Genomic DNA, 144179 nt, shown 5'->3' on the forward strand with positions numbered 1-144179 from the left:
ACTCACAGCTACTAAGAGTTGACCATGTGGAAGACAGACGGGAGGTGGTGGTGCCCAGGTAACTGGAAGTATTATCTGCTATCCAATTAATAACCTGTTCACACTGATTAGTTCTCAATACTGGTGTTTTTCTGTGCTTCCCTAGTAATTCGGTCAAGAAGTGGGAGCGAGAAGATGTGGCTGTTGGTTGTGGCACATTTTCACCTTGGCCACGGCCCCGTCCTCGGCACGAACCATCACCAGAACGTCCACTTCCACGTCCCTTGCCACGCGCCTTGCCCATTGTAAATGAAGTAAAATAGCTTACACTTGCACTATCAATGGAAAAAGGGTAATAAAGAGTAGATTAGAACCGTGGAAGAGGAAAACCACAGTTATTGCTTCCTGGGGTATACCACACTTTTTTAAATAGAGATATTTGCGGCTGAACAGTGAGCGACACACTCAAACTGCTTTTTTTTTTAGATACCAAAGGCCCAAAACTGGATAGTACAGCAATTTGACCCGTGGAATTGCGAAACCACACTGGGATGTCGGGCCTACACAAGACTATTTTCAACAGATATATTTTTATGTCACAACAGTCAGGAGACACTACTGTTTTTCTTTACGGAAAAAACTACCAAAAGCTGAATAATAGAGATTTTTTACCGTGGGATGGCAAAACCACAGTTATTGTTTACTGGGGTATACCAGACTTTTTTAAATATATAAATTTGCGGCTGAACAGTGAGCGACACACTCAAACTGTTTTTTTTTTTTTTTTAGATACAAATGGCCCAAAATGGATAATACAGAGGTTTGAACCGTGGAAGTGCAAAACAACACTTCTGTTTCTCTAGCCTACACCAGACTATTTTCAACAGTTATATTTGTGTCTGAAAAATCAGAGACACGCTTTTTTTGGGGAGGGGGACACACCAAAAGGTTAATAAGACGGGTATTTGTACAGTGTGAAGGAGGAAAAAAAAAGGAGGATTTAGATGAAAAAAAAAAAAGGATTTTTCCTGGCCCCCGAGACCTGGTGCTAAGTCCAGCAATTTCAGCAACAGGGGCACACAGGACTGTAATGCAGCGTTTGCTGGTATAACCACTGTGTCCTGCCTGGTATCTGGGATGGATATTAGTCCTGAAAAGGACTGTTTGTTTGTTCTGGCAGCCTTTTCAGACCCTACACTAACTATTTCGCAGTTTATATCTCTCCCTAAATCAGCAGCGCTGTCCCTACACTGTCTAATCCGGAGCGACTGTGTCCAAAATGGCGGCGCCCGGTTTTAAATACTCGAGGTGACGCTGTGCGGCCAGCCAATCACTGTAATGCCCACAACCAACATGGCTGCAGCATTACAGTGACTGGCTGGCAATCCCTGCATGTTCATTGGCTCTGTAAAGAGCGCCAAACATGCAGGGCGGAGACCCGAGCTCCCGCCCCGAGTAACCTGGAAATGCTCGGTGCTCGCCGAACATCCCGAGTAGCGTGATGCTCGGGCGAGTACCGAGCAGTGTCGAGCATGTTCGCTCAACACTAGTCTGGAGCGCAAGTGCTCACTACCTGAGTTTGCATCGTGTACTCAGGTATGCACCATGTATCGCGGGTGCTCGAGTGATATGCTCGAGTCCCCGACCCGCATGTTTCACAGTTGTTAGACACCGAAAAAAAAAACATGCGGGGATCGCTCGTGCATGGCAGGCAATACCCGTTAGGTTTTTTGGCCGCAAAGCATGGGGGCGGAGACTCGAGCATGTCCCTCGAGCACCCGTGATACTCGGTGCGTACCCGAGCACCCGATGCAAACTCAAGTAGCGAGGACTTGCGCTCAACACTAGTCGCCATATCGTCATCATTTTTTTCTTTACTTTTGAAAAAATCCCAACCCCAACACAACCCTAATGCTAGTGCAACCCTAACCCTAGCACAACCCTAACCCTAGCACAACCCTAACCCTAGCACAACCCTAACCCTAGCACAACCCTAACCCTAGCACAACCCTAACCCTAGCACAACCCTAACCCTAGCACAACCCTAACCCTAGCACATCCCTAACCGTAGCACATCCCTAACCGTAGCACATCCCTAACCGTAGCACATCCCTAACCGTAGCACATCCCTAACCGTAGCACATCCCTAACCGTAGCACATCCCTAACCGTAGCACATCCCTAACCGTAGCACATCCCTAACTCTAGAGTTTATTTTTTACACCTTTCCTCAAGGGATATAAGTGATTAGACAACTTTATTCTTCAGGTCAGTGCGATTACAGCGATACCAGATTTATAGCGGGTTTTCATGATTGACAGTTGTCACACACTAAAAGACGCTTTTCTTTGCAAAGACTAGTTTTTCCATCGCCATATTTTGAGAGCTATAATTTTTCCATATTTTTACCGAGAGTCATGTGACAGCTTGTTTTTTGTGGGACGAGTTGACGTTTTTATTGGTACCCATTTCAGGCACATGACATTTTTTGATCGCTTTCTATTCCGATTTTAGGGAGGCAGAATAAACAAAAAATAACAATTCAGGAATTGTTTTTTTGTTAGTTTTTTTTATTCTGTTCCGTGTGTGGTAAAATTGAAAAGACAGCTTTATTCTTTGGGTCAGTACGTTTACAGCGGTACCACGTTTATATTTTTTTTATATTTTGGCGCTTTTACACAATAAAGCTATTTTATAGAAAAAATATTTTTTTGCATCACTTTGTTCTGAGAGTTATAACTTTTTTTATTTTTCGGCTGATGGAGCTGTATGACGGCTTGTTTTTTGCGGAACAAGATGACGTTTTCAGCGGTACCATATTTATTTACATTCGTCTTTTTGATCGCGTTTTATTCCATTTTTTGTTTGGCGGTATGATGGTAAAGCATCGTTTTTTGCTTCATTTTTTATTTTTACCGTATTCACTAAAGGGGTTCACTAGTGGGATAGTTTTATAAGTCATGTCGTTCTGGACGCGGTGATACCAAATGTGTGTACTTTTATTGTTTTTTTCTTTCAGAATAATATTTATTCATGGGTACAATATATTTTTATTTTTTGGGGATTATTTTTTTCATTTTTTTTTTATATTTTTACAATTTTTTTATTTTTTTTTTCACTTTCTGATTCTTTTTTAACTTTTATACTTTGTCCCATTATGGGACTTTCCTTTTTTTCACCCAGATCGCCTGTATAGCATAGAAATGCCGCAGCAGCATTTGTATGCTATGCAGGCTGCAACCCTGTGCACACAGGTTAGGTAGACTGCGCAGTGAGCACGGTCTACCTAACTTGCTGCTGTCTGATGACCCAGATGTCATCATGACGACATCGGGTCACCATGACAAGCATCGGGAGCCAGCACAGACAGCGCGGGACGCCTGTGAGCATGACCACAATCCGGCCTGCCACCTTTAAGCCCCACCCCATGGACAAAATGGAGGAGCTGTTAAAGCAGTTGGTACTCACCCAGCAGCAGCAGCTGCAGTCTCAGTGGCAGCAGCAGGAGCAGCACCAGAATCTCCAATGGCAACAGCAGGAGCAGCACCAGAATCTCCAACGGCAACAGCAGGAGCGGGAACAGCAGCACCATCAGCAGCAGCTGCAATCTCAGCGGCAGCAGCAGGAGCGGGAACAGCAGCACAATCAGCAGCAGCTACTGTACCAGCAGCAGCAAAAAACAAATGAACTGATGTTACAACAGATTGCTGCCCTGCGGAAAACAACCACAATGCCGATCCCAGAACGTCGAGAGGCCCGGGACAAGGTTCGCTCAGCGTTGAGGAAGATGGGACCGGAGGACGACGTGGAAGCCTTCCTGACCATTGATGAATGCACGACAGAGAGGGAAAACCTACCAGCCAGCCAGTGGGCAGAAGTGGTGACTTCGTTTTTGGTTGGAGATGCTCAGATGGCCTACCTTGACCTCAGTCGGGAGGATGCCCAGGACTACCAGAGGCTCAAAGGTGAGATCCTTGCCCGGCTGGGGGTCAATACATATGTAAGAGCTCAGCGCGTATTTTCATGGGCCTTTGTGGAGACCCGACCCGCCTGGTCTCAGGCTTATGGCCTTTGCAGCTGGTAAAGAGGTGGCTCCAGCCTGAGTCTTTGACTCCAGCCCAGATGGTGGAGAGGGTGGTGGTCAACCAGCTGTTGAGGACTCTGCCAGCCGCTATCCAACATTGGGTGGGGCAAGGGGACCCCAGCACCCTCAACCAGGTGGTCAGCCTGATCGAGCGCTACTCGGCCACTCGGGACTTTATCCGGGACTCTGCCCCCTCGCGATCCCTGCCAACCCAGGAACCGGGAAAGGGATCACGTCCCTCTGCTGAGGACAGTCAGCACCGTACCCGTGCTGAAGGGGTACCCCGGAGTGAGAGTGGCAGGAGACCGGTTCCCTCCCAAACGGTCATAAGATCTAACAGTACCCCATCATTATGTGCTGGCGGTGTCAGGGGCCGGGACATGTGGTTGCTAACTGCCCCCTGACTACTGAGGGTATAACCGCCGGGTCTCCATGTACGCCCAGATCATCTGCACTGCAAGTGCCAACCCCCCGGACAGTGAACCCCAACTGTGCCAGGTACTGATTAATGGTTACCCCACAGAGGCCCTCCTAGACTCGGGGAGCCTAGTGACTTTGGTACATGGGTCGCTGGTGGCAGGAGACAACCCCAGTGGACGGACAGTCGGGGTTCTGTGCATCCATGGGGACCTCCGAGAGTACCCAACCGCATAGGTAGTTTTGTCCACGCCATGTGGTGACATAAAACATGTGGTAGGGGTGGAAAAAACTCTTCCCTATGGGACTGTGTTGAGAAGAGACTTGCCCCTGTTGTTATCATTCATAGTCTCTGAAACAAGGCCAAGAAAGGCAAAATTCTGGCAGGGTATATAAACTTTTGAGAACAACTGTACATATTTAAAAAATACATTTTAGGTGCCAGACCAACTCTTTAAACATATGACTAAAGTGTTCAAAATATGATTAGGTTAATGGAATGCTTTGGACACATTTTTCTTGTATGTCAGAATCTTTTCTTAGCATAGATGCTACCTGGAGTCCAAAACACTAATGTAAACCCTGCCCAATGCTGCTTCTTAGGAATGCTTATGCTCATTAACGATAATTTTTCAGTGCAAACAGGCTGATGATCACAGAATGACTGAGCAAAAGGTTTATTTATTGGATGAAATGATCTTTTGTGCAAAACAAAAGATCATCGCTCTTGGCGCTGCATCATCCTGTGTAAACAGGACTCGCACTACCGCGGACAATGGCAGCCTGTGCACTGAGTGCACATGTAGCGCGGTGTAGACAGGCTATTTAATGCCCTTGGAATAGGCGATAATTTGGTAATCAGTGGGTATCATATCAGACGGAGATAACATTGCACAGCAAGTCATTCGCCCGACTGAGGCTGCGTTCACTTTCTAGGAGTGTGCCGGAAAAAGCCGAGCGCAGCAGTGAGCAGCCCTAAAGGGAATGAACTGAGCAAAGGTTGGGCATGTGCATTGCCGATTTATTCTAACAGGGTTTTATAAAAGTTCCCTGTTCTGTCGATTGACATGGGCCTCAGCACTCGGACCCCCATGGACAGGGCCGGCTCCAGGTTTTTGTGGGCCCCGGGCGAAAGAGTCTCAGTGGGCCCCTTTAACACATACCACAATTCATGATGCAAAGATACAGCAGAGAAATATCTATATAGTACAATGCCAAAGATTTCACTTACTTGTTACATTACATGAGTGATATCTATTGTAAATTCTACAATAGCTCAGAAACTGGCAAATCCTCACAGCGAAAAGGGCAGACCGGACAATATAGTCCTCCATACAGTATTATGGGCCCCATATATTGCTCCATACAGAATAATGGACCCCATATATTGCGGCATACAGAATAATGGACCCCATATATTGCTCCATACAGAATAATGGACCCCATATAATGGTCCATACAGAATAATGAGCCCCATATAATGGTCCATACAGAATAATGGGCCCCATATAATGCTCCATACAGAGTAATTGGCCCCATATAATGCTCCATACAGAGTAATGGGCCCCATATAGTGCTTGATACAGAATAATGGGCCCCATATAGTGCTTCATACAGAATAATGGGCTCCATATATTGCTCCATACAGAATAATTGGCCCCACATAGTGCTCCATACAGAATACTGGCCCTCATATAATGCTCCATGCAGTATACTGGCCCCCATATAATGTTCCATGCTGTATAGGCCCCATATAAATGTTCCATGCAGGATGGGCCCCAAATAAATGTTCCATGCAGGATGGGCCCCAAATAAATGTTCCATGCAGAATGGGCCCCATATAGATGTTCCATGAAGGATGGGCCCCTTATAAATGTTCCATGCAGGATGGGCCCCATATAAATGTTCCATGCAGGATGGGCCCCATATAAATGTTCCATGCAGGATGGGCCCCATATAAATGTTCCATGCAGGATGGGCCCCATATAAATGTTCCATGCAGGATGGGCCCCATATAGATGTTCCATGCAGGATGGCCCCATATAGATGTTCCATGTAGGATGGGCCCCGTATAAATGTTCCATACAGGATGGGCCCCATATAAATGTTCCATGCAGGATGTGCCCCATATAGATGTTCCATGAAGGATGGCCCCATATGGATGTTCCATGCAGGATGGGCCCCGTATAAATGTTCCATGCAGGATGGGCCCCGTATAGATGTTCAATGAAGGATGGGCCCCATATAATTGCTCCCTACATAATGGGCCTATACAGTATAATGTCCCATGCCTCCATACATAAAAAAATAAAAAAAATCAAATACACATCTCTCCTGGCTGCTGCCGCTGCTCTGCTCCGCTCAGGACTCCTCAGCATCGCCGTATTCCCGCACTCTGCTACACTGTAACTGCTCAGCAGAGGGCACGGTGGAAAGACGTAATCGCTCCCTCTGACCTGAGACGTAACAGTCAGGAGACGCGGGAGACAAAGGAGCTGCGGAGGAACGGGAGAGGTAAGTATTGTGCCAGGACACTGCGCAAGAGGATCAACAGGCTATCACATATCCTGTGGAAGGATGATGACTTATTTTCACTAGACAACAACCCCTTTAAGACTAGTTAATATTCAGCAGGCATAATATCTTAAATATGCAGGAGACATAACATTTTTTTTTCTTTTAATACTCAGGGGTAGAATGCATATTTTTAACCACTTCATAAACAAGCGATATCCCCTTTTTGCAAGTTCGTTTTTTCCTCCCCTTCTTCCAAGGGTCATAACTCATTTTCTTTTCTGTCAACATATAGGGCTTGATTTTTTTGCAGGACGAGTTATATGGTTATAGATTTGAATGGCGCCATTAATTTTACCATATAATAGGAGAAGAAATTGTGAAAAAAAATTTACAATTCACCATTATTATTTGGATTTCATTTTTACGGTGCTCATCGTACTGTAAAAAATTATACTAAACTTACAAATATATATATATATATATATATATATATATATATATATATATATATATTTTTTTTTTTTTTTTTTTTTTTTTTTTTTTCTTTACAAAGATCTGATATTTTTTTAACCACAAAAAAATAAATAGAAATAATAATAAAAAATGTGTATATATATATATATAATTTTTTTATTTCTTTTATTAGTATTATTTATTTTTTTGTGGTTAAAAAAATCCGAGTTTTGTAAAAAAAAAAAAAAACAATAAAAAAAGACTTGTATCACTATTTTACAAGACCTGTAACTCTTTTTTTTATTCTTTTTCCATCAGTGCAGCTGTGTAAGGGCTTGTTTTTACCATTCTGAGCAGATGTTTTTATTGGTACTATTGGGGGGTACATATGACTTTTTGATTGCTTTTTATCACATTTTTGGAGGTATAACACAGCCATCGTACACCGGTATGCAATAGGCAGCAGTGTGTTGGTGGGATTATTTTTATTTCAGGGGGCACAGTATATTAATTGGGTTCACAGGGTATACATTTTCCATATTCAAGGGAGTTGGGGGATAAAACTACATTAATTTTCTATTCCGAGGGCTCAGTAGAGGCTGTGAACAGTGATTTATTGGTATAGTCCTTTTTTGGGGGGGCATGTGAAAAAAAAAAAAGGGGGTAGGCTTCCACAGGGTAACTTATTTTCTTTCCCCAGAGGTAAAAATGCTTCAATATAAATGACAAGTAGGTAATACATTTCAAATATATAGCAAAAAATGACAAACTGTATTTTATCCCACTAGTCACTTAATGTCTGTATTGGTGGTGTGTAACATTTTAGTGAATGGGAATCCTTAGAATGACTTCACTGAGAGACTCCTCAAAATGGCGGCTTGTGTGAGGTACCGCCTCATGTCTGAGGTAAATGTGCATGTAAGGGGCTCAGCTCTGCCTTTCCTCTCCTGCTGTGACTCTCTGTACTCCCCTCCTCCATGTTTCTCACACACTTACACACACATCGTCGCGTCCTCCCTCAGCTCGGGCTGCAACAGCCTGAGGACGCTACTTCTCTCACCATTGAAACCTTCGGGTCTCTTCCCAGCCCGCGCTTTCCAGCAGCAACGCTCTGATTGGCTGTAGCAGCTGTCAATCAGCGTGTGCTACTTTCTATTGGTCGGTTTGGGCGCGCAAATAACCTTAGTACAAACCTGCAAGGTAAGATGGCAGTCGTCGTGTACTGAGGTAAAAAAAGAGAGGAAATCAATTACTATCTCATGAAAAACGAAATATTCAGATTTTAATTCAGCTTCTGGCTATGTATTGTTACTGAACTTGTTTGTTTTACCATCAAAATTAATAAAAACGTCGTTATAATCATTCAGTAAGGAGGAAATGTCTAAAAATATGTATTTTTTTTTGTTACATTTTTGTCACAATTGGAGACTGAAATTGTGCTGTCAAGGGGGAAAAAAAGTCACCGAAAAAGGCAATTAGGGCTCATTAATCATATAAAATGCACAGGAAATATGAAAAATGGCGTCATAAAAATTATATCAAACTAGTGTTATCACTGTTCGTGGTAAAGCGGCTGAGGAAAATAATTCAATTTGCTTGCAAATGGCTAAAAGTTTGGTGCAGCGTCATGGCCGCTCATTCTCCTTGTTGAGGACAGTCCCCCACTTTTAATTCACAGTGTTCGCTTCCCAGAGCAAGCACTGTCTGAACTTAGTACAGATGTGTGCGCACTGACACTGCTGCGCACACTGTGTGCATCAACGTTCTCCTCCCCAGCTCCTTTTTGCGTACACTGCTCACTACAATAATGATACTTGAAAGTGTAGCAAATGGAGTCCACAAAGAGGAGCCATAGAGGAGAAAGCGTCCGTCCACACTGTGCACGTAGCCCGCCTCTGGCAATGTCGGTGCGCATACACATGGGGTGAGTTCAGACTGTGCTCACTCTGGGAAGTGAGCACTGTCAATCAGAAGTGGGGGAGTCCCTCAACATGCAAAATGAGGGGTGTCACGTTGAACCTAACTCTTAACCAAGCCAGGGTTGCACCGAAGCTCTCTCATACGCATAGATTTGCAAGGATTTTTCTCAAGGAACTATACAACAAACAGGTAAAGTGCTAGTATGATTCTTACAGGGGATAAGTCCCTTAAATTGACATATAGATTGTTTAATATTGATTTGGGTGGTGAAAGATTCAGTTCTAGGAAATGTTCCAAATGGTTTTCTTTGCAAATGCCTGTTTAAAGGGGTTGTCCACTACTTTTACATTGATGCCCTATCTATAGGATAGGGTATCAATGAATGATCGGCCGGGGTCCCGCCCGCGGCATCAGCTGTTATCTGTGCCGGCGGCTGTGGCCGCTGGCCGGAAGTGCTCACCTGCAGGGCTCCGCCGTCAAGTGGTAGCAGCCGCCGCGGTGTGCTGCAGATCCGCCTCCCATTCAGTTTAAAGTAAGAGTTCCAGGAAATGTTCCAAATGGTTTTCTTTGCAAATGCCTGTTTAACCCCTTCATGACCGGTGCAATTTCCGTTTTTGCATTTTCATTTTTTTGCTCCCCTTCTTCCCAGAGCCAGAACTTTTTTTATTTTTCATTCAATATGGCCATGTGAGTGCTTATTTTTTGCGGGACGAGTTGTACTTTTAAACGCCATCACTGGTTTTACCATATCATGTACTGGAAAATGGGAAAAAAATTGCAAGTGAGGTGAAATTACAAAAAAAAAATGCAATTCCACTGTTGTTTTTTGTTTTTTACCATGTTCACTGAATGCTAAAACTGACCTGCCATTATTATTCTCCAGGTCATTACGAGTTCGTAGACACCAAACATGTATAGGTCCTTTTTTTATTTAAGTGGTAAAAAAAATCCAAAGTTTGCTAAAAAAAAAAAAAAAAAAATGGCAGCATTTTCCAAGACCTGTAGCGTCTCCATTTTTCATGATCTGGGGCCGGATGGGGGCTTATTTTTTGCGCGTCGGGCTGATGTTTTTATTGATACCATTTTGGGATAAATCCAATGTTTTGATCACCCTTTATTGAATTTTACTGCAATTTTACGGCGACCAAAAAACGTAATTCTGGCGTTTGGAATTTTTTTCTCGCTATGCCGTTTACCCATCGGATTAATTCTTTTTTTATATTGATAGAGTGATTCTGAACGCGGCGATACCAAATATGGATATGTGGTTTTTTTTTAATTATTATTTTATTTTGAATGGGGCAAAAGGGGGGTGATTTAAACTTTTATATTTTTTTTTATATTTTTAAAAACATTTTTTTTTACACTTTCTACATGCTTCAATAGTCTCCATAGGAGACTAGAAACTGCAGTTTTCTGATTGCTTCTACTGCATACAGGCGACGAGCAGATCGCCTGTATGCAGGAGAAATGCTCCCGTACTATGAGTGCCGACCACTAGGTGGCGCTCATAGCAATCTTTTCATGACAACCACAGGGGTCTTCTGCAGACCCCGGGTTGCCATGCCCTCCCATCAGTGACCCGCGATCACGTGATGGGATCACTGATGGGCTTCCGCCGCGGCGCTGTTAAATGCCGCTGTCAGTGATTGACAGTGGCATTTAACTGGTTAACAGCCGCGGGTGGATCGCGATTCCAGCCGTGGCTGTTGCGGGCACATGTCAGCTGTAAGAATCAGCTGACATGTGCCCGGTTCAGTGCGGGCTCACCGCCGGAGTCCACGCTGAACCGGCCTTTCCGACGTGGTGCGTACTATTACTGACCACGTCGGAAAGGGGGTTGTCCACTACTTTTACAGGGCATCAATGTATGATCAGCCGGGGTCCCTCACGCAGCACCCCTGCCGATCAGCTGTTATCTGTGCCGGAGGTTGGGGCCGCCGGCCGGAAGTGCTCATCTGCAGGGCTCCGCCGGCAAGTGGTAGTGGCCGCCCTACGGATAGGGCATCAGTGTAAAAGTAGTGGACAACCTCTTTAACGCAGGGCTGTGGAGTTGGAGTCGGAGTCGTGGAGTCGTTATAAAATGGACCGACTCCAACTCCTAAAATATATAGGGAAGATATATATTTTTGTACCGTGTTAACCAGTAGATAGAAAAATATTTATATTTGAGAGTCCTCAGTCCTCGAAAGCTTGCAACTTGTTACCATCTTTTCAGTTAGCCATTAAAAGGTATCAACCACTTAGGACTCTCAAATCTAAATATTTTTCTAAAATATATAGTAAATTGGGTACAGTAGTTCAATGCAGTTTGTGGGGAATATTTTTTTCATAAGAATTTGGGAAAGTTATGAAATGTCCAATAAATGTCTTTCCTATTCCTGATCTAAGGGTCTAGACTTTTAGCTGAGATGAATCTGTGCTACAGTAAATTTATCACTTAAACATGAGCCATGTATGAGGGAGTCGGTGTCATGGAAATTGAGGAGTCGGAGTCGGAGGTTTGGCTTACCGACTCCACAGCCCTGGTTTAATTCCACATATAGGGCCCGATTCATCAAAGCCTTTACACCAGAAAGAGGCGTAAAAGCTTTGTTAATTCTCAGAATGTAAACAAAACTCAGAGTTGTGCCAAAATTTGCAACTTTTAGCATCTTCCCGCCAGTTTCTCCCAGCTCTGCTGAAGTGGTACCTGACTGGAATGAGATTTCTGACTTAGGGCATGGAGTCGCTTGCCACTCGTCAGACGCTCCAGATTCATGAAGTGGCATGCACCCTTTAGATAATTAGGAGCATATGACTCCAGTACGCACAAAAAAAAGAGTGAACTGACTCAGCACTATCATAACATTGGGGTGGTGAGCTGAACCCTAAGGTCCGACATGTATGAAAGCCAAAAGCTCGGTGATGCTCAGCTATAAGTCTCAAGCGGGAAAAGGCAAAACAATATGTCCAGAATATGGATGAGCGGACCTGTGAAAGTTTGTGTTCTGGTACCCGAACTTGAACCAGAACCCCATTAAAAACAATGGGGACTCAAACTTTAGGTCTGGGTAAGAAAAAAAATAACCTTTCTCTCTCCCTCTCTCTAGCGGATTTCCCCCAGAACTCCAGGGAAGTCTGTGCTCGGCATTTAGCACCAGACACTAAGGCTATGTTCACACGTTGCGTGTTTGATGCATTTTTTTCTGGCAGTGAAGAAGCTGCTTAAAAAAGCAGGTTTTCCTGAATTATTGCTGCATTTTTTGCTGTGGTTTTGGCGCGTTTTTTACAGCGGTTTTGTCGGTGTTCCTTTGTGTCTTGTGCATGCTGATAAAGTTTAGTGTAAAAAAAAAACATACTTCAAATTCTTCAGGTTTTGGCACCAAAAACACAGCAAAACCTGATACCTGCGGTTTTTTAGCGTTTTTTCCACTACCAAAAGCAATGGGTGAAAAACGCTGAAAGAAGTGACCTGCTGCATTTTACAAAAAGCAAGGTTTTGCACAAAATACTGAGGACAAAAAAACAAAACTGTGAGCAAGAGATTTATGAAATCTCATAGATTTAGCTGGTACTCTAAAATGCAGGTAAAAATTTTCACTAAAAAATGCACCAAAAATGCAACATATGAACATAGCCTGGCTGTACGAACGCTGAACTTTTAAAATCGGGTTCGCTCATCTCTAGTCGAGAATAAAGAGATTAGTGGCACTCATCAATGGAGGTAAAAAAGATACTCTTTATTCAAGTCCTTTAAAACATAGTAAAGATGAGAGGAACGAGTAGAGGAGCCGCACCCGCTAAGGTCTTGACTAAAGAATATATTTTTTATCTTCATTGGTGAGTACCACTAATCTCTGTATTCTGAGTTTCCTAAATCCTGATTCACCAGCATGACATAAAGGCAATTTTGGCTGTGGTAAAATCCTCCAATAGTCATTGAGTACATAAAACTGAAGGTGGCGCCACATGCACTATTAATACCTACTGTATAGTGCCTTACAGTAACATCACACCTAGCAGAGCTCCACAGCACACATACAAATGTGTAGTAAGACTCATGGCTAGGGCAGACACGTCTTTCTTTTGTTTTAATTATTTTAGATATATTTAATTAGGAATTGGTTCTTAAATTTCCCAGTCCCTTATGTCAAAATGTCAGCTGAAGAAAAGTACCAAATGATACTTGATTTTTATTGTGTGTGAAATCTGTACATTAACCCTTACAGCGCTTGGACGTACTGGTACGTCCAATGTTAGGTACCTGCGTATAGAGCCAAGCTCAGAAGCTGAGCCCGCGCCATACCTGGCAAATATTGGAATATGCCTGTAACATCAGCTATTGGAGTTATACGAAGCGATGGTCGCTATTATAAACTTCTTAAATGCCACTGTCAACATCTGTCGACAGCATTTAAAGCACAACACGGTCCAGGAAAAATAAAAATGTTTCTTGGAGAAGGAGAGATAACATGAATGTACAAAGATGGAAAATTGCCTAGTCAGGAAGGGAAGTAGACTGTGTCTGGGTGTCCGCCTCCCGTAGGCGTATAAACCCGAAAATGATGCACGTCAGAGCACACGTTGACTCTGTCGGCATCATTATAGTCTATGACTCCTTCAGCGCATATGTCCGAATCCCGGTTTGTGGGGAGGGGGGTTTGGACACAAGTCCCAAAGGGACCAATAAACGTGGACAAAAATGCTGTGGCCCTTACAGACCTTGAATAGAGCGGCTGCCCCCATGTTTGACCATTTCTCCATTCAATTGGGGGATTTCAGTGATTGGACCTCCAGTGATCAGAAACTAATGACCTATACTGTGGATGAGTGATACATTTTTAATAGGTGAATACTTTTTTGTTTACTTAGGACGTTTAATGATATACGTGTTATGGGGAGTTATACACAGATTAAAGTAAACTGCTGATTTTAATAACTATGTAATGTTTGTGGGGGCCTCCATCAAAGTCATATGTCAGGAGAAAGAGAATTTGGGCTTGCTTGATTGATTTTAACATCCTCTGTGCCTTGTTTTAAACTGCTCCTAAAGATGTCTGTCAGTAGTTTATTCTCCTCTCACCACATAAATAAACCATGATACTGTGGATTTGGGTGAAGTAGCAGAATGTTTGGCTGACAGGTTACATAGTTACTTAGGTTGAAGAAAGACCTCGGTCCATCAAGTTCAACCTTCCTCCACCAATTGTACATTTTGTCACTAATTTAACTATAACCCACAATGTTATGTGTATTGAGAAAATCATCCAGCCCTTGTATAAAGCTGTTATAGTGTCGGCCATCACTACCTCTTGTGGTCGGCATTCCACAGTCTGACTGCTCGGACTGTAAAGAACCCTTTCCTGTTTAGCTGCTGGAATCGCCTTTCTTCAACCCGTAATGAGTGCCCCGTGGTCCTTAGTATGGTCTTTACAAGGAATAAGTCACGTGCCCGTCCTTTGTACTAACCACACATATACAGGTGCATCTCACAAAGTTAGAATATCATCAAAAAAGTTAATTTATTTCAGTTCTTCAATACAAAAAGTGAAACTCATATATTATGTAGAGTCAATACAAACAGAGTGATCTATTTCAAGTGTTTATTTCTGTCAATGTTGATGATTATGGCTTACAGCCAATGAAAACACAAGTCATTATCTCAGTAAATTAGAATGCTTTATAACAACAGCTTGAAAAATGTTTTTAAAATCCGAAATGTCCTACTGAAATGTCTGTTCAGTAAATGCCTCAATACTTGGTCGGGGCTCATTTTGTATCAATTACTGCATCAATGTGGCGTGGCATGGAGGCGATCAGCCTGTAGCACTGCTGAGGTGTTATGGAAGCCCAGGTGGCTTTGATAGCAGCCTTCAGCTCGTCTGCATTGTTGGGTCTGGAGTCTCATCTTCCTCTTGACAAGACCCCATAGATTCTCTATAATAGATTCTCTATGGGGTTAAGGTCAGGCGAGTTTGCTGCCAATCAAGCACAGTGATACTGTTGTTTGTAAACCAGGTATTGATACTTTTGGCAGTGTGGACAGGGGCCAAGTCCTGCTGGAGAATGACATTTCCATCTCCAAAAAGCTTGTCGGCAGAGGGAAGCATGAAGTGCTCTAAAATTTCCTGGTAGATGGCTGCGCTGACTTTTGTCTTGATAAAACACAGTGGACCTACACCAGCAGATGACATGGCTCCCCAAACCATCATTGATTGTGGAAACTTCACACTAGACCTCAAGCAGCTTGGATTGTGGCCTCTCCACTCTTCCTCCAGACTCTGGGACCTTGTGGAGTGTGTCAATAACTGCCTTCTGGACATCTATCAAGTCAGCAGTCTTCCTCATGATTGTGGAGCCTACTGAAACAGACTATGGGACCTTTTTAAATGCTTAGAAAGCCTTTGCAGGTGTTTTTTGTTAATTATTTTAATTTACTGAGATAATGAGTTTTGTGTTTTCATTGGCTGTAATCCATAATCAATAATATTAACAGAAATAAACACTTGAAATAGATCACTCTGTTTGTAATTACTCTATATAATATGTGAGTTTCACTTTTTGTATTGAAAAACTGAAATAAATTAACTTTTTGGTGATATTCTAATTTAGTGAGATGCACCTGTATTTATGCATGTAAATGAGATCCCCTCTGCGGCGTCTTTTTTCTAAGCTAAACCAGCCCAACTTTTCCAACCTCTCATCAAATGAGAGGCCTCCATCCCTTGTAATAATCTAGTTGCCGCCTTTGAACTCACTCTAACTTCTGAATATCCGTTTTAAAATGTGGAGCCCAAAACTGGATCCCATATCCCAAATGTGATATTGTATTTGTTCGTCTTTGCAACAAATTATCCCAGTACATCTTAAACGAAAAATAGATGAACAATAGGTTTTGATTAAAGAAAACTTCCTAATATGTATTTGTTGTAAAAATCAAACTGCTTTACTTCCATTATTTGGGGTCGAGCTCAATGTCTCCGCTGCAGTCCCTAGTTACTTGGCTGCAGAGATGATGTCATGTAAACATCGCTGCAGGCAATCACTGAGCACAGTGGCTTTGCCTGTCACGAGACGTTGCAAGCCTCTCAAGAGCCGCTAAGCTCAATGATTGGCTACAGCGATTTCGACACAACGTCACCACAGTAGACAAGTAATGGAGACCGTGGCGTCGTCAGACACTCGGTACTGGACCCCGGTAGGATAAGTAAACGCAGTTTGTTTGTTTTGTACAACAAATTGTAAATATCAGGAAAAGTTTTCTGAAAACTACCACCCCTTTAAAACATCTACCATTTTGTGTAGATACTAATAACCTCTGTTTAAATAAATGATGCATGTTTTTATTCACCAATAACTGCTGTATATTCTTTTAGTCTGGGCTGCTGTGCTTGTGGGGTAGTGTTACCATGGAGGCTCTGCCTGGGTGCTATAGGGCACCAGGTTTCTGTCCCCACTTGTGAGCCACTTCTTCACTGGTGATAGGCGCATGGCTCTACACCTTTAAGGTCAGGGACCCACTAAAAGGTTTGCTGTGAAATGGTGGTGTGCTTCATACAGTCTGGTCAGATTGTTAAACCGAGGACATCATGTTCAGATTTGTAAATACAGTGCATTGTGTAAGTATTTGCCCCCCTTGAACTTTTCTACCTTTTGCCACATTTCTGGCTTCAAACATAAAGATATAAAATTCTAATTTTTGGGGGAAGAATCAACAACAAGTGGGACACAATCGTGAAGTGGAACGAAATTTATTGGATATTTTAAACTTTTTTAAAAAATGAAAAGTGGGGCATGCAATATTATTCGTCTCCTTTACTTTCAGTGCAGCAAACTCACTCCAGAAGTTCAGTGAGGATCTCTGAATGATCCAATGTTGTCCTAAATGACTGGTAATGATAAATAGAATCCACCTGTGTGTAATCAAGTCTCGTATAAATGCACCTGCTCTGAGATAGTCTCAGGGTTCTGTTTCAAGTGCAGAGAGCATCATTAAGACCAAGGAACACACCAGGCAGGTCCGAGATACTGTTGTGGCGAAGTTTAAAGCTGGATTTGGATACAAAAAGATTTCCCAAGTTTTAAAAATCTCAAGGAGCACTGTGCAAGCGATCATATTGAAATGGAAGGAGTATCAGACCACTACAAATCTACCAAGACCCGGCCGTCCCTCTAAACTTTCATCTCGAACAAGGAGAAGACTGATCAGAGATGCAGCCAAAAGGCCCATGATCAATCTGGATGAACTGCAGAGATCTACAGCTGAGGTGGGAGAGTCTGTCCATAGGACAACAATCAGTCGTACACTGCAAAATCTGGCCTTTATGGAAGAGTGGCAAGAAGAAAGCCATTTCTCAAAGATATCCATAAAATGTCTCGTTTGAAGTTTGCCACAAGCCACCTTGGATACACACCAAACATGTGGAATAAGGTGCTCTGGTCAGATGAAACCAAAATCGAACTTTTTGGCCACAATGCAAAACGATATGTTTGGCGTAAAAGCAAAACAGCTCATCTCCCTCAAAACACCATCCCCACTGTCAAATATGGTGGTGGCAGCATCATGGTTTGGGCCTGCTTTTTTTTTTTTTTCAGCAGGGACAGGGAAGATGGTTAAAATTGATGGGAAGATGGACGGAGCCAAATACAGGACCATTCTGGAAGAAAACCTGTTGGAGTCTGCAAAAGACCTGAGACTGGGACGGAGATTTATCTTCCAACAAGACAATGATCCCAAACATAAAGCAAAATCTACAATGGAATGGTTCAAAAATAAATGTATCCAGGTGTTAGAATGGCCAAGTCAAAGTCCAGACCTGAATCCAATCGAGAATCTGTGGAAAGAGCTGAAAACTACTGTTCACAAACGCCCTCCATCCAGCCTCAATGAGCTCGAGCTGTTTTGCAAGGAAGAATGGGCAAGAATTTCAGTCTCTCGATGTGCAAAACTATAGAGACATACCCCAAGCGACTTGCATCTGTAATTGCAGCAAAAGGTGGCGCTACAAAGTATTAACTCAAGAGGGCCGAATAATAGTGCACGCCCCACTTTTCAGTTTTTAATTTGTTAAAAAAAGTTTAAAATATCCAATAAATTTCGTTCCACTTCACGATTGTGTCCCACTTGTTGTTGTTGATTCTTCCCCCAAAAATTTGAATTTTATATCTTTATGTTTGAGGCCAGAAATGTGGCATAAGGTAGAAAAGTTCAAGGGGGCCAAATACTTTCACAATGCACTGTATGTGTTCAGTAGCTATAGATCAATAGATAAGTTTTGGATGTGAGGACCGTGTCTTTTTCTACAGCTATGGTGAAAGCACAATTCTTTTTGCTAACTGCACAAGTGCATCACAAAACTTTCCAATATGCAGGCGTATGTGTGTGTTTTATACACGTGCATGTGTTTACTACAATATATGCGTTCGTAAGGTGTAAATGCATGTGTAATGTATTAATCTGTGCATATTTTCTAGATGTGGGTGGGGCATGACGGTGTATGGGGTCCTGCACAGGGTCATGGTCTGTCCCTGGTGCTTTATAGTCATCAGTTCACCAAATAATTGTATAATAACATTCATCCGCCGTCAGTACTGTCGCTGTGATTCAAGAGTTCCTGTCCCCTGTGTTGTTCCAGTTACATCACTTTCTTCCTCTCTTGTGAAATGCAAACGTCTTAACCACAAACTTCTGCAATTTACTACAGAGAGAACATGCAAAGACTAACAACAGATGCACATTTTCTGTAATGACTCATTTTTCTGGACACTAAGTACAGTGTGTGTTATGTCTACTCTGAAGTTTTTTTTTTATAGCTATTGATGTAGACTATGAGCCCTCGCGGGCAGGGTCCTCTCTCCTCCTGTACCAGTCGCTGACTTGTATTGTTTAAGATTATTGTACTTGTTTTTTTATTATGTATACCCCTTTTCAAATGTAAAGCGCCATGGAATAAATGGCGCTACAATAATAAATAATAATAATATTATAGATATTAAACTTAGATGTTAGGTTAGTTATATTATCGAGGATTTTCATTATGGAAAATTCTCCAGTACCATTTTATTAATGTAATTGCTTATGATGCAAGTAGGATTGATCTGAACATTGAGTGAGCTTCTTGACAGGTCTTCAACAGGCTATAGAGCAAATAACCAGTCACCCTTCTACTCCTCTGACAGGAGCTGGACATGACCATGCTACAGATTTAAACATTTCTGCTTGCAAGATGGGTATTGGTACTTAGTTTCTTACTTGGATAAACTATGTATATTGTGTCATCTTACTAGATGTCAATATGAAGAAAATCGCTGCACTACTATGTACAGGTGCACAAGTAGGGGCCGAACCCACTGATAAATAGAAAAAGCTTTGGCACTCAAATATTCAAAGCGGTGAAATTTTTATTTGCAGTCCATAAGCATAAAAAACGTTAACGTTTCGGTCATAGTGACCTTCATCAGTTAACTGCAAAAATGTAGAACAATGTAAATACAATGGCATAACAGTGTTATAATTATACAATTGTCAATATCAGTGTTAAATAGAATCCCTGAACCGGGATAACAAAGTGGGAGGGAAGACAAAACAAGGATAAAACAAATGGAATAAATGAGTGGGGGAGGGGGAAGGGCCTGAGAGGAAGGGTGGATGGCTATCCATACGTAACTAGAAGTAAGGCATGGGGACCTACCTATTTCAGTGTATTGTAGGGTTTGGGAACAAATATGTTGAGGACCACCTGGGGATAAAAGAGTAGTGGAAGCTAAGGTGAGCATATTACCCCTTCCTGTGTGCTGAAACGCAGATACTACAGCCTTGGAACGCAAGCGTCACCGATGACCGTCACTTCCGGTGACGTCATCCAACTTCCGGTTCCTCGCTTCCTGTCTCCGCTTACAGCGGTCACATAGGTGATAGTTGCCCCCTATTTATAGGACCCCTCCTCACAACAGGCCACAACAACAAGCGGTGGATACCGCGTTGTGGAGCCTGCCAAGTCCCTCACTCTAAGGTAATTAGCGAGCATTTCTTCTTTTCCACACTAGAGGTACCACAATATATGCTCACCTTAGCTTCCACTACTCTTTTATCCCCAGGTGGTCCTCAACATATTTGTTCCCATAAGGAATAATTTTCCAAACCCTACAATACACTGAAATAGGTAGGTCCCCATGCCTTACTTCTAATTACGTATGGATAGCCATCCGCCCTTCCTCTCAGGCCCTTCCCCCTCCCCCACTCATTTATTCCATTTGTTTTATCCTTGTTTTGTCTTCCCTCCCACTTTGTTATCCCGGTTCAGGGATTCTATTTAACACTGATATTGACAATTGTATAATTATAACACTGTTATGCCATTGTATTTACATTGTTCTACATTTTTGCAGTTAACTGATGAAGGTCACTATGACCGAAACGTTAACGTTTTTTATGCTTATGGACTGCAAATAAAAATTTCACCGCTTTGAATATTTGAGTGCCAAGGCTTTTTCTATCTTACTAGATGTCAACACCATTCCATCCGCAGATTGGCACTATCGCCACATAATGGTCAGGACAAGCAGTCTTTGGATACATTCACAAATGGCAGATACGTTGTGATTCAAGAGTAGTTGCAGTCAACACAGAAATTTCTGCAATAAAATTCGTAGAGGTTTTCCACTATTTTGATACCATATCAGTGGGGGAGCTGATTGGAGCTGGACCGTTGTACCCCAGAACAGCTACGACACATAGTTCAGAGCTGTGGTTCCCGCTCTGTACATTGGAGGTGCCGGCTGCCAGACCCACACAATCTGATATTGATGACCTATCTGACAGTCATAAATATGATAGTAGTGGCAAACCTCTGTAAAAATTAATTCTACCCCCTTTTGAAGTTCAGCATGATAGCTGTCAGATGAACATTGCATCCTCTTCCTCTCTTTCCTACTATTTCATAGCCCCCATTTTTCGCCACTCCCACCCTTCTTACCACTTATCTTTAATAGTGATCACCTTATCTCCCTTAAGTGGTTGGCTGGGCAAAGTTAAAATTTTAATTTTGGCTGTTTATTAACTAAAAAAGCGATACTCACCTACTGGCACTTACCTGGATCCAGCGCAGGCTGGATGCCTTTGTTTACATCGGAAAGGAGATGTCACAATTTCAGCAGCAGGACCTCTAAGGCCTGTGATTGGCTGCCATGGTCAGGTGACTTCAGCAGTGTGACTAATGATGCACTGCTGAAGTCAGCTGACCACAGCAGCCAATCAAAGGCCTTAGTGCTCCTGATGGAATGGTGACATTTTTCTGGTGTAAACACATACGACCTGTACTGGATCCAGGTGAGTGTCACTTCATTTGTTATTAATTAATAAACCAAGTCATATTTTGCTCAATCAATCCCTTTAAATGTTATGGGAAGGGCTGACTGATTACCGTGGCAGTAATCCAATTGGTTGAACATGGAATTTTGATTACTCCTTTAATCCATATGTTGCCCTACCCCTCATTACTATATACTTCGCATGCGCTGGAACCAGATCTCTGTAGGCAGCAGAAGCAATAACTTTCGCGTCAAGTGTCAATTTCTTTCCAGCAAATATACTGAAGATTGGTCCCAAGTGCCTAGAAGGCCTAGAAGTGCAAGTCCTCTAGAATTAAGGTATCCATACTCTCCAAACTTCTTGTTACATGAGTGTCCATGCACTTCAACAGGGAGAAGCCAGAAAGACGTTGCAATATATCTGACAGTGCTTATTTGCACTGTAAACCATAGGAACGGGTAATTAAATCTGCTGAATCCAGTAAACGTCATCTATTAGGGGAGACTTGGGACAGCCTGGGCCATTCTTACCATGATGCGAGATAACCATCTAGCCTCACACAGTGGTCTTAGCTGTCTGTAAAGGGGGTGACAAAATGCTGGTGTCATACAGAGACACTGCTCACCAGCCAGCAAGCCTCAGCATCTCAGACAGGTGTGACAATCATGGGACTGAGGTGGAGGTGAGCCAACCAGTGCTAGCTATATTCTTAGCTAGAAGACTCACATCCAGTTGTAAACTATTTCGGAACAGACTGCCAGTGACACCCTTCCTTCTATGCCTGTACACACCACTGTCCTATCAAAGGCCGGCAGTGACAGTTTACATTGGTGTACCTTCGCTGGCAGCGCAATGATGTCACTGCATTGCACTGACTTCAATGGGCAATGGAGGAGGAAAAAGAAGCTGCCCTTCATGGGAGAGGTGAGTGAAATGTATGATAGGGACATTATACTGTATAGGTGTTACAGAGGGTGGAGTTATACTGTATGGGAGCCACCGAGGGGGACATTATACTGTATGGGGGACAATATGAATGACATTACACTGTATGGAAGTAATTGAGGAGCCCATTATACATTTTGGGGGCCACAGAAGTTAAAATTATACTGTATGGGGACCACAAAAAGGGGGACATTATACTGAATGGGGGACAAAATAAGGAACATTATACTGTATAGGGGCAACAATGGGGACATTACACTGTGTGGGGGCCACAATGGATGATGTTATACTATATGGGGGCCACAGGCAGGAAAAGTCCATGTTTGGTGGCCATGATGGGGGACATTATTACTATATTAGGCCCAGTTGGGGGATATTAATACTATATGGGGGTCAGGATGGGGGACATAATTACATAGGGCCAGAATGGGGCATGATTACTGTATTTGGGTCATAATAGGGGACATTATTACTATATTGGGGCCAGAATGGGAGACATTATAGTGTATGGGGGACATTATACCTGTATTGGAGCCATAATGGGGGACATTATTACTATATCGGGGATAATATTTTGTATGGGGGCCAGAATGGGGGATATTACTCTATGGAGGTAAGGATAGTACACTGTGTTACTATATTGGGGCCAGGTGTCATGTTGCTTGGGCTACCGTGAGCAGCCTGTGTGGTCTAAACATGTTACCATAGATTGTGACATCTCTGGACTTTCTCCTTTGAACACAACTTGGACGTCACGGGTCAGCAATTGCACAGGGAGCTGCCAGCAGCGGATCTTGATGATTTGCTCAAGTACATAACATTCCTCAGACAACTAATAATAACCTCATTGATAGCAGCTAAGTGTGTGTGTATTTCTGCATGTGGAGCTCATACTGGATACTGAATTAATAGAGATGCTTTGAAAATGCTGTTTCCATTTTTTCATTTGCATATCAGTAACACGTTTATCCACCCTGTGATTTCTATAATTCCACGACTTTTCCTCCTTGATGTTGCAGTTTCAATGTTGAGGACTACAGGTGCATCTCACAAAATTAGAATATCATCAAAAAGCTAATTTATTTCAATTCTTCAATACAAAAAGTGAAACTCATATATTATATAGAGTCATTACAAACAGAGTGAACTATTTCAAGTGTTACTTTCTGTTAACGTTGATGATTATGGCTTACAGCCAATGAAAACACAAAAGTCATTGTCTCAGTAAATTTAAACAATTAACAAAAAACACCTGCAAAGGCTTCAGATGCGTATTAAAAGGTCCCTTAGTCTGTTTCAGTAGGCTCCACAATCATGGGGAAGACTGCTGACTTGACAGATGTCCAGAAGGCAGTCATTGACACACTCCACAAGGTCCCAGAGTCTGGAGGAAGAGTGGAGAGGCCACAATCCAAGCTGCTTGAGGTCTGGTGTGAAGTCTTCACAATCAGTGATGGTTTGGGGGCCATGTCATCTGCTGGTGTAGATCCACTGTGTTTTATCAAGACCAAAGTCAGCGCAGTCGTCTACCAGGACATTTTAGAGCACTTCATGCTTCCCTCTGCCGACAAGCTTTTTGGAGATGGAAATGTCATTCTCCAGCAGGACTTGGCCCCTGTCCACACTGCCAAAAGCACCAATACCTGGTTTACACACAACAGTATCACTGTGCTTGATTGGCAGCAAACTCTCCTGACCTTAACCCCATAGAGAATCTATTATAGAGAATCTATGGGGTAATGTCAAGAGGAAGATGAGAGACCCCAGACCCAACAATGCAGACGAGCTGAAGGCTGCTATCAAAGCAACCTGGGCTTCCATAACACCTCAGCAGGGCCACAGGCTGATCGCCTCCATGCCACGCCGCATTGATGCAGTAATTGATGCAAAATGAGCCCCGACCAAGTATTGAGGGCATTTACTGAACATACATTTCAGTAGGCCAACATTTCGGATTTTAAAATCATTTTTCAAGCTGTTGTTATAAAGTATTCTAATTTACTGAGATAATGACTTTTGTGTTTTCATTGGCTTTAAGTCATAATCATCAACATTAAGGCTATGTGCCCACGATGCAGAAGTGCTCCTGATTTTTCCTGAGCGTTTCTGCATCTCCCTGGAAGAAAAAACGCATGTTGATTGTAGATGCGTTTTCCTGCCAGGGACAAGCGGAAGTGAAGCGTACTTCACTTGCATTTCCGCATGCGGGTTGACAAACGATTTTAGCATCACTTGGAAAGTGCTTGACAACTTGGTCACACTATATAAATCTATGCAAACGGCATGGATTTATATAGTGTGACCGAAAGAATGGTAAAAAATAAATCTATACTAACCTTCTGATGGCCCCCCGGTGTGCTTGTCTCTGCTTGCCGGCAGCTCGCGGTAGATTTAAGGACCTGCCGACGTCAGCGGTCACGTGACCCGTCACATGACTAAATGACGTCACCGAGGTCCCTTTAGTCTACCGCGAGCTGCCGGCAAGCAGAGACAAGGACTCTGGGGGCCATCAGAAGGTAAGTATAATGTATATTTTTTATTTTATTCTTTTTTCTACAGGTACGATGGTACCCGGGTCCGGAGGAGAGACTCCTCTTCTCCAAAGCCGGGTACCATCCGCACATTGAAACGCATGGAATCCGCATCTGCAGATGCAGTGATGTGGATGACATGCGTTCCAGTGCAAGTCAATGGCGGTGAAAACGCCGCGTTTACGCAAAATAATTGGTAGTGCTGCGGATTTTTCCGCAATGATAATCCGCAGCGGAAATTTCCGCAGCACATGCGGATTATCATTGGGGAACATGGCAGACCTTCTACCATGCGTTTTTTAAAAAACGCATAGTGGGCACACAGCCTAACAGAAATAAACACTTGGAATAGATCACTCTGTTTGTAATGACTCTATATAATATATTAGTTTCACTTTTTGTATTGTTGTATTGAAGAACTGGAATAAATTAACTTTTTGATGGCATTCTAATTCTGTGAGAAGCTCCTGTATTTGTGTGTAAGGTTTATTCATTGCTGGGTTCTTGTACATACTTATATAATTCTATTTCTTCATTACTGATATATATTTAAGTGTTCTGTTTATTCATTGCTGAACTCTTTTGGATGCTTGCGGCAGCAGAAAAGCTATAATGGACCCTTGACACCCCCTTACACATCAGATTGTGAGCCTCTGTAATCAGATTGTTCAGCTGACTTTAAGCTGAAGTGTGTAAGGGCACCGGGATTGTAAATTCGTTGAAGAATAAATACGTCATGGTTTGAACTTTCTATTTCTTTTTTGTCGCACTGCATCATGGGAAATAGTGATTGTTGGCTGCAATATATAACATCATTGCATGAAAACGTCCACATTGTTCTCTCTGGAGCGCTGCATTCCAGTCATTGTTTTCCACAAGGTCGCTGGGTGGAACATAGTCCATTCTTTTGTTCCGGCCATTAAATAGCTCAAGTCCCAGGTTGCTCTGTCAGCTGCTGAATTTGTGTTTCTAGAAAAACAAAACTGCACAACTACACAACTATTGACAGCACGGCAAGAGCTGTAATACTGTGATTTGTAGTGCAGCCTTGGCTCCATGAGTTTGTTTTACAGGGCAGTGTAAAATATTACTGTATGCGGTGGAATCAGATATTCAATCTATGAAGTAGAAGTAGTTCTATTGTACAGGGATCTCTAGCCTAACAAAACTGTAGTGATGCCAGTGGTGTATGTAAAGCAGAGACGGCCTGTATCACACAGTACAGGAACGTCTGGATCCTGCTAATTGTAGGCTAAGAAGGCAGTGCTACATGCAAGCTGCTTCCTTCTTAGGCTGCGTGCCCACGATCAGGGATATCAGCGTTTTGGATGTAGCTCACCTGCGCGCTGCCTTCTACATTAGAAGCACAGTGGATGGGATTTATAGTAATCCCATGCCCACTGTGCTTCTATTTGATGCTGCGTAAACTCACCCGCGGCACGGGTTTACGACCCACAGCATGTCAATTTCCACATCAGAAATGTTTCCGATAGAATGGATTGGATGCGGTAAATCCACATTGTTCAATGAACATATGCAGATTTACCTCCGTGATTAGAACAGAGTGTTTTGGTAGCAGCGAAAATACGCTACTTTATCCTGATCGTGGGACACATTGGCCTAAGTTGTCCCACTGTTTCTTATGGGCTGCTGCAATGATTTGCTTTGCCCCTAATGTTTTTTGTCTATTCTGTGCTGTTTTTGCATCAGTATTAGGCTGCGTGCCCACTATGCGTTTTTCAAGCGTTTTTGCCGCGGAATTTCCGCAGCGAAAACGCTTAAAAAACGCTTAGTAATACGTGCCCCATGGTCCCCAATGATAATCCCCATGTGCTGTGCACATGCTGCGGAAATTTCCGCTGCGGATTATCATTGCGTAAAAATACGCAGCATGTCCATTAATTTTGCGGACATGCAGCGTAATTGCCACCATTGACTTGCATTGAAACGCTTGATATCCGCATAACTACATGTGCACACGCGGATATGAAGCGATTCAATGTGCTTATGGTACCCAGGTTTGGAGAAGAGGTGACTCTCATCCAGACCTGGGTACTATGGTACCTGTAAAAAAAATAATTTAAAATAAAAAATAAAGATTATACTTACCTTCCGATGTCCCCCGGCCTCCTCAGCGATACGTCTGGTGTGTTGGTCGGCTCGCGGTGGTGTGAGGACCTGACATGACGTCATTTAGTCATGTGACAGGTCACGTGACCCCTGACATCGGCGGTTGCGTGACCTGTCACATGACTCAATGACGTCATGGCAGGTCCTTTTACACAACCCCGAGACACATCGGAGAAGGAGACCGCGGGCCATCGGAAGGTGAGTATAATCTTTATTTTTTATTTTTTACCATTCTTATTCTTTTTTTTTAACTATTACTTGGTCACTATATAAATCCATGCCGGTTGCATGGATTTATATAGTGTGACCAAGTTGTCAAGCACTTTCCAAGTGATGGTAAAATCGCTTGGAAAAGCGCTTGATAACCCACATGCAGAAATGCATGCAAAAACGCTTGACAAACGCTTCTACCAGGGAGAAGCGTAAAAAATATGCAGCATTTCTGCATCGTGGGCACATAGCCTTAGACTGCGTTCACACATAACGGTGATGTTGCTGCTCTTAACCGCAGCAGCCTGGTGCCGCAGCGCTCTTTTCACTGTTTCCCTGCACAATCACTTGGGTCACGTGAATCTTTTTGTTTAAAGAGAATCTATCACCACCTAATCTGAGAGTTAGCATGATGTAGAGACAGAGACCCTGATTCCAGAGATGTGTCATTTACTGAGCTTCTTGCGGTAATTTTTATAAAATCACAGTTTTATCAACAGGAGATTATCATTAGAGGACCAGTAAACCTGCTGCCCAGTAAAACTCCACATTCAAGAGCTCTGTAAAACCCCATCCCCCCCACTGATTGGCAGCTTTCTGCCTATGCACAGCGTACACAGAAAGCTGCCAATCAGTGGTGGGGGCGGGGTTATTCATTCAGAGAGAACTGCTAGACCTGCAGCAGAGAAAACTGTGATTTTATCAAAACTGCATGAAGCTGCTCAGGAAGTGACACATCGCTGGAATCAGGGTCACTACCCCTACATTATGCCGATCTCAAATGGGGATGGAAAAAAAAACATGGCACAGATTCCCTTTACTCTTGCAGGGAAACAGCTGTGTTGCATGAATAAACGGTTACGGATGGCCAATTACCATTGGTGGTCTTCCAAGTAAAACAGCTTTTTCCCTGCAAGATTAAGTCATTGTGCAGGGAGACACAGAGCTGCTACAGTTAAGAGCTGCAGTTTGATCACTGTGTGTGAATGTGGCCTTATAAACCAGAATAAAAAAAGTGTAGAACGAGAAGGGAGAAAAGTATAATGGAAAAATTTGCACCTCTTCAATGTAAACACCCACTGTTTGATATTTGATATTGAGGCTGCCGGAAAAAGCAGCTCCATAGGGAATGAATGGAGAAGTGGTCGAGCACGCACACTGTCACCACAATCTAATGGGGATAAAAGTGCCCTGTTCTGACCCTACAGATCAGCAACTTATCACCTAAATGACAAAGAAACATAGATATTTCTTCCTTTACTTTGGACAGTGAGTGAAATGCCCTTGTCAGTAATGCACAGTTATCACACAGTTTCTGGAGGTCATGTCATCTGGAGACATTGGACTAATTTTTGCTTAAATGAAAGTAAATCAACCTATGAACACTAAATAGAAAATGAATGACAGCTTTATAACGTGACGTCCAGTGTGTCCATTCAACAAAGTGAAGTTCTGAAGGAAGATCAGGCCTCCTACCTCCACGGTCCTCACCGAGTTTCCTTCACTTTTGATGTGATCACAGTCATTTTTGTGCTCGTTGAGGAGGAGACACTTTCTCTGTCGCCCTCCTCCTCCTCATCAGTCTCTATGCTATCCCCGCAGCTCCCACATATTGGAGATACTGATCCCTCAAATTGTCTGTTTTTCTCCCTGTCATCCAGAACGGGCAGGTTGGCAGTAGGGCTGTGACTCTCTTTGATCTTTGGGACCAAAGCATGGACAGTCTGTGTGTATCTTCTCTTTGAAGGAGCAGTTTTAGGAGTTGAGTTGTGTTGGTCACTCAGCAGGCCAACCAGAAAGGTAATATATCGCATAGCCAGGCGGAGAATTTCATTCTTGCTCAGCTTTTTGTCAGGTGGATGGGTGGGGATCAGTTTCCGTAGTTCAGCAAAGGCGCCATTTACGTTCTGCTGTCTCCAACGTTCTCGGCTGTTAGTGAATACCCGACGGGCGACTTTTTGTGGTTGTCGTACTATGGGATGGAAACATAGGATTAACAAATGGAAATCAAATTTTTAATTGTCTTCAGTGACTACAAATTTTCCCACTATTGAGGTGGGACATGACAGTTGGTGCTCATAAAGTTCTATGGAGAACTGTAACCGTGGCCTCAGGAGAACTTTCACCAGAATGTCCGTGTTTGCCTCTATCTCCTCCCCCTCTATAGAATTTTACAAGCACCAACTGTCATCTCCTATCTCAGTAGTGTGAACTTCTATCTTCACTCAATACAGATTTTTATCCCTGAATTGAAAGTGAAAAATCAATGCAGAAGGTGAAAGAAGGCTGATTTTTCTGATAAAATATATTACAAACGTGCTTATTATTATATGTACTATTAATTTATGAAGCAAACAGTTGCTATTCAACCTCCCTGTTTAGGGGCTTCTGCCTGAAAGCCCAAAGAACTGAATTCAGACCTTCACCTGACGGAGTTATTAAGATGATTGTGACAAACGTTATTGTGTCTGGTTGATATAGAAGACACTGCCGGAAAGGGGGTCAAATGAAGTCCAAATCTGTATATTTTAGACTCCATTTACCTCCATGAAAGAAAAGTCTTGATTCTGTCCTTCAGACATACAGATGGAGTCCTGAATGGGGAAGATAATGCAATAGGAGCACAGCCTTAGGGCGAATCCAGACGCCCGTCAAACACATACCATGTACAGACAGTGATGCACGGACTGACCGCAAGTCTCCTTTCTCAAGCTTTACGGCATCATAGGCATATGTGAGGATGTTGAGTTTAGTTCGGGAAACCCGCGGTCTGTATACGGACCATGTTTCACGGATGTCTTAATTTGACCTTAAGCAAAAAAACGCTAGGATCCATTTTCAGCTACTCACTTGGTTAATACCATTCACTGTAACTTATATAGCACCAACATGTTCTGCAGCACTGTACAGACATTGTCATCACTTAAATCAGTTCTAAGCGTGGCCTGGGTTGCAAAATGTTGGTGCATACTGAGCAGTCTAATAGTGTACTTAGACTAGACAAGTCTAAAGATGAGCCAAATTTAATAAACGGCATTAGCCACTTTGTACTAAACAGTTTGAAAATGTGCCAAATTTGGCAAGGGTGGTCACACCAAATATTGATTAACCATGAACACTTCTATTTTCTAAAAGCATAACTACTTAGCAGCATTTTTTCCACACCTGCCTAAAAGTCTTGCAAGTTTAGATAAGGTATTAGGACACACATGTTAACCATTGGATTTAGGCTTCCCATTCAGCCCCATTGCCCCCTGGTGTATAACATCCGGCCCCTTATGCCCCCTGCCTTTACTAACGTATGATGTGACAGAATGGCCGGTGGTCCAGAGCTCACAGATACCAGAGCGGTCCTGTAATAGGAGCCACCGGGGTAACAAGTCCGTTCAGGACATTTCTTTCTCCTACATCTTCCCCCATCTCCTGTGAGTGATATTACTGAGAAATGGAAGGAACTCAGCCATGAAGAGGAGACCCCGGTAACATTGCGGGGGTAAGGGGGTTTCGAGTGCTGAGGAGCAGAGGGCAGAAAAGTCACCAACGCTCTGCTGACTCCATAACTGCAGAGCTTGTTAGCTTCCAGCTTTGTAGGAACAGTTGGGGAAGGTCCATTTTTGTGCCCGGGGCACATAGACATGGTTGGGGGAGTTTGGTGGAAGAATATGACCAGCTTCACAGAGCCCGGATCTCAGCCCCATCCAGCACCAATAAAGGAGACTATGAGCCTTGCCTCCCCCCAACATCAGGATCTGTCCTCACAAGTGCTCTACTGGATGAATGGACAAAAATTACCATGGACACCACAAAATCTTGTAGAAATCATTCCCAGAAGAGTGGAAGCTGTTATAGCTGTATCTCCATATTAATGCCTATAGATGTAGAATGGGAGGTCTTGAAAGCTCACAATGGTGTGATGTGAAGGGGCCACATTTGATCTGTAGCGCCCCGAGGGTTTGGCCGCTACAGGGGTATTGCACCTCTGCCAGAGGTGTGGTATTCCACTCCCAGGTAAGGATGGAGTATGGACCAGGGCTCAGTTAGCTGCATACAGCACACACACCCCATTTCCGGGGGACAGCTCAACGGTGCTCCCACTAGACAGAAGTGCAGGCACGACCGACTATGTCCCTGTCTGGAGTGGGGAGGGGGGTGAAACACCCAGTGCTGTAGGGGCAGATAGGGGTTGGTTCCTGAGCGTAGGAAGGAGCCCATTGGTTGCTGGTCACCTGGGCTCATGGTCAGAGGGAGGTATAAAAGGTGGGCACCATCTTAGATCTGGGTTCTGTCCAGAGAGGAGAAGACAGGGAGTAGAAGCTCTGTAGGAGCTCTACTCCAGGAGGGCCTAGTGAGAGGCCGAGGAGGAGGTGAAGGGGAGCTGTGGTGTCACCTCAGACCAGCTCCACGAGAAGGGAGGAGAAGAAGGAACAGGAAAGAAGGAGGAGAGACAGAGAAACAGAAGGGCTCAGGAACAAGAAGGTAGAAGGGACCCTAAGAACCCTCGAGAATCCAGGGTGAAGGGTCAGGCAGATTAAGGGTGCCGGATCCCAAGTTGGTGGAGGAGAAACTACCCTCAGCCAAAGACCGGACGTCGTGATCATTCATTGGTGCGACACCTCATAAAACCTGCTAGGAAGGCACCATATAGGACAGCGGAGGACGGGGCCCACGTTTAACCGCACAATTGCCAGCTGAAGTGACTTGGATATTAACCGTGAGTAAAGACCCTGGACTGCAGTACGTTGTCTGTGTGCTTTTTCGCTCCTCCGGCACTACCGGTACTGGGACTCTCACCACCATCACTCCCACCATCCACTACACTGCCCTGGGCCGCACTCTTCCCGTGGGGAGTCACACCATCCCAGCTGCATACATCATCGGCCCCAGCGGTCTGCCCTGCAGCGGCGGTTCCTAATAACCGCAATCCACGGGTGGCGTAGTGGGACATTATCTAAAACATCTAAAAGACTGCCACTGGTCTGACCACCCTGAGCCACGGGACCGGGTCGCCACTACTACCCCCATCGTCTCCCTATTGCCTGGTTACGAGTGCCGCATGGCCCAGGGGGCGAGTCAGATCCATATAGTGTATACTAGATGGACATTTGTCCATCTAGTATAGATGTAGATGGAGTGAGTGGATTTTGGATACATATGTTCAAAATGCTAAAAATATACTGAAATCAAAAACTTTGTTATCAGTTAGGTCCTATTTACATATTATTACCTTTAAGAACAAAAACTGTGTGACAGATCCGCAGATTACGCTTTCTTCCCTGATCTTTCTAAGTACTTGTGTTTTAATACATAATCACCAGTGTCGTTCCCTATCATTCTTCTCTCATCAACCTCTTCTCTTTCATGTGTTTCACTTTAGAGAGTTTATAGCGGAAGACAAGATTGATAGATAACAGAATCTGCAAACCCACTAGACCACATCTTCCTCGAACCAACCGCCAGCGCACACATAGTTCTTATATGCTATGATTCTGACATCCGTGGCTTCGGAGGGAGTATGAGCAATATGTTATAAAATGTTGTGAAATCTTCTGTTGCATTCTAAGACATACATGACACTCCTGTAACATGTATTATCAGGCTACACAATAAAAATGTAAAAGTGGCGGTCAGTCCCTAAGACATTTCTGTGTTAGTAGATAGTGTACCCCCATAAAGTAACAATTCTGGAATGTTCATTTCTCTGTTAATCCGACAGATAATGAATAAATTAGCAGTTGGGGGCGTGTCTCTACAATGTCACTATCCCATCAGTGGTGGGCTTCTCAAGACATACCCCTTTAATAATGAGAATGGTAACACCAAGTTGTTAATTTTTTCACAAATTTCCAGGAATAATAACGGAGGACAATCGTAAGGTAGAAAAAAAATGTTTCAGAATTCTTATTTCAGATGGGTTTCAAACATTTAGGGTATCTGCACACGATCAGGAACTGCTGCGGGTTTGACGCTGCGTGTTTATGCAACGTCAAACCCGCAGCGTCCAGATGTTACAGCATAGTAGATGGGATTTTTAGAAATCCCTTGTCCACTATGCGTCTCTGTGCACCTGCAGATTACCCACGGAAACTGACATGGTCTTTCAGACCCGCAGCATGTCAATTTCTCTTGCGGGTTTGCATGTGGACTTTACCAATAGATTAATATCAATGAGGAAAGTCCGCATGTGGAAAAAAAAGAATTTTGATGCTCATTTGCATAATGAGGGCGGAAACAGCACGGCTATTCAGCAGCGATGGGGCCACAGGCGACTACGGATTGTGGGCACATACCCTTATGAAAACAGATAAGTCAGGACAGTTAACCGGTTTTCTTAATCAGATATTGATATCTCAGACATTTATGGCACATCCATTCATACATATTTGATATCCATACATCCGCTCCTAAGCCTGCTCCATACATCCGCTCCTGAGTCCGCTCCTGAGCCCGCTCCATACATCCGCTCCTAAGCCCGCTCCATACATCCGCTCCTAAGCCCGCTCCATACATCCGCTCCTGAGCCCGCTCCATACATCCGCTCCTGAGCCCGCTCCATACATCCGCTCCTGAGCCCGCTCCATACATCCGCTCCTGAGCCTGCTCCATACATCCGCTCCTGAGCCTGCTCCATACATCCGCTCCTAAGCCTGCTCCATACATCCTCTCCAGAGCCCGCTCCATACATCCGCTCCTAAGCCCGCTCCATACATCCGCTCCTGAGCCCGCTCCATACATCCGCTCCTAAGCCCGCTCCATACATCCGCTCCTGAGCCCGCTCCATACATCCGCTCCTAAGCCCGCTCCATACATCCGCTCCTGAGCCCGCTCCATACATCCGCTCCTGAGCCCGCTCCATACATCCGCTCCTGAGCCTGCTCCATACATCCGCTCCTGAGCCTGCTCCTTACATCCGCTCCTGAGCCTGCTCCATACATCCGCTCCTGAGCCTGCTCCATACATCCTCTCCTGAGCCTGCTCCATACATCCGCTCCTGAGCCCGCTCCATACATCCGCTCCTAAGCCTGCTCCATACATTCTCTCCTGAGCCTGCTCCATACATCCTCTCCTGAGCCTGCTCCATACATCCTCTCCTGAGCCTGCTCCATACATCCTCTCCTGAGCCTGCTCCATACATCCGCTCCTGAGCCCGCTCCTGAGCCCGCTCCATACATCCGCTCCTGAGCCCGCTCCATACATCCGCTCCTGAGCCTGCTCCATACATCCGCTCCTGAGCCTGCTCCATACATCCGCTCCTGAGCCTGCTCCATACATCCGCTCCTGAGCCTGCTCCATACATCCGCTCCTGAGCCCGCTCCATACATCCGCTCCTAAGCCTGCTCCATACATCCGCCCCTGAGCCCGCTCCTTACAGCTGCTCCTGAGCCCGCTCCATACATCCGCTCCTGAGCCCGCTCCATACATCCGCTCCTGAGCCCACTCCATACATCCGCTCCTGAGCCCGCTCCATACATCCGCTCCTAAGCCTGCTCCATACATCCGCCCCTGAGCCCGCTCCTTACAGCTGCTCCTGAGCCCGCTCCATACATCCGCTCCTGAGCCCGCTCCATACATCCGCTCCTGAGCCCGCTCCATACATCCGCTCCTGAGCCCGCTCCATACATCCGCTCCTGAGCCCGCTCCATACATCCGCTCCTGAGCCCGCTCCATACATCCGCTCCTAAGCCTGCTCCATACATCCTCCCCTGAGCCCGCTCCTCACAGCTGCTCCTCAGCCCGCTCCATACATCCCTGGGAATCCCACCATATATTAAGGGTGCAAGTTGGTTCAGTGGTTAGCATGCCACCTGATGGAGAATACCATAATACCCCTACATTGGAAGGAAATAAACCAATAGTCATTCTGTCAGTTAAGCAACAAGATAATACTGTAGTTGGGTTCCACTCTATAAAATAGTCTGTAAGGAGAACTTTGCTATATACATAGAAATTACTAGATATCATTCTGTACCTATGAAGGGGGCTTCCAAGATGTCAGAATGGCTTCTCCTCTTAAATCTCCCTGCAAAGATTGGGATCAGGTTAGAAGCACGAAGGTAGGGACTGGAAAAGAATCAAAGTAACAAAAATGAGTTTAACATTTAATAGAGTCTTTTATCAATCAAGAAACCTTCACACATCACAAAAATATTGGTTATGCTTTCAGGTAGCGTGAACACTGCGTGTTTTCTTCCACTGTTTTTTTTACATACAGAAAATCTGCTATGTTTACCAGTTCAAACAAAGTGGATATTATTTCATGAAACCTCACAATCATCAGCTACCTTTTTTTGCCGAGATTTTCTGAAGCGCGTTAAAATTATACAGATTTTACTGCATGTTTGTAAAATTGCGGTAAAAACAAACAAAAAAAACCCCACGCGCCCTAGTGCATTTTTACATACAGAACGTGCGCTGCAGATATTCTATCAGGACTTTCCAGACACAAAATCGACATCATTTTACAGTTTTAGGATTATATCAAATCTGTTCCTCGCAGTGTGCAAAAATCCATGCGTAGAAAATAACTCGTGGGGTGGGTTTTAAGTCTGCAGCATGTCACTTTAATTTCTGTGCACTTTGCTGACAGTTTTCACCCTTTGCAATGCATAGGAATAAAACAAAGGCAGATCAGCAGGAAGATCGCCTTGTAGCTCATGCTAACTTTGCCGCGATTCACTACGGATATTGCTACAGATTCATGACGAAATCTGCAAAGTTTTTTTGTATGCTCAGTTTACATCCTGTGTAGATTTACCCTCAATCCTAATCCAATTTATAACCTGTTCACCCAAAACAATTTAAAGTGTTATTCCCATCTTCATAGATGGATATTGTCAATTAGCGCTTGTGAAAACAAGCTTATTAAAATTTGCAGCTGTTATTGAGATATTAACAGTTTTCTTTTGTTTATAGCTCATTGCCTAGGAGACTGAACACCTCTGCTGTCTAGTTTATAAACACTACTATGTGGAAGCTGGCCGGAATTAGGAGATAACAGTGCGCTCCTGCGATCCTGGCCAGCTTCAGAGCACCACTTACAAGCTTAATAGAAAAGAGCTTGTAAGCACTGCACATGTTCTACTGGCTCACAGAGGTGGTCGGTCTCCAAGGCAACGAGCAGTAAAGAAAAGTAAAGTGTTAGTAACTCGAGAACAACTGAACATTTTAATAAACAATTGAAGGGAACCTGTCAGGTCAGATAACGCTATTTGCTACATACAAAATATTGTTATTTGTCAGCCATATAATAATATGTGCTGCCCGGTGTATTACGCAGTCCAGATTAAGTAGGAAGATGCAGCTGCTTCTAAAAGGTTAATCCAACAAATATGAACATGGTTGTTTCTATAGGACTAATTTACTAGAAATAGAAATAGCTGATTGTAAAGGATTTATCTACTATAAGTGGAGTCTGAGCAACCGCTAATGACGTTCTATGAACACTTTAGTCAATTTCATCCCACCATCAATCTAACACTCAACTACTCCTGTACTGAAATTAACTTTTTGGACACCATCATTAAGCTACAGAACAATGAAATAGAGTTATCCATGTACCAGAAGCCAATCGATCTTCCAAGATACGTTAAATGGGACAGTTTCCATACAACATATCAGATTCAATCGGATATGTTCCACCCCTATGGATAGAGACAAACACCTTAGTGGCCTCAGAAAGACCTTTTTGAATCAGGGCGAACATCCAAGAACAATTGAGAACGAGATTGCAAGAGCCACCAGAATATCAAGGAATCATCTCCTACATTACAAAACCAAACAAGAAAGCAACTGGGAGTCTCTAGTAGTCACCTACAATCGAAATCTGGAGGTGCTAAGGAGAGCTGCAACTACAAACTTAACTACAAAGAGATATCCGATTACAATCCATATTTCCAGACCCCCCCTCTTCTGTGTTTTAGGCAGCTGCCAAATCTAAGAGGCATCATTGTCAGAAGCTCCCTGTCCTCTCCACCAGCTACAGGAATCTTTCCCTGCACCCAGAAAAAAATGTAAAACCTGTCCATTTATAATGACCACAGACAAGATGAAAATACCTAACTCACATCAGGACCACAAGATCCCAGGTACTTTCAGCTGCATCACATCTAATGTAGTGTACTTAATTATTTGCACCAAATGTCCAGCTGAGGGTCTGTATGTTGGGAAGACAGGGCAAAAACTTAAAACAAGGATGAATTCTCCACACAATAAAAGAAAAAAGAATAGATCTACATGTGGTAAAACATTTTTGTATCCCTGATCACAGCATCATGGACATGAAATTACTGGTATTAAAAGGAAACTTCACATCTCAGCGAGACAGAAGAGTCAGGGAGCACAAGCGTATGATGACCTTTGATACACTCATTGCAGGAATGAATGTGTCGCATGGATTTATATCATTCTAAATCAACTAAGGAATGTGCTCCTCAGACCTGTGTGGGCATCACAGCCTTAGACCAGACTTCAATCACAGGACAATAGAACGTTCACACTCCTTATCTATGAACTATTCCAATATTTACGGCCACAACTGTTTATCCCTCTCCCATAAGGATAGTTCTGCTTCACGTCACTTGTCTCATCTATTGCTTTATGTCTGTGTCTTGTGTATATGTGGCACCCCAGGGGTCTGGTTGCCACAGTAATAGAAATATTACATCTGAGAGCAAGTGGGAGGTTTCTCTGGTCAGGAGCCCTTAAGCATGCAACACTCCCTGCCCAGACCTGGGAGGGGAGGAATCTGCCCTTATAAACTGGGTCTGGGGCGGGATTAGAGAGTCAGAGTCAGAGCCTGGAGAGGGAAAGTTACAGCAGGAGCTCATTTTACAGCAGGTTGCCAAGAACGCCAGTTCCAGCCAGCAGCATGTCCTCCAAAAAGAGATCCGGGCACTGATGAAACGGCAACAGGTGGAATTATCTGGTGGTGAGATTGGTAACGTGAGAATGTGTGACCCGTTCCCTATTGCCATGCCCCCGAAAAGTGAGATGATGATCTGGTGCCGGGCAGCTATTGGTCTAAGAGGTAGAGACTACCAAGCAATGGTAGAGCCCGTCTACTCAGACAGTAGGCCCACCATTTTGACAGCACGGGGAGTGGTCGATGTACGCCATGGGAGGGTACCTGTCCGCATCGTAAATATCGGGGAGAGAGAAGTACACCTGCCCCGGTATGCCACGCTAGCCAAATTGTTCACCATAAACCAAAATTCTGTAAAGGCCGTAGAACCCTTCCCTCCATCTCAACCAGAGGAAGGTAACGTCTCTAAGGAACAAATGGAGGACTGGTTTCAGCAACTGCATTTGGATACGGACTCCACTCCCTCACACCAAAAGCAGGGAGTCTACCGGGTGGTTCAGGAGTATGAAAGAGTCTTTAGTAAACACCTGCTAGACTTCGGGCGAGTAAAGGGGGTAGAACATCACATCCCCACAGGAGACCATCCGCCCATAAAGGAAAGATACCGACCTGTACCCCCTGCACACTATCAGCATGCAAAAGGGATGTTGCGGGACATGAAGGAGGCTGGGGTAATCAGGGACAGCTGTAGCCCCTGGGCAGCTCCACTAGTTCTAGTGAAAAAGAAGGACAACACAATGAGAATGTGTGTAAACTACAGAAAGGTCAACCGTATCACACACAAAGATGCGTACCCGTTACCTAGAATAGAAGAATCTTTAGCTGCATTAAAATCTGCTAACTTCTTCTCCACTTTGGATCTTACTAGCGGGTAGTGGCAGGTTCCTGTAGCAGAGGCGGACAAGGAGAAGACTGCGTTCACCACCCTGATGGGTCTCAGCGAATTCAATTGTATGCCGTTCGGGCTCTGCAATGCACCAGGAACCTTCCAGGGGTTGATGGAATGCTGTCTGGGACACCGGAACTTCGAGACGGTCCTGTTATACCTGGACGATGACATCGTTTATTCCAAAACCTACGAGGACCACCTGAAACACCTGGCAGAAGTGTTTGACGCCCTGGCAAGCTACGGCCTAAAGGTGAAACCCTCCAAGTGTCACCTCCTGAAACCAAAGGTGCAGTACCTGGGACACGTGGTGAGTGCTGACGGAGTGGCTCCCGACCCCGATAAGATCACCGTGATTAAGGACTGGTCAAGACCCTCCAGCATAAAGGAAGTGCGGCAGTTCCTCGGGTTGGTAGGCTACTACCGAAGATTCATTCCCGGTTTCACCAAAATGGCAGCCCCTATGCAGGACCTCCTGATAGGTCAATCCAGGAAGGCCAAAAACCAGAAGCCGCCCTTCAGGTGGGAAAAGCTGGAAGAGGAGTCCTTCTGCCAACTGAAGATGGCCCTCACGGGGGATGAAATCCTGGCGTACCCTGACTACAGCCAGCCCTTTATCCTCCACACGGACGCAAGCAACATCGGGCTAGGAGCCGTACAGTCCCAGATCCAGCAGGGGAAAGAACGGGTAATCGCTTACGCCAGCCGAAAACTACGGCCCACAGAGAGAAACCCTGAGAATTATAGGTCATTCAAGCTAGAGTTCCTGACTTCACCTTGTTGGGTGATATGGACACCCGGTTACGGACACGCCGTGACCTCTAAAGACTAAAGCTTCTTGTATATATGTTGTTGTATTATTGTTTATACCCTGTATTTGTGTTTTCTTAAAAATGTGTTTAGTCCCGGAGTACTAAAATTTACTAGGGGGGAATGTGGCACCCCAGGGGTCTGGTTGCCACAGTAATAGAAATATTACGTCTGAGAGCAAGTGGGAGGTTTCTCTGGTCAGGAGCCCTTAAGCATGCAACACTCCCTGCCCAGACCTGGGAGGGGAGGAATCTGCCCTTATAAACTGGGTCTGGGGCGGGATTAGAGAGTCAGAGTCAGAGCCTGGAGAGGGAAAGTTACAGCAGGAGCTCTGTAGGAGCTAGGAGCTGAAGACCAGGGGCTGGAAGCTAGGCAGAGATATAGCTCGCCCTGGCAGAAGAATCTGATAACCGGACATCGGAGTCCGAGGCTGTGGGGACTGATATCCACCCAGCAGCAGAAACCAGCCGGCAGGGGATTCCAGGTCCTCTGGCCATAGAAGCCCGGAGGCTCAGTCACAAGGAAGGGACCAGCACCGCCATCCAGGAGCGGAGGCTAACAGAAGGCCCCAAGTCACCAGCCATACGGGTGAGCACCACACGGTATACTCAGGGACGTGGGCTACTTCTACCCGCTTACAGCAAGGTAGCCAGAAAGAGTGCAGATAGATGGAGAGGCCTACAACTCCACCTGGCCAGGGGAACTCCTGTTTGCTCGCAGACCGACCAGGCCCCTTATGCTAGCCAGTACTCCTGGGAGGGTCTGCCTTAATATCACCAGTAAAGACCCTGAACTGCACTGCAAAGACTCTGAGTCGTTCCTGCTCATCGCCGCACCAGCACTACTAGTGCTGGGACGCCCGCGCACCATCACTCCCATCATCCACATTCCCTGCCCTGAGGCCATACTTCTCCCGTGGGGAGTTATCCCATCTTTTGCTGCGCACACCACACCAGCCTCAGCGGACTGCCTCGCAGCGGCGGTACACCCTGACCGCAATCCACGGGTGGCATAGTCGGACAATTAACCTAAAACCCACAAAATACCGCCATTGGCCTGACCACCCTGAGCCACGGGACCGGGTCACCGCCACGGATACTACAACCCCCAGAAGCCCGGTTCCGGGTGCCCCTCGGCCCAGGGGGCGAGTCAGCTTAATATGTGACTCTTCAGATTTTGTGTTATACTACGCCTGATGAAGAGACCTGAGTAGTCTCGAAAGCTTGCAATCTGTTACCATCTTTTCAGTTAGCCATGAAAAGGTATCAACCGCTGAGGACTCTCAAATCTAAATATTTTTCTACTATAGGTGGTATTGTTGCTTCTAAATTCACTCACTACATACATAGGAGAAACATTGAAGAGAAGCTCTGACAGGTATTGTTATGGAAATTTTTGTAATAAGTATATAATTTATTGTATATCATTTATCGCTTATCAATATATCCTTATGGAGATTAATACTGTATAACCTTAGACATCAGTATACAGTGGGGAAAATAAGTATTTGCACATTTTAGCACCTACAAAGAATGGAGAGGTCTGCAATTTTTATTGTAGGTACACTTCAACTGTGAGAGACAGAATCTTAAAAAAAATGCAAAAAATCACATTGTGTGATTTTTAAATAATTAAATTGCATTTTATTGCACAAAATAAGTATTTGATCACCTACCAACCAGCAAGAATTCTGGCTCTCATAGACCTGTTAATTTCTCTTTAAGAAGCCCTCCTACTCTGCACCTGTATTAATTTCACCTGTTTGAGCTCATTACCTGTATAAAAGACACCTGTCCACACAATCAATCACACTCCAACCTCTCCACCGTGGCCAAGACCAAAGAGCTGTCTAAGGACACAAGGGACAAAATTGTAGACCTGCCCAAGGCTGGGATGGGCTACAGGACAATAAGCAAGCAGCTTGGTGAAAAGGCAACAACTGCTTGTACAATTATTAGAAAATGAAAGAAACACAAGCTGACTGTCAATATTCCTCGGTCTGGGGCTCCATGCAAGATCGCGCCTCCTGAGGTATGGATGATTCTGAGAAAGGTCAGGAATCAGCCCAGGACTACACGGGAAGATCTGGTCCATGACCTGAAGAGAGGTGGGACCACAGACTCAAACATTAACATTAATAACACACTATGCCGACATGTATTAAAATCCTGCTGGGCAGTCAAAGTCCCCCTGCTCACGCCAGCACATGCTCAGGCCCATTTGAAGTTCGCCAGTGACCATATGGATGATCCAGAGGAGGCATGGGAGAAGGTCATGTGGTCAGATGAGGCCAAAATAGAACGTTTTGGTATAAACTCCACTGAACGTGTTTGGAGGAAGAAGAAGGGTGAGTACAACCCCAAGAATACCGTCCCAACCGTGAAGTATGGTGGGGGAAACATTATACTTTGGTGGTGCTTTTCTGCAAAGGGGGTAAGATAACCGCACTGTATTGAATGGAGGATGGATGGGGTCATGTATAGCAAAATTTTGGCTAACAATCTCCTTCCCTCAGTAAAAGCATTGAAGATGGGTCGTGGCTGGGTCTTCCAGCATGACAATGACCCAAAACACACAGCCAGGACAACTAAGGAGTGGCTCCGTAGGAAGAATTTCAAGGTCCTTGAGTGGTCTAGTATCCAGATGTGAACTGTATAGAAAATCTTTGGAGGGAGCTGAATCTCAATGTTTCCCAGCAACAGCCCCGAAACCTGAAAGATCTGGAGAAGATCTGTATGGAGGAGGGGGCCAAAATCCCTGCTGCAGTGTGTGCAAACCTGGTCAAGAACTACAGGAAACATCTGACCTCTGTAATTGCAAACAAAGGTTTCTGTACCAAATATTAAGTTCTGTTTTTATATTGTATCAAATACTTATTTCATGCAACAAAATGAAAATTAATTATGTAAAAATAATACAATGTGATTTTCTGGATTTTTATTTTTAGATTCTGCCTTTCCATTCTTTGTAGTGGGTAAACTTGCAAAATCGGCAGTGTATCAAATACTTATTTTCCCCACTGTATTCATACAGAGATTAATACTATATATTTAACCTTAGATATAGAAATATAGTTTTATCAGGAGAGCATATTATATGACTGGAAAACTGGCGTTATCTTTGTAGCCTATGGCTGAATTTCTTAGAAGTACTGTATGTCGAAACTGTAAAAAGCACCTATGAAACACAGTCAAACTACTGTTCGTATGTGAATATTAATTATGTTATCCACACCTTGTATTGCTTATATAAGCTTGATCAAAATGTATTAGCTTCAGACAACCTGCTGACTACACTTATCTCCTTGCTAGCAATCAACAAAAGAAACGTATTCATCGGATTGAGATGTACTCGTCTTTTCACTTGATAAAAGTTGAAATTCTCCTAACAGGTTTTACCCTGTTGCTGTTTCTTCTAACCTCCTCCCTACTACTACACAATACACATTAATCTTTTTTTTTTCATTACTTCAAACATTAAAGGGAATCTGTCACCCTCTGGGACTTTTTTACCTATTAACATGGGCATATAGGTAATAGAATGGTCACAAAATTCATACTTGTATGCCCATATCTGCAGTCTTGATGTGCAGAAATCGTCTGTTATTCGTGTATGCTAATGATTTCTTCCAGGCTCCGGGGCGTGCAGTGCCTGGAAGAAAATTTGGTCTCCGTTCCTCATTTGCATGCCACCCCGCTCCCATCAGCGTCACAGTGGCCTGTGACGTGTATTGCTGGCCCCGGAGTCCCGCACCTGCGCCCTGCAATTGTGCGATTATACTTACCTTTTGCGTCGCCCTGCTATGGGCATTGGCTTCATTGTTCTTCTGCGCAGGCACTGGTGAGTCACTGCTACTCAAGTGGCTCCAACGGTGAGCTGAACATGGAAAAATGGCAGCTCTAAATAGGACTTCCACAAATGGCCTTTGCACAATCCACCCAGTTTAGCAGATCTTCACCATTTGAACCCTATACAGGGATCTGCACTGACAACATGATTCCCTTGGAATAGCTGCTGGCAGGTGGAGCGAGTTGGCAGACAAAAGTCTTGATAAATCGGGGCTTATGTCTATGCTATTTTCACCACCTTTTTCTATAACACATAAAGTTAATAACAGAGAGATAAGTATTGTAGCATTAGGAAAAAAATGTGCCACCAAAGCCTACTTTCTTACCAGAGTCCCACTGAATTGTTAATTAGCCAAGAGGGCCATAGCATTTGCACAGTCTTCTCTACTGAATTGATTTAGATGACTTTTGAAGGTAGAACAAACACAAAATTCCCCAAAAGTATATAAAAAAGTGTACTCTATTTTTACTGTATTTTGTCTCATGCTCATGCCTTGTATTACAATTAAATCATGGAAATATATAATTAAATCTTTGTCTCAGAAGCTCATCCATATCCCCCCTCCTCCTCATTGTCCTGTGGGTGACTGTAAGAAAATTGTCTGCAGCAGGAGCCTCTCCCCTCTGCACTGCCTGCAGTAAAAGTCAAAACTAGGGATGAGAGGACCCGCAGTAGTTTGGGGTCGTTGGGTTCGATTGAGTCAAAGTTCGGTTTGGGTACCAGAACTGTACCTGAACTTAAACTTGAACCGAATCCCATAGAAATATGTGGGGTACCAAACTTTGGAGCTGGAATATCTCTCTCTCTCAAAGATCATTTGACTGACAGCCATTTCAGCTGATTCTTGCACACACAGGAGCTTGTTCGGCCGATCACACCTGTGTACTCTATGAGTTAATCGCCAACTGACACGTCGGCCAGCGGCTTATCTCAGGGAGAACAATGTGATCGGCAGTCAGAAATCGGACATGCCAGATCAACACCACTCCCAACTATCAGTCGTCCGGCGCCCCCATACACTTTAGGCTATGTGCCCATGTAGCCGATTTGATGCAGAGCGTTTTTGCCTCTCTCTGCCAGAAAAAAACGCATGCAGATTTACATGCATTTTTTCTGCCAGAGAGAAGCATTTTTTCAGTGTTTTTACATGTGTTTTCGCGTGCGTTTTTTCAAGCACTTTTCCAAGTGATTTTGAGCATCACTTTTAAAAGTGCTTGAAAAGTTGGTCACACAATATAAATCCATGCAACTGGCATGGATTTATATTGTGTGACCAACTTAGATGCTTTAAATGCTGCATCTATAGTAAAAAGAAAAAAGAATTAAAAAAGTTAAAAATAAAAAAAAAAACTGTATACTCACCTCTCCGGTCTTCTCCCGGCCGCATCCTCTCTCCTCGGCGTCCCGCGGTGTACTGGCAGGACCTGCGGTGATGTCATTTAGTCAGCTGATGGTCACGCGTGACCATCAGCTAACTAAATGACGTCACCGCAGGACGCCGAGGAGAGGACGCGGCCGGGAGACCGGAGAGGTGAGTATACAGGTTTTTTTTTATTTTTATCTTTGTTATTTATTTTTTTCACCGCATGGTAGCCGGGATGAAGAGGAGTTGTAGTCTCCTCTTCATCCCGGGTACCACACGCACCGTGATTACGCTGCAAATTCGCGGCCATTGAATTTAATTGAAACACAGCAAATCCACATATACCTGCGGGTTTGCTGCGTTTCAATGTTCCTCAATGGCCGCGAATTTGCAGCGTAATCGCGGTAGAAATGGTCATGCTGCATTTGGCAACGCAATGCGAATTCGGCGCACTAATTAGCGCATCATGTACACAGCACATCCAAATTCACATTGCTTTGCATGGCAAACGGTTTTGCAAGCGTTTTCGCGGCCGTAAAAACGCCGCAAAAACACTACAAAAACGCTACATGGGCACATAGCCTTAGTCCGTCGGCTATACCTGTCAATATCGTCGGTTTTGACCGACATAAGTCTTACGCATATGGTCAATTTAACAACTAGACCATCACACTTGAAGCATCTAGCAACAGAGAAGAGGCAAATATTACCCAAAATGGTGGTGACACACCTTAAGTGTTGATATAGAATCCTTTGGTTCTTACCTAGGAAGATAAGGGTGAGCATGGAACTGAGGCGGAAACAATGGTCCACGTATCCCTGGCAGTGCCAGCATCAAGGAGGGTACAGGGCGTAAAGCAGTGAGCTCTGGTCGTAGTGCCACTCTACTGTGTCCCAAGCTGATAACTGGTACATGAGCGGGCAGTTTTTCTGTCCCCACAGGTGGCCGCTTTTCATCTGTGAGGGGTCCAGAAGGTGAAGTTGGAGAGCTGGCTGGTAGAGCGTCATCTGTGTTTGGCCGTCTGTCCACCGAGTTTTTATCGTCCTCCATTGTTGCATATGTGCCGTCACTTGGTGTCCCTTTTTTGTCAGAAGGACACATGAGAACATAGAATACCTAAGGAAAAAAAAAATACAAGCATGTGAGAGAGTGGTTAGTCAAAGAGAATGGGGAGCTAGGAGGAATAAGGGGAATGGGAACAGGGGTGAGAGAGCAAACTGGACGCTCCTGAGAGAGGAAAAATGAAGAGTAAGATTTTTATATAAAACATGATCGGGAGAAGGAGAAGGGATTGAAGTCTGTGCTCTAGACGGATATTTGGCTGTTTCCTCACTGACTTCCCTTACGTAGACTCATCTTAGAGAATATATTTGTGGGCTATCATCTGGAGAGGTGATCATTGTTAGATTGGTGTTGGTTCCTCCACTAAAACTCTCACCACTCACCAGAACCGGTACTTGGATTTCTGCTGTGGGTGTGCAGCAGATCCACATATGGATTAACCCCAATCTGATGGGATTAATCGTAATTGAGGAATTTTGCGAGGAATCTTCAAAAATAAATATTATGCTATTCATTACATGGAATGAAATCCACTCAGAATTTTTTTTAAGTCAGTGAACTGGGTAAATCCTATTGATTTGCATTAGGGCAGGTGCAGATGAGCGTATTTTTGGTCAGAGCGCGATCTGACAAAACATCAGATTGCCCTCGAACTAATGTTAGTCTATGGAGCCATTCACATGTCTGATTCAGATTGCACTTGGCCATGCAAGATAATGAGTTTATGAAACCATTGGACTGCACTAGGATGACATCTCTGATTTCCGCAGAATGGCGAAGATGGAGAATTTTTTTTTCTCCATTAGCTCCTCCTCTGAGAGCATCGGATCACACTATGCTGAAATGATGATCAAACTTTGATCAGAGTTTGATCAAAGTTTACCTGTTTTTTTCTCGGATCAGAGCATCTACGGTCGCCTGCCCCTGCCCTTAAGAGGTAGATTTTAAGCTCATCAGATGCAGATTTTGGGGCGAAAACTGAACTTCTAAACTAAAATCCTTACAAAATCTGGAACTTGTGAAGACGGGGAGTATAATGACTTATGGAGAACATTGAGTGTAAGACAAACATACAGTACATGTGGTGTTGCACAATGGGCCCCGATGCAGGAACAAAATCTGCCTCTGGAAGCACAACAATAGAGATACATCAACCTACAAAACCCATCCGGTTACATTTTTTATTTTGAAGTGAATTATTGAAAAAATTAGAGCAGAAAACTGGATGGCTGCTAAAGGAAACTGCTGCACTTTTTATTTTTACCAATTTTGATAGTAAATCCCAGCCAATCTGCTGACCTGCCTCCCTTTCATTATAACATTGGGAGTCAGTGCGGAGTTTATTTATTTATTTTTAAAGTTTCAATGTTGATGGAGGCGAAATAGAGGAATGAACGGACGGCGGCATGTAGCGAACTTGGAAAGATCATCTAGTTTTGGCAGCCTACCAAATTCTGCTTAGACAAAGGAGGTGATGTGAGAACTCACGCACTCATTTTTCTCACTTTATTTAACGTGCATCAAGTGACATCTTCAGATACAAAGAAATACAGTATAAAATAGTTAACGAACAACAACTTTAAATGTGGTAGCAATTTTGATATAATAGTGGATGTTATGTGTAATTTCATTTTCATCCATATTTCACAATTCAATGAGCTTTGCTTGGTTTGAACAGTCATTGTGATCCTATAGACTACTTTTAATGTTCTTGCTCCTCCAATCAACCAGAAGAAGGTCAGGTCTCTGGCTGTTGGAAAGAGCCAAAGACCCTGGAGTGAAGACAGAAGCAGCTTATGGATATGTGCACATGACGCCTTTTTTAGGCAGATGCTGCCTGGAATCTGCCGGAAAAGAGCCAAAAAAAACATCAGAAAGATTGAACATATGCACAGCAATATCAAAACGACTTGCTGTGCACATGTTCCATCTTTTGCAAGTTCTGTAAAGCACTTCAGGCTTCAAAAGCTGTGAAGCGGCTAAAAGAAGTGACCCCTCCATTCTTCTTCTACTATGCTAAACAGTCATGGCCGAAAGTGTTGGCACACTTTTTATGTGTTGTTCCAATACACACAAAGGAAATAATCATGTGTATAACAAAACGTGTAATTGCAATAATTTTCTGGGAGAAATACTTCATTTGCTGGAACAATTTCAAGGGTGCCAACACTTTCGGCCATGACTGTATATGGAATTAAAAAAAAGACGTCAGAAAATACATTTTAGGGAAGAAACCCGTGACATTTTCCTGAAGCACCTTCTGCTGTAAAAACAATATGTGTTGTGGTAGATCGGCTCACTTGTTTGCACATAGAGGTAGACACAGGAACACTGTCTCTTTAAATCTTCTGTGGTTTATTAAGAGCACTGCATAAACCACGTCAATGCTACCAAAACAAACATGGCCTTCCTGGTTTAAAAGGAATAACAAAAACATAACATATGGCTTAGTCCTTATTGCTATTGTGGCGCCCCTGAGGGTTCAGTCGCCACAGAGGTACTGCACCTCACCCAGAGGTGTGGTGTCTCCTTCTCTCAGGTAAGGAGGGAGTGCTGCACGGAACCCCAACACCCACATTCAACACTACACTACTCCAGGCCGGCTGGAAGGGCAACATGCATGTGTGCAGCTGCTGAGCCCCTGTCCCTGGCTGGAGTGGGGGGGGGGGAGACCCAGAGGTAGGGGGAACCAGTAGTGGGTGTGGGTGGAGGAAGCAGTTTAGGGGAGCATTTTGACAGTAGGTATATAAAGGGAAGCCATCTTAGGGTGGCAGAGCAGTTCAGAAGAACAGTTCAGGAAGTCAGTCAGGGAGCAGAGTCTCTTTAGGAGCTCTGCTCCACAAGCAGGGCCCAGTCCTAGAGGCCCAGGTGGGGAGCAGAGGAGTAGGCTCCGATCTAAAGAAGGGATCCCAGGGGGTACGGCGAGTGCAACACAAAAAAGGGGGGTTCTGTCAGGTGCTCCTAATCTGCCTGAGGAAGTGCTGAACCCCTACCTGGTGAACGTAGTGCGACGTGGGAGGCTGGCACCGGTACAGTGCACCAGTGGAACTGTCATAAGAACTGTGAGTAAAAACTCGGATGACTGCACTGTACTGCCTCCGTCCATTCTTTCATCTGCGCCATCTTTCCCTCCCTGCACCACAACGCCCAGCGCAACTTACACATTCTACACTGCCCTGGAGCTAGCTCTACCTGTGGAGAGCCACACCATCCCTGCTGCCGTAACACCAGCTCCAGAGGACTGCTCCGCAGCGGCGGCTCCCTTTGGCCTCATTCCACAGGTGGCGTCACGAACACTTTACAAATCCCCTATAAATATTCCCCTTTTTGTTGACCGGCGTGGGCCACGGACCGGGCCAGCCACCGTGATATCCCCCACCGGCATCCGTAGGCCCGGCTGCCGAGTACCCCACGGCCCTGGGGGCACGTCACTATGAGTAGCCGCCTGCTTCAGGAACAAACAACCCAAGGTTTAGCTTTCCTTCACATGACAAAACAACTCCAGAGCTTTCACCTCCAGGCCCTCCCCACACCAAATGCTCTAAACGGCTGGAAATTTATCCTCTGACTTCCTCCCTCTCTACAGGTGTTTAATCACTCTAGCACTAAATATGACTGATTAACCCCTCATTCCTTCATGTGCTGGAAATTTTTTCCTATGTTTATATTACAAGGAGCTAACAATCTCAGTGCTCCATATCTCCTCTCCAGTACTTTACCAGTGACTTTGTCACTGTGTACACTGGTGTCAAGATGCACCATGTGAACATACCCTATCTCTGCTTTGTCTTCTCTTCTGGCTGAAGTACATAGCACTCAATGAACATCTTGTACTGAATAGAAACATCATCCATTCTGATACTTCCATTGGTCCCGGTGATCACATAATCATCCGCTGTCAGGCGTAGCAGACTCAGATCAGCAAGTTATGCCATGGCAGAAGTGGTTCACCTGTTTTTAGTAAGAACTACATGAAAAAACAAACATAACCAAAAAACTGGGCCAGGCATACCTGTTAGTATAAGTGTAATGTGTAGGTGCAAAAAATGCAAAATTAAAAAAAATTATCCCCCTAAAAACACAAAATAAAGGATTAGGTTGTGTGCCCACGATGCGTTTTTTAAGCGTTTCCGCAGCGGCAAAAACGCTGCAGAAACGCTTAAAAAACGCATGGTAGAAGCCCTGCCATGTTCCCCAATGATAATCTGCATGTGCTGTGCACATGCTGTGGAAATTTCCGCTGCGGAAAAAAACGCAGCACTACCAATTATTTTGCGGAAGTGCTGCGTTTTCGCTGCCATTGACTTGCATTAGATCGCATGGATTACGCATCACTGTATATGTAGATTCGCATTCCATGCGTTCTAATGTGCGTATGGTATCCAGGTCTAGAGGAGAGGAGACTCGCCTCCGGAAATGGGTACTATTGAAAACTGTAAAAAAAAAGAATAAAATAAAAAAAATATATATACAATTAGGTCCATATATATTTGGACAGAGACAACATTTTTCTCATTTTGGTTCTAGACATTACCACAATGAATTTTAAACAAAACAATTCAGATGCAGTTGAAGTTCAGACTTTCAGCTTTCATTTGAGGGTATCCACATTAAAATTGGATGAAGGGTTTAGGAGTTTCAGCTCCTTAACATGTGCCACCCTGTTTTTAAAGGGACCAAAAGTAATTGGACAAATTAAATAATTGTAAATAAAATGTTAATTTCTTCTACTTGGTTGAAAACCCTTTGTTGGCAATGACTGCCTGAAGTCTTGAACTCATGGACATCACCAGACGCTGTGTTTCCTCCTTTTTGATGCTCTGCCAGGCCTTCACTGCAGTGGTTTTCAGTTGCTGTTTGTTTGTGGGCCTTTCTGTCTGAAGTTTAGTCTTTAACAAGTGAAATGCATGCTCAATTGGGTTGAGATCAGGTGACTGACTTGGCCATTCAAGAATATTCCACTTCTTTGCTTTAATAAACTCCTGGGTTGCTTTGGTTTTATGTTTTGGGTCATTGTCCATCTATAGTATGAAACGACGACCAATCAGTTTGGCTGCATTTGGCTGGATCTGAGCACACAGTATGGCTCTGAATACATCAGAATTCATTTGGCTGCTTCTGTCCTGTGTCACATCATCAATAAACACTAGTGACCCAGTGCCACTGGCAGCCATGCATGCCCAAGCCATCACACTGCCTCCGCCGTGTTTTACAGATGATGTGGTATGCTTTGGATCATGAGCTGTACCATGCCTTCGCCATACTTTTCTCTTTCCATCATTCTGGTAGAGGTTGATCTTGGTTTCAGCTGTCCAAAGAATGTTCTTCCAGAACTGTGCTGGCTTTTTTAGATGTTTTTTAGCAAAGTCCAGTCTAGCCTTTTTATTCTTGGTGCTTATGAGTGGCTTGCACCATGCAGTGAACCCTCTGTATTTACTTTCATGCAGTCTTCTCTTTATGGTAGATTTGGATATTGATACGCCTACCTCCTGGAGCGTGTTGTTCACTTGGTTGGCTGTTGTGAAAGGATTTCTCTTCACCATGGAGATTATTCTGTGATCATCCACCACTGTTGTCTTCCGTGGGCGCCCATGTCTTTTTGCATTGATGAGTTCACCAGTGCTTTCTTTCTTTCTCAGGATGTACCAAACTGTAGATTTTGCCACTCCTAATATTGTAGTGTGGCACCCCAGGGGTCTGGTTACCACAGTAATAGAAATATTACGTCTGAGAGCAAGTGGGAGGTTTCTCTGGTCAGGAGCCCTAAGCATGCAACACCGCCCGCCCAGACCTGGGAGGGGAGGAATCTGCCCTTATAAACTGGGTCTGGGACGATTTGGTGAGTCAGAGCCTGGAGAGAGTTCCAGACACAGGGAAAGTGTCAGCAAGGAGCTCTGTAGGAGCAGGAGCGAGTGCCAGGGGCTGGAAGCTAGATAGCTCGCCCTGGCTGAAGACATTAAGACCGGACACGGAGTCCGAGGCTGTGGGGACATCCAGGTCCAGCAGCAGAATCCAAACGGCAGGGGATTCCATGTCCTCTGGCCAGAGAAGCCCAGTGGCACGGTCACAAGCAAAGGACCAGCACCGCCATCGTGAAGCGGAGGCTAACAGAAGGCCCCAAGTCGCCGGCCGTACGGGTGAGCACCACACGGTATACTCAGGAACGTGGGCTACTTCTACTCGCACACAGCAAGGTAGCCAGGAAAGAGTACAGATAGACAGGGAGGCCTATAACTCCACCTGGCCAGGGGAGATCCTGCTAGCTCTCAGACTGACCAGGCCTCTACTGCTAGCCAGTACTCCTGGGAGGGTCTGCTTTATAACATCAGTAAAGACCCTGAACTGCACTGCACGGACTCTGAGTTATTCCTGCTGCGCTCGTGCACCATCACTCCCATCATCCACACTAACTGCCCTGAGGCTATACTCCTCCCGTGGGGAGTCATCCCGTTCTTAGCTGCACACACAACACCGGCCTCAGCGGTTTGCATTGCAGCAGCGGTCCCCACTGACCGCAATCCATGGGTGGCGTAGTCGGACTATTATCTCACTAATAAGACTGCCACTGATTTGACCACCCTGGGCACGGACCGGGTCATCGCCACGGAGACTACAACCCCCAGCGATCCGGCTCCGGGTATTCCCCGCACACACGTGCACGCACAACACAGGCCCAGGGGGCGCGTCAACTTTGGCGTAGTCGGCAGGATTCAAACCAACCCGCCACCAACGGGTATTGCGTGCCTGAAAAAGACTTTTGCACTTACCTGAGAGAAGCTTCCCGCCATCCGCAGCTGTTTCCCGCCATCTGCAGCCGTCTTTTCGCCATCTGCAGCCGTCTTCCCGCCATCCAGAGCCGTTTCCCGCCATCTTCAGTTGGCTCCCGCCATCCGGAGTCGGTTCCCGCCATCGGACGCCATCTTCAGGACGCCGCCCGGGAAGAAGAGGGGCGTGGACGCCGAAAGCGCGCGAGATCCGAAGCTCCGCCCCACGCAATGACGCTGCGTAAGGTCCTGGAAGGGAGAGGGAGCGACGCTGACGTCACAGGAGCGCGACGCAAGGTCCTCAACCCCGACGATCGACTGCGGAGCCGCGGCCTACGGAAGAAGAGCATCGCAAGGTAGGCCACGGTCCACTAGGGGGGAAGGAGGATGTCGGATACCGAGGGGAGCTCCACCGCCACACCCCGTCTGCCAGCGCAATCGCTGCTGCGGTCATGCCATTCACCAAGCCCTATATCCCTGGGGCAACCTGGCTACCCCAGTACTCAGGGGAGTCACATACCCTAAGTGACTTTAGGGAAAGACTGGATAGCCTCTTCCAGGTATACCCCCTCACGGAAGAGCAAAAAGTGAGCATCCTTGTGGCCCAGTTAATCGGGGCAGCCCAAAGGGAGGTAAAGTCCTGGTCACCTAGGAAGAAGAGGACTGTCAGAGAAATACTAGCCCGGCTGAAAGACACATTTGATACCCGAACCTCAGCCGAAATAAAGCTCAGATTTTACGGGTGCAAACAACGGGCACATGAAGGTATAAGAGACTATGCTCTAAACCTACAAGAGGCCCTGAGAGCCATTAAGCAGGCAGACCCTGACAGTGTGGGGAATGAAGACAAGCTGTTGACCGAACAATTTGAGGGTCTACTGTGCAATGCCCACCGAACCCAGTTGCGGGCAATGGCCTTACAGGACCCTGACCTGGACTTTGCACAGTTCAAGGACAGAGCCATCCGGGTGCTCCAAGAACCGGCACCAGGTGGCGCTGTGACCCACAGGCGCCCTGCTATCACTTATCACCAGGACGCGGCGCCCTTGTCTGCAGGGCTTGTGGGAGCTGATGCGCAGGCTTTGAACAATAACCCGGCTACAGACCTGCACCATCAGGTCCAAGAGCTGACTAAGAGCGTTGCTGCACTAACCAGAACTGTGCAGTCTTTACAGGTCTCTTCTCCAGAAAAGATCCAGCTGGCATCCGGACCGGAGGACATCCCGTGGCGCCGACTGAGGAGGACCCCACCGGCCAGAGGAAGACCCAGCGACTGATACAACGAGGACGGACAACCCATCTGCCGCCGCTGCAATCAACCCGGACATATGGCAAGGTACTGTCATTTAAACGGGCACAACCTGGGGTAGAGGGCCAACCCCCAGGCATAAGATCATCAGGCCCATCGAACTGGCGTGATAAATACGTAGGGGGACGTCCGGTCTTGCCTGTGGTACTGGATGGCATTCCCATGAGTGTCCTACTAGACACTGGGTCACAGGTGACTACCATCCCGTACGTGCTCTTCAAGCGGTACTGGAATGACTCGGACATAACCCGCTACCCAGATGACGACCTGAGCATTATCGCCAGCAATGGTCAGCCCGTGCCACAGATAGGATTTAAAGAGGTGACCATCAAGGGCGGTAAGGTTGAACTGCCGGCACAAGGACTGATCATTGTGGACATTGACCGTCACGAGAGTCACCCAAAAATAACCGTAGGTACTAACGTAATCGAAAACTGTCTTGCAGAGGTGATTCTTATTTTGCAACAGGTTGCCAAGAACGCCAGTTCCAGCCAGCAGCGTGTCCTCCAAAAAGAGATCCGGGCACTGATGAAACGGCAACAGGTGGAACTATCTGGTGGTGAGATTGGTAGCGTGAGAATGTGTGACCCGTTCCCTATTGCCATGCCCCCAAAAAGTGAGATGATGATTTGGTGCAGGGCAGCTATTGGTCTAAGAGGTAGAGACTACCAAGCAATGGTAGAACCCGTCTACTCAGACAGTAGGCCCACCATTTTGACAGCACGGGGGGTGGTCGATGTACGCCATGGGAGGGTGCCCGTCCGCATCATAAATATCGGGGAGAGAGAAGTATACCTGCCCCGGTATGCCACGCTAGCCAAATTGTTCACCATCAACCAGAACTCTGTATAGGCCGTGGAACCCTTGCCTCCATCTCAACCAGAGGAAGGTAACGGCTCTAAGAAACCAATGGAGGACTGGTGTCAGCAACTGCATTTGGGTACTGACTCCACTCCCTCACACCAAACACAGGGAGTCTATCGGGTGGTTCAAGAGTATGAGAGAGTGTTTAGTAAACACCCGCTGGACTTCGGGCGAGTAAAGGGGGTAGAACATCACATCCCCACGGGAGACCATCCTCCCATAAAGGAGAGATACAGACCCGTACCCCCTGCACACTATCAACAAGCCAAGGGGATGCTAAAAGACATGAAGGAGGCTGGGGTAATTAGGGACAGCTGTAGCCCCTGGTCAGCTCCACTAGTCCTAGTGAAAAAGAAAGACAACACCATGAGAATGTGTGTAGACAACAGGAAGGTCAACCGTATCACACACAAAGATGTGTACCCGTTACCAAGGATAGAAGAGTCCTTAGCTGCATTAAAATCTGCTAACTTCTTCTCTACTTTGGATCTCACTAGCGGGTACTGGCAGGTTCCTGTAGCAGAGGCGGACCGGGAGAAGACCGCATTCACCACCCCGATGGGACTCAGCGAATTTAACTGTATTCCATTCGGGCTCTGCAATGCACCAGGAACCTTCTAACGGTTGATGGAATGCTGTCTGGGACACCGGAACTTCGAGACGGTCCTATTATACCTGGACGATGTCATCGTGTATTCCAAGACCTATGAGAACCATCTGGAACACCTGGCAGAAGTGTTTGAAGCCCTGGCAAACTATGGCCTAAAGGTAAAACCCTCAAAGTGTCATCTACTGAAGCCAAAGGTACAGTACCTTGGACACGTGGTGAGTGCTGACGGAGTAGCCCCCGACCCTGACAAGATCACCGTGATTAAGGACTGGCCAAGACCATCCAGCATAAAGGAAGTGCGGCAGTTCCTCGGGTTGGTAGGCTACTACCGAAGATTCATTCCCGGTTTTACCAAGAAGGCAGCTCCTATGCAGGACCTCCTGATAGGCCAGTCCAGGAAGGCCAAAAACCAGAAGCCACCCTTCAGATGGGAAAAGCTGGAAGAGGAGTCATTCCGTCAGCTGAAGATGGCCCTCACGGGGGATGAAATCCTGGCGTACCCTGATTACAGCCAGCCCTTTATCCTCCACACGGACGCAAGCAACATCGGGCTAGGAGCCGTACTGTCCCAGATCCAGCAGGGGAGAGAACGGGTAATTGCTTACGCCAGCCGAAAACTGCGACCCACGGAAAGAAACCCTGAGAATTACAGCTCGTTCAAGCTAGAGCTCCTGGCAGTGGTGTGGGCGGTAACCGAACGTTTTAAGCATTACCTTGCCTCTTCCAGGTTCACCGTGTACACGGACAACAACCCGTTGACACACCTGGACACTGCAAGACTGGGTGCCCTGGAGCAGAGATGGATGGCCCGCCTGTCCAATTATGAGTTCACGATCAAATACCGGGCAGGACGCTCCAATACCAACGCGGACGCCCTGTCCAGGATGCCAAACCTACCGGATGGAGGGGAAGATCCAGAAGAACTGGAAGAGGTCGAACTCCCTGCGTTCCACCGTCATGGGATTACCCAGTATTCCCACCGTATGAGAGGCCAGAGATCCGCTACGTTCAACCCCTTACCCCACTACAACTGGGTGGAGACGCAAGACAGTGACCCCGCAGTCCGTCTGGTGAAGGAGATGCTGACCCAGGCTGACGCCCGCCTGGACCCAGACGTTCCGGAAGAGACCATGCAACTGTGGACGGAAAAAAGCAGACTGTTTCTCTACAAGGAGAAGTTGTGCTGCAGAATGGTCAATTCCCGGACACATGAACTGATCTGGCAGGTTGTGGTACCGAGACGGGACGCAGCTATGGTGCTGGAGGCCTACCACAATGGGGCAGGGCACTTCGGATGGAAGAAGCTGGAGTTCCTGCTGCGTGAACGGTTCTACTGGATAGGCATGAGAGGAGCCATTGAGAGATGGTGTAGAGACTGTGGCCCGTGCAATCTAAGAAGGAGGGACCGTGCCAGCCAGAGGACTCCCCTGCAGCCCATCCTCACCAGGCAGCCGCTGGAACTGGTCGCTCTGGACCATGTTAAACTGGCTCCAAGCAGAAGCGGGTATGTCTACGCCCTATCCATCGTGGATCACTACTCCCGGTTCCTGGTGGTGGTCCCTGTCAAAGACTTGACGGCTCAGACAGCAGCCAGAGCCTTCCAGCTGCACTTCTGCCGCCCACACGGGTACCCGGACCAAGTGCTGACGGACCAAGGACCAGCCTTCGAAGCGGAGGTCTTCCAGGAGTTCTGCAACCTGTATGGCTGCAAGAAGATAAGAACAACGCCCTATCACCCCCAAACCAATGGACTCTGCGAGAAGATGAACCAGGTGGTGATAGATCTGCTAAAAACATTGCCCCTGGAAGAACGCAGTCTGTGGCCTGAGAAACTGCCCGATCTGGTGGACCTGTATAACCACATCCCGGTAGGTTCCACCAACTGTACCCCGGCTTACCTAATGCGAGCAAGACCTGGTAAGCTGCCTGTTGACCTGGATATGGGAGTCCTGACACCCGAGGACACCTCGAGAGAGGCGGACTGGGATACAGAACGGCAGCAGCAGTACCGGAAAGTACAGGAGAGCGTCGAGCGAAGTCTCTGTCAATCAAGAGAAAGGCAGGAGAGGACTTATAACCAACATGCTCCCGCTGTTCCCCTGGTACCTGGAGAGCAGGTCTTGAAAAGAAAAAGGCGGCTCCATAAGTTGGACGACCAGTGGGAAAAGGACCCGTACACCGTACTGCCCTCAAGCCACAATAATCCAAAGGTGTACGTCATCAGCAAGGATGGAGGAGAGACCACAGCCACTGTCTCCAGAGACCACCTGAAAAAGTGCCCCGAGAAGTTCCAAAGCACGGATGAAGATCAGGAAAACCCTCAACCCGTAGAGGAAAAGGAGGAAATGATCAGCACCGTACTCGGAGACTTTCCCCGGTCCTGGACACAAGTAAACAACGCTATCGTGGTGCCCGTCCTCACCTTTCTCCAGCCAGCCCCTCAAGTGCCTACAGAAGACCAGGTAGAGCTGGAAGAGCAGCCGGCCCAGGAGGCAGAAGAGTCCACACCAGCAGCGCAGGAGGATCAACCCTCTGCTAGTAGTGAGCCTGCCGTGCCCCTAGTGAGCCAAAGAGTACGCAGACAGCTGCCCAGCTTACCCATAACACCTCCTACACCCTGTAGTGCAGGACCAGTTAGTGAGCTCCGTAGGTCCACTAGAGTCACTAGAGGTCAGATGCCCGCTCGCTGGAGAATATAAAGTAATGCACTGTAAATTTACCTGTTTCTTGAAAATGTTTACGGTTTTTGTTGTTGCCTGGTATTAATTATGTTTCTCAGTTACCCTGCAGATTTTTATGGACTAACAGGTTATGGACGCTGGATAACCAGAACAATCTTGTAGATAGTTGCACATTGTGCCTCTTGCGAAGACGGCCGCGGAAGAGAAAACCTGTCTGGCGTGGCCTCCTTGCGGCCCAAAGTAGCTAGCTTCAGCCTTGCAGCCACACCCAAGGCCAACGCAAGGGGTTTTCTTTGTACTGGTCCCCTACCTCGCTTAAAACTTCACCTTGGGTGATATGGACACCCAGTTACGGAAACGCCGTAACCACAAAATGTACTTTTTCATGTTGTCTTGTTATTGTTATACCCTGCATTTATGTTTCTTTAAAAATATGTTTAGTCCGAGAGTACTAAATTTTACTAGGGGGGAATGTGGCACCCCAGGGGTCTGGTTACCACAGTAATAGAAATATTACGTCTGAGAGCAAGTGGGAGGTTTCTCTGGTCAGGAGCCCTAAGCATGCAACACCGCCCGCCCAGACCTGGGAGGGGAGGAATCTGCCTTATAAACTGGGTCTGGGGCGGGATTAGGTGAGTCAGAGCCTGGAGACAGTTCCAGACACAGGGAAAGTGTCAGCAAGGAGCTCTGTAGGAGCAGGAGCGAGTGCCAGGGGCTGGAAGCTAGATAGCTCGCCCTGGCTGAAGACATTAAGACCGGACACGGAGTCCGAGGCTGTGGGGACATCCAGGTCCAGCAGCAGAATCCAACCGGCAGGGAATTCCATGTCCTCTGGCCAGAGAAGCCCGGAGGCACGGTCACAAGCAAGGGACCAGCACCGCCATCGTGAAGCGGAGGCTAACAGAAGGCCCCAAGTCGCCAGCCGTACGGGTGAGCACCACAAGATATACTCAGGGACGTGGGCTACTTCTACCCGCACACAGCAAGGTAGCCAGGAAAGAGTACAGATAGACGGGGAGGCCTATAACTCCACCTGGCCAGGGGAGATCCTGCTAGCTCTCAGACTGACCAGGCCTCTACTGCTAGCCAGTACTCCCGGGAGGGTCTGCTTTATAACATCAGTAAAGACCCTGAACTGCACTGCACGGACTCTGAGTTATTCCTGCTGCGCTCGTGCACCATCACTCCCATCATCCACACTAACTGCCCCGAGGCTATACTCCTCCCGTGGGGAGTCATCCCCTTCTTAGCTGCACACACAACACCGGCCTCAGCGGTCTGCCTTGCAGCGGCGGTCCCCACTGACCGCAATCCACGGGTGGCGTAGTCGGACTATTATCTCACTAATAAGACTGCCACTGATTTGACCACCCTGGGCACGGACCGGGTCATCGCCACGGAGACTACAACCCCCAGCGATCCGGCTCCGGGTATTCCCCGCACACATGTGCACGAACAACACAGGCCCAGGGGGCGCGTCAGTAGCAATTTCTCGGATGTTTTTTTTCTATTTTTGCAGCTTAAGGATGGCTTCTTCACCTGCATGGAGAGTTCATTTGACTGCATGTTTACTTCACAGCAAAACCTTCCAAATGCAAGCACCACACCTCAACTCAACTCCAGGCCTTTTATCTGCTTAATTGAGAATGACATAACGAAGGGATTGCCCACACCTGTCCATGAAATAGCCTTGGAGTCAATTGTCCAATTACTTTTGGTCCCTTTAAAAACAGGGTGGCACATGTTAAGGAGCTGAAACTCCTACACCCTTCATCTAATTTTAAAGTGGATAAGCTCAAATGAAAGCTGAAAGTCTGAACTTCAACTGCATCTGAATTGTTTTGTTTAAAATTCATTGTGGCAATGTCTAGAACCAAAATTAGAAAAATGTTGTCTCTGTCCAAATATACAGTTATATGAAAAAGTTTGGGCACCCCTATTAATCTTAAGCTTAATGTTTTATAAAAATTGGTGTTTTTGCAACAGCTATTTCAGTTTGATATAGGTAATAACTGTTGGACACCGTAATGTTTCTGCCTTGAAATGAGGTTTATTGTGCTAACAGAAAATGTGCAATCTGCATTCAAACAAAATTTGACAGGTGCATAAGTATGGGCACCCTTATCATTTTCTTGTTTTAAATACTCCTACCTACTTTTTACTGACTTACTAAAGCACTTTTTTTGGTTTTGTAACCTTATTGAGCTTTGAACTTCATAGCCAGGTGTATGCGATCATGAGAAAAGCTACTTAAAGTGGCCACTTGCAAGTTGTTCTCCTGTTTGAATCTCCTCTGAAGAGTGGCATCATGGGCTCCTCAAAACAACTGTCAAATGATCTGAAAACAAAGATTATTCAACATAGTTGTTCAGGGGAAGGATACAAAAAGCTGTCTCAGAGATTTAACCTGTCAGTTTCCACTGTAAGAGTAAGGAAATGGAAGAACACAGGGACAGTTCTTGTTAAGGCCAGAAGTGGCAGGCCAAGAAAAACATCAGAAAGGCAGAGAAGAAGAATGGTGAGATCAGTCAAGGACAATCCTCAGACCACCTCCAGAGAGCTGCAGCATCAACTTGCTGCAGATGGTGTCACTGTGCATCGGTCAACTATACAACGCACTTTGCACAAGGAGAAGCTGTATGGGAGAGTGATGCGAAAGAAGCCGTTTCTGCAAGCACGCCACAAACAGAGTCGGCTGAGGTATGCAAAAGCACATTTGGAGAAGCCAATTTCTTTTTAGAAGAAGGTCCTGTGAACTGATGAAACCAAGATTGAGTTGTTTGGTCATACAAAAAGGCGTTATACATGGCGGCAAAAAAACACAGCATTCCAAGAAAAACACTTGCTACCCACAGTAAAATTTGGTGGAGGTTCCATCATGCTTTGGGGCTGTGTGGCCAATGCCGGCACTGGGAATCTTGTTAAAGTTGAGGGACGCATGGATTCCACTCAGTATCAGCAGATTCTTGACAATAATGTTCAAGAATCAGTGGCAAAATTGAAGTTACGCAGGGGATGGATCTTTCAGCAAGACAATGATCCAAAACACCGCTCCAAATCTACTCAGGCATTCATGCAGAGGAACAATTACAATGTTCTGGAATGGCCATCCCAGTCCCCAGACCGGAATATCATTGAACATCTGTGGGATCATTTGAAGAGGGCTGTCCATGCTCGGCGACCATCAAACTTAACTGAACTGGAATTGTTTTGTAAAGAGGAATGGTCAAAAATACCTTCATCCAGGATCCAGGAAATCATTAAAAGCTACAGGAAGCGACTAGAGGCTGTTATTTTTGCAAAAGGAGGTTCTACTAAATATTAATGTCACTTTTCTGGTGAGGTGCCCATACTTATGCACCTGTCAAATTTTGTTTGAATGCAGATTGCACATTTTCTGTTAGTACAATAAATTTCATTTCAAGGCAGAAACATTACTGTGTCCAACAGTTATTACATATATCAAACTGAAATAGCTGTTGCAAAAATACCAATTTTTATAAAACATTAAGCTTAAGATTAATAGGGGTGCCCAAACTTTTTCATATAACTGTATATGGACCTAACTGTACTTACCTTCTGGCGGCCCCCGGTGTCCTTCTCTTCACTTGCAGGAAGTTCGCGATGGACTGAAGGACCTGCGCTGACGTCATAGTCATGTGACGGGTCACGCAACGTTGACGTCGGCAGGTCCTTCAGTGTACCGCTGCCGGCAAGGGAGAACGGCGGGAAACAAGACACCGGGGGCCATCAGAGGGTAAGTATATATTTATTTTTTTATTTTTTACCATTCTTTCGGTCACACTATATAAATCCTTGCCGGTTGCATGGATTTATATAGTGTGACCAAGTTGACAAGCACTTTCCAAGTGATGCTAAAATCGCTTGGAAAGCGCTTGTCAATCCGCATGCGGAAATGTCAGTAAATAACGCTCCATTTCCGCATGTCCCTGGCAGGAAACCGCATGTACAATCCGCATGCGTTTTTTTCTGCCAGGGAGATGCAGAAACACTCAGGAAAAAATCCTGAGCATTTCTGCATCGTGGGCACATAGCCTTATATAGTAAAAAATGCATTTTATTCCAGGTACATTACATAAAAAAAAAAAAAGACACATTAGGTATCCTTACACCTGTAACAACCTGAGAATTAATCCAACATGTTATTTATTGTAAAAAATAAACAAAAATAACAATAGCAACAGTTTTTTTTTTCTTTTATATTTGCTTTAAAAATATATATAAAATGCAAAAATATATTTCTGTTCTTAAACTGTGCTGGAAAATAATACAAATACATCAGGAGTCACAGATCTTCATTCAGGCACAGTCGCCCATAACAGAAAGAAAAGGGGTGTACAAATGAGATTGGACACCAAGACATTTGTACACCTCTTTTCTTGCTGTTATGAACAACTGTGCCCTGAATGAAGATCTGTGTTTTCTGATGAACATCTATGGGGGAAAACGCGTCAGTGACTGAATGGGTGGAGGTTTTGGTAATGGGGATATTAGTCTCCATTGTATTCAAGGGGATTTTGAAAGCGCAAGATAAATGCCAATTTTTCATGTGCATTTTTTACTTTTATTTAGAGAAAAACTTAGATTGTTCTGAAGGACGGTGTCACAGGTGTGTCAGATGTGACAGACAGTCCCCCTGCAGTTGGTTGCAGAAGATCTCTTCGTTTGGCATTACAGACACCTTCTTGAATCTGTCTCACTCTAGGACCCAGCCGCTACCTCCCTCCCTCTAATTGACACCCAGACCTGGTTGTTTAAATACTTTCTGTTTGCTGCAGTGAGGGGCCGATGATATTCACATGTTTCCTTGTGAAGGCTTGGAGGTGCTGCAGTCTGCTTACTTCCTCTCTGGTGTTAGGAGGACGTTTGGTGTAATTTCTCTGAAGTCGGCTCAAGCTAAGTTACTCTTCCCTTCGTGTTGCACTTAGTCTTTCCCACATCTTGCGTGACAGATGGCCGTCGTTGAGTGAGGGTGCCAACCTCCGCGGAAATGTAGGGAAAAGATTTTTATGGGGCAAATTAGGTCTCATAAGTATTGATCTACCTGCTTTCACCTAACTAAGTGTACCTATAATTCCCCTTGTCCTGTTGGTTTCCTCTTTCTGGAAAAATCGAGTACATTGGGATTTTTTGACCGAAAACTTACTGGCAGTATTATTCTCCTTTTTGGTAATTTTTGTCATATTATCTGTTTATCTACATATTTTCTTAATAGACATTTGAACCTCATACCCTTCTATCCTACGATCTGTAAGCTATTTTTGGAAATTGGAATACACCACTAAAGTTAGGTTAAGCTTGACTCTCCTCCATTGTTTGCTGCTGGGTCAAATGTTGGGTTTATTTGTCCTCTCTAAAGAAATGTGGTGCCTAAGGTGTGTGGCCGCTACTTAACCTCTTTTAACAGACATTCACGCTCAGCCAATATGAGCATCTATCTTTAGGTGGAAGTTAGGAGAAATAGCTGATCAGCTGATAGCTAATTATTTTGTGTTCAGTCACCAGATTACATAATACAAACTCTTTACATTTTTAAATAAATATATTAAACCTAATGAAAATGGTGTACTTACTTTGAAAATCCATGTCAGGATGGCTGTAAAATCCCGATATTAAAGTGTACATGTTTTGAGTCCAGTTAAAGAGTGACAGAGCTGATGAGTCCAAGTGCATTCAGTCTTCGCCCATCCAGCCCGACTGACAGATGCAGCTTGTACTGAGCAGTGTGAGCGCTCAGCAGCAGGAGGGACACACTCATCAGGTCCAAGACATCTATTTAATAATGTTTGCAGTTTGTATTGTGAGAGCTGGCAACGAATCCGCTGTAAGGTTACTGGCCCAAAGTCTGAGGCTGCAATACTTAGGTATTCTGATGACAACATGTCCCTTCTTATTTCTGTCTAGTGCAGTGTTGTCATTGAGAACATGTAAATACTTTTATGCCCAAAAATGACAAAAGTATTCTCGGAGTGATACCTTTATTGGCTAACCAGAAAAAAATATATACACTGCTCAAAAAAATAAAGGGAACACTCAAATAACACATCCTAGATCTGAATGAATGAAATATTCACATTGAATACTTTGTTCTGTACAAGGTTGAATGTGCTGACAACAAAATCACACAAAAATCATCAACGGAAATCAAATTTATTAACCAATGGAGGCCTGGATTTGGAGTCACCCCCAAAATTAAAGTGGAAAAACACACTACAGGCTGATCCAACTTTGATGTAATGTCCTTAAAACAAGTCAAAATGAGGCTCAGTATTGTGTGTGGCCTCCACGTGCCTGTATGACCTCCCTACAACGCCTGGGCATGCTCCTGAAGAGGTTGCGGATGGTCTCCTGTGGGATCTCCTCCCAGACCTGGACTAAAGCATCCGCCAACTCCTGGACAGTCTGTGGTGCAACGTGACGTTGGTGGATGGAGCGAGACATGATGTCCCAGATGTGCTCAATCGGATTCAGGTCTGGGGAACGGGCGGGCCAGTCCATAGCTTCAATGCCTTCATCTTGCAGGAACTGCTGACACACTCCAGCCACATGAGGTCTGGCATTGTCCTGCAATAGGAGGAACGCAGGGCCAACCGCACCAGCATATGGTCTCACAAGGGGTCTAAGGATCTCATCTCGGTACCTAATGGCAGTCAGGCTACCTCTGGCGAGCACATGGAGGGCTGTGCGGCCCTCCAAAGAAATGCCACCCCACACCATTACTGACCCACTGCCAAACCGGTCATGCTGAAGGATGTTGCAGGCAGCAGATCGCTCTCCACGGCGTCTCCAGACTCTGTCACGTCTGTCACATGTGCTCAGTGTGAACCTGCTTTCATCTGTGAAGAGCACAGGGCGCTGTAGGTCATTTTGCAGGGCTCTGACAGTGCTCCTCCTGTTCCTCCTTGCACAAAGGGGGAGGTAGCGGTCCTGCTGCTGGGTTGTTGCCCTCCTACGGCCCCCTCCACGTCTCCTGGTGTACTGGCCTGTCGCCTGTCACCTGGTAGCGCCTCCAGCCTCTGGACACTACGCTGACAGACACAGCAAACCTTCTTGCCACAGCTTGCATTGATGTGCCATCCTGGATGATCTGCACTACCTGAGCAACTTCTGTGGGTTGTAGAGTCCGTCTCATGCTACCACGAGTGTGAAAGCACAACCAACATTCAAAAGTGACCAAAACATCAGCCAGAAAGCATTGGTACTGAGATGTGGTCTGTGGTCCCCACCTGCAGAACCACTCCTTTATTGAGGGTTTCTTGATAATTGCCAATAATTTCCATCTATTGTCTATTCCATTTGCACAACAGCATGTGAAATTGATTGTCAATCAGTGTTGCTTCCTAAGTGGACAGTTTGATTTCACAGAAGTTTGATTTACTTGGAGTTATATTCTGTTGTTTAAGTGTTCCCTTTATTTTTTTGAGCAGTGTATATATATGTATGTGACTCGCCCCCTGGGCCGCGGGGCACTCGGAATCGGGCAATAAGGAGACGATGGGGGTAGTAGTGGCGACCCGGTCCCGTGGCTCAGGGTGGTCAGACCAGTGGTAGTCTTTCAGGTGTTTAAGATAATGTCCGACTACGCCACCCGTGGATTGCTGTTAATAGGAACCACCGCTGCAAGGCAGTCCGCTGGGGCTGATGATGTGTGCAGCTGGGATGGTGTGACTCCCCACGGGAAGAGTGCGGCCCCAGGGCAGTATAATGAATGGTGGGAGTGATGGTGGTGAGAGTCCCAACACCGGTAGTGCTGGAGGCGCGAAGGAGCACACAGACAACAAGTTACAGTCCAGGGTCTTTACTCACAGTTCATGTGCTCCGGGTCACTTCAGCACCGGTAGTGACCGCCCGAGCCGTGCTGCGTCCACCAGGTGTGGGGCTCGGTCAACTCCCAGGCAGTTCAGAAGTATGGCTCAGGACCCCCTTTTGTCCTTTCTCTGGCCTGCCTCACCAGTGACCCACTTTTGTCCAGCTGCCGCGGACCTGTGCGGTTAAACGTGGGCCCCGTCCTCCACTGTCCTATATGGTGCCTTCCTAGCAGGTTAGATGAGGTGTCGCACCAATAAATGATCACAACGACCGATCTTTGGCTGAGGGTAGTTTCTCCTCCACCAACTTGGGATCCGATACCCTTAATCTGCCTGACCCTTCACCCTGGATTCTCGTGGGTTCTTAGGGTCCCTTCCACCTTCTTGTTCCTGAGCCCTTCTGTTTCTCTGTCTCTTCTTCTCTTTTTCTGTTCCTTCCTGTTCCTTTCTGTTCCTTTCTCTTGGAGCTGGGATGAGACGCAATCTCAGCTCCCCTTCACCTCCTCCTCGGCCTCTCACTAGGCCCTCCTGGAGTAGAGCTCCTACAGAGCCTCTACTCCCTGTCTTCTCCTCACTGGACAGAACGAACTTCTCCTCGAGCTAAGATGGTGCCCACCTTTTATACCTCCCTCTGACCATAAGCCCAGGTGACCAGCAACCAATGGGCTCCTACCTACGCTCAGGAACCAACCCCTATCTGCCCCTACAGCACTGGGTGTTCCACCCCCCCCTCCCCACTCCAGACAGGGACATAGTCGGTCGTGCCTGCACTTCTGTCTAGTGGGAGCACCGTTGAGCTGTCCCCCGGAAATGGGGTGTGTGTGCTGTATGCAGCTAACTGAGCCCTGGTCCATACTCCATCCTTACCTGGGAGTGGAATATCATACCTCTGGTCTGAGGTGCAATACCCCTGTAGCGGCCGAGCCCTCGGGGCGCTACATATGTATATATATATATATGTACTAATAGTACACAGGCAGTTGTTAGGGCATATCTAAGTAGAACCTAGGAACATTAAACATGGTTCAACTGCGTTCAGGTCCTTCAATGATCCCTGGAGTTTCTGCTTATATAAGTGTAGCCGCCGATCATGTCACTGGGATGCCCTTTTTAGTTTCTTGAATGCCACGATGAGCAGAAGTTGCATCATTTAAAGGGCTAAAAAGTCAAGATCAGAGGTGTAAGGGCGCACCAAGTAAGCCTCTGGTCCGGGAGGGCACACTTATCCCAGGCATTGGTGCCCCTTCCAGAGGACATGTGGGATCGTGGGGACTAGGGCTAACTGGAAACTCAGGAGCAGATGGACAGATGGAGTGGAATCCACAGGAATAAATGTGAGTTGAAACACAGTATATAGTTAATGGAGCAAACCGAACAAGGAACACTGGAGTCTCAATCCCAAGACACAGTTGTGTGTGTCAATGGGCCTTAAATAGGTCTAGGGAGATGATGTCATTGATCCACGCCGGGCACCCTACAACACAACATGGAGCACAACAGAGGGCATCAGACCCAGGAGAAGGGAGCGAAGCGCAGGATACCTGGGAAAGCTGTGTAACAAGAGTTTTTTCTGATGTTTGCTGATTGAACAGAACTGCTGCCTGGTATTACAGCCATGACCCAACTTCCGATTGCAAGTACAGAATAGCTATGTGTCACTCTAGGTATGGGGAGAACAAAGTGTATAACGACAGGAAAAGGGAAGGGAGCCCTACAAGTGGGGAAAGGGGAAGTGGAGACTCCTAAATAGTTCAAACAACAAACCCTGACTCCCCTATGGACCCCTATATAGCTTCTGCACCTATCACCGAGCAGGAAACCTGGCTCTAGCTGAGCCAAAAACTAGGCCCTAGGTAGGGAGTGGGAGGGGTGAGCACTAGTCAGCCCCACTGCAAACTAAAGTACAAACAAGGTAATACACTTAGCTTAAAGATGAAACCGGGGAAAACAAAGCAACACTCCACGAAGGAACTCTAAGAAAATTCTAGCCGACTATTAGTATTCCAAGCCTGAATAGATATGAATATTCTATCACCAGCAACTCTCTGGAGAAACTGAGTATATTTAAGGATACAGCTAGGGTTTGGTAATTAGCAGCCGAAGGTGAGGATCCCCGCTGGGTCCTAAAGGCATAATCCCCAAGCAAGGTGAGGATCACCGCTGGGTCCTAGAGAAAGAGGGATCAGAAAGATTTTTGCAAGGCCAAACGCAGCGACCTTCTACAGCCGGACCCCGTATGACTGTCTGTCAAACCTGACACACCCGTGACACTACACCTGCATGATCAGCATGATGAGTGTGCTTCTCATGTGTTAGTAACGTGTTAAGGGGAACCCATCTATTTCAAGAGAGTGGCTCTGTATCATGCCGCTATACCAAAACGTAGGCCTGCAAGCACAGATCTCCCCTTTTTTTCTGTGTAGAAGATTTGTAATAGTAGAAAATTCTTGCTCTGCAATTTTTAGAAGTTCCACACAAATTAATGCATGGCTGCCTCTGCCCTTTGGACAATGTCTAACAGGGCCTCTTTCTCTCTAGATAGATGTTGGTCCCAGATTTTTGTGGCATATTCTGTGGACAACCCCTTTTAATCCACAAAAGTTTTCCTTGAAAACACATTGCATGACTAAACTTGCAAAGGTGACGTAGTCATTATAATCTCTCAGTAGTGCAGCCTCCTTCCTGTAACTTTAAAGGCAAGCTGTCACCTAGGACTTTGCTATCCCATCTGAGAGAAGCATAATATAGGGGCAGAGACCCTGATTCCAGTGATGTGTCACTTACTGGGCTACTTGCTGCAGTTTTGATAAAATCCCTGCTTTTTCTGCTGCAGATCTACCAGTTCTCCCAATGCTGAGCTCTGTATAACCCCGCCCACACCACTGATTGGCTGATTTCTGTGTATACTGTGCATAGGCAGTAAGATGCCAATCAGTGGTGGAGGCGGGGTTATATAGAGCTCATGAATATGAAGGACTAAATGGCAACAGGCTTACTAGTTTTCTAGGGATAATCTTCTGCTGATACACCTGTGATTTTATCAAATCTACAACAAGTAGCCCAGTAAGTGACACATCACTGAAATCAGGATATCTGCCCTTACATCATGCTGCTCTCAGATTAGGTGGCAAAAGCCTGCTGACAGATTCCCTTTAAGTGATCACATATCAGCAAAAATGTAAAGTATTAAATATCACATCCAACATTTTTCCTATAAATTTCACTTTTGTTTTCATACACATATTTTTTCTTTTACACAAGGTGTTAGCACAAATTTTACATTCTTTCTGTTTATTAATACTGAAGAAGGATTTTCCACAGTTTGTACAACCACACAAACACAGGGAGAAAATAAAAACTCCATCAACATGTTGTAGGGACCCAAGGCCCAAGTGTTGCAAGATAACATTGGGGGGTTAAACATACAATACAATAAATAACGTACAATAAATCCTTCATTATATCATGTATTCCCAACAAGCTTCCTGTATACACTATACATTGACATAAAGCTGCCAATCAGCTGTGGGGGCAGGTTTACGCAGAGCAGCAGGACTAGGAGGCAGGAGACACCTAGTCCTGTAGTGATAATCTCCTGCTGATAAAACACTGATTGAATTGAAATAGCAGCACACAGCCTAGTAAGTCACACATCCCTGGAACCAGGCTCTCAGGCCCAAATCATGCTGCTCTCAGATAACATATTAAAAACCTGCTGACAGATTTCATTTAAAAACCTATCATAAACTACAGTGGTGTAAAAAGTGTTTGCCCCCTTCCTGATTCCTTATTCTTTTGCATGTTTGTCACACTTAAATGTTTCAGATCACAAAATAAATTTATTAGACAAAGATAACACAATTAAACACAAAATGCAGTTTTTAAATGAAGATCTTTATTATTAAGGGAAAAAGAAATACAAATTTATCCCAAGAGCACAGCGACGACTCATCCAAGAGGTAATAAAAGACCCCACAACAACCTCCAAATAACTGCAGGTCTCACTTGCCTCAGTTAAGGTCAGTGTTCATAATTCCACCATAAGAAAGAGACAGGGAAAAATGGCACACTTGGCACAGTTCCAAGACGAAAACCACTGCTGAGCAATAAGAACATAAAAGCTTGTCTCAGTTTTGCCAGAAAACATCTTGACGATCACCAAGACTTTTTGGGAGAATAATCTGTGGACTGACGAGACAAAAGTTGAACCTTTTGGAAGTGTATGTCCCATTACATCTGTCATAGAAATAACACAGCATTTCAGAGAAGGAACATTATACCAACAGTAAAATATGGTGGGGGTAGTGTGATGGTCTGGGGCTGTTTTGCTGCTTCAGAGCCTGAAAGACTTGCTGTGGTAAATTTTCCCTTAATAATAAAGACCTTCATAAAGAATTAATTTCTGTTTTTACTTGTGTTATCTTTGTCTAATATTTAAATTTGTTTTGTGATCTGAAACATTTAAGTGTGAGAAACATGCAAAAGAATAAGAAATCAGGAAGGGGGGCAAACACTTTTTTACACAAATGTACATATATCAATAACAGTACTGCCATAATTACCAAATACCAAAGCCATAATAAAAGTACCTCCGCTTTTCTGTTTGCACAACTTTAAATGAGTATTTCCATCTCTTTCATTATACATATCATAAAGGTATAGTAGCTGTGGGACATGCTTGTATCTCAAGATTGGTGCCCTGCTGCACTCCGCTATCAGTGGAGATGTGGTCGGAATTCTCATTCATTTGTATAAGGATTCCAATCACTGATGTCGGTGCTCAACCCACCCATATTGCTAATATAGATTCAGGTCCCATTGTTGGGATCTGCATGTACTATACATTTATGACAAATCCTATGGATATGCCATAAATGCAGCAGATGAGCATACGCCTTTAAAGAGCATGTCCACTAAATACTATTATATTGAAAAAAAAGAGCCTATGAGGGTCTAAAAAACCTAAAAAAATAATAAAAGATACTCGCCTACTGGATCTCTCTTCTGGAAGAGGAAACAAATCAGTAGCCATTGGTTGACTGCAGAAATGTCTGAGCTGGAAGAGAGTGCTAGGAGTTTATTGCTTCTGGCTCAGACAGAACATCAGGGCAGCAGCCAATCAGTGACTGCTGATTGGCTGAAGTGATTATGTGACGTCCCCTGAAGGTAGAGGAAGCGAGGAGGGGACACAGACAGCAGTGAGGAAGTCTGGCAGGGGTCCGTTAGGTGAGTATCTGTTCTATCTTGTTTTTGGCCAAACATAGGCACATTTGGCCTATGGCTATTAAACAAGTATGGCTATCTGATGTAAATTGTGTTGTGGAGGGTGGAGATAGGAGATGGTAAAACCATAGGGCATTTGGCCCATTACCTCTCCTATAATGCACCCTTTCAATGCTAATATGCCACAGTGCTCTCATAGGCCAAGCAATTTCCCTACCTGCTGCGCAAAACCCCAGCATCAGTAAGTACGTCCACATTTGCCTCAGCCCTCTCTTCAGCTGTATGTACAGTTGAAACCAGAAGTTTACATACACTATGTAGAAAGACACATCTGCATGTTTTTCTCAATATCTGACATGAAATCAGAATAAACCTTTCCCGTTTTTCGCTCAATTAGGATTACCAGAATTTATAATATTTGCCAAATGGCAGAATAATGAGCAGGAACTGTCACGTTCCTGCCATTCACAATGCGACACAGTGAGTGATAGCTCAGCCGCTCTATAAAATGCAGGGGTGTGCTGGGCTTTCAGTTTTATGAATGACAGCCCAGCCGCCCAATCAGTGGTAGGGGTGTGCTGGGTTGTCCGTAATGTGAGTGACAGCACAGCAGCCCATTAAGTACAGGCTTGCTGGGTTTCCTCCAGGTGTCTCCTGTTCTGAAGGACTGCCTGGCTATTTAGTTAGCTGACAATGGTTAGATCATTTCCAATCGTAGTTTTATCTTGGTGGTGTGTGTGCCCTCTTATCTAGTGTTCCGTTATTCTGATCTTTTGCTGCCCGACGTTGGACCTTGCCTTTGACCATTCGTTTACCTAGCCTCTTTGTCTCAAGCCGCAACCTCCCCAAAGGGTTCTGACCTCAGACTGTGACCTGTTTATTCCTTTGTCTTGCTCCTCCGTTTATGACAAACTCTCTTGGTACTTGACCCCGGACTTCTTAACTCCCCTGTCTCACGGCTTGTCCAGGAGAAGTGACGTTTACAAGCATCACACATGATAAATTACACCTTGTCGTTATGTAATAAAAATTATGCCAAAATGCGGAAGCATTTTGTGAAGAAATTATGTACAGTGGGTACGGAAAATATTCAGACCCCTTTAAATTTTTCACTCTTTGTTTCATTGCAGCCATTTGGTAAATTCTAAAAAGTTCATTTTTTTCTCATTAAAGTACACTCTGCACCCCATCTTGACTGAAAATAAACAGAAATGTAGAAATTTTTGCAAATTTATTAAAAAAGAAAAACTGAAATATCACATGGTCATAAGTATTCATACCCTTTGCTCAGTATTGAGTAGAAGCACCCTTTTCAGCTAGTACAGCCATGAGTCTTCTTGGGAATGATGCAACAAGTTTTTTCACACCTGGATTTGGGGATCCTCTGCCATTCTTCCTTGCAGATCCTCTCCAGTTCCGTCAGGTTGGATGGTGAACGTTGGTGGACAGCCATTTTCAGGTCTCTCCAGAGATGCTCAATTGGGTTTAGGTCAGGGCTCTGGCTGGGCCAGTCAAGAATGGTCACAGAGTTGTTCTGAAGCCACTCCTTTGTTGTTTTAGCTGTGTGCTTAGGGTCATTGTCTTGTTGGAAAGTGAACCTTCGGCCAAGTCTGAGGTCCAGAGCACTCTGGAAGAGGTTTTCATCCAGGATATCTCTGTACTTGTCCGCATTCATGTTTCTTTCAATTGCAACCAGTCGTCCTGTCCCTGCAGCTGAAAAACACCCCTATAGCATGATGCTGCCACCACCATGTTTCACTGTTGGGATTGTATTGGGCAGGTGATGAGCAGTGCCTGGTTTTCTCCACACATACCGCTTAGAATTATCACCAAAAAGTTCTATCTTCGTTTCATCAGACCAGAGAATCTTATTTCTCATAGTCTGGGAGTCTTTCATGTGTTTTTGAGTAAACTCTATGCGGGCTTTCATATGTCTTGTACTGAGGGGAGGCTTCCGTCAGGCCACTCTGCCATAAAGGCCCGACTGGTGGAGGGCTGCAGTGATAGTTGACTTTGTGGAACTTTCTCCCATCTCCCTACTGCATCTCTGGAGCTCAGCCACAGTGATCTTGGGGTTCTTTTTTACTTCTCTCACCAAGGCTCTTCTCCCACGATTGCTCAGTTTGGCTGGACGGCCAGGTCTAGGAAGACTTCTGGTGGTCCCAAACTTCTTCCATTTAAGGATTATGGAGGCCACTGTGCTCTTAGGAACCTTGAGTAATGCAGAAATTCTTTTATAACCTTGGCCAGATCTGTGCCTTGCCACAATTCTGTCTCTGAGCTCCTTGGGCAGTTCCTTTGAGCTCATGATTCTCATTTGGTCTGACATGCACTGTGAGCTGTGAGGTCTTATATAGACAGGTGTGTGCCTTTCCAAATCAAGTCCTATCAGTTTAATTAAACACATCTGGACTCCAATGAAGTAGTAGAACCATCTCAAGGAGGATCACAAGGAAATGGACAGCATGTGACTTAAATATGAGTGTCTGAGCAAAGGGTCTGAATACTTATGACCATGTGATATTTCAGTTTTTCTTTTTTAATAAATTTGCAAAAATTTCTACATTTCTGTTTTTTTCAGTCAAGATGGGGTGCAGAGTGTACTTTATTGATAAAAAAATGAACTTTTTAGAATTTACCAAATGGCTGCAATGAAACAAAGAGTGAAAAATTTAAAGAGGTCTAAATACTTTCTGCACCCACTGTATATACACTTACTGCTTCAATAGAAATTGAAAGGGTAAGTAGCGGCCAGGTACTGCTAATCAAATTCCCTTGATTAACTGTTCATCAACAAATGCGACCGCCTTAAAAAAAGCAGCAATTTTGCCAGTTTGCTGGTCTGGAGAATTTACGTGTGTTAGCACAATGCCAAGGTGGAAAGACATCAGCAATGATCTTGGAGAAGTAATTGTTGCTGCCTATCAATTTGGGAAGGGTATTTAAGTTATTTCCCAACAATTTGGACTCCATTATTCTAAAAGATTTATTCTAGAAAGATTTTTCACTATAGAAGAGGAAAGTATTCAAGACAGTCAGAGTCTTCTCTGGAGTGTATGTCCCAGAAAATTCACCGCGAGGTCAGATCGAGCAATGTTCAAAAAAATTGCAAAAAACCCAAGAGTTACAGCTCAGACTCTAAATGCTTTAGTTAGCATGTTAAATGTTGAAGTTTGTGACAGTACAATTGGGAAAAAAATGAACAAGTATGGTTTATTTGGGAAGGTTATCAGGAAAAAAGCTTTTTCTTTGCAAAGTTTCATCTGAACAAAAGACAAGACCTCTGTAACAATGTCATTTGGACAAACTAAACCAAAGTGGAGATCTTTTGTCCATAATGTCCTGCACCCAGGCCGAATACAGACAGAAGAAAGCCACTGTGCAAAAACAGTATATAATCCCTTTTCAGTCCATAAGATGTCTGTGACTGATGCTGCTTTGGAAGTGGAAGTAGGCCCGCTTACGGGGCCCATGTGTGCCTGCATGGCTTGCACCAATAGTATGTCCACCCCTGTTCTGCATTGTGCTTCATGAAAACCAACAGTCCATCAGCACAAACACCTCATACCAACTGTGCAGCATGGTTGGTGTGGAGAGGTGGTGATTTGGGCTTGTTTTGCAGCCACACATCCTGGGCACCTTGCAGTCATTGAATCGACCAGGAACTCCTCTGTATATCAAAATATTGTAGAATCAAATGTGAGGCCATTTATAAAAACGTAAAGCTTGGCTGAACCTGAGTCATACAACGAGACAATGATCTCAAGCACAGCAGCAATCTACATCAGAATGGCTGAAAAAGAAAATAATTGCGGTTCTTCAATGGCGCAAAGTCCAAACCACAACCCACTAGAAATGCACTGATGTGACCTTCAATGCCGGGCAGAAATGAATGCCCACAACCCTCAGTGAATGTAAGCAACATTGTAAAGAAGAGCAGCCATAATTTCTCCAGAATGATGCGAAACACTGATATTCTGATAACATGGTAAAAAACAACATTGTTGCAAGTTATTGCTACAAAATGTGGCAGTGCAAGCTATTGATTCATAGGGCAGGGGCGGAACTACCGCCCGTGCAGCCGGTTCATTGAACGGGGGCCCCGAGGGAGAGGGGGCCCCTCCAGCAGGGCCGCCATCAGGGCATGTCTGCCCTGACTCCAGTGTGGGGCCCAGCCGGTAGGGGCCCCCTTGGAGCCCCGTTGGGGGCCCCCTCTTGTGAGTCTCTCTCCTCATGGGGCCCCCGGCCCCATGCCAAGCGCCGGGTCCGGGACATCTCAGTGCTGCGCTGCGCTCCTGCGGCAGCGCCTTCATGATTCCCCTGATTTCCGGTCATGTGACGGCGCCGTCACATGGCCGGAAGTCAGGAGAACCTAGTGTCAACGATTTGGACGAGCGCCAGGATTCTGCAGGGATCGCATGGGGGTAAGTATAACAAGTTTTGTTTTTTTCAAAATACAATTTACTAGGAGTGGGGGAAATGGGAGGGGTGTGTGTGTGTGTGTGTGTGTGTGTGAGAGATAAGAGATGCACATGGGGTGGGGGGAGATGATAAAAGATGCACATGTGGGGGGAGGGGGATGAGAGAGGTGCACGTGGGGGGAGGGGGATGATAAAAGATGCACATGGGGTGGGGGGGGATAAGAGATGCACATGGGGGGGGAGATAAGAGATGCACATGGGGGGGGTGAGAGATGCACATGGGGGGGTGAGAGATGCACATGGGGGGAGGATGAGAGATGCACATGGGGGGAGGATGAGAGATGCACATGGGGGGAGGATGAGAGATGCACATGGGGGGAGGATGAGAGATGCATCGGGGGGGTGAGCTGCACATGGGGGGGATGAGAGCTGCACATGGGGGGGTTATGTTTACATAACTTTGTTGCCTTATGAAGCGCAGGGGGGGCCCCCAAAAATTTCTTGCACAGGGGCCCACTACAGTCTGTGTCCGCCCCTGTCATAGGGTGTACTTTATTTTTCACACACTGCTTGTCACGGGTGTGTCAGAGGTGACATACAGTCACCCTGCAGTTGGTTGCAGGAGATTTCTATGTTTGGCATTACAGACATATTGGAGGCTGTTTCTAGGACCCAGCGGCTACCTCCCTCTGGTTAATTAACTCCCTGGCCTTGGTGTTTAAATACCTGATGTGTTCTAGAGGGAGGTGCCGCGATATTCATTATTCCTTGTGAAGGTTTAGCAAGAGCAGTGCAAAAAAGAAGTGAAAAATTCTAGCTCCAAAAAGTTATATTAAAAAATTCCAAGTTTTTATTACATCATTTTAAAATCTGATGAGGTCACAAGGTACATGGAAATTCACATAGCAACGCATTTCCAACGCCAACCAGCATTCTTTGTCAAGCTACTATGACATGATACTGTGATCTTTTTTTAAATATCTCTGAAACCAATCACAAGTAATACACCGATCACATGACCAATGAGATCACACCCATGTTAAAAAAAAACAAAAAAAAACAAAAACACTAACAACACACCCTAATAAGAACAAGAGGATACAAATACATGCAAAATACATATCAAATATATAAATACATAGATGCATAAATGCACGAATGCATGAATGAAAAGTCCCATATGTAAACACCTCAATAATGAAACATGACTTCTCTCCGAGAATTAAGTCCATGTGGATAGCAAGTTCCCAGGCACGTGATGGTGCATGCAGAGGCCGAGGACGTGGCCGTGGGCAAGCTGAAATTGTGCCACAACAAACACCCACATCTTGTCGCTCGACCTTCCTGTCCCAATTACTAGGGTACCGCAGAACACCACTATTGAACACAGAGCAGTGTCAAAAGGTTATTGGTTGGATAGCAGATAATGCTTCCAGTCACTTAGCCACCACCACCCTGTCTTCCGCACGGTCAAGTCTCAGTAGCCGTGAGTATGGACTGCATATTCCTTACCCTGATCCTCCTTCCTTTCACCATGCCGAGTGCCCGGAGACAACTGATCCCACACTTGGGGAGGGAGGCATAGCACCACAACAAGCAGGAAGAAGCAGCGTGGTGGTCGCAGACACAAAGCGGGAAAGCGTTCCTCGTAACGCCAACACGACGGAAGTTACCAGTACAAATGTTAGGTCTTCCCGAGTCTGGTTGTTTTTCAAAGATTCTGCCGATAACCCCAAAAAGGCCATTTGCACCACCTGCCAGGACAGCATCAGCAGGTTTGGCAAAACTAGCAGCCTTATCACCACCAGCATGATTAGGCACATGGCACCAAAGCACCCGACTAAGTGTGCCGAACCCCAGGGTCCAGCAACAGTGTCTGCGGGTGACGCCACTGCTTGTTCCGCTGTTGTGCGTGCACGCCAATCCCCTGTCCATGGCGCATGCCAAGATGCCTTCCGCCCTACACACTCTCAACTAGCACCATCAGCAAGCACATCCTTGTCCCTACCCAAGTCCTTGGAATGCAAGCGCAAATACGCAGCCAACGTCCCAAATGCCACACTACTAAATTCACACATTTCGCGAATGCTTGCGCACGAAATGTTGCCTTTTAGGCTCGTGGAGACGGAAACTTTCCGCAACCTGATGGCGGCGGCCGTCCCTCGGTACTCGGTCCCCAGCCGCCACTATTTCTCTCGGTGTGCTGTCCCTGCATTACACGAGCACGTGTCCCACAACATTAGACGTGTGCTCAACAACACAGTTACTGAGAAAGTCCAACTAACCATGGACACGTGGACAAGTGCTTGTGGGCAGGGACGGTACATCTCGCAGACGGCACACTGGGTTAATATAGTGGAAGTCAGGACCCAGTCGGACCTTGGGACGGAACACGTCCTCCCGACGCCGAGGATTGCGGGCTCTGGGTCAATCAGAGTTGCCCCCACATTCTACAGCTCCTGCACCTCCTCCTCCTCTTCAGCCTTAATCTCCGAAATGACCACATCAATCGCAAGCTGGAAGCACTGCAGCACTGCCTCGGCTAAGTGGTAACAAGCTGTGCTGAAGCTAATATTCTTAGGTGACAAACCGCACAACGCTGTAAAGTTGTGGACAGCTCTCAAACAGCAGGCAGATCTGTGGCTGACACCGCTGGACCTACGGCCAGGCATGGTTGTGTGTGACAATGGCTGGAACCTGGTGGCGGCTCTGAGGTGAGGCGAGTTCACACACGGACCATGCCTGGTCCATGTGCTTAACCTCGTGGTTCAGCGGTTTCTCAAAACCTACCCGGATCTGTCAGATCTGCTTCTCAAAGTATGAAGCCTGTGTGCCCATTTTAGAAAGTCAGCTACAGCTTCCGCCGCCCTTGCCGTGCTTCAGCAGCGTTTGTGGCTTCCAGCTCACTGACTGATCTGTGATGTCCCCACGCATTGGAACTCTACATTGCAGATGTTGGGAAGGATTTGTGAGCAGAAGAGGGCAGTTGTTGACTACCAGCATCAACAAGGCTGTCGGTATTCAGTTCAGACTCCACACATAAGACCTCAGGAGTGGACATGGATGTCAGACATATGTACCATCTTCCAAAACTTTGAGGACCCCACCAAGATGGTGAGCGGCGATGACGCCATAATTAGCGTCACCATACCGCTTCTCTGTCTTCTGAAACGCTCTCTGCTCACAATCAAAGAGGATGCATTGCTGGCGGAGCACGATGAGATGGAGCAAGGAATCATACAGGGTGATTACACACAGCCCAGCCTCATCTCATCCCAACGTGGATTGGGTGACAATAAGGAAGAGGAGGAGGAGGAGGAAGTACAGAAGCTAGTTTCCTGCGCTATAGAAGGTACTACCTGCACAACTGTCATACCGTTTGTTCAGCGTGGATGACCTGAGGACAGGGAGGAGGAGGATGAGGAGGAGAGCATGGTTAGTCGTCCTCTTGGTGAGGACACGGAAGTCTTGCCTGTTAGCATTTTGGCATGCATGGCTGAGTTTATGTTACGCTGCTTTCCCATGACCCTCGCGTTGTCCAAATTTTGGGTGACAGTCATTACTGGTTGGTGACACTTCTAGACCCACGCTACAAGGAGAACTTTCTGTCTCTTATTCCCTTGTAGGACAGGCCTAATAAAATGTGGCAGTACGAGAAGGCCCTTGTTGCGGAATTATTTAAAAAATTTTCATCTGAAAACGCTGGTGGCAGAGGTCACAGTTTGTTGGACAACCAAGGAGTACAGGCAAAAGAGACACAAATGCAATCCAGCAGAGGCAGGGGAACACTGTCAAAGTTCTGGGACAGTTTTCTCAGACCCTCCATTCGCACAGGCCCTGAGGCGTGATGTATTCTCCCAAGGAAGGAAACGTTTCGGAAGATGGTGAGGGAGTACCTTGCCGACCGTACCAACGTCCTCCGTGATTCCTCTGCACAATATAATTATTGGGTATCCAAGCTGGACAAGTGGAATGAACTGGCTCTCTATGCCTTGGAGGTCCTGGCCTGCCCTGCCGCTAACGTTTTGTCTGAGCGGGTTTTTAGTGCCTCTGGTGGAATTATAACCTATAGGCGCATCCACCTGTCAACTGAAAATGCTGACAGGCTGACTCTTATAAAAATGAACAAGGGCTGGATTGGGCCAGACTTCTCAACACCACCGAATGATAGCAGCGTAACATAAACTCATATACAGTGTCTTTTTTTGGGGAGGTCTAACTCTGTTCCCATGCACCTCTGTCTTCACACCCAGACATGGGTATATGCTTCCTGATTTTGACTATTTTCTCTTGTCCTCCTCCTTCTCCGCATCCTCCACCACCATATCACCACCATATGTACCATATCAACATATCTACGTCTCTTGCAAGGGGCATTGGAGATCCTCCTAATTTTTGGCAGCCGTTAATTCACTGCATAGGCAAATAGTATGGGAGACAAATTTAGAGGAGGAAAATAGGGAAAAAAATTTAATGTGAAAATAGTCTAAATTTAGTTTACGGGTGGAAGGGGGTGGTGGTGGCGGCGGCGGTGGAGAGTGGTCACAGGAGGCAGCAGCAGAGCCACTGCTGCAGGAAGCCAGCGGCGGCAGGAGTGGGGCGATGCTGCAGACTCTGGGCTGGGAGTAGGGGGAGTCCCCACAATGCGAGGCAGGAGCCATTGATCTCCCGGTGATGGGCTTCAGGAAAATGGCACCGGTGTGAAGCTGGAGCAGAGTCCCCGCTGCGCACGTTGATCTCCTGATGGTGGACTTCAGAATGGTGCCGGAGGCAGCGCATGCTCAGATTGAGGTCTTGGCTTGTCATTGAGCCAAGATCTAAATCTGCGCATGCACCGACACCGGCTCAATTTTCCTGATGTCCACCGCCGGGAGATCAATGGCTCCTGCCTCGCACCGCCAGGACATCCCCTACCTCCCAGCCCAGGGCCCACAGCATCGCCCACTCCTGCCGCCGCCGGCTTCCTGCAGCGACATCCCTGCCTCCTGTGACCCCTCTCCACCTCCGCTGCCCACCCGGTAAGCTACATTCAGACTATAAAACACACCCCCATTTTGCTCCCAAATTTGGGGGTAAAAGGTGCATCTTATAGTCCGAAAAATACGGTATGTCTTAATATGTAACACCAGAGAATTCAAAGAAGATGCACTTAGTTTTTCTCATGACTGTATGTTATATATCATTCTTTTTAATAGTCATCTATGTAAAAAATAAATATCAATTACTTCAAAGTAAAATGAGGAAAAATGGGCACACTAATGCAAGTGTACTGGGGAATGTGATCATCTTTACTGCTCCAACAAATGAGCTGCATTGATGATTCTGCACTGCACCTTTAAGGGCAGAATCTCATTGGGAATTTGTTAGATATTGGGTGTTATTTTTGTGAATTTTTAATGAGAAAATGCTCAGGGTCCAGATGTTACTTTTCAGAGAATTGGAAAATATGATTTCATTTTAGAGACGATCAGCTCTGATGAATTCACAGCCAGCTTTCAATGCTTATTTTTCCCTATTGAGTTCAATTGAAATAAGAAAGAGGAGAAACAAAAAGCTATAGCAAAAATAATGTGTATTTTTCTACTGTGCTTTTACAATTTTTGGAATAGCGGTAATCTACTCAACTGCCCCATTAATGCTATTAACTCTAAGGCCTATATGGCAGATATTTTCCGCTGCTGATTTTGCTGCAAATCTGCCATAACATCTGCTTCTGTTATGTGCACATTTTGCATTTGCAGGCTTGCTTTCAGGTTTAATCTTCGGGAGCACGCCTCTCCTCTTCCTTCAAGCTTCCTTTTTGCTCTCCTGAAGATTGATAGTTGGGACCAATGGCATAGCTGCGCTTGCTGGCCAAACCTGTGCACTCTCTGATCCTGCAGCGGCATCAGAGGAGCATAGGGAAACGAAATCTAGTCCAGTCCGTCTATAGAAAGGAGCCTGTAGGCAATGCCCATGCTTCAAGACTGCAGCGGTGGTCGGTAACCTAGACGACGAGCATTATGAAATAAGATTCAAAATCCCTCCAATCTTGAGAACAAAGGGGATTTGTAACAAGATTAAAATTGCTTGTTTTCACAAGTATTGCAATTTTAACCATTATTAATGTTAAGGCCTCATTCAGACGTCTGTGAGTTACGTGCATATTCTGTCTACGTATTCATTATAGTCTATGTGGCTGTTCACATGTCCGTGTTATTTTTGTAGACACAGTGGTTCTCAAAAACTCACCGGGACATGTCTGTTTTTTATCCGAGTAATGGATCAAAATGACCCATACAAGTCTATGTGTCCGTGAAACGGATGGCGTCAGCCCTGATTAACATTGCAATGGATAGGAGAAGTTTTGCAATTCATAATTTTCACTGATGGTAAAAACTAATGAAAATTAGACTTTTTTTTTTTGCCTACCAGAAAAATCACTGACGTCTGAATGAGGTATGAGGTCGCTGTTAATTATTGCTTAGGCGCTGTTCACAAGTCCAGTTTTGATCCTTCTCTAATGGATCCAGTATTGAAAAAACAGACGTCCACAAAAAAAGGGGATGAAAAACGGAAAACAAAGTTTCAATGATAAAACGGATCCTGATTTAAAAAGAAAAAATAGAAAGAGGATCAGAATTTCGGTTTCCATTTTTCTTCCTTTTTAAGGTGTCTCCGAAGGCTGCATAGCGCTAATATATAGCTGCGATAGTGGGCGAACATCCATTATGATCCATTTACAATAGATTCTAATTCTAAAATAAACCCAGACTGTAATACATTTTTGTAGATAGAAAAAAAATTGTGCAGGATATTTTTTTTTTGTTCCGTCCAAAAAAACACATAGCCGGTATGGAGGTAAACAAAGGACATTTCTTGACACTTCAGTACCCGTTTATTTCCTTTTTTGTGGTCCCCAGATGGCTCAAAAAATGAGAATAAATTTGTATATGTGAGCAGAGCCACACGTTCAGTATTTGGTCAGTATTTTACATCAGTATATGTACGCCAAAACCAGGAGTGGAAGACTGAGAGGTAAAGTAAAATAGAAACACGTCACCACTGCTGTATTTCTCACCCACTCCTGATTTTGGCTTAGAAATACTGATGTAAATGATTCTGCTAGAAAATTCCCAAAAAAATGGGAACCTTGGGATCCTTCCCTTACTTAAAACTAGATAATAATTATAATCTTTGTAAAACTGCCTTACTTGGTTCTTTTTTAAAATGCAGTGAAATAACTGTTTATACATTTTTATTTTGTATGTTTCTATTGTTAAATGTATTGTTTTTTCTTTTATGTATCACTCTTACTACTGTTTTAAATATGACTTTAATATGAGTTCTCCAATCTACCCACTCCCTTATTTTTTCCCAGTTCTCCCTTCTTAATAAGTATTTACTCCCTTCCCCCTTTTTTTTCCCTTAATCTTCCTCCCTTCCTTTTCCTCCCTCTAAATATTATTTAAAATTCAATAAAATCATTGAAACACAAATATACTGATGTAAAATACTGGCTGAATATTGAACGAGTGAACGTGGCCTGTGATGTTTTCGCTCGTGGTGATAAATGTGTGCCGCTAGAACCCCCTTTAACTTATATTATGAATACAAAAATTAATTCCATCATTCAATGAACACTATAATTTATATTTTTACTGTATTTTACAGGTTTTTTTATCGTTGTGGGGTTGCCAAATACATACTCAATTTGATATTTTTGCATGTTTTTATTATTTGTTTTAGGCCACGTTCACACGTTCAGTATTTGGTCAGTATTTTACATCAGTATTCTTCAGTCAAAACCAGGAGAGGAACAATCAGAGGAAAAGTAGAATAGAAACACGTCACCACTTCTGGATTTTTCACCCACTCCTGGTTTTGGTTTACAAATACTGATGTAAAATACTGACCAAATACTGTGATCGTGGTCTAAAGCTTAGTAACCTTTCTCCTGCAATGGACGTTGCCGATGAAATGTAGTATTACATGACAAGCGTTCAGATGTGCGGCCATCTATGTACTATAAGAGTGAATGGACAGGGCTTGTCCTCATGAGTCAGCCCCTTTAACAGCGCATTAGTAGCCACGTGTGACTGGTGACCAGCACTTCCACCTATTGTCTCCTTCCTTCATCTCCTGCAAGAACCAGGAGCCAGTGCTATGTGCCCACGATGCAGAAATGCTACGGATTTTTCCTGAGCATTTCTGCATTTCCCTGGCAGAAAAAAATGCATGCGGATTGTACATGCGGATTGTACATGCGGATTGTACATGCATTTTTTCTGCCAGGTAGAAGCGTTGATTAAGCGTTTTTAACATGCGATTTCGCATGCGGGTTGTCAAGCGCTTTTCCAAGCGATTTTAGCATCACTTGGAAAGTGTTTGACAACTTGGTCACACTATATAAATCCATGCAGCCGGCATGGATTTATGTTGTGTGACCAAGTTACGATGCTGCAAATGCAGCTTCAATAGTAAAAAAAAAGTATAAAAATGTTGAAAAATATAAAAAAAACATTATACTCACCTTCTGATGGCCCCAGGTCTCCTCTACGGTGCGTCCGGTGTCTTCGGCAGCATGCGGTTGATTAAAAAGGACCTTCCATGACTTAATTTAGTCATATGACAGGTCAACGTGTCAGCGGTCGCATGATCTGTCACATGACTAAATGACGTCATGGAAGGTCCTTTTACACCACCGCGAGCAGCCGAAGGCCCAGCAGCGCCGCCGAGAGCAGACCGGGGGCCTTCAGAAGGTGAGTATATGTTTTTTATTTTTTTTATTTTTTAATTACAGGTACTATGGTACCCGGGTCTGGAGGAGAGTCACCTCTTCTCCAGACCCGGGTACCATCCGCATATTGAATCGCATAATATCCGCATGTGTACATGTAGTGATGCGGATGTTATGCGGTCCAATGCAAGTCAGTGGCGGCGATTTCGCCTCGATTCTGCACAATTAATGGTTGTGCTGCAGATTTTTCCCCAATGAGAAACATGGCAGACAACTTAACAAGTGTCTTTTAATGCGTTTCCGCGGCAGAAATGCCTTACTGTCCTATATAGCATCGGTCAGGGTTAATATGCAAGAAAATGCCTTTAATTCCAGATAAACAGATTACTATGTTCTGGACTAGTGGATGGCTAATTAAAGTGCTTGTACTTCTTACCTATTTTACCCTTGATTATATTGCTTTGTGTATCCTGTAGCTATGATATAGGCTGCAGCTCGGTGCACGGATGTAGCATGTCAGAGGTATACATGTCCGTGTACAGGGCTGCTGACGATCTGACGGGTGTGTGAAGTGGTTAATTCTCTGCACACATCTAACTTCCTCTCTTACTCTTCTCCTTTACACTAAGAATAGATTTGGGGAGGGCGAAGCGAAGAACGCTGCAATCTTTCTGATATTCTGATTTCATTAAACTTTAAGTATATTGATCACACACATACATGTAACATGCAAAGTACAGCCATGTGCAGAGGGTCACAGAAATGTGATCACACAGCAAAAGGATAAAATTATACGCAGAGAATAGATAGACAGCAATATACAGATAGATAGATAGATAGATAGATAGATAATAGATAGATAGATAATAGATAGATAGATAGATGATAGATAGATGATAGATAGATGATAGATAGATAATAGATAGATAGATAATAGATAGATAGATAGATAATAGATAGATAGATAATAGATAGATAGATAGATAGATAGAAGATAGATAGATAGATAGATGATAGATAGATAGATAGATGATAGATAGATGATAGATAGATGATAGATAGATAGATAGATAATAGATAGATAGATAATAGATAGATAGATGATAGATAGATGATAGATAGATGGATAGATAGATAGATAGAGGGATAGATAGATAGATAGATAGATGATAGATAGATGATAGATAGATAGATAATAGATAGATAATAGATAGATAGATAGATAGATAGAAGATAGATAGATAGATAGAAGATAGATAGATGATAGATAGATAGATAGAAGATAGATAGATAGATGATAGATAGATGATAGATAGATAGATAGATAATAGATAGATAGATAGATAGAAGATAGATAGATAGATAGATGATAGATAGATGATAGATAGATGATAGATAGATAGATAATAGATAGATAGATAATAGATAGATAGATGATAGATAGATGATAGATAGATGGATAGATAGATACATAGATAATAGATAGATAGATAGATAGATAGATAGAGGGATAGATAGATAGATGATAGATAGATAGAGGGATAGATAGATAGATAGATAGATAGAGGGATAGATAGATAGATAGAGGGATAGATAGATAGATGATAGATAGATGGATAGATAATAGATAGATAGAAAATAGATAGATAATAGATAATAGATAGATAGATAGATTAGATTAGATAGATATGGGATAGATAGATGATATATAGATAGATGATAGATAGATAGATAGATAAAACATAAATATAGGTAGATATAGAGAAACATGAAGCAGCAAAAAATACAAAAAAAATGCTAAAAATTAAAAAAAAAACTCACAGGGGAAGCCTCCTGGACTAATAATCTCATAATCTGTCCACACGTTTTGCCTAGTAATGGAGTGCTGCCTCTTTTTATCTATAGATAGATAGATGTTTTTATCTTTAGATAGATAGATATGAGATAGACAGATAGATAAAAGAATTTAGCATACATTGATGATAGAGAAAGCGATGAACTGAGATAAAGAAATACATGAGAGATAGATAATTGTAATAGCATGTAAAACAAGAAAATGTTCTGTAGATAAATATTACAAAAATAATAGTCAGATAGATAATAGATGAAATATGTGATAGATAATAGATAGATGATAGATAGATAATATATAGATAGATATTAGATAGATAAAGCTACAGAACATATTCAGACACTATAACACGTGGATAGATTTGCAGACTTACCCGTGTCACGACACACACAAACCAGGCAGAAATTACATGAACCTCCTTTCGCTTAGAGTTGGGAGTTAAAAGTCATCTCCAGGTAATTGAGTGGGTGGGGTGTCTTCCATAGCAAGTTTATGGGGGTCTAACTGAATATTTGCTCATAGTCTATGTAAGTGTACAATCCACTTTGCAACTGGAAAGGTGGAGTTACTCTACAGTAAGGGGAGGGAAGACCAGGGAGACCAGTACATAGGGAGGGGGGTTTCCTTTTTTCCTTGGTCAGAGGAAGTCTGGGTCTATAGATAAGAGACAGGGGTCCGGTCTGTCCAGACTGATAAGAACAATCCTTCAAATCCCTCCCTCCATTCCATAACAACTGAGGAAAATGTTATATATGTGCCGTATTTATGTTTTCACTTTTTTTTTTTGCAAAGGTTATTATTGCGCTTTCACCTAATTGGATTCTAAGCCAAGCTCATAAATATTGCTTTATATTCATATTCAATATCACTCTGACTCTGACTGAAAATGAACAGAGACTTTCCATGGAAAGGTGACCACACACAAGACACAGTTACATCAGGCCTGTGCATTGGAAACTATTGTGTCATAAAGGAGTTCTCCGTATTGTACAATCCATGATAATAAACATATCACAATGATGAGACCTCCAGTGATCAGCAGTGATCTGAAGGGACAGTAGACAGTCTTTAAATTCTCTACAGAAGGGAAATTAAGTATTACCTCTTTGTTATGGATCCGGGTGGTGGAACCTCTGTTCTGTGATACAAGGAGGGACCAGAGGGGCGTAACTAAGTGCCTACCCGGACTGACCCTGGCCACACGGTGGCTTAGTCGATTCCGTGAACCAAGGAGGGACCGGGAAGGTGAACCAGGTGCCACTCTGGGACTGACCTTGTGTGAGAGCAGGCGACTCCCACGGGACTGATGGCCAAGGCCGACAGGCACAGCAGATGAGTACGGCTGGTAGACAGGCAGGTGATGCGGGTAGACAGGCGCGGCTGGTGGGCACGGCAGATAGACTGGCAGGTGGGTACGGCAGATACACAGGCTGGCGGGCACAGCTGATAGGCTGGCGGGCCCGGCTGATAGACAGGCTGGTGGGCACGGCTGATAGACAGACTGGCGGGCCCGGCTGATAAACAGGCTGGTGGGCACGGCTGATAGACAGGCTGGTGGGCACGGCTGATAGACAGGCTGGCGGGCACAGCTCATAGACAGGCTGGCGGGCACGGCTGATAGACAGGATGGCGGGCACGGCTGATAGACAAGCGGGCACTGGAACCTGAGGAGAGTGTTAGCAAACAAACAACAATCTTGCACAGGCACCTCCATTTTGGAGGAGGTGCCTTATATAGGGGAAGTCCTCCAGCCATTGGCCAGGGACTCTTTTAGGACGGCGCGCGTGGCCCCTTTAAGAGGGAAGGAGCGCACGCACGCCCTAAGCACAGTGCCTTGGGAACTGCGCGCGGTGCGCGCACCCCTGGCAGACGCAGGAGGGGAGCTGGAGGACGCCGGACCGGGACCACGGCGGTGAGGGGATCGGCGTCTCTGCCCGGCAGGAGGCAGAGACTCCGACGCTACACTTTTCCTGTTTAAAGCAAAGAGTTCCATCTGTAATAAGCTCCATGTCATTCACGATCTTCCTGGGCCTTACCGAAACATTGCTGACACCCTCTGACACCCTCTGCTGGGATGTGGCCTTCACTTCACCCTCACCCTGGCAATAGACAGGGTGGAGGAGTGCATCTTCTCCTTTCTTAAAACTGCACCTTCAACACCATCCCACCTCTACCCTCTGTTATCCTACCTTCTTTTGAAGTTCACTCTGTCCGTATGAAGTCTCTCTCCAACCTCCAAGTGGCTGACGTATACCACCACCCCCTCCCCGGGTCTGGCCACTACATTTATTGACCACTTCTTTACCTGGCTTCTACAATTTCTCTCTGCTGACATTCCCACCATCATCATCATCGTAAATTTCAACATCCCCATTAATGCCCACTAGTCAGCAGCCTTCAAACTCTTGGCCCTTGCTTCATCCTTCGATCTTACACAATCCACCCACACAGATGGACATAAAGTAGATCCCATCTTTATCAGCCTATGTTCCCTACCCAACCTCACCTCTCCGCCTGTCTGACCACCATCTACTCACATTCTCATCCCTGACTTCTTCACCTGCCCGCCCCCCATGTCCAGCAGCTAGCAACCCCCACGCAGACACCTTTCATACCTAGAGATGCCTCTCATGCATAGCAGAGGGCGACGAATCAAAAAACAACCTTGGCACATATGACGCACCCCCTGGGACATATTCCTTTCTTTCAGGGGAATACCCGGAGCCGGATCAGATGGGGGTTGTAGTCTTCCGAGTGGCTGTGACCCGGTCCGTGCCCAGGGTGTCAAACTCAGTTGTATGTGGCAGTCCTACAGATGTTACTAAGTTCTTAATGTCGACTACGCCACCCGTTGTGTTGCGGTCACTGTGGCCGCCGCTGCAGCAGGGTCCGCTGAGGCTGGTGGTGTAGGTGCAGCTTTGGTGATATAACCCCCAACGGGTGGGGTATAGCCTCAGGGGGGTCAGGTGCAGAGGATGGGGGTTGTGGTGATGCAGTGTAGACGGCAATCAGAGACAGAGTCGGGTTATGCAGTTTAGGATGTTTACTCACTGCTGATGTTCCGGTCACTCCAGCTTCGAGTGACCTCCCGAGCCGTGCTGCGTCCACCAGGTTCTGGATCCAGCCAACCCCCAAATAAGTCCGGAGCGTGACCCTGAGCTCTCCTTCTGTCCTTTCCTCTGGCCGTCCCCACTAGAGATCCACCCAGGTCCAGCTCCCTCGGGCCTTCTGTTGGGAGACCCTTGGCCTTGGGTTCCCTGACCCTCCACGTGGTATGCCTTCGTGGTGGATGTGGTGGGTGGCCGTGGCAGACGCTGCCCACGGCCTCCGGTCTCTGGCTGGGGTGTGTTTTTGCCCCCACCAGCTTGGGTTCCGGTACCCTGTGCCGACTCTTCACCCGGGGATTTAATTTGGGGTCTTAGAGTCCTTTCTTCTGTTTCCCCCTCTGGGTCTCTCTCTCTCCTCTCTCACTCTGGGTCTCTCTTCTCCTCCGCTCGCTGACTTTCTCTCTGCAACTGACCCTGTTCTTAGTTGGTGCCCACCTTATATACACCCTCTATGTGTGAGCTCAGGTGACCAGCACCCAATGAGCTCCTAACTTTACCCAGGCTGCTCCCCCTATCTGCCCCTACACTACTTGGGATGTACCACCCCCCTCCCACTCCAGCCAGGAACAGACTCGGTCGTACCTGCACATTTCTAAGTGGGAGTACCGTCGGTCTGCTCCTCGGAAATGGGATGTGTGTAGTGCATGCAGCCTACCGAGCTCAGTTCCACACTCCTTCCTTACCCGGGAGTGGAATATCACACCTCTGGGTTGAGGTGCAATACCCCTGTAGCAGCCGAATCCTCAGGGTGCTACATTCCCCCCTGGTAAATCACAGCACGTCCTCGGGCTGTAAGACAAAAACATCACAAAACATACAAAATTTTTCATATAAACATAAACATATAAAACATATAAAACTTTATATAAATTAGCAGCATTAAACATTCTCGTCGTCTCTTGTTCCTCCTCCGGTCACTGGGCAACTGTTGACCGGGCAAAGTGCGACAGTTCCTTTCTTTAAGATGATTTAACAGTAAAACCAGTAGGGGGCGCTTTAGGACGCGCAACTATATACAAGGGTATGGCCGCTCTCAGTCCTCGGCCAGTTAAGGAGGGAAAGGGAATGGCTGCTCACAGTCCTCAGCCTGTGGGATTAAGGGTAAACGGGTGAACAGTTCACATCAGCTGGTCCCAACGGGGACTATATTAGCAATAACAGTTTCTTTGTACCCCGATCGGGTAACTATTTACAGCACCTGCTCCGCTGTACTCAACAACGTCTCCCTCCTGCTCCTTCTTTGGGGATCTCAGCTTCAGACCCGTCCGGATCCTCTTGCTCTTCCTCCTCACATCGCAGCTCCTCCCCTGTCAGGCGATGCACATGGAGGGCGTAAGGTTCTTTGGCACACTTGTGCCGGGTAAAGGTGACCTCGTCCCCGATATAAAGGTCACGACCTCTGTGCCCCTCCGGCAGATGGGACTCCACATCTCTGCGCGTGACAAAGACGTCGCCGGGGGTGTTGTGGTCTCTGATGAAGCCCCACCCATGCTGCATGTTGAACTTAATTACAGTCCCGGTGGTGCGGGGACTGTGCGCTGCACGGGGGTCTCTCCTGGTCCGGCTCTTCTGCTCGGCGCTCCTTATTTGGGCCTGTTGTTCCCGGACCCGCCTCTCTCTCCGCTCCCTCGCAAACTCCTCGAGCTGCTGTCGGCAGCACTCAGCACGCTCCGCTGCAGTTGCCCTGGTTTCTTGAGTGAACCCCATTAGGTCTTCTCCGGTGGGGTCCCACTCAAATTGGATCTCTTCAAGCGGGGGCGAGATCCTTATCACGGGCTTCGGAGCCGGAATCAGGGGTGCACACATGGCCCCAACCCTCCTCTGGTGCTCCAGTTCATAATATTTCTGGGGCCAGATGAAAGGCTGCCCGTCCGGCCACGTGTGCTGGGCAAATAAGTCCTCTCCCAGACGCGGCACCCTTGGTTTTACGGGCGCGGGCGCGGTGGTGGTGGCGCCCGGGTTGCCCAGGCCTTGCGGCCAGGCCTGGGGCACCTGGAAGGTGAAGGGCACCGTTAGGACGGCGGCACCCTGGGCTACCTGGCCTTGCGGCCAGGCCAGAGGCTCCGCGGAGGTAGGGGGCGCTGTTGGTGATGCGACGCCCGGGAATTCTAGGCCCTGCGACCAGGCTGGTGTTGCTTCCTGTTTTGCCACGCTCGGGGTCGTTGCGCATGGCGTCACAGGGGTCGCGGCGGCGGCTTCCGGTTGGGGCCTAGTCTGCGTCGGTGACATGGCGTTTTCGGGCACAGCAGGGGGACTTTCGGGCTCTGCGACGGGGAGCTGGGGCAGGTACGCGGTTTCCCGGTTTGGGGTATAGACGTCCCCTTTACCTGCCTCCATGCGTTCGGCTCCCTTCTCGGCGCCGTCTCCGGCCTTGGGTCCTCCCGCGCCATCCTCAGAGGCGGTCTGTCTCCTCATCTCGGCTGGCGTGCTCCGGGTCTTGGTTTGCTGGGCCATCTCTCGGCTCCACTCCGCCAATGTCTCTCGCTGTACCCGGGCCATCCTCCGTGCGAGGCCCTCCAGGGCAGTCTGTGCACACTCCCGGTCTCGGGGGAGCTGTGCGAGGACCTCCACTAGGCCTAGTGGGGTCGTGGTTTCCAGCAGGCTCCTGACCAACGGGTCGGTGCTGCTCTGCTCTTCTTCCAGCAGGCTCCTGGCCAACGGGCCGGTGCTGCTCTGCTTTCTCGCCATCTCCGGGTAAGCTCCTCCGATATTCTTCTCCAGGCTTCTTGCCTCCGGGTGCGCTCGCTCTAGCCTGCTCCAAGCGACACCCATCTTTGCTCTCTCCTTTCGTCTCCTCCCCCCTCGAGGGCGGTCCCGGGGCAACTTGGTGACTGTCAGCTCCAGGGGGAGTTCTTTCACGCTGACAGACACCTCTAGCATCACAGTCTCTGTTGGTGGGGGCGGTTTCCACTTTTGGCGCCATTTTCGGTCCTGGCCCACGATGGGAGGTGGCCTCTCGCCACCCTCTGGCACGCCCATAATGGCGTCCGCTCTGGCAAGGCGGGAAATCCTTGGAAATGGCGGGAACCGCTTCCCAGTGGCGGGAAACTCTGCAGATGGCGGGAAAAAGCTGTTAATGGCGGACAACCGGCGGGAATCGACTGGTGATGGGGTCCGATGGCGGGGACCCTCCGGAACCGGCAGGAGACTTCTTTTTGAGGTAAACTTGCACTTTTCTTCAGGCACGCAGTACCCGGGTGTTGCGGGCACGTAATCCTGCCGACTACGCCAAAGTTGACGCACCCCCTGGGACATATTCCTTTCTTTCAGGGGAATACCCGGAGCCGGATCAGATGGGGGTTGTAGTCTTCCGAGTGGCTGTGACCCGGTCCGTGCCCAGGGTGTCAAACTCAGTTGTATGTGGCAGTCCTACAGATGTTACTAAGTTCTTAATGTCGACTACGCCACCCGTTGTGTTGCGGTCACTGTGGCCGCCGCTGCAGCAGGGTCCGCTGAGGCTGGTGGTGTAGGTGCAGCTTTGGTGATATAACCCCCAACGGGTGGGGTATAGCCTCAGGGGGATCAGGTGCAGAGGATGGGGGTTGTGGTGATGCAGTGTAGACGGCAATCAGAGACAGAGTCGGGTTATGCAGTTTAGGATGTTTACTCACTGCTGATGTTCCGGTCACTCCAGCTTCGAGTGACCTCCCGAGCCGTGCTGCGTCCACCAGGTTCTGGATCCAGCCAACCCCCAAATAAGTCCGGAGCGTGACCCTGAGCTCTCCTTCTGTCCTTTCCTCTGGCCGTCCCCACTAGAGATCCACCCAGGTCCAGCTCCCTCGGGCCTTCTGTTGGGAGACCCTTGGCCTTGGGTTCCCTGACCCTCCACGTGGTATGCCTTCGTGGTGGATGTGGTGGGTGGCCGTGGCAGACGCTGCCCACGGCCTCCGGTCTCTGGCTGGGGTGTGTTTTTGCCCCCACCAGCTTGGGTTCCGGTACCCTGTGCCGACTCTTCACCCGGGGATTTAATTTGGGGTCTTAGAGTCCTTTCTTCTGTTTCCCCCTCTGGGTCTCTCTCTCTCCTCTCTCACTCTGGGTCTCTCTTCTCCTCCGCTCGCTGACTTTCTCTCTGCAACTGACCCTGTTCTTAGTTGGTGCCCACCTTATATACACCCTCTATGTGTGAGCTCAGGTGACCAGCACCCAATGAGCTCCTAACTTTACCCAGGCTGCTCCCCCTATCTGCCCCTACACTACTTGGGATGTACCACCCCCCTCCCACTCCAGCCAGGAACAGACTCGGTCGTACCTGCACATTTCTAAGTGGGAGTACCGTCGGTCTGCTCCTCGGAAATGGGATGTGTGTAGTGCATGCAGCCTACCGAGCTCAGTTCCACACTCCTTCCTTACCCGGGAGTGGAATATCACACCTCTGGGTTGAGGTGCAATACCCCTGTAGCAGCCGAATCCTCAGGGTGCTACACATAAACCTCTTACAAAATTGCACAAAGCTTCAAGAGTTGCGGAGTGGCGCTGGAAGAAAACGCACTCAGAGGCAGACGTCACCAAATTCAAACAAGCAATTTTCATATTCATATTAGCCCTCACCTCTGTTAAATAGAACAACTTTACAAACCTCATATCTTCTCTATCCCATAACTGCAAACAATTAGTCAGCACTTTTAATTCCCTCCTCCATCCACTGTTGCCCCCTCTGACCTCCCTCATTTCTGTCAAAGACTTTGCTGCACACTTCAAAAATAAGATCGACCACATCAGACAAGGCTTTAATGTTCCACCGCCACGAACCCTCCGTATAACAAATCAATGCCCTTCCTCCTCAACAAATCAATGCCCTTCCTCCTCAACAAATCAATGCCCTTCCTCCTCATAATCACTGAAGGAAAGCTTACTCACCTTCCCTCCAAATTGCACTTCACCACTTGTACACTTGAATCGATCCCATCCCGCCTCCTCCCAAACCTCACCACCAGGCTCAGCCCAGCCCTAACCCATCTCTTCAACCTATCATTAATCTCTGGTAACTTCCCTTATGCGTACAAACATGCCACAATCACACCTATCATGAAGAAACCATCACTCGACCTGACCTCTACATCCAGTTATTACCTCATATCTATTCCCTTTTGCTTCGAAGCTCCTCGAACAACATGTTTAGTCCCACCTCTCATCCAACTCACCCTTTGACAACCTACAATATGACTTCCATCCCCACCACTCCAATGAAACTGCCCTAACCAAAAATACATACAACTTCCTTACCGCCAATTTTAACAGACAATTCTCTATACTTTTCCTTCTAGGTGTGTCCTGTGCCTTCAACACAGTCAACCACTCCCTCCTACTACAGATCCTCTCTTCCCTTGGCATCAATGATCTCGCCCTCTCCTGGATCTCCTCATACATCACTAACTGCACATTTAGTGTCTCCCATTCCCACACTACCTCCTCACCACACCCTCTCTCTGTTGGTGTCCCTCAAATCTCTGTGCTTGGATCCCTACTCTTTTCCATCTATACTTTTGGTCTGGGACAACACAGAAAGTCCCATGGCTTCCAGTACCACCTATACGCTGATGACACTCACATCTACCTTTTTGACTCAGCTGTCACTAGATGTCACCTTTCTGCCAGAGTTTCTATCAGCTATATCTTCCATTTTCTCATCACGCTTTCTAAAGCTTAATGTTGACAAAACCAAACTCATCATCTTTCCTATATCTCACTCACCCCTCCTATCTGACCCATCTATCACAATAAATGGCATCACGCTTTCCCCTGTATCACAAGTCTTCTGCCGCAGAGAAACCCTAAACTCTGCCCTGTCCTTCAAACCACACATCCAAACTCTTACCACCTTCTGTCGCCTCCAACTAAAAAATATTTCCAAAATTTGTCCTTTCCTCTTTGATTCTAACATTTGATTCTGCTAAAGTATTAGTGCATGCCCTCATCATCTCATGCCTTGACTACTGCAATATTCTGCTCTGTGGCCTCTCGAATAGCACTTTCGCACCTCTGCAATCAGTCCTTAAAGGGGTTGTCCGGTCCATATTGATAAGTCTGCAGTCACTCTGTATGACAGCAGACTTATGAAGTCCTCCAGCGCATGCACTGTGCGCTGTGGGGATACGCTGGTTTCTGACCTGGGACCTGAGGGTATGTATGCGTTATACATGCTCCCGGCCAGGGCCTGTCTAGTGGGCATAGCCTCACTCCATACACTTGTATTGAGCCGAGGCTGTGCCCCGTCTAGAGGGCCGTCCAGTGGGCATGGACGACTAGAGGGCGTGGCCTCTCTCCATACAAGTGTATGGAAGCGAGGCTGCGCCCATTGCCTGGGAGTATGTATAACAAACATAAGTGAGGCCCTGTTGCATCTTTATGTTCTTAGGAGGTTCGTACATTCTTAGGAGGTGTAGACTAATTTTGCCTTTTACTATGCAGCATTTATTACAGGATATATAAAAGCCTAGAGAACCATTCAGCTCTACTGGAACTAGTAAATCACTTCCTCACAGGCACGTTTCTTAAAGGGATTATCCAGGACTTTTTTTTTACATTGTGCCTAGGAACTAACAGGCGGGTAGTTGCTATCCACCTGCCTGTTGTGCCCCGCACTGATCTCTGCCAGTACAGAGTGGTCACAGACTGCTCCTGCCGGCAATTCAGCGGCTTCTGCTGATGTCACGTCAATAGAGCAGTGGCTTCTTTTCCACTTCTCTCTGCTCTGTCCAAGGGATGTGACTGGCGACGTTCTTGCTGATTGACGGCCGAATTCCCGCTGCCTAACTGTGAGGATCCGGCTGTCAGCATGACGCCAGCAGTCACACCCCATCGACAGAGCAGCCTGGAAGGGGAAGAGCTGCTCTGTTGACATGGGGCAGCTGAATCGCCAGCAGGAGCTGAGTTGGCGTCGTGTAGAATAGGCAGATAGTTAGCAACTCCTTGCTTGTTAGTTTTTAGGCCCATGGTAAAAAAGAAAGATAAATCCTGAATAACCTCTTTAACAGCTGCTATTGTGCAGCTTCTGTGGACCTGACCTTGAAGGAGAGTTTAGGAAAACCATGCAGAAAGTGCCAGCTTTGGGGATGTTTCCAATTGTTCTTTAGGTCTAATGTCCAAGGTTGAAACTGCACTTTCAAGGGAGCCTTTCACGTCTCAAAATAATATTAACCTGCAGAATATTCCAAAGCTGCTGGTCCACCACACTGAAAGTGCGGCTGCTGGGAGAAAACAAATGTTATTCCTCCAGGCAGCCTCCGGCGTTCAGTCATACTGGTGCGGCCGGCTTTCGTCACTGCTCAGTATATAGTGAGTGGTAACTGTAACCACACCCCAGCTTGGCACTGACTGACAGCCGGTTCAGCATTGCATCAGTACTGAACTGCCTGTCAATCGGTGCCGAGGTGTGGTTACAGCCACCGCTCACGATGTACTGAGCAGTGACTGTGGCTGCGCCGCCCGTGCCTCTATGACTAAACCCCGAAGTCTGCTGTGAGGAAAAAAGTTAACTTTCTCCCAGTAGCCGGACTTTCAGTAAGCCGAGCGGCTTTGGAACGTTATTAACCTGCAGATTAACCCCATACCTGCAGGTTAAAAGAATTTTGGGACGTGACAGGTTCCCTTTAAGAATATGTTGCACTAATACTGTGTACTCATCAGTTGAGTAAACGATGACTTTTAGAGTGTGAAATATAGATCTACATGGATAAATTCAGTACCAAGTACTGACTAACTAGAAAATTCTAATATTAACTCAAGTGTCAGACGGGGATTACAGCTCAGACTGGCCGTCGGCTCTCCCGACCTTAGCGTGACAGCATGTATTTCTACAATGTCATACTCTAATTGGGAGAGCTGCCGACCAGTCCGAACATTGCGTTGCAATCCCCATCCGAGTTATACAGCTGTCTGACTCTTTCGTAAAGGGGGTTTATCCACTTTTGGACAACCCCTTATTAACAGCTAACATTTACAGGTCAAGTCTTAACCCCTTAAGGCATGAGTGATTTTTCATTTTTGTGCTTTCATTTTTTCATCCCCTTACCAAAAACCATAACTTTTTTCTTTTCCTACTGACAGTCATTTGTGGGCTTGTTTTTTTTTTTTTTTGTGGGTCTAGTATTAATTTTTAATGACACCATCCATTTTATTATACGGTTTACTGGAAAATAGGGAGAAAAATTCTAAGTGAAGTGAAATTGCGGGAAAAAAAAACAATTCCACAATTGTTTTTTTGGGGTTTTGCTTTTCCAGCTTTCATTCTATAGTAAAAATTACCTGGAAATATGATTGGATTTTTTTTTAATTTAAGAGATAAAAATTCAGAAATATGTGAAAAAATGTTTTTGCTCAAGTCGCCATATTCCAAAACCAATAACATTTTTATTTTTCAGTCGATGGGGCTGTGTAGGGGCTTGTTTTTTGTGTGCTGACCTGATGTTTTTATTGATACTATTTTGGGGTAGACCCAACGCTTTCATCGCTTCTTGTTGCATTTTTTCGTGGAGTTGCGGCAACCAATAACCTGCAATTCTGGCACTTCTATTTTTTTTCTCTTTACAATTTTTACAGATCGGGTTAAATAATTTTATATTTTGATAGGTTAGACTTTTATGGACACATTGATACCAAGTATGTGTATTTTTTTTATTCTGATTTTTTCATTTCTTTATTGTTAACTGTGGAAAAGAAGAGTGATTCGAATTTTTATATTTTTTTACATTTTTTAACTTTTTTTCTTTACTTTTCACTTTATTTGTTAGTCCTCTTAGGGGACTTGAATGTGCGATCATCTGAGCGCTTGTATTGCATACAGAGATACCACAGTACTGCTGTATATAGTAAAAATCACTGCCACAGACTGGACATCCCTGAGGAGATCACATAATAGGGCATTCGGCTGATCCTTGGTCAACATAGCAACCCATCGGCTCCCTGCGATCGTATCACAGGGAAGCTGATGGCCGCCCGAACTCGTATCTGGGCCAGGCAGTGGCGCTTAATTGCCACTGTCAGCAACTGACGGCAGTATTTAAGGGGTTATCAGCAGAGATCAGCAGGCACTGATGCTGTTAAGAGGCAGATGTTGGCTATGTAGTAGAGCCGGCATCTGTCCTGTATAGAGTGGGTTCTGCTTCTGTCATGGGGCATTAAGGGGTTAAAGTGAACCTGTCAGGAGAAGCTGAGCAGAATGATATCTAATTTATGAGAAATGCTTTAGTATAGCTCATATTTTTTCTTAGGAGTCAAGTGAGCGATCCTACTCAGTGATTGACAGTCACCCCTGTATTCACACTGATACAGGGAAATCTGTTAATAACCGTCCACTGGACTCCAAAGCCCAGAATGAGCTGAGATTTCAATGAATAAAATACATATTATACTGAATCCTTTCCCACACAACTATATATCAATCTACTCAGCTTTTCCAGCTCTTTAATATGATGACCATAGATTGCATAGCATTTTCCAAGCTAATGGGGGAAGGGTTTCAAGTTCAGGAGTGATCCCATTGAAGAATATTACCACTGTATTCAGGATCCATGTCGTACGGAGTTCTTATCCTTAATAGTTTTTTTTTTTCTTTCAATGGTGACAACTTATAAAAATGAGGTTGTCACAGCCATACAAAGATAATGCTAAGTAGTTAAATGGGGTTTTCAAGCTAATATATATATACATATAGATATTGATATTATTTATCAATGTCGAATTCTGGAACCCCCAGCGATCAGCTGTTTGGTGGGTCCTTCATTGTTTGCACTCTTTTTTTATCATTGTCTCTGTATAGTATAATTTCTGTATAGATAGATCAAGATTAAAATCTAGTGCGCTCTATGCGATAATCTTTCTCTGTCCCTCCCTCTCTTTTGTCACTGAAGCAAGAGTAGCTAAATGGGGCCATTAGACTTAAGCACGTAACTATCCCTCTCCTTGAACCTCTCACAGATCCCCTGCTGGTAGGACGTGATGCCACTGAGGCAAGACCAATACTGCCGTGTGCATGAAGCAAATATATTGAATATATTGAAGCTTAATAACCCTTTATAGGCAGCACTGGCTCCCTGGAACAGAGCAGCCACTTGAAAAAGGGAAACATAAAACACATATTTGTATCATGCAAGTATGGAGCCTGGTGCATGTACAAATCTCTGACCCCTATAAACAGCTTTTTAGATGTTTTTTACAGTGGTCCCTTATATCCAAAAACTTGCTTTGCTGCCCTTTCCTAAGGCCAAAAGGACATTTTTTGGGAGAAAAGAGCCCTATTCTAAAGACTGACTTTTAAGCTGCAAGTTTTTTTTCCCAACGTATACGCTAAGCGTGCCAGTAATGAAACATTTTTGTGCTTTTTTTTATCCTAGAAAATTTGCAGACATAGAACTATCAAAGCTCATGTCAAACAGTTATGCTTAAAACAGATTGAGGATTTGAAGAAGGGATTTTTTCCTGTAAGAGTAGTATAACCCCCGACTTGTTGTGAGGGTTGTTTTGTTGAAAGATTTTGAAGCTTGTCTCAATGCCTTGATATAAATAATAAAAACATCTACTGGAAATATATATATATTTTCTTTGTTATTGCTAAATCTTGTGGCAGAGCATTTGGAATTAATACTTTTACCGTAAAGAATTCTTTCCTATGCTAATGATAGGATTACGATTTCTCACCTTAATGGTGTATCTTACAAAGCTGATGTGCTCTACATTTTCATACAATCATCCACATTTCTAACCTTTGTGTAGAATAGAGAAGACACCTTTTTGGAAAATGGTCTTAGAGTGTTGGAAATAAGCCAAATTCTTAGTCACTGGCGATTCCTTGATGTCTTGTCTGCAGCCTGAGGGGGGAGGACTGTTACTGCGCTGATACGGGAAGCAACGTGACAACAGGGACACAAAGAGGAAATTAGCCATTGAAAGTTATATTACACCATGAGCTATTATAATATAATCTGAGGATGCAGTTATTATTTATTGCCTCCAGCAGTATGTGATCCAGACATGATGCCCTGACATTACATTGATTGTGCTTAATGTATATAAACTGTCCATTTCTATTATGGATGCGCTTAGTTATAAAGGGAAGGTCCCACATTTGTAATCTCCATCAACTGACAGCAGCTATACAGCATGGTGTCGCTCTGAAGAAAGCTCATTGGCTTCAATCGGCACCATGTAATTCTTCATTTTCCCTGCATGGGAATTAAATGATTGTTACCAGGTCCCCTCTTTCCACAGATTCCTGCTGAATATGGGATGAGTGGACCCGTGGAAGTTTATTCCAAAGTTTGATTCGGGTACCAGAACTGGACCCGAACTTGAACCAGAACCCAAACCCCATTGAAAACAATGGGGACCCAAACTTTTGAGCTGGAAAATTCTCTCTCTCTCTCCTTCCCCTGGAATTCCGAACATTGCAACGGACCTCTGGGACAAGTCTGTGTTCGACGTTTAGCACCGGACACTAACTGTCTGGTACCAATCCCGAAAAATTTCGCGTTCGCTCATCTCTACTGCTAATTTATTCTGCGGCCTCTACATTATTCTCAATTGATCATCTATTATTTTTTATTAATCTTTTGGAGGTGAACAGGGTGGAGTTGAGCAAAATGATTCTCGGGACCCTGCTTCAAAGGCTAACCTCCACCTATCCGCCGCCATTCCCAACTCTTCCTCATATTCATGCCTCAGTTGCGCCGGTTTTACTTATCAAAAAAGGAGTCAAGGATGTTGACAGGTAGGTGGAGGTACATAGGGCTCTGATCTGGCAGCTATAGATTCTTGGCTGGACCAGGGGTTTGGGAATCATTCTGCTCAAATATAAAACAGAGTTTTATTACTGTCTAGCTCTGGACTCCATCTGCAATTGACTCGCCCCCTGGGCCTAGTGTGGACGTGTGTGGGATACCCAGAGCCGGGTTTCTGGGGGTTGTAGAATCCGTGGCAGTGACCCGGTCCCGTGGCTCAGGGCGGTCAGGCCGATGGCGGTATTTTGTGGGGGTTTTAGGTTAATTGTCCGACTACGCCACCCATGGATTGCGGTCAGCGTGGACCGCCGCTGCAAGGCAGACCGCTGGGGCTGATGGTGTGTGCAGCTGAGGTAGTGTGACTCCCCACGGGAAGAGTGGAGCCCCAGGGCAGTGTAGTTGATGGTGAGGGTGATAGTGCACGGGAGTCCCAGCACTAGTAGTGCTGGTGCGGCAATGAAGCAGGAATGACTCAGAGTCTTTGCAGTGCAGTTCAGGGTCTTTACTGGTGATATTAAGGCAGACGTTCCCGGGAGTACTGGCTAACATAAGGGGCCTGGTCAGTCTGCGAGCAAACAGGAGTTCCCCTGGCCAGGTGGAGTTGTAGGCCTCCCCGTCTATCTGCACTCTTTCTGGCTACCTTGCTGTAAGCGGGTAGAAGTAGCCCACGTCCCTGAGTATACCGTGTGGTGCTCACCCGTATGGCTGGTGACTTGGGGCCTTCTGTTAGCCTCCGCTCCTGGATGGCGGTGCTGGTCCCTTCTTTGTGACTGAGCCTCCGGGCTTCTATGGCCAGAGGACCTGGAATCCCCTGCCGGCTGGTTTCTGCTGCTAGGTGAATATCAGTCCCCACAGCCTCGGACTCCGATGTCCGGTTCCTAGATTCTTCTGCCAGGGCGAGCTATATCTCTGCTTAGCTCCAGCCCCTGGTCTTCTGCTCCTAGCTCCTACAGAGCTCCCGCTGTAACTCCCCCTGTGTCTGGAACTGTCTCCAGGCTCTGACTCAACTCACTAATCCCGCCCCAGACCCAGTTTATAAGGGCAGATTCCTCCCCTCCCAGGTCTGGGCAGTAAGTGTTGCATGCTTAGGGCTCCTGACCAGAGAAACCTCCCACTTGCTCTCAGACGTAATATTTCTATTACTGTGGCAACCAGACCCCTGGGGTGCCACACAATCTTTTGTTGCCCCTTATATAACCTTTATAAAGCCTATATTCTGTTGTGTAATATCTTAACTTTCCTGCACTGACCTCAGTTGTTCTTAGAAAACCTACAATTTTGGTTTCTGCACTCATCGCTTCGTTGTTAGACACGTACTTCTTCTTATACAGGTACTCTGGTTTCTAGTAAGTTTCAAACATAAAGGGGAATCTGTCAGCAGGTTTTTAGTTATGTAATCTGAGAGCAGCATGGTGTAAGGGTTCCCTGGTTCCAGTGATGTGTCATTTAAAAGGCTGTGTCAATGAAATCAATGCTTTATCAGCTGCAGCAGCAGGAGATTATCACTACTGGACTATGTGTCACGTGCCTCCTAGTCAACTGCTCTGTATAACCCCACCCCCACCACTGATTGGCAGCTTTCTGTTAATGTACACAGGAAGCTGCCAATCAGTGCTGGGGACGGGGTTATACAGGAGTCACCATTCTGAGCTCTGCTAGATCTCTAGCAGAAAAAGGTGTGATTGTATCATAATTGCTGCAACCAGTAAACTACCGAATTTTTCAGACTATAAGATACACTTTTTTCCTCCAAAATTTTGGAGGAAAGTGGAGGGGTGCGTCTTATAGTCCCGATGTACGGTCTGGGTGTGGCTGGGGAGGGGGGCGGGTCACAGAGGCAGTAGACGGCTGCTGCGGCTACACTGTGCCCGCTGTGAATATTCATTTTCTTTAATAGTGGGCACACGTGATCGCTGAGCCGCTGCAGGAGCTGGCGGCTGCGACTAACACCATGCCAGCTAATAAGGAAAATTAATATATACTACTCTCCACACCCATAGTCTCGGGCGTTGAGAGCAGTGAATATTCCGGCAGCTGACCTCAGCGTGTGAGGGAGCATGGCAGTGACGTCATGCGCTGGAGCAGAGGGAAGGTGAGTAGAATCGTTTATTTTTTTTAAGTGTGCATCGTGCTGGGGGCCATATACACCAGTATGGGGATAATGGGGCCACGCATACCAGGATAGAAATGAGGGGGCCATGCATACCAGGATGGAAATGAGGGGGTCATGCATACCAGGATGGAAATGAGGGGGCCATGCATACCAGGATGGGGATGAGGAGGCCATGCATACCAGGATGGAAATGAGGGGGCCATGCATACCAGGATGGAAATGAGGGGGCCATGTGACGCGCCCCCTGGGCCATGTTGTTAGGGATACCCGGAGCCGGATCAGATGGGGGTTGTAGTCTCCGAGTGGCTGTGACCCGGTCCGTGCCCAGGGTGTCAAACTCAGTGTGCGGCAGTCCTTGCAGATGTTCTTAGTGTCGACTACGCCACCCGTTGATTTGCGGTCAAAAGGCCGCCGCTGCAGGATGGTCCGCTGAGGCTGGTGGTGTGTGTGCAGCTGTGGTAGTATAACCCCCAACGGGAGGGGTATAGCCTCAGGGGGTCAGACGTGGAGGATGGTGGTTGTTGTGGTGTAGAAAGGAGACTCTGAGACGGGAGGTGCAGTTCAGGGTTTTTACTTACTGATGTTCTTTTGGTCACTCTGGCCTTGAGTGACCACCCGAGCCGTGCTGCGTTCACCAGGTCCTGGACTCGGCCAACCCCCAGGCAATTCTGGAGCGTGGTCCTGAGCTCCTTTCTGACTTTCCCTTTCTACTGGCCGTTCCCACCAGGGATCCACTTATGTCCGGCTCCCTTGGGTCTCTTGTTGGTCAAGCCTCCTCTGGGCTCCCTGACCCTATGCTCGGTGTGCCTTTCTAGTGGATTTGGTGAGGGTCGTGGCAGATCCTGCCCACGACCTCCGGTTCCTGGCTAAGGTTTGCTTTGGCCTCCGCCAGCTTGGGTTCCGGTACCCTTGTTCGCCAACCCCTCACCCTTCTGTCCTTATTCTGGGATCTTGGGGTTCTTTCTTGTTTCCTCTCTGGGTCCTTCTCACTCCTCTCTCTCTCTCAGCAGGCTCTGTTCTGGAGCTGGGCCCAGCCGGAGCCACAGCTCCCTGTCAGCCCTCCTGACTGAACTCCTCTGCTCTGCTCCTCAGGTTAAACTCTCACTGACTGACCCTGTTCTAAGATGGTGCCCACTTTATATACTCCCTCTATGTGTGAGCTCAGGTGACCAGCACCCAATGAGCTCCTATCTTTACCCAGACTACTCCCCCTATCTGCCCCTACACTACTGGGATGTTCCACCCCCCCTCCCACTCCAGCCAGGGACAGACGCTGTCGTACCTGCACATATACTGGTGGGAGTACCGTTGATCTGTCCCCCGGAAATGGGATGTATGTAGTGCATGCAGCCTACTAGCTCAGTTCCACACTCCATCCTTACCCGGGAGTGGAATACCACACCTCTGGCTTGAGGTGTAATACCCCTGTAGCAGCCGAGTCCTCAGGGTGCTACATTCCCCCCTGGTAAATCACAGCACGTCCTCGGGCTGTAAAAGAATAAAATATCCAAAAACATACAATTTTTTTTCAAAAACATCATAAACATATAAAACAATATATATATTATCAGCATAAAACTTTTTCATATAAACATTCTTGTTCCTCCGGCCACGGTGCAACTTGTGACCGGGTAAAGTGCAACAGTCTCTTGTAGTAAAAACAACAGTTTCCTATAAAACCGGTAGGGGGCACTTTAAGAAGCGCAACTATATACAAGGGGAATATGGCCGCTCTCAGTCCTCGGCCAGTGGGGAAAAGGAATGGCTGTTCACAGTCCTCAGCCTGTGGGGAGATGGGACACACTGTAACAGTTCACTGGTCCCAACGGGGACTACACTTTTGTAGCAACAGTCTCTGTACCCACACGGGTAATTATTTACATGTTCTATTTACAGTTCATCAGTGGCGGTGTGCTCTTGGCTGAGGGTAATCTTTAGACCCGTCCGGGTCCTCTTGATCCTCCTCACCCCGTAGCTCCTTCTCAGTAAGTCTATGCACGTGCAGGGCATACGGGCCCTTGGCGCACTGATGCCGGGTGAAGGTGACCTCATCACCCAGGTATAGGTCACGACCTCTGTGTCCCTCCGGCAGATGACTTTCAACGTCTCTGCGGGTGACAAAGACGTCGCCGGGGGTCTTGTAGTCCCGGATGAAACCCCACCCGTGCTCCAACTGGAATTTTATTACAGTCCCGGTGGCACGGGGACCGTGGGCTGCACGGGGGTTCCTCCTGGTCCGGCTCTTCTGCTCTGCGCTCTGTATCTGCAGCCGCTGCTCACGGACCCGCCTCTCTCTCCGTTCCCGGTCGAAGACCTCTAACTGCTGCCGGCAGCACTCCGCACGCTCAGCTGCGGCCGCCCGAGTTTCTTGGGTGAACCCCATGAGATCTCCTCCAGTGGGGTCCCACTCAAACTGTGTCTCCTCCAACGAGAGCGGGGTCCTCTTGACGGGCTTCGGAGCCGGAATCAGGGGCTCGCACAGGGGCCTTTCCTTTTGGAGCTCAAGTTGGTAATACTCCGGTGGCCATATAAAGGGCTGCCCATCCGGGCATGTGTGCTGGGCAAATAGATCTTCACCCAGGTGTGGCGCTGTGGACGTTGAGGGCGCTGTTTTGGTGGCGGCGCCCGGGTTCACCAGGCCTTGCGACCAGGCTTGGGGCACCCTGAATGTAAAGGGCACCGTGAAGACGGCGGCGCCCGGGGTTACTTGGCCCAGTGACCAGGCCGGTGGCTCAGTGGAGGTAGAGGGCGCTGTTGGTACTGCGGCGCCAGGGGGCACTCGGCCTTGCGACAAGGCCGGTGGCGTCTCCTGCTTGGCTGTGCTCTGGATCGAGGCGCGTGACGTCACAGGGGGCGTGGCCGCGGCTCCGGCCGCTTGAGGCCTAGCTTGGAGCGATGACGCAGCGGCTACGGGAACGGTGAGTGGGGCTTCGGGCTCTGCGACGGGGAGCTGGGGCAGGTTTACGGCTTCTGGGCACGGGATATTGTCGTCCCCATTACCTGCCTTCATCTCTTCGGCTCCCTCCGCGGCGTCGTCTCCGGCCGTCGTCCCTCCTTCGCCGTCCTCAGAGGTGGACTTGCTCCTCGCTGCGGGTGGCATGCTTCGCTGGCAGGCTCCAGCCTGCAGGGCCATCTCTCGGGTCCACTCCGCCAGCGTTTCCTGCTGCACCCGGGCCATCCTTCGTGCGAGGCCCTCCAGCGCGGTCTGTGCACGCTCCCGGTCTCGGGGAAGCTGTGCCAGGATCTCCAGCAGGCCCTCCGGAGTGGCGGCTTGCAACAGGCTCCTGACCACAGGGTCGGTGCTGCCTGACTCTCCCTCCATCTCCGGGTGCGTTCTCTCTGGACTCCTCTCCAGACTCCTCATCTCCGGGTGCGCTCTCTCCAGACTCCTCCAGGCTGCTCCCATCTTCGCTCTTTTGTTCCGTCCCCGCCCACATTGGGGGTGGTCCTGGGGCAACTTTGTGTTTGCCAGTTCCAGGGGCAGTTCCTTCACGCTGATGGACATATCAATCATCACAGTCTCTGCTGATGGGGGCGGTTTCCACTTTTGGCGCCATTTCCGATCCTGGCCCACGATGGGAGGTGGCCTCTTGCCATCCTCTGGCACGCCCATAATGGCGTCCGCTCTGCCAAGGCGGGAAATCTTCTGAAATGGCGGGAATCTTCTCCTAGTGGCGGGAAACTCTGTGGATGGCGGGAAAAGACTGCAGATGACGGGCAAATGGCGGGAACTGATCCGAGATGGCGTCCGATGGCGGGGACCCTCTGGAATTGGCGGGAGACTTCTTTTTGAGGTAAATGTGAACTTTTCTTCAGGCACGCAGTACCCGGTTGTTGCGGGCACGTGATCTTGCCGACTACGCCAAAGTTGACGCGCCCCCTGGGCCATGTTGTTAGGGATACCCGGAGCCGGATCAGATGGGGGTTGTAGTCTCCGAGTGGCTGTGACCCGGTCCGTGCCAGGGTGTCAAACTCAGTGTGCGGCAGTCCTTGCAGATGTTCTTAGTGTCGACTACGCCACCCGTTGATTTGCGGTCAAAAGGCCGCCGCTGCAGGATGGTCCGCTGAGGCTGGTGGTGTGTGTGCAGCTGTGGTAGTATAACCCCCAACGGGAGGGGTATAGCCTCAGGGGGTCAGACGTGGAGGATGGTGGTTGTTGTGGTGTAGAAAGGAGACTCTGAGACGGGAGGTGCAGTTCAGGGTTTTTACTTACTGATGTTCTTTTGGTCACTCTGGCCTTGAGTGACCACCCGAGCCGTGCTGCGTTCACCAGGTCCTGGACTCGGCCAACCCCCAGGCAATTCTGGAGCGTGGTCCTGAGCTCCTTTCTGACTTTCCCTTTCTACTGGCCGTTCCCACCAGGGATCCACTTATGTCCGGCTCCTTTGGGTCTCTTGTTGGTCAAGCCTCCTCTGGGCTCCCTGACCCTATGCTCGGTGTGCCTTTCTAGTGAATTTGGTGAGGGTCGTGGCAGATCCTGCCCACGACCTCCGGTTCCTGGCTAAGGTTTGCTTTGGCCTCCGCCAGCTTGGGTTCCGGTACCCTTGTTCGCCAACCCCTCACCCTTCTGTCCTTATTCTGGGATCTTGGGGTTCTTTCTTGTTTCCTCTCTGGGTCCTTCTCACTCCTCTCTCTCTCTCAGCAGGCTCTGTTCTGGAGCTGGGCCCAGCCGGAGCCACAGCTCCCTGTCAGCCCTCCTGACTGAACTTCTCTGCTCTGCTCCTCAGGTTAAACTCTCACTGACTGACCCTGTTCTAAGATGGTGCCCACCTTATATACTCCCTCTATGTGTGAGCTCAGGTGACCAGCACCCAATGAGCTCCTATCTTTACCCAGACTACTCCCCCTATCTGCCCCTACACTACTGGGATGTTCCACCCCCCCTCCCACTCCAGCCAGGGACAGACGCTGTCGTACCTGCACATATACTGGTGGGAGTACCGTTGATCTGTCCCCCGGAAATGGGATGTATGTAGTGCATGCAGCCTACTAGCTCAGTTCCACACTCCATCCTTACCCGGGAGTGGAATACCACACCTCTGGCTTGAGGTGTAATACCCCTGTAGCAGCCGAGTCCTCAGGGTGCTACACATGCATACCAGGATGGGGATGAGGAGGCCATGCATACCAGGATGGAAAGGAGGGGGCCATGCATACCAGGATGGAAATGAGGGGGCCATGCATACCAGGATGAGGATAAGGGGGCCATGCATACCAGGATGAGGATGAGGGGGCCATGTATACCAGGATGGAAATGAGGGGGCCATGTATACCAGGATGGGGAAGAGTGGGTCATATATACCTGGATTGGGGGCCATATATACCTGTATTGGGGGTCATATATACCAGGATGTGCATCATATATGCCTGGATGGGAACATATATATATCAGGATGGGTGGAGGGCATATATACCAGGATGGGGACATATATATACCAGGATGGGGGATATTTCAGTTTTTCTTTTTTAATAAATTTGCAAAAAAATTCTACATTTCTGTTTTTTTTTCATTCAAGATGGGGTGCAGAGTGTACTTTAATAAGAAAAAAATTGAACTTTTTAGAATTTACCAAATGGCTGCAATGAAACAAAGAGTGAAAATTTAAAGGGGTCTGAATACTTTCCGTATCCACTGTATGTAACATATGAATTATATTTGCAGCAGTGGGAATAGCTTTCCCTTTGCTATTGAGCATCCTGAAAAATCAAAACCAGCCTGTCATTTCATACTTTCAAATGGTGGCTGATCGGTTGCAAGTATTTTCATTTTGAGTTCAATAGGGAAGTCAAATTCACATCAAACCTGAGCAACTTGTAGATTTTTCTGAAGATCTGCAGAAAAATACACAAGGAAGCTTTTCACAACAATTTTTGTACTTGCTCATTAGACACTTCAATACAAAAGATGGGGTCGGGGTCTGACCATTGTAGTGTTGTTTCCTGAAGCAGCAGGAAGTTAGAGTATAAAATAGCCCCAGTGGTCAGTGTGAAAATTACAAGATTTCTATCTTTTTATTTGTAATTTAAAAAAAAAATGGAAATGGCCAAAACTTTTTAAAGAATACATTTAACACAAGTCAATTTATAATAATAGATTCCCTTTAAGATGAACCACAGAAACCAGATGCCTTGACAAGTTTGAGATTCATATGGGAGCAAGTCCTTGAAAACTAATAATTGTTTATATTGTGCTTAACTATTACAGATTTGCTATATTATTTTGGTTTGTGCAGAAGACCACTTACTGTGTAGCAGAATATTTACTTAAATACTGAACCCTTTAGGGGACAAGTCAAACTTATTATTATTATGGGTTTGTGTCTCCTTGCACATCTTTCTTTTACCTCTTATCTTTAGATATCCCTTTTTACTTGTAACCTTTAATCTAAACCCATTTACTTTTTATTCATATAACCTGTGAAGACAAGATCATGTGCTAGCAGAGCCGATTTCCATATGATAGGTGAATGTATATACGGTATTCAGTCAGCTCCCTCTAGTGGTGACTGCAGGTAGGCAGATTTGTATCACTAGTTCTTAGTGACTTTGGAGTCATTGCAACATTTTATTTTACAAATGAGCCCAGGGTGGTTTTAAGAAAATAGAAGAAAAAAATGATACCTATAGGACCCCAACTATTCGTTTGCAACTAGTGTTCCCCACCGGTCTTCTTGCTGTCTCTTCCAGTGAGGGATGTCACGTGACATGGCCACTGTTTGGTTGCATCTTTCATGTCATGTCTAACTTGTGAATAAGAGATAGGAGGTGACTCTTCAGGCTGAGACGGAACATCTACAGAAGAGGCAGCGATGATGTTGGCTGGGGACAGGGTCAACCGTTGCTGAGGAGCTGGTCTGGTAGGTATGTGTTTTGTTGTCCTTTTCCTTTAAAACCACCATGGGCTCCTTTGTAACATATAACTATCAGCACAAATTGTTGGACTTAATTAGATTACATGGTGTTCATGGCTGGACGTTCCCGTCAACCTTCCGATCTCTGACGTTCTAGAACTGATTTGGCTCAGTCTATGAAACTATTATATGATCTTACACATACGCTACAGCTTCTGCTCTACGATGTCACCGTTTTTCCTACATGGATATCATACATTCTTTCCCTGAATTCTTCCCCGCTGTCCTTAGGTTGGGTTCACTTCTTGGATTTTTTTTTTAAGGATAACTGGGCCGTAGGTCTGTCCAAGAGGAAAAAGGTTAAAGGAAAACTTCATCCTACTTCTCGGTTTAGATTTATTCCCACTTTTCGGTGAAAACAAGTGAAGAACATGATTGAATGGCGCTGTGTGAGCCCGCCCTTACACTGACCCTCTCATCTATCTCCACTTGTCTGGTAGTCCCACTCCGATTCTTCTTTCCACTCTGTGTAATTGCTATTCCTGCACGGATCCTGAAATGTCACGGGCCGATCTCTCCATACCACCTGCCCGGGTCTATGCTTCCTGTTTGCAGTATGCAGGAAGACATGGAGGAAACAGATGTAGCAGCTTTCACTATTATTACTGGGGCCAGGTGCATCCTATGAGCAAAAGGAAGACAAAGTGGGAGACATACACAGATGTGTACCCCAGTGTACCCCATTGTAATGGCTTAGCACCCTCCAATTCTTACATCTTCTCCATGTGATATCTCTAGGACGAGGCTGGGGAGATTGGCAACCAGAGAAATTTATTTATTTTTTTTTAAAAAATTGGTGTAAATTTTGCTCATTGGCGTATGAACCATTTTGATAAATATATACATAAACCTACACTCTTTTTATAATTTGTACACATGGTTAGTGTAAGTGTACAATAGGTGAGATGGATCTGCTAAACCACCCGTCCCGGTGGACACACAAGCCCCAGTCATTGGTGCAGCTTCCAGAGGACACGTGGGATCGTTGGGACTAGGACTAGCTGGAAACTTAGGAGCAGAAGAACAGATGTAGTGGGTTCCAGCAGGAATACATGCGAGATAAAACACTGTAGTACAGATAATGGAGAATAACAAACAAGGAACACTAGTGTCTCAATCCCAAATCACAGGTGTGTATGTGTCAATGGACCTTACAGTAAATAGGTCTAGGGAGATGATGTCATTGATTGATGCCGGACACCCTGCAGCACAACGTGGAGCACAACATAGGGCAATGAACCCAGGAGAAGGGAGAGGAGTCCGTATACCCAGGACAGATGTGTAACAGGCAGGCCTGGCGTCAGCACCCAAGCAATTGTCAGGGCCCTGAGCAGGCGGGGGGGGCCCACTCGCCGTTGGGCACTCCGGCGCACTATGGGACCCGTGAGCAGAGGAGAGCTGTGCCCGTGCCCACCCCGCTTACTCAGGGCCCCGGCACAGTACTTACCTCTCCCCATGCCTCCACAGCAGGTCCTGTATCTTCCGCGGCTGCTGCACTTTGATGTCTCAGGTCAGAGGGCGTGATGACGTCTTTCCACCGTGCCCTCTACTGAGTAGTCACAGCGCAGAGCAGGAAGATGGTGACGCGTCTGAGGAGTCCGGAGCAGCGGCAGCGATGAGGGCAGCGATGAGAGCAGCAGCAGCAGGTGAGGTGAAGTGAGTATTTTATTTATTTATTTTTTTTTATGTATGGAGGCATGGGGTATTATATGGGGCACCTGCATGGGGCATTATATGGGGCACCTGCATGTGGCATTATATGGGGCACCTGCATGGGGCATTAATGGGGCACCTGCATGGGAAATTATATGAGGGCCCAGGAGGCATGGGGCACTATATGTGGGTCCAGCCTGCATGGGGCATTATATAGGGGCCTAGCCAGCATGGAGCATTATATGTGGGCACAGCCTGCATGGGGCATTATATGGGGGCGCAGCCTGCATGGGGCATTATATGGGGGCACAGCCTGCATGGAGCATTACATGGGGACCATTATTCTGCATGGAGCATTATATGGGGGCCAGAATTCTGTATGGAGCATTATATGGGGGCCAGTATTCTGTATGGAGCATTATATGGGGACCAGTATTATGTATGGAGCATTATATGGGGGCCAGTATTCTGTATAGGGCATTATAAGAGAGCCAGTATTCTGTATGGATCATTGTAAAAGGGCCAGTATTCTGTATGGAGCATTATAAGGGGGCCAGTATTCTGTATGGAGCGTTATATGGGGTCAGTATCCTGTATGGAGCATTACATGCGTTCCATTATTCTGTATGGAGCGTTATATGGGGTCCATTATTCTGTATGAAGCAATATATGAGGCCCATAATACTGTATGGAGGACTTAGTGGTGCCCATAATACTGTATGGAGGACTATATTGTCTGCACTGTGCGCTGCGAGGATTCGCCTGTTTCTGAGCTATTGTAGAATTTACAATAGCTATCGGCTCTGTTATAGAGACACAAAGGTCGGCACAGCCAAGCATTTCTGTGTATGGGGGACTTAGGAGAAATAACTATTGGCTGAACAATTGTTCTCCCCTATTTATTATGTGTGAAGGGCTTTAAAATGGTTCTATCCGGGCTCAATTTTTCTATTGCACCATAATACTCTATCCTGACAACCAAATATTACCGAAACACACACACAAATATGGGCAATCGTACATCTGACGTCACTGAACAGCCAAGTCCTGTATCTCAAGAAAAGATTTCTGGTGGAAAATAAACTAGATAAAAGCATGTTTTATTAACCTAAAGCTGATCTGACGCCAGATTTCACATTGCAGATTGTATACATTATTAAATACATCTAAGAACTGATGAGTGGTGTATTTATTTTGAAAATCCATATCACAAAGACTGAATAATTCTGATACTAAAATGAGCTTCTTATGAGATTTAACTCCTAAAATGCTAAGGAAGACTCTCAAAAAGTAATATACAGCCATTTTAACAATGATTTATAAAAGTAAATACAGGTCTAAAGCCCCCATACACATTAAACTAATGTCTTCTGAACTTGCCGATATCAGTGGTTTCGGCTGAGAGTCTAATGTATATTGGAACCATGGACAATTGATTGTCAGAGAAATATTGATGCATTGTGTCTGACTTTAGACTGCCAGTCATATCGTCTCCCTGAGATAAGCTGCTACAAGACATGTCAGGTGGCAGCTGTCTAATAGACAACATAGTGGCGCTCATGGAATGTGCTCTCCTGTATATGGGAGAGCCAGCCAAGATGTCTGCTGGCCGAACCATCTAATGTGTATGGCGGCCTTAAGAGATCAGTCCATCAGTCTATCCAATCTGTATTGTGAAATCTGGTGACAGATTCACAGGGGGCACATTCTCAGACTGAGCCACTGCAAGGGCTACAATAAATGGATGTGCCATATTATATCAGATAGTGAAATCTGGGAAAAATTGAGAAACAGTGGTTTGCCTGGTGCAGGAGCTAAGAGTGAAATGCATGACTAGGGTATTGTAGATGACTCCAGTCATTAACTCAGTGATACGACACTGTCAACTTAGGAAGTTGTGAATGGCTCCAAACAACATCACTCGATTCCTGAGTCCCCAGTTGCACCACACCAACTCGGGTGCGGACTACGATTTCATTTTATCCTGTTACCAGGAAACTACCTCAGCAGGAACAAAAACCATCACAGATAAATAGGGGTAACTATACCTCTGTTGGGACCCCAAACACTTTAGTTAAAGCCATGCCTGACCTCCTCACCAGCAGCTGCTGTGACATAAATTAACAACTCAAAAACCCTCACTCCACTGAACGAGTTCTGAGAAACATAATGGCGGGCTCCTGGGAACCAGCTCGAATGTAGACTTCTTCAGCGTCTCTTCTTCCTTAAAAAGAAGTGATAAACCCCAACCCCTTTTTACAGAACATTCTGGCCTGTCAAAACCATTCATATAACCCATGTGATATAATGAGTTACCCCTTATATTCCCTGTAGGCTTGCAGCTGGGCAGGTACTGGATGGAAAATATGTGTCAACGAGGTGCCTAGCCTTGGTGATGTGAAATCCGGAGAAGAAGGCTCCAGCACAGGTAGGTGCTGAGAGGTTTGTTAATGGGCTCGGATTTTTGGGTCCGGGTTTTAGGAACGACTGGTAGAGCTGGGCGGGACTGGTCATCCTCATCCTCCAATCCTGGAGGTTCAGCTGATATAACAAGGCAGCTGAGCTGGCATAAGGGTCTTTGTGTCTGAAGGTGAAAAAACTTGTCTGTGGACTAGTCAGCCTTTGCCAGAGGTCTGCCTAACTTTGGATTTTTGCCGTGTATTAACCTGTTATATTGACTTGAATCTAAGCGGGTGAGCCCGCACTACCGGACGAACTGTTTATTTTTCAGTTGCTCCTTTATGCTGAGTCAAGGCTGTGTTTTCGTTCGGAGTTCTTAGCAGGTTTATGAAAACAACAATCTTCACCTGTTGCACCCAACCAGATTACCGGTGTATCCGCTGCAGCTACCAAAGAGACTTATTCTACAACCCTCATCTATCTTTAATATACTAATTAACAACAAAATTGCTTACCCACCTCCAAACCTGGGCCTACACTTAGCTGCGCCCGTTAGTGCCCTCTCTTAACATTAGGATTCAGTTCAATAAAGAAGTGAGCCTTGTTCTGCTGCTTTGTTTAGCTGAAGAGGATTTTCTACACTATTGTTGGTTCTCTAGCAGATGCAAACTACAACTCCCAACTGACAACATAAAAACAACCTTTTATCATACGTAATATTATTGAACTGACCCCTTCCATGTGATAATATGTGGTCAGCTAATCATTTGAAGTATCATGACAAAAGTAACGTATAACATAATAGGATTATAGATTTTCCCTTTTTGTATCACATAAATAATCCAATGAATTTGAGACTGCAGGAAAATTATCAATGCTGACAGGTCCCCTTTAATTCCCACTTCCTGTTCCTTTACTACTTCCTTTATTCAGGAATTAGCACTATATGGCAGGAAGCATTGTGCATTAATCAATGTACTTTCATTTTTTATTATTTTTGTTGAATTTACATACTGTTTACTACTACTACTACTACTACTACTACTACTACTACTACTACTACTACTATGGGTTTGGGTCAGGGGTGGACATACAGTACAGACCAAAAGTTTGGACACACCATCTCATTTAAAGATTTTTCTGCATTTTCATGACTATGAAAATTGTACATTCACACTGAATGCCAAGAGAATGCCAAGAGTGCGCAAAGCAGTCATCAAAGCAAAAGGTGGCTACTTTGAAGAACCTAGAATATAAGACATATTTTCAGTTGTTTCACACTTTTTTGTTAAGTATATAATTCCACATGTGTTAGTTCATAGTTTTGATGCCTTCAGTGTGAATGTACAATTTTCATAGTCATGAAAATACAGAAAAATCTTTAAATGAGAAGGTGTGTCCAAACTTTTGGTCTGTACTGTACCATTGGTGCAAAAGTGGCCCAAGAGGTAAATGGGGCACTGCTGCTTGCAAGCAGATGTAATTGTCCATTATGATGAGCTGTTGGACTGCAAAGGGCCCATATATTGTTATTGCACAGGAGCACTCTTCTGTCTGTGTCCACTCCTGGTTAAGGTTAATGTTGTGGGATGGCCTAAGGATAGGCCGTCAATATCAAAGCCTTGGACTACCCTTTTAAAGCTAAACTGAGCTCATCTACTTTGAGATATATCTTTAAGGGCACATTTCAGGTTCACAGTCCTGTGACCTGCTTCTTAATTTAGTATTCCAAAATGGGTAAATTTGCTTGTAAAAACATGTAACTTTGCAATTTACCTTTTATTAAAATTTGGCTCTTCCATAGTGAGGTTGTAAACACTGTCATGAGGCTGGCCAAGATTGCTGGAGATCAGTATTAGCGCCTAACCCCAACCAGCTTCAATTCCACTTTTCTCCCATTTTACAGTCTCAAAGGTATTTCGTATAGGCGCATCGGGAGCGTACAGTTCAAGCCAGTGGCGAAACAATACTGCTGGCCTGGATTGTCAATAAAGAGCGCTTGGCCCCCAGCAATCAGAAACCCAAGTGGCTGGGGATCTGTGCACTCCTAGGGTCAGAAAATGTCAGCAACATATACTAGTCCCAAGTACTAAGACTGTGCCAGACCTACAAATCGCCAGGTCCCCACACTTCAGGAGACTCTGAAAAAACTAGACATAACCAGACTGCAAAACCTAGACTTTACCAGATTCCCGAAAACCACATTTCACCAGACCCAAGCAAACAGACCATGGCCACGTATTGCTAAGCAGGAAAACCTTCACTAGATGTAACCAGATCCTTGTAAACTAGACCTTCACCACACCTCATCACCCAGATTTCACCAGACATCACCCTTATTGTACAAGATCTTCAAAAACTAGACTTCACCAGACACAGGCACAAAAACCCAGGCCTCTCATCACTAAGCAACCTTCACTAAATGTCACAAAATTCTTGTAAACTAGACTTCACCAGAACACAGCACCCATACTTATGTAGACCTAAGTGTCCAGCCTTTACCACACCACAGTAATCAAACTTCACCACTGTCTAGGAAATTACACGTCACCAGACCTATGCACACATGCTTTACCAGGCCCAACTAAGATTTACTAGACCTTGAAAATGTATACTAGATCTACAACCCCATTTTCAAAAAAGTTGTGACGCTGTGTAAAATGTAAAGAAAACAAGAGTGCAGTGATATGGAAATGTCTTATCTCCATACTTAATTCACAGCAGAAAATAGACCACAGATCAAAAGTTGAACTTTAGACATTTTTTCATTTCATTTGAAAGGAATTAACTCATTTAGACATTTGATGGCAGCAACACATCTCAAAAAAGTTGTGCCCAGGCCATGTCCACCATTGTGGAGCATCCCCTCTTCTTACAATGGTATGTAAATGTCTTGGAAGTGACGAGACAATTGCTGTAGTTTTGAGAGAGGAATGTTGTTCCCTTCTTGTCTGCTCTGTAGGGATGTGGACTGTCTTACCATGTTTCTGCCCCTGAAGATAACAATCACGCTGTGTATAGTGTAATGCGGTTTTACATGTAATAGTGATGTGTGTCTTCTATAATGTGTTATGGTAATGTACAGCATATAAGTCATGTAAAGTGTTAATGTACAATAGGACAATAGGTTTAGTCTATAGGGTAGGAAATAGTTAATGATAGAACTAGCCCAGTCGGTGGGGACTAGTGTTAATAAAAGGGGGGCACGTCCTGCTAGTGGGTGGTTAGAGAAGTACAGTGTCGTGGTAAAGTTCAGGTGTAGTGGGCTGCTAGGGGCACCATGGGCCAATCGTTCGGGGTAGTGGGAGGCCATACTGAGATTCCTGATGGACATTCCTGTAACGTCTAGGGCTTGGGCCAGGTACCAAGGAGTGGGCCTGGTCTTCTGACAACTTGAGGTCGGTGGGCGGTGGAATTACGTGGGGGGCAGGTGACCGGTCTTGGGTGCACTGCTGAAGTGGACAAAGTATCCCTGAGGCTGATGGAGTCAGCTGCCTTAGGGGCAATCCTAGATGAATGAGTGGCATGGCTGAAGAGGTACTATACTAAGGAAGGAAGAAACATGAAATGCTGTGCCTTATTCCACATGTCACCACCTGATGAACTGGAACTGACTAGGAAATGTTTGCCTGTTGTAAAAAACCCTGTGTCCCAATTGTGTGCGGTGGATCCTGAGGACGGAAGCCTGCAGACAGAGGAGGCCTGCGGCCTACAAGTAAGTGTGATGCACCCTACACTTGGCAGCACACTGGGTCTGGGACACCGTTTCTCTGTAAAGTGCCAGAGCATAACTGGACAGTGACTTGGTCATGACTACCACTCTCGCACACTTTACAGATCCTCAGTTTGGGGTCTTTGTCGGATTTTTCGTTTAATAATGGACCAAATGTTTTCTATTGATGACAGGTCTAGACTGCAAGTAGTCGGTTCTTCTGCGAACAGAGATCACATATGAGAGCATGAACTTTGAACATTTTTCAATTTAATTGAAAATATTAACTCACTTAGAAATTGATAGCAGCCACAAATCTTAAAAAAGTTGGGCCCACCAACTTGTGACAACATTGTGTGACATCCCCTCTTCTTCTTCCAACACTCTGCAAATGTTGGGGAAGTGAGGAGACAATTACTGGAGTTTTGGGAGAGGAATGTTTCCCGTTCTTGTCTGATGTTGGATTCCCGTTACTCCACAGTTTGGGGACTTTGCCAGATTTTTAATTTCATAATGCACCATATGTTTTCTTTTCTCTTTTTGTTCAATTGTTTTTATTGGCATTTTAAAACATTTTAAAGGGAGAAACACACACTATAAGCCTAAAGGATGAGGGGAGAGAAAAAGGGAAATGGGGAGGTAAGAAGATTAACAAGGTTTTAATAGGGTGGGGAAGAAAGGGAAGGAAAAGGTAATCCCTATGAAAATAGGGAAAAGAGTGGCAAGTGTACAAAAAGCTGTCTTTGAAGTTTACGTGTAACTTACACTTATTAAAATTATAGCTTAGTCCTTATTATGAATTAAATTCTGAAAAAGACAGATTTTTTTTTAGTAAGCCACATATGGTACATTTAAAGTAGCTAAATGATATATATGGACACTTGCCGAGGTCGAGATGTACCCCATCGATCCAAGGTGGGGAAAGTTCAGTTTAAGTTTCCATTCAGTCAGTATGAAGTATGAATATAACTTCGCGGACCTAATGCAAATCTTGAAGATTGATTCAATTGGAAGATGAAGAAAAAAGAAAGATTCTGATCTTTTTGTAATATAGTTCTTGAAGATAGATTGTAATCCAATGGTAATAGTCCAAGCTGGAAAATTGTATTATAATCCAGATAAAATCCAAGGCAGAGACCCGAATTGACCCATATTGTAATTCAATTTAGTGTGAATTGTAATCCAAGTGGTTATAATGTTATAATCCTGGTTATAATCTGTAGATTTTAGCTAAAATATAGTCTTTGATGACTTGAGTAAATTATTGAGAGAGTCACTGGAATTTTTTTTCCCGGTTGGTGTTAATTAGCATTGGAATTAGACTTGTTGGAGATATTTTGCAGTTTTAAGGTTCTTAGGAGATTTAGTCCTTCTTCTGGAGCAGAAATTCAATGAGTCTTCCTAACTTGCAAAGTTGCTGATTCGAACCAACGGTAGCTTATTCCCACACGAAGTAGTTCTTTTGTAGTTTGTTGGAGAGATTTCCTGGCTTGTAGAGTGGCTCTTGATAGATCTTTGAATAAAGAGATGAAATCATGAGGGGCCGATAGTTTTTTTGAGTTTCTTGTCAGTGCTAATAGGTCATTTCTTGTTTGAAAGGAGAAGAAGGTGACTATAACGTGTTTTGAAATGTCAGGAGAGATATAATGAGGCTTTGCAATCCTATAGGCCTTGGCGACTATCTTATCGTTGGGTATGTTTGAAATTAGTTGAGCTGCCATTTTGGTGATATAGCTATCTAATTGAATCGATTGGACTGATTCAGGAATGCCTCTTATGTTCAAATTGTTCTTTCTAGAAATGTCTTCAAAATTGGACATCCAAGCTTTAAAAGATGAGACCTCTCTTTGTAAAGAATTAATTATGTTCACCTTCTCCACATTATTTTGTGTTGTGTCTTTTAAGATATTCTCCACCTTATCGATTCTTACTTTAGTTTTTGTAATTTCAGAGGATGTAACTAAACTAATCTGCCTCTGCCACAGACACTAATGCAGCCTCCAACCATCAGAGATGCAGAACTGTGCGCTGATAACAAGCTGGATGGTCCTTCTCCTCCTGACTCCGCAGGACACGGCATCAGTGGTTTCCATAAATCATTTCACATTTTGATTCGTCCGACCACAGAACGGTTTTCAATTTTGCCTCAGTCCATTATGAATAAGCTTTGGCCCAGAGAAGACGGCAGCATTTCTGGATTGTGTTGATATTTTGGCTTCTTCTTTGCAGAATAGAGCTTTCACTTACATTTGTGGCTTGCCCCTGGATTCCATAAATAATTTCACATTTTGATTTATTTGACCACAGAACAGTTTTGCATTTTGCATTAGACCATTTAAAATAATCTTTGACCTAGGGAAAATGTCAGCGATTCTGGATTGTGTTGATATTTGACTTCTTTGCATGGCAGAGCTTTCACTTGCATTTGTGGCTTGCACAGTGAACTGTGTTCACAGACAGTGATTTCTGAAAGTATTCCTGAGTCCATGCAGTGATTTGCACAACCAAATCATGCCTGTTTTTAATGCAGTGCTGCCTGAGTGCCAGTCGATCACGAGCATCCAATATTGACTGTTGGCCTTGTCCCTCGTGCATTTGGATTTCTCCAGAATCTCTGAATCTTTTGATGTTATTATGTGCTATAGATGGTGGGATATTTAAAGTTACATTGAAGAATATTTTGCTGGAATTATTCCACATTTTTTAAACACAGTTATTCACAGATTGGTGACCTCTGACCGTCTTTGCTTCTGAGAGACTCTGCCTTTCTCACATGCTCTTTTTATATACAGTCGTGTAACTTAGTTTAAAATTGACCCTCCAGCTGTTTTTTTTATTAGTACCACTTACTGTTTCCAGCCTTTGTTAACCCTGGAATAATTTTTTTGAGATTTGTTGCTGCTATCAATTTGGAAATGTTAATGCTTTTCAAATGAAATGAAAAATACATTCAACTTCTGATTTGTGTCTTATATTCTGCTGTGAATAAAATATTGTGATAAGTGATTTCCAAATAATTACATTCTTGTTGTTTTTATATTTTGCAGGGCGTCCCAAATTTTCCTGGAATTGGGGACGTACTTGTCTAGAATTAAGTATCAAGCTATTTAGCAGACCCCAATACCAAAGACTATCTAGACCCACGAGTCCAAAGTCTACCAGACTCCACTAAAGACCTAAAAAAAAGTCTTCAAACCCAAGCACCAATACTTCACAATAGTCCAACAAACTAGACTTCACTAGACAACAATAGCCAGACTTTACCAAATCCTAGAAAGCTAGATTTCTCCAGACCCAAGCACCCGAACCCTGCCCACTCATTGCTAAGCAGTGAAACCTTGTCTAGATGTCACCAGTCCCAAGTACCAGTATGCAAAATTCACCACCTTCCAGAAATTATACTTTACCAGATCTATGTACTGTAACATCTAAGCCAGTCCCTGCTTTGGCCGTTAGGCGCCACACCATTATTGAGGTTGATGTTTGATAGCATCCATCCTATTTTATTTCTGGGACTTGTGGCTCAATCTCGTTGATTGATTTCTGTCTGCTGTCATCACTGGGTGGGGTTTTTCTATATAAACCCCTGAGAGCTAACGTTCACTGCCAGTCAATAGTTCTGCTATCCTGGTTCGGACCTCTGTGCTGTGCTCATGTGTTTTGTCCTGAATTTTCCTGTTCTTTGACCTTGGCTTGATAATTGGCTACCCGCTTGTTTTACGATTCTGTCCCTGATGTGACCTCTTGGCTTTGACGCTGCTTGGCGACCATACCTATCTCTGGTTCGCACTTCCAGACGGCATCCCTTCCGTGGTAACAATCTACTGGATCCTTTGTAAAACCAGATCCCTGTATAGGGTTTAAAGGATAACACGGTTACTCTGGAATCTGCCAGATGAAGTGGCTTGTGCCAAGTCTGTCCGTGGTAGCCTTTATGAGCCGGTGACCTCATGACAAACGTGACATGCACCCAGCCTTTACCTCACCTTACTAATACTTTATCAGACCTTGAAATTCTATACTATACCTCCTCTAGATCTATGTATCGAGCCTTTAGAAGACTCCAGTACTCAAACTTTGGTACCCTCTGAGAAATTATTTATTATCTTTACCAGACCTCACTGCGATGCAAAAAATGTACACATCATCATGCCCCAGCACCCATACTTCACAATAATCCAACAAACTAGACTTTACAAGACAACAAAAGCCAGACTTTACTAAATCCTAAAAAACTAGATTTTTCCAGACCCAAGCTCCAGGACCCTGGCCACTCATTGCCAAGCAGCGAAACCTTTGCTAGATGTAACCAGTTCCAAATACCAGCACGCAAAGTTCACCACCTTCTAGAAATTACACTTTACCAGATCTATGCACTGTAACATCTATGCTGGTTTCTGCTTCAGTCACTAGGCGGCCCCACACTATTGTTGCGGGTGATGCTTGATAGCATCAATCCTATTTTATTCCTGGGACTTGTGGTTCTGGCCAGTCCGGAAGCTAAGAGGTTAATCTTGTTGACTTGGTTTCTGTCTGCTAACAGCACTGGGTGGGGCTGTTCTATAACCCCGGAGAGGCAGCTTCCACTGCCAGTCAATAGTTCTGCTATCCTAGTTCAGACACATGTGCTCATTGTCGGACTGGGATGCCAAGGGACCACCAGTCACCAACTCTAGGGCCCCACTTTTCAGTAAATATCACATTATCCTCATGTGACACAGGTACTTTAGATGCAGTGACATAGAAACACAGAGCAGCCAGTACAGGGTTAATAAACAGGGGGGGGATTTATTGTAACAGGGTCAATCTCCACGCAGGGAGTGACAGCAGGTACTTTAGATGCAGTGACATAGAAACACAGAGCAGCCAGTACAGGGTTAATAAACAGGGGGGGGATTTATTGTAACAGGGTCAATCTCCACGCAGGGAGTGACAGGGGAAATATAAGGACAACAAGGGGAGTAGCAGGTAAAAGGCTATAAAACGACAATCCACAGTTTGGCTAGATGTAGCAGAGTCGAGACGGTTGTAATCAGCAGTTTTACACTTAGCTGACTCTTGTTCCCCACAAGGCCATTGCCGGCTGATGCCGGTGTTGTTTTCTTCTGGCTTTCTTCCTGACCAGGACAATCAGGGCTGCCCACGGATTCTGACTCTCCCGTATCACACCATTCTGTAACATATGGGCTAGCATCTCATTAGCCTCTTTATACATCTGGGGAGGTATCTGCCGGTATCTCTCCTGCACTGGGGCAGCGCTCCCCGTGGGAATCTCATGGGTAATGGCTTTGGTGCAACCAAAATCATCCTCGTGGCGAGCAAAGACTTCCTGATACTCCTCCAGTACCTCCTCAACCTGCTGCACCTGTCGAGGTGAAAGTCCCGTCAACTGAGCCTGCATTTGTTCTAGGATTCTTCGTCCCCCCTTCGCACTAGCACGGTGGGATCAGGTCGCACCAACTTCTCTGGCATTCCCAGAATCTGGGCTATTTCCGCCCTGGGAGGGAGTGTGAGATCACCTCCGCCCAGATTAATGCACCGCACTATAACATTGCCACCCTGGACGGTGGCCAGTGTCCGAGCCACCAGGAGTCCGGGGGGTACTTTGTCCATCGATGTTGGTTCTATCTGAACTTCAACCCCCTCAAGAGGTGTGCAGGCCCGTGTGGGTAACGTGAGTACAGTTTGTCCTGGCGGTAAGGTGAGTGCCGTATCTGCTGGTACTATTATTTTCCCCAGGACCTTCCCTTCACTCGACATCTCTTGAGCCTGGCGGCTCGGATTAATTGTTGAAAAACCCTCCTTTGGGGGGTTCGTGAGTCCCAACGGTCTAGAGGAATCTCCTTCGGCTCACTAATCAGGATTTGCCCTATCTCTTTCAGCACATTCATTCCGAGGGTCACCGGGGGTCCACTTCCGGTTTCCCCTGCAACCAAGACGACCCCTTTTTTCCCACATCTTTTCCACACACTCGGATCTTCATCCATACCACCCCTGCGACCGGGATGGGTAATTGATTAGCTGCCGTGAGTCTAATTACTGTTCCCCATTCAGGCCACACTATCTCTGGATATCGCTGTTGAAAGTAGGCTTCTGTCCTCTTAGTCACCTGGGATCCCGTGTCAATCAGGCAGTGAACAGCCTGACCGCTTATTTCGGCCCAGACAGTCGGGCTGGTGGAAACTAGGTCCTTGGGACTTCCTCTTTTTCTTTCCCCTTCCTTAGGCTCCGGGCTGTGTTCCCCAAACACAGAGCCCATTAGTTTAACGGCTGCCGCGACTCGGCAAGCACAGCCCCTGGCATAATGTCCTGCGCCTCCACACTTCCAGCAGGTCGTGTCTCTGTCTGTGTAGCGCTGCCTCACTTCTCTATGGAACTCTCCTGCAGGGCGAGGCCTGAATTCAATTCTTTCCCTAACTGGGGAAATCGATCCGGGTATCTCTGGTGTCGGTGCAGGGGTCTTCTTGAGACTGGACCATTCACCCCGAATCTCCTGTATTTCCTTTCGCATCTCTCGAGCCCACTTCGGTTCAGCTGCAGGTGGGGTGGGTACCTCGTTACTCCGCACCATCCCTGCCAAGGCCGTCACCCCCATCTCCTGCTTTCTCACACGTGCCTCCACCCCCACTTCTAGAAAAGTCATACGTGGGTTAGCGCGCAGGCGCTTATGGTGCCCTGCTGCGCATTGGTGCCACAGATCCTAGAGGGGTGCATGGACGGATTCCTCCACAAGAGGCCCTCACAGCATACACACACCTCCACCTCCCACCTCAGACCAGCAGAGGGAGCCCGGATAGGGATATAAAAAGGGAAGGTGGAGCTAGGCAGTCAGTCTGGAGAACAGTTTCCTCAGGGGACAGAGCTAGTTCCAGTCTGTGAGAATCCAGTCTGTAGAAGGAAGCCTGTTGAGAAGAGCTCCTGCAGAAGCCATCCTGCAGTGGAGCACAGTCCAGACTCAGAGAGCTCAGGTTAGTGAGCCCAAGGCGTGCCGACGCCATAAGAGCGGTGAAGAGTAGTGAGGCCTACTGCCAGTGTGAAGCCTAGTGAGGGCCCCGAGCGGCCGAAGGCAAGTGGAGTAAGCGAGCTACATAGGGGGCAGAGGAGCTTAGCCAGCTCACCCCAAGACCATATACCGGACACCGGGTCCGCGTCTGCAGGGATCTCTAGGACCAGCAGAAACAACCAGAACCCCTGGCGAACTACATGTCCCAGGAATACCAAAAGCTGACTGTAATACCAGGGTCAGGAGTCACTGAGGCCCAAGAGACCGGGGAGTGTGAACTCCAACAGAAGGCCCTACCCCCAGGTTAGACGGTGCAAGACAGAGACCAAGTTAGGCCTAGCTCCAGGCAGGTCATAAACTTATCAGGAAAAAGGCAAGAAACAGGAGGCCCCACACCTGCTCATTGGGGAGAGTCCTGAAATGCACCCTTCACCCTACAGTGCCCTGGATCGTGCCTGAAACACCACCAGTAAAGGTACTGAAGTGAACTGTTGTGATTGTGCCTATTCTTCTTCCGACCCGGCTGGGTCCCCTCTGTCCTGCATCCCTTCTCCTACGCTGCCATGAGGCCCCTCTCCACCTGTAGGGAGCCGCATCAACTAAGCTGCCGGACCACCGGCCTCAGAGGACTGCAGCAGCGCTGGTGATCCTCACCAGACACCACGGGTGGCGTCACGAACTTTTCCTATCCCTTACACCTTTTCCCCCATTCCTTCTTTTTAAGAGTGACCCCAGGGTACGGGCCCAGGAGCCGGCCACCGCGACATCCCCAAAAACTAACAGCAAGGCCCGGGCGCCGAGTAGTCATCCCCATCCCTTGGGCGCGTCATCTCTCCCTGGCGTCACAAACAGGATTCCGTGCCCGCTGCAACGACGGAGTGTTGTGCGCCCTTATTAAAAAAAAATGTGTATTTAACTGTGGCGAAGATCGCCGCCATTGTTGTGCCGCCGAGCGGGAAGAAGGGTGTAACCGCGGGAAACTGAGAGGCGTACCTGCTGAAGCGCGCGAAGCCTCAGACACGCCCCACACCTCGACGTCAAACCAGGAAGCGCCAGGTCCTGGAAGGAGCGCTGGTGAACGCTCTGACGTAGGACGCAAGCGACGCAAGGTCCTGAAGAAGACCGTCACCTGCGGAGCTGCGGCCTACCGGAAGAAAAGAAAAGAAGGTAGGCCACGGTTCGCTAGGGGGGCGCCAGAATGTGCGAAGAGCAGCACAACACCGGAGTACCGGTTGACCGTCCTGATGTTCAACCCGTGCTCGGCGCCGAGCAGGCCGAAGCAGCCGCTCCACCAGCAGGGCTTGTAACCCCTGTCATACCCATGGCCCTACCGTACATCCCTGGAGCGAAGTGGCTCCCCCAGTACAGCGGCAAACCAGATACCCTGTCTGGATTCAAAAGGAAAATATGCGGTATACTGGACATGTACTCTATGACAGGCAAGCAAAGAGCCGCTGTTGTATTGGGACAATTGACTGGTGCTGCAGAGTGAGAAGTAGAAACCTGGTCGGCCGCAGACCAGGAGTCAGTGTCTGCAATCTTTAAAAAGCTACAGACTGTCTTTGAGAATCGTACTGAGAAAGACCTCCGGATGAGGTTCTACAGCTGCTCTCAGCAACCGGAGGACAGTGTTCGGGACTATGCCTGGCGTTTACAAGGGGTCCTGCGAGCTCTGAACAGGTTAGTCCAACCAGCATCGATAATGAAAATACAATGCTGAAGGAACAGTTTATCCGGGGACTGAGGTCCCAAGAGGAGAGCAGAACCCTGCGTTGGTGGTCCCTGGAACATCCAGGTGCCACCTTTGACACCCTTAAGGACATGGCTATAAAAGGACTGCAGCTCCTGGAAACAACTGCTATCCAATGTTACCAGGGTGGGGCCACATAAGTGCCTGCAGCGTCCACCTTTTCCCCGGTGGCTGCTGAAGCCAAGGTTCCAGCAACGTCCCCTAGTGAGCTGGACAGCCTGCGCTCTGAAGTGCGTCAGTTGAGCAAAACCTTGACCACTGTACTGAGTGCCCTGCAGCTGCGGACGGAGCCCGAGGCAGAAGGAAGGATCCTGCTAGCCGACAGCCCTGAGGATGTCCCCTGGATGAGAAGGAGGAGGAGGACAACGCCACCCCCTGGGAGGACCATCCACCAACGCTGCTCGTCGAGGGACCCTGTCTGCCTCCGCTGCCACAAGACAGGTCACACCGTCCAGAGCTGTCCTTTAAACAAGAAAACCCTGGGGCCGAGGGCCGACACCCAGGAGTAGACCCCCCAGGCCCATCAAACTGGTACCGCAGGTTCGTGGGAGGAAGACCTTTCCTGTCCATTGTACTGGATGGCATCGCGACACCTGCTCTGCTGGACACAGGATCTCAGGTAACCATCATGCCTGATGTCCTCTACAAAAGGTTCTGGTCCATAGACGAACTTCACCCACCAGATCCAAATCTTTCCGTCTATGCCTCAAACGGCCTCCCCCTTAACCTAGTCGGGGTTAAGGATGTGGCAGTAAAGGTGGGAAGAGTGGAACTGAAGGACCAGGGACTAATTGTAGTAAAGACTAATCCTGATGATACAGACTTGTATATGGTACTTGGCACAAATATTGTTAGTAACTGTTTGGGAGCAGTGTTGTTCTTGCTCCAACAGATAGCTGACACTGCCAGACCAGGGCAGAGAAGGGCGCTGCAGAAAGAGATTCGAGTCCTTATGTACCAGCAACAGGTAAAGCTAACAGGCGGTGAAATTGGTAATGTACGGGTGATCGACCCGGTACCCATTGTGGTTCCCCCGATGAGTGAAATGCTGATTTGGTGTAGAGCAGCAATAGGTCTCAAAGGAAGGAGCTACCAGGCGGTAGTAGAGCCCCTTAGCTCGGAACATAGGCCTACACTCTTGACTGCCAGAGGGGTAGTGGATGTACGCAATGGGAGGGTGCCCGTACGCCTCCTAAACTATGGGGAGGACGAGGTTAGCTACGCCACTGTTGCCAAATTGTACACAGTAAATAACAACTCCATACACACGGCGGAGTCCTTAACCTCACCAGACGAAGTGGAGGATAATGACCTGGCAACCCAGATGGAGGATTGGTGTCAACAGCTCCATGTTGGGACAGACACCACTCCTGCCCATCAGAAGCAGGGTGTACACCGGGTGGTTCAGGAATACGAGCAGGTATTCAGTAAGCACCCACTTGACTTTGGGAGGATTAAGGGGGTTCAACACCATATCCCCACAGGTGACCATCCACCTATCAAAGAAGGTTACAGGCCTATACCACCAGCACACTACCAGAAGGCGAAGGAGATGTTGCACGACATGAAGAAGGCAGGGGTAGTAAGGGATAGTTGTAGTCCCTGGGCAGCTCCCCTAGTTCTAGTCAGGAAAAAGGACGGATGCATGAGAATGTGTGTAGATTACAGACAAGTAAATCGCATTACACATAGAGATGCATACCCTTTACCACGTATAGAGGAATCCCTGGCTGCCTTGACGTCTACAAATTACTTCTCCACCCTTGACCTCACTAGTGGGTACTGGCAAGTAGCTGTTGCTGAGGAGGATCGGGAGAAGACGGCCTTCACCACCCCAATGGGACTCTGCGAGTTCAATAGTATGCTGTTTGGACTCTGCAACGCCCCCGGAACGTTCCAGAGATTGATGGAGTGCTGCCTGGGACACCGCAACTTCGAGACTGTACTACTATACCTGGATGACGTGATATTGTACTCCAAAACGTATGAGGACCACTTGAAGCACCTGGCGGAGGTATTTGAGTCACTGTTCCGGTATGGGATGAAGCTGAAGCCCTCAAAGTGCCACCTGCTCAAGCGAAAGGTACAGTACCTGGGGCACATCGTTAGTCCAGAGGGAGTAGCACCAGACCCGGAGAAGGTCACTGCCATCCAGAAATGGCCGGAGCGAAGAGCATCAAGGAGGTACGTCAGTTCCTGGGACTAGTCGGGTATTACCGGAGGTTTGTGAAGGACTATACTAAGAAGGCGGCGCCTCTGCAAGACCTCCTGGTAGGACAGTCCCCCAGAGGCAGAAATACCCCGTTCCAGTGGGGTAAGGAGCAAGCTGAATCCTTTAATGTGATGAAGGAGATCCTGACCGGCGAAGAGATCCTAGCCTACCCTGACTACAGCCAACCGTTCCTGCTGTACACTGATGCCAGCAACGAAGAATTAGGAGCTGTACTGAGTCAGAAGCAGAATGGCAAAGAGAAGGTGATCGCCTATGCAAGCAGGAAGCTACGCCCGACCGAGAGGAACCCGGAGAACTATAGCAGCTTCAAGTTAGAGTTCCTGGCCCTGGTCTGGGCCATCACCGAGCGGTTCAAGCACTACCTAGCGTCCAGTAAATTCACTGCCTTCACTGATAACAACCCCTTGACTCATCTAGAAACAGCCAAGTTAGGAGCCATGAAGCAACGATGGATGGCTCGGCTGTCTAACTACTACCAATTCACTATTAAGTACCGGGCGGGCCGCAAGAACGCCAATGCCGATGCCCTGTCCAGGATGCCTCACCAGTCGGACACTGAAGAAGAAGTGGATGACCTGGAGGAGATTGAACTACCTGCTTTTCATCGGAATGGAATGGTCCACGAGCAACGAGCCTCCAGGAGGCCTCGCGGTAAGACGTTAAACCCCCTGCCTCACCACAGCTGGAAGGAGACCCAGGACAGCGACCCGGTTGTCAGCCGTATCAAAGAACTGATAACCCAGGAAGCTTCCTCCCTGGAGAAGGAAGCGTCTCTCCAAGCCAAGCAGCTGTGGAATAAGAAGAGCAGGTTGTTCATCTATAGAGAGAAACTGTGCCGGAGGTACGTCAACCCTAAAACCCATGAGATGGTATGGCAGATAGTGGTACCCAAGACAGACATCCAGATGGTGTTGGAAGCCTACCACGATCAGGCGGGGCACTTTGGCTGGAAGAAGCTAGAAACCCTGCTGAAGTGTCGGTTTTATTGGGTAGGAATGCGCAGTTCCATTGAGAGGTGGTGCCGGAATTGTGGACCCTGTAGCCTCAGAAGAAAAGACTACAGTAGCCAGAAGGCACCCCTGCAACCCATCAAGACGACTCGTCCTTTGGAGATCGTTGCCCTGGATCATGTCAAGCTTTCACCCAGCAGGTCAGGATATTCCTATGCCCTGACCATGGTGGATCACTACTCCCGATTCCTGGTGGTCGCCCCGTCAAGGACCTAACGGCAGAAACTGCGGCGAAGACGTTTCAAGCATACTTCTGCAGGCCCCATGGATACCCGGAACAGGTGCTGACAGATCAAGGCTCAGCCTTTGAAGCCGAACTGGTCAAGGAGTTCTGCCACGGGTATAAAAAGATCAGGACTACACCATACCACCCCCAAACCAAAAGTCTCTGTGGAAAGATGAATAACATCGTCATCGACCTGCTGAAGACCTTACCACTAGAGGAGAGAAATCAGTGGCCAGACCTACTACCTGACCTGGTAGATCTGCACAACCACATACCCGTGAGTTCCACCAATTGCACTCCCGCATATCTCATGCGAGCGAGACTCGGGAAGTGTGTTTTACTTATAATGGACAATCTAAGTGAAATGGACACTTTTCTTGCTTGCCTCTAACTACCCGTCAGGGTACATACAGAACTTTGCGGCTGAGGACTATGTGCAGCCCAAAAACTATTTCTTGTAAATAATTGCACTCCCTGGAGTGCCCCTTTAGGTGACCTCAGAAGAAAAACCTGTCTGGATGTGCAGCATGAGACGGGGCATTATCATGCATGAAAATGATCTTGCTGCGGAATGCACGGTTCTTCTTCTTGAACCATGGAAGGAAGTGCTGTTTGAGAAACTCAACATACATTATGAAGTTCATCTTTACCCCTTCAGGGATCCTAAAAGGGCCGACAATCTCTCTCCCCATGATTCCAGCCCAAAACATTACTCCACCTCCTCCTTGTTAGCGCCGTAGCCGTGTTTGCATGGGGTGCCCATCAACCAGCCATCCTCCACTCCATCCATCTGGACCATCGAGATCATTTCATGCATGATAATGCCCCGTCTCATGCTGCACATAACACATCTGCATCTCTGGCTGCTATGGGCATAAAAGGGGACAAACTTATGGTGTGGCACCCATGCTCCCCTGACCTCAACCCCATTGAGAACCTCTGGAGCATCATCAAAAGGAGTGTCTATGATGGAGGGAGGCAGTTCACATCTAAGCAACAGCTCTGGGAGGGTATTCTGTCATCATGCAAAACAATTGAAGCAGAAACCATCCAAAACCTGACAAATTCAATGGACGAGAGAGTTCAGAAGCTCCTTTCGAACAATGGGTCCTATGTGCAAATGTAACATCACCTAGAATAAAGTTTTGAGTTGAAAACTGTTTGATTTCAGTTGGTAATAACCTGCTAATGCTTATAATTTCAAAAATGACCATTTTTTTGTTCTTTATTAAAATGAAAAGGTTGAAAACTCTGCTGTGCATAATAATTTGGAACATGCATTTTGAGTTCTTTATTTTTTTAAAAATATACTGTTATCATAGGCAGTTTGTACAAAAACCTTTCAATTGTACTCTAATAGTTATTTGACTGGAAAATTACAATGACTGCAATTCATATAGGTAATTTGGGAAAATCTGAGAAAATATTATTTGCATAATAATTTGGAACACAGTGTATATTGTGTATTTTCATAAATGTATTTATTAACTTGTGTTTTACTTATAATGGACAATCTAAGTGAAATGGACACTTTTCTTGCTTGCTTCTAACTACCCGTCAGGGTACATACAGAACTTTGCGGCTGAGGACTATGTGCAGCCCAAAAACTATTTCTTGTAAATAATTGCACTCCCTGGAGTGCCCCTTTAGGTGACCTCAGAAGAAAAACCTGTCTATTGTGGCACTAACGGAGGTCCGACTCAGGATCACCATGCCCTGCAGCCACCCCAGGGCCTACGTGGAGGGTTTGGGACAGGTCCCTCAAGCTACCAAGTACTCTACCCTGTGAGATGGACATCCTGTCGGGGAATCTCACCACAAGAGACTTGAATTCTGGGGTTGCTTATTGAATTGTATATATCTATTTATTATTTATAATGTTTTATATGTAACGTTCAAGCAAGTGCCTCCCATAAAGGGAAGAGTTATTGTTATTGTTGTTATAAAAAGTACTTCAGTCCGGGAGTACTGAGCTTTGCTAGGGGGGAATGTGGCGCCCTGCTGCGCATTGGTGCCACAGATCCTAGCAGGGTGCATGGATGGGTTCCTCCACAAGAGGCACTCACAGCATACACACACCTCCACCTCCCACCTCAGACCAGCAGAGGGAGCCCGGATAGGGATATAAAAAGGGAAGGTGGAGCTAGGCAGTTAGTCTGGAGAACAGTTTCCTCAGGGGACAGAGCTAGTTCCAGTCGGTGAGAATCCAGTCTGTAGAAGGAAGCCTGTTGATAGGAGTTCCTGCAGAAGCCATCCTGCAGTGGAGCACAGTTCAGACTCAGAGAGCTCAGGTTAGTGAGCCCAAGGCGTGTCGATGCCATAAGAGCGGTGAAGAGTAGAGAGGCCTACTGCCAGTGTGAAGCCTAGTGAGGGCCCCGAGTGGCCAAAGGCAAGTGGAGTAAGCGAGCTACATAGGGGGCAGAGGAGCTTAGCCAGCTCACCCCAAGACCATATACCGGACACCGGGTCCGCGTCTGCAGGGATCTCTAGGACCAGCAGAAACAACCGGAACCCCTGGCGAACTACATGTCCCAGGAATACCAAAAGCTGACTGTAATACCAGGGTCAGGAGTCACTGAGGCCCAAGAGACCGGGGAGTGTGAACTCCAACAGAAGGCCCTACCACCAGGTCAGCCAGTGCAAGACAGAGACCAAGTTAGGCCTAGCTCCAGGCAGGTCATAAACTTATCAGGTAAAAGGCAAGAAACAGGAGGTCCCACACCCGCTCATTGGGGAGAGTCCTGAAATGCACCCTTCACCCTACAGTGCCCTGGATCGTGCCTGAAACACCACCAGTAAAGGTACTGAAGTGAACTGTTGTGAGTGTGCCTATTCTTCTTCCGACCCGGCTGGGTCCCCTCTGTCCTGCATCCCTTCTCCTACGCTGCCCTGAGGCCCCGCTCCACCTGTGGGGAGCCGCACCAACTAAGATGCTGGACCACCGGCCTCAGAGGACTGCAGCAGCGCTGGTGATCCTCACCAGACACCACGGGTGGCGTCACAAACTTTTCCTATCCCATACACCTTTCCCCCATTCCTTTTTAAGAGTGACCCCAGGGTACGGGCCCGGGAGCCAGCCACCGCGACATCCCCAAAAACTAACAGCAAGGCCCGGGCGCCGAGTAGACATCCCCATCCCCTGGGCGCGTCACGCTCCCGCAAGGCCTGCTTCAGCAGCACATACCTGAGGCCTGCCACAAATTGGTCCCTTAAGATCATGTCAGGGGGGCCCATTCCCAAATTCCCCATGTCGTCTTTTCTAGTGATATAGGTATGCACCCTCTGTAATGCATTAACATACTGCGTCACAGTCTCCCTCTCCTGCTGCACTTAGTGAAACAGTCGTATCCTCAGCTCTCCTACATTGGTGGGATCCCCATGCATCTCCTCCAATATCCGCACCACTTTTTCTACAGTATCCCGGTCATGAGGAGGGCGGTACATCACAGAGTGTCGGGTCTCGCCGTCCAGGGCCAGTAAGGCTATTTCGGCTTGCATAGCTGGGTTCATTGGATGCATACGTAACATACTCCTAACTCTCTCAACCCAGTCCCACAGCATCATATTGTCCCCGGTGAACTTTGGGAGATTGCTGAGCATGGCCCCCAGCGGCAAGCTAGATCCAGGGGCTCCCAGGATGGACTGATCTGCAGTGTCTGTGTCTAAAGACTGCATCCTGCCGACTACGTCAAATGTGACACAGGTACTTTAGATGCAGTGACATAGAAACACAGAGGAGCCAGTACAGGGTTAATAAACAGGGGGGGGGATTTATTGTAACAGGGTCAATCTCCACGCAGGGAGTAACAGGGGAAATATAGGGACAACAAGGGGAGTAGCAGGTAAAAGGCTATAAAACGACAATCCACAGTTTGGCTAGATGTAGCAGAGTCAAGACGGTTGTAATCGCCAGTTTTACACTTAGCTGACTCTTGTTCCCCACAAGACCGTTGCCGGCTGATGCCGGTGTTGTTTTCTTCTGGCTTCCCCGCCTAAACAATGCCCGTCTTCTGGCAGCAGCGGGCGGTCTCCGGTTTGCCCCGCTGAGCCCCTAGTCCATAACACTGCACCTCACTTGCTCGGCTCCACGGACCCTGCGTCTCTCTTCCCTCTAGTCGGGTTTGACTCCAACTCCCTGCTTTCCCGTGCAAAACCCCTTTTTCTCCCTCTTCCTAGACACGCCCCCAGCTCCCCGGACACCTGAGCTCTGGCTCTGGACACGCCCCCAGCTTCCCAGTCACCTGACTCCTGTGCTTGCAGTCTGTCTTCCCCCTGCAACCAGAGGCATGGCCCCGGCAGTTCCGGATCCCTTGTTCTGAAAGTACTTACACCCCGGTCTTCCCCCTTACACTCAATCACAAATTTCTATAACAATGAGCTGGGTAGATTGATAAATGAATAAGATGCTGCCTTTGTCTGTACATAGTGCTTCCAGTATATAGTGCCAAGTACTGCTCATATAAGAGGGGGGTGGCCCACTCTTGCACTGGGGCCCACCAGAGGATTCTCCTGTTCTTCTGTGGGCCACTCCAAACCTGTCTGTTCTGTGCTCCTGTTTTTTAGAATATTACAGTTCCTTGACCCTGACTTGATTTTTGACTACCTGCTTGTTTTATGATTCTGTTCCTGATGTGACCTCTTGGCTTTGACCCTGCTTGGTGAACATTCCTACCTTTGGTTTTCACTTCCTGACGGCAGCCCTTCTGTGATAGCAATCCACTGGATCCTTTAAAGGATATCGGGGTTCCTCTAGAATCTGCCAGATGGAGTGGCTTGTGCCAAGTCTGTCCGAGGTAGCCTTTTTGAGCCGGTGGTCTCAGATTAACGTGACATGCACCCAGCCTTTGCCAGACCTTACTAATACTTTACCAGACCTTGAAATTCTATACTATACCTCCTCCTCTAGACCTACTGTATGTATAGAGCTTTTAGCAGACACCAGTACTCAACCCGTGGTATCGTCTAAGAAATTATCTATGGGCACATTCTTTACCAGACCTCACTGCAATGTAAAAATGTACATATCATCAGACCGAGCTTCCATACTCCACAATATCCCAGAAAACTATACTAGACACTGGACACCAAAATGTCTAATCTCTACCAGATCCTTGCTAACTAGATTCCACCAGACCTGAGCACCCAGACACTGGCCTGTCATCGCTATTTTAAAATAGACTTCCCCAGACCCCATCACCCAGATTTCACTAGACCCTGAGAGACTACACCAGACCACATATTTATCTAGCCCCAAATATCCAGCCTTTAACAGACACACAGACACTAGTACCCAAACTTCAACATTTTCAGAAAAATTAAACTTCACCAGTCCTATATGCAGAAGCATTTACCAGACTCCATTAAGACCTTGAAAATCTACAGATGAGACCCCAGTACCCAGACGTCACAAGAGCTTAGTAAGCTAGACTTCACAAGATCCCAGCACTTAGATTTTAACAGATCATGGAAAAGTGAATTTTACTTGAACCCAACACCCAAACTTCACGAAAACCTAGAAAATTAGACTTTACTGGACCCCAACACTCAGACTTTAATAGATCCCTGGAAACTACCTTCCACCAGACCCTGAGCACCCAGACACTGGCCATTCGTCACTTAGCAGCATAACCTTTGGGTGAGAGCCTTCATATGTCACCTCCCAGGAATCCAACTATCATGCCATCCAGCAGGTCCCTCCTTCATCTGAAAGTCTCCAGAGTACAATCCCGCTGCTCCACTACTTTGTGTAGATTTTCATTAACATGTACAATATTATTGTGGACTGTGGGAGCTGGGAAGAAAGGGACACACTTTGAACTATAGTTATAGGGTTATTGCAAGTTGGAGCAAATATTCTGCCTGTGTCTAAACAAAGTGAAAGAGAATATGTCATGAAGTTTTTTTTACCCCAGTATGAGTTAGGGGAAGAGACCTGATTCCAGCAACATGTCACTTACTGGGCTGCTTGTTGCAGTTTTGATAAAATCACAGTTTTCATTTCTGCAGGTCTAGCAGTTCTCTGAATGCTGAGCTCTGTATAACCCCGCCCACACTACTGATTGGCAGCTTTCTGTGTACACTGTGTATAGACAGAAAGCTGCCAATCGGTGGTGGGGACAGAGTTACACAGAAGTCATGAATATGCTTGACCACCTGGCAGCAGGTTTACTAGTCCTCTAGTGATAATCTCCTGCTGATAAAACAGTGATTTTATCAAAACAACAGCAATCAGCCCAGTAAGTGACAACGCTGGAATTAGGGTCTCTGTCGTTACCAGGGCAGCAAAGATTGCAGTCGCACTCTCTGCGGCTAATGTGGGACGGGGGCCCACTGATGCCAGCACATATTTCGGCTGGATGTGCATCTGAGGACTCACATTCAGCTGAAATGCATTGTGGCTCAGAGATCTGCCTGCTCACTGCACTGCAATGCATGCTGCCGGCCAATCAGAGGCCTGCCGGTGACATCATCGTGCAAGTCACTGGCTGCACATGGCAGTGACGTCATGCACTGCCTGTCGCTTGTACACGGAAGTCAGCTACTGACTTCTACATCGGCTAAAGAAGAATGCGCCGCACAGCGTGGGAGTGGAGGAAGGTAAGTAGAATCCTTTTTTAATGCGTTAAAGAACAGCGGCAGGACGGGAGACATACACCCCAGAATGGGGGACATATATACCAGGATTGGGACATGTATACCAGGATGGGGGGACATATATACTTGGAAGGGGGACATGTATACTTGGATGGGGAACATATATACCAGGATAGAGCCAGGATGCGTGACATATATAGCAGAATGTAATAAAAAGATAAAAAGTGTCGGTAGTTCCGCACTCCTCCGTTTGTAAAGATGATACAGAATCCAGTTCTTATATTGTGGATTTATTCTTTAAAAAAGCTAAAAACAGATGCATTTCGTGGACGTCCCGTCCACTTCATCAAGTGTATAGCTTATATGGTGTTATCGGCAGTGAACGTATATATACACTGCTCAAAAAAATAAAGGGAACACTTAAACAACAGAATATAACTCCAAGTAGATCAAACTTCTGTGAAATCAAACTGTCCACTTAGGAAGCAACACTGATTGACAATCAATTTCACATGCTGTTGTGCAAATGGAATAGATAATAGATGGAAATTATTGGCAATTATCAAGACACCCTCAATAAAGGAGTGGTTCTGCAGGTGGGGACCACAGACCACATCTCAGTACCAATGCTTTCTGGCCGATGTTTTGGTCACTTTTGAATGTTGGTTGTGCTTTCACACTCGTGGTAGCATGAGACAGACTCTACAACCCACAGAAGTTGCTCAGGTAGTGCAGCTCATCCAGTATGGCACATCAATGCGAGCTGTGGCAAGAAGGTTTGCTGTGTCTGTCAGCGTAGTGTCCAGAGGCTGGAGGCGCTACCAGGAGACAGGCCAGTACACCAAGAGACGTGGAGGGGGCCGTAGGAGGGCAACAACCGAGCAGCAGGATCGCTACCTCCGCCTTTGTGTAAGAAGGAACAGGTGGAGCACTGCCAGATCCCTGCAAAATGATCTCCAGCAGGAAACAAATGTGCATGTGTCTGCACAAACGGTTAGAAACCGACTCCATGAGGGTGATATGAGGGCCCGACGTCCACAGATGGGGGTTGTGCTCACAGCCCAACACCGTGCAGGACGCTTGGCATTTGCCACAGAACACCAGGATTGGCAAAGACGCCACTGGCGCCCTGTGCTCTTCACAGATGAAAGCAGGTTCATACTGAGCACATGTGACAGACGTGACAGAGTCTGGAGACGCCGTGGACAGCGATCTGCTGCCTGCAACATCCTTCAGCATGACCGGTTTGGCAGTGGGTCAGTAATGGTGTGGGGTGGCATTTCTTTGGAGGGCTTCACAGCCCTCCATGTGCTCGCCGGAGGTAGCCTGACTGCCAATAGGTACCGAGATGAGATCCTCAGACCCCTTGTGAGACCATATGCTGGTGCGGTTGGCCCTGGGTTCCTCCTAATGTAGGACAATGCCAGACCTCATGTGGCTGGAGTGTGTCAGCAGTTCCTGCAAGATGAAGGCATTGAAGCTATGGACTGGCCCGCCCGTTCCCCAGACCTGAATCCGATTGAGCACATCTGGGACATCATGTCTCGCTCCATCCACCAACGTCACGTTGCACCACAGACTGTCCAGGAGTTGGCGGATGCTTTAGTCCAGGTCTGGGAGGAGATCCCACAGGAGACCATCCGCAACCTCATCAGGAGCATGCCCAGGTGTTGTAGGGAGGTCATACAGGCACGTGGAGGCCACACACAATACTCAGCCTCATCAGGAGCATGCCCAGGCGTTGTAGGGAGGTCATACAGGCACGTGGCGGCCACACACAATACTGAGCCTCATCAGGAGCATGCCCAGGCGTTGTAGGGAGGTCATACAGGCACGTGGAGGCCACACACAATATTGAGCCTCATTTTGACTTGTTTTAAGGACATTACATCAAAGTTGGATCAGCCTGTAGTGTGTTTTTCCACTTTAATTTTGGGGGTGACTCCAAATCCAGGCCTCCATTGGTTAATAAATTTGATTTCCATTGATGATTTTTGTGTGATTTTGTTGTCAGCACATTCAACTTTGTACAGAACAAAGCATTCAATGAGAATATTTCATTCATTCAGATCTAGGATGGGTTATTTCAGTGTTCCCTTTATTTTTTTGAGCAGTGTACATGGAAAATGAAAAAAATTGGCGCCAAAGCACCAGCAACCGTTTACATTTAAAAATGTAAAACCTTAGATATTCCTTTAGAGAAAGTATGTGTGCTCACATCGCCAAGAGACATATTAACAATTATAATCAAAAGTAAATGAGAGTGACATAAAATTAAAACATCTTCCACAGATAGTGCATGATATAAAAATAGTAAAATTATATATATAATGATTATCTTTCGAGATTCGCGGAACTACCGACACTTTTTATTACATTGTGAACCTCCAAGGTTTGGTGTCTCCTGCAGCCCTCTTTAACATCTAATATATGAGTTGAGCATGCCACAACCCTGCAAGGTAAGCGTACTACTGCTTTTATACAATATTGTTTGCCTGGGTAACAGCACTATTGCGCCCCCATTTTTATCCTTTTGTAGAATCATATATACCAGAATGAGAGATATACTGTATATACCAGGATGAGGGACATGTATACCAGGAAGGGGGACATTTATACCAGGATCGGCAACATATATACCAGTGGGGGATATATATATACCAGGACGGGGGACATATATACTAGGAAGGGGTCCAGGAAGGGGGACATACCAGGATGGGCAACATATATACCAGGAGGGAGGGGGGCATACAGTTGAAACCAGAAGTTTACATACACTATATAATAAAACACATATGTATGTTTTTCTCAATATCTAACATGAAATCAGAATAAATCTTTCCCATTTTAGGTCAATTAAGATTACCATCATTTTTTATATTTGCCAAATGCCAGAATAATGAGAGAGAGAGAATGTTTTAAGGCATTTTTATTACTTACTGCAAAGTCAAAAGTTTACATACACTAAGATTACTATGCCTTAAGACATATTTTCAAAAGTTTGGACACACCTTCTCATTTAAAGATTTTTCTGTATTTTCATGACTTTGAAAATTGTACACTCACACTGAAGGCATCAAAACTATGAATTAACACATGTGGAATTATATACTTAACAAAAAAGTGTGAAACAACTGAAAATATGTCTTATATTCTAGGTTCTTCACAGTAGCCACCTTTTGCTTTGATGACTGCTTTGCACACTTTTGGCATTCTCTTGATGAGCTTCAAGAGGTAGTCACCGGAAATGGTTTTCACTTCACAGGTGTGCTCTGTCAGGTTTAATAAGTGTGATTTCTTGCCTTATAAATAAGGTTGGGACCATCAGTTGTGTTGTGCAGAAGTCTGGTGGATACACAGCTGATAGTCCTACTGAATAGACTGTTAGAATTTGTATTATGGCAAGAAAAAAGCAGCTAAGTAAAGAAAAACGAGTGGCCATCATTACTTTAAGAAATGAAGGTCAGTCAGTCCGAAAAATTGGGAAAACTTTGAAAGTGTCCCCAAGTGCAGTTGCAAAAACCATCAAGCGCTACAATGAAACTGTCTCACATGAGGACCGCCCCAGGAAAGGAAGACCAAGAGTCACCTCTGCTTCTGAGGATAAGTTTATCCGAGTCACCAGCCTCAGAAATCGCAGGTTAACAGCAGCTCAGATTAGAGACCAGGTCAATGCCACACAGAGTTCTAGCAGCAGACACATCTCTACAACAACTGTTAAGAGGAGACTTTGTGCAGCAGGCCTTCATGGTAAAATAGGTGCTAGGAAACCACTGCTAAGGACAGGCAACAAGCAGAAGAGACTTGTTTGGGCTAAAGAACACAAGGAATGGACATTAGACCAGTGGAAATCTGAGCTTCGGTCTGATGAGTCCAAATTTGAGATCTTTGGTTCCAACCACCGTGTCTTTGTGCGACGCAGAAAAGGTGAACGGATGGACTCTACATGCCTGGTTCCCACCGTGAAGCATGGAGGAGGAGGTGTGATGGTGTGGGGGTGCTTTGCTGGTGACACTGTTGGGAATTTATTCAAAATTGAAGGCATACTGAACCAGCATGGCTACCACAGCATCTTGCAGCGGCATGCTATTCCATCCGGTTTGCGTTTAGTTGGACCATCATTTCTTTTTCAACAGGACAATGACCCCAAACACACCTCCAGGCTGTGTAAGGGCTATTTGACCAAGGAGGAGAGTGATGGGGTGCTACGCCAGATGACCTGGTCTCCACAGTCACCAGACCTGAACCCAATCGAGATGGTTTGGGGTGAGCTGGACCGCAGAGTGAAGGCAAAAGGGCCAACAAGTGCTAAGCATCTCTGGGAACTCCTTCAAGATTGTTGGAAGACCATTTCTGGTGACTACCTCTTGAAGCTCATCAAGAGAATGCCAAGAGTGTGCAAAGCAGTCATCAAAGCAAAAGGTGGCTACTTTGAAGAACCTAGAATATAAGACATATTTTCAGTTGTTTCACACTTTTTTGTTAAGTATATAATTCCACATGTGTTAATTCATAGTTTTGATGCCTTCAGTGTGAATGTACAATTTTCATAGTCATGAAAATACAGAAAAATCTTTAAATGAGAAGGTGTGTCCAAACTTTTGGGCTGTACTGTATATACTAGGAAAGGGTCCAGGATGGGGGACATATATACCAGGATGGGAGTCATATATACTAGAAAGGTGCCCAGGATTAGGGACATTAGTGCATAACGGGGGAGAGAGGGTAACACGTATATCTCTAACATTGTTTCCTCCCTCTCTTTAAAACTGAATCTGTCAAAAATGTAACTCCTTGTGTGTCCTCCCTCCACTTACCAACTATGGCCGATATTGCCATTTCCGTGTGTGGTTCCACTATTACTCTGGACCGTACAATATAAACATATTTTACCATTTACCTTTTGTGTCTTCCCTATTTCCTCATAGATTGTAGCTTGTGAACAGGGCCCTCACGCCTTTTGGTATCTGAGTTATGCTTATTCTGTAATGTCTTTATTGTCTGTACAAGTCCCCTCTAAAAGTGTAAAGTGCTACGGAATATTTTGGCGCTATAAAAATAAAAATTATTATTATATAGGATTTAGAATGCTATAAGGGCCCATACATCTGACCAGTATGCAGGGGGTGTAGGTTCAAATTTTGCACTGGGGCCCATCGGGCTCAAGTTATGCCACTGGCCACTACACTATGCTGCTTTCAGATTAGGAGCAAAAACATGGTGACAGATCCCCTTTAAAAACAAACTGATGGAAAAGACATAAAAAATCCTAAAATCAGTAAAACTTAGGCAAAACTTGCAAAATACATCAACTTTATATGTAAAATTTCTCATTGATAAAAGCAGTTATGTTTTATCAATGGTTTTATTATATTGAATATTAATTTATTCTAAACTGGTAATTTTATCGGATTTATACAGAAATGTTCTATTATTACTTACCTGCAATGAAGACTGTGAAATTAAGAAAAAAATTAATAAAACTATGGAACAAATGAACTATGAACAAATCTTTAATAACTAATTTACTATTCTCTGTAATTCCCTTTGTTTCCAGAAGAGGGAGATAGAGACCACAAAGTACAATTTCCCATAATAAAAAAAACCACTGCGATCATCTGTGGTGTCTTCATCGAGTACTGGGTTATCACTGATAGGACTGGACGAGAGCAGGTCAGCTGTGCTGAGGGACGAACAGGCAACCTCACCAAACATGGCTTCTTCCGGATCAGATTTTGCAAGAACCAGAAAATCTACCAAGAATATTTCTACCAAACCTAATTTTTTTCTTTTTTTTATGGTTTGGTGTAATTTTCCTTTAAGCCCTTCTGGACACCGAAAGAAGGTGTTTAGCTTTTATCTCCCAATATTCTGACTAGTATATGTTTTTTTGCATATGATTATCTCTCTGTTGTTCCTATAGACCGAAATGGAGAAGAAAACATCATGCGATGTTGGTAGAGATGAGCAAACATAATCACAAGTACTCGGTGCTCGCCCGAGCATCTCAGTACTCGAGATATTCGGAGCTCGCCGAGTACTTGCGAGATGCTCGGGCGGATGCTCGGGTCTCCTCCCTGCATGTTTGGCGCTCTTTAGAGAGCCAATGAACATGCAGGGATTGCCAGCCAGTCACTGTAATGCCGTAGCCATGTTGGTTGTGGGCATTATAGTGATTGGCTGGCTGCACAGCGTCATCAGGTCTATATCAGACATCCGCCATGCTCGTCACAATCACTCCGGAATCAGACAGTGTAGGGAGAGCTGCTGCTGAGCTAGGGAGAGATTTGCTTGTGTATTAGGTAGTGTAGGGAGAAAACCCGTACATTACACATATCCATCTTAACAAATAGTCCTTCTGAGGACTAATCCATCTGCAGAGATATCAGGCAGTCAGTGTATATAGGCAGGCAGTGTATATAGGCAGGCAGTGTATATAGGCAGGCAGTGTATATAGCACAAGAGGCTCCATTCCAGTTCTGCCTTCTGCTGCTGTTAGATATTTCTAGACAAAGGACCAGGTCTCAGGGGCCAGGAAAACTTTTTTTTGGATCTTAATCATTATTTGCTTAAAAAGCAATCAAGAGAACACCGTTTTTCTGCGCTATTTGCTTATTGTCACTGCAGAATACAGCCAGGTCCTTTCCATATTAGAGCGCTAGAAATCCAGCTATTCAAAATCGTGTTTTCTCCGTCACACGGATCACATATACGTTTAAAGAAAATACTGCCATTTCTGGCCTCCATTCAAATTTTTTTTCACTGTGTCAGCGAAGTTTTTGACTCCGGTTTGCTGTTCAAAATAGTTACCTACAGGCCAGGTATTTTAAAACTGTGTTTTCTCCGTCACAGGGATCACATATACGTTTTCAGAAAATACTGCCATTTCTGACCTCCATTAATAATTTTTTCAGTGTGTCAGTGAAGCAATTGACACCAGATTGCTGTTCAAAATAGTTACCTACAGGCCAGGTATTTAACCCCTTAAGGACCAGAGCTTTTTCCGTTTTTGCTTTTTCGTTTTTTGCTCCCCTTGTTCCCAGAGCCATAGCGTTTTTATTTTTTGGTCAATATGGCCATGTGAGGGCTTATTTTTTGCGGGACGAGTTGTACTTTTCAAAGCCATTACTAGTTTTACCATATCGTGTACGGGAAAAAAATTCCAAGTGCGGTAA

The 144179-nt window shown here is 46.1% G+C and overlaps 1 protein-coding gene across 2 annotated transcripts; it reads right to left on the reverse strand.

Moving 5' to 3' along the window:
• Positions 1 to 25113: 25113 nt before the first annotated feature.
• On the reverse strand, positions 25114 to 87247 carry LYL1 (LYL1 basic helix-loop-helix family member). 2 transcript variants are annotated; one of them, XM_073654253.1, is made up of 5 exons: positions 86952 to 87247; positions 86548 to 86625; positions 46008 to 46360; positions 35444 to 35535; positions 25114 to 29449 (listed from the first exon to the last, which is right to left on the reverse strand). In XM_073654253.1, exons 2-5 carry the CDS (start codon positions 86575 to 86577, stop codon positions 28965 to 28967), a joined length of 960 nt encoding a protein of 319 aa, XP_073510354.1. In that variant the 5' UTR covers positions 86578 to 86625; positions 86952 to 87247; the 3' UTR covers positions 25114 to 28964. The 2 variants fall into 2 exon arrangements, with proteins under 2 accessions (XP_073510354.1, XP_073510355.1); XM_073654254.1 differs by lacking the exon at positions 86548 to 86625 and having other exon boundaries at positions 86952 to 87242.
• Between the last annotated feature and the right edge of the window lie 56932 nt (positions 87248 to 144179).

Source organism: Phyllobates terribilis, unplaced genomic scaffold (assembly GCF_046119375.1).
Source record: "Phyllobates terribilis strain yellow unplaced genomic scaffold, ASM4611937v1 Scaffold_11__3_contigs__length_659146591, whole genome shotgun sequence".
In the NCBI taxonomy this organism is placed as follows: domain Eukaryota; kingdom Metazoa; phylum Chordata; class Amphibia; order Anura; family Dendrobatidae; genus Phyllobates; species Phyllobates terribilis.

Bases quoted from the DNA above. Each gene is read 5' to 3' on its own strand.
- LYL1 (XM_073654253.1), bottom strand. From the start codon at position 86,577: ATGAGATTATTAGTCCAGGAGGCTTCCCCT. The intron at 35,536-46,007 runs GTAAGAACCAAA...ATTCTTTTCCAG, and splicing joins GCTCACCCTTATCTTCCTAG to TCCCTACCTTCGTGCTTCTA. The intron at 29,450-35,443 runs GTACAGAATGAT...TCCATCCCATAG, and splicing joins CTTGGAAGCCCCCTTCATAG to TACGACAACCACAAAAAGTC.